We start from the raw sequence: 120,153 nt of genomic DNA on the forward strand, positions 1-120,153 counted from the left end.
CTATGCCCCTGGCCTACGGACTACCTTGAACTTAAATGGGTGGCTCTAGATGACACCGGGTGATCCCAGTGCATCCTTCATGCAGTTGACTCATCACAGCTGGACATAATTCAATTAAATTCATTTTTATTTATACAAAGCCAAATCACAACAACAGTCTTCTTATCTCCTTATTGAAAGGTAGACCATACAATAATACATAAAGAAAAGAACCCAACAATTAAAATTGGTTTCTAGAGACAGATACCCTCTCTACTTTTAAGATTAGGCTGAAGACATTCCTTTGTCACAAAGCTTATAATTAGGGCTATATACACATGAGGATCAGGTGACCTTCAATCCTTCCTTAGTTATGCTTCAGTATACTTGGGTTTCTGGGGGCTTCCCATGATGCACTGAGTGTTTCTCCTTCTCTCACCCCTTCACTCACTGTGTGTTTATATACAGTGAGTGAAGGGGAATTTAATTATGAGTTATTATTCATCTCTGGCTTTCTTCCACAACATGCCTTTTGTCTTGTCTCCCTCCCCTCACCCCCCAACTGGCCGCAGCAGATGGCCGCCCCTCCCTGAGCCTGGTTCTGCTGGAGGTTTCTTCCTGTTAAAAGGCAGTTTTCCCTTCCCACTGTTGCCAAAGTGCTTGCTCATAGGTGGTCGTCTGATAGTTGGGTTGCAATATAACTTACATATATAACATTATATAACTAACTTACAATATAAAGCACCTCAAGGTGACTGTTGTTGTGATTTGGCGCTGTTTAAATAAATTGAAATTGATTTAAAATTGAAATGAGCAAAACAACTCATAAATCTGTGTGTGTGTGTGTGTGTGTGTGTGTGTGTGTGTGTGTGTGTGTGTGTGTGTGTGTGTGTGTGTGTGTGTGTGTGTGTGTGTGTACACTTGTATACGATGTGTGTGTCATGGCCTGGGGGATCAGCAAGACGCTGATCGGCCATTTCCGCCTTTTTCTCTCTCTCTTGCTCTCTCTCTCCTCCTCTCTGTTGCTGGGGCAGAACTCATTGTGGGCTCACACCCTCGGCCCACGCCCACTGAAGGGGAACACACCTGATGCCCATCAAGGCAAACGGCGTTTAAGCCAGGAGGAGTCTGCTGGTTTTCGCTGGATAGTTGTCTACTACGCGTCAGTGAGAGTCAAGCTACAGCTCAAGCTAAGTCAAGTGTCTATTGTGAACGTTGTAACTCATTCTTGTTTCCTCGCCTACATACAGACCTCCTGGATAACCTTCCCTGTGTGAATCTTTGTGTCAAGTGTGGAGAAAGGAACTGCGGTCGTGAATGTGGAGAGTTGGAGAACGAGTGATTCCCCCCTTTGGATTTCCCTGGAGCCCCGTTCCCCACATTGTTGTATATAGCACTGCCCTGCACTTCCTGTATATACATCGGGTAAACTCTGTAAATAAATTCTTGTGTTCAACTGATTCTGGAGTCCTGCGCTTGAGTCCCCCACGTTGAACCGTAACTGTGTGTGTGTGTGTGTGTGTGTGTGTGTGTGTGTGTGTGTGTGTGTGTGTGTGTGTGTGTGTGTGTGTGTGTGTACACTTGGATACATTGTCAATGGACAACGGCTCAGAGTTAAGATTATAATTAAGTTTGTATGCATGTGTCATGATCTGTCTCATGTGTCATGCACAGATTGTGTTGGAGAGAAGAGTCAAATGCAGACGTGTAGAGACAAGATTGGACTTAACAAAAAGCCAGATTTAGGCTGGGTGAAAGACCAAACTAGGCAAAGGGAGACTTAGACTTTACTGAACTAGGCAAAACAAAATCTTCAGAATATAGAACATTAAACCTGGAACAAGGACAAGACACATGGAGGGAGGTGAACTGACATTCCTGTGAAGGAAAAAGGGAACTGATACAGTATATATACACATGAGGATTATTTGGGAAAGTGGAGACACATGGCAACACAGGAGGGACAAATCAGGCATAACAATACAGGGGAAGCGAAACCGCACACAATGCACAAGAGACAAGGGATTGTCAAAATGAAACAGGAAGTAGCACGCACACCAAGCCTCAGACAAGGGCTGTATCCCAATTCAGGGTCTGCAGCCTTAAAGTACGCAGCCTCAATGGTCCTCAAGGGCCGCGTACTCAAAGACCGCTAAGGCCGGAAGCGTGAGGCTTGTGAAATGGGACGGTCTGGCCTCCGTCGCGCTGCCCAGGTTGCCTAGCAACCATGATAGCTGGAAACGTGTGGTTGACAGAAATGAAGGAGAACATATTTTGTTCGTTTGTTTGTTTCTACATGAGCTTTGTGTGATTTAATAAGTATCTGAGGCTGAGACCACAGGACTGTAAAACATGATTGTTGGGCTTCATATCTGTACTGAACAGTCATTTAAGAATAGCTAGTAAATAACAAATAGTTAATGTTGTTCATGAGACTAAAGTCAGTGTAAATATGATATGGCCAATATTATAGTTATTATATTAATCATTATTAGCTATTACAGCAGTGAGTTTGAACTCTCAAATCAAATCACTTCTATTGTACCTGCACATCACATGTGCAGGTACACTGGTACAGCACATGTGAGTGAACTCTGTTTCAAATACTGAGCTTCAGTAAAGATTCAAGTTGCAGTTATTTATATTTCCTATCACCTTAAATCTTCACTCAAAGACAAGTATTTTTGACAGTGCATATATAGATGTATCATATATAAGAGACAAATGTTGTTCCTTCAGTATGTTGGCATTATTACATTTGGCTCAATACTTACATATATGTGTAAAAGTCAAATGTACGAGCTGTGAAAACTGTTTCTGATAGAATGAAGAGTAGACTGATATATGAAATATTCCTTTATTGGGTGAGAAAATCAGACCATGTCATAACTGCTTTAAGTCATACAGAATAGATATCAGAGCCTTAAACAGGCTGACGTCTGCTAAATGGGTCAAACTGGGCAGAAAGTATACAAACACATAACATCCTTATAGAATATGATGTAACACTATAGATCACCTTACCTCAGAATATATAAAGCATATAAACAATTACAGCAATATGATGCAACAAACACAGCAGTGCTACTGATCCAAAATACTCAAAGCTTCATAGAACTGAAATAAACATTTATTTTTAGCTCCATTGTGCTGCTGATACGTACTTTAGGTTTCTGAATATTAAACTTGTTGCTGCCTTTCATAGTGTGTAACTTGAAGGCCCTGGGTACTTTCTCCCACACTGAAAACACTGGAATGATAAAATTATTTGAACATTACCTAATAAGACTGATTCAGGACAGACAATTAGTTATTCTAAACTTTTCTAGCAGTCCTTCACAAACAGGGAACAGTCTATCTATTCTCTCCATCTGTCAGCTGCTGCTGGCTCTTCCTCCTCCTCTTCCTCACACACTGCTGAGTTTGTCCTGGTGGATCATCAGGGATGCAAAGCCTCACAGATGATGTGCAGCAGTGGGTCCCTCAGTCTGTCCTCACTCTGGACACTTGCAGTTGTCACACATGGAAATCAAATGTGTGATAAGCTACAGGATTCAAACACAAGTGTAACTTATAAACACATGTTCATACTTTTATTACACAATCAGAGAGAAAGAAACAGAGAGCGAGTGCAGGACAGACAGACAGGTGACAGTCTCAGGTGTACACACTGCTACAAACAGGAGGATTTAGTGTTTGTGTTATTACGAGTGCTAAACAAGAAGAGTTCCCAGATGGTACAGTGGACACATGTGTGACTCCTGTGATTAAAGCATCTTTCTTTCAGCTTGTCGAGTGAACCGTCAGCTCGTTCAAACACACGTTAAAGTCCGTTTGGCTCGACACCACCAAACAGAGGCAGCAATATAACATAGCTAACATTAACAGTGCAGTGAATCCTGCTTGTGCCGTGATATTCAGGACTGCAAACCGAGCAGCATCACTGACTTTCAGCTTGTTGTGTTTGTGGATATATGACTGACTTTGATTATCCACGAAATCATCACATTCTCTGTAAGATTAAGGTCGACTATTGTATTATTATATTTTAAAGGCTTTAAAAGCAAGTAAAAGCTGAACGTACAAACATCGCTAATGGCAAATAACTTCACCGACATGTGGCCAACAGTAATGTTTTAATGTTCCTCATTATTAAACATTTGCACATAAATAAGTGACATAATATTCAGTACTTACTTTACTCTTCGGCTGCTCCGCTTCTCCCATCTGCAGCAGAATTATCCACACCGACTGTCGCGCTATGAATTGTGGGATATATGGGACCACGAAGTCTACACTGCCACAGCCTTAAAATTCAGGGAAATGAAGGACGCATTTGAGGGCCGCATTTTGAGCAGCCTTTGAATTGGGACAGCCTTCGGTGCGCCACTGTGACGTAATCGGCCTTAAAATGCGGCCTTTAAGGCTGCACACACACAGCCACATGAAGGCTTGACACTAAGATAAACAAACATGGAAACACATGACAGCCTGGGGTATACAAAGGATGAAAATGGAAAGAAGACATGGAGACAGAGCACAGAGACATGAAAGGGATGAGAGAGAGAGAGAGAGAGAGAGAGAGAGAGAGACATGACAGACCTGAGGGGATACCAAGGAACAAAACATAGAGACCAGACCAAGGGAACAGGAGCATAAACTGATAACCCTAAAGTAACTTAAAACTAAACTTGAGACCTCTAATAATATTGCAGGGAAATTACCAGGGATTACCAAACTCTACAATTTCTATTTGTAGAGTTTTAGTCACAAGAACTAAAACAAGAAAGCCCAGTATAATAAAATCCAGAAAATAGGTTCACTTCTCCAAATCAAAAAGGAATTTAACAAGATTCAAAAGGTTTGAAACACAGAACACTGGGTCAACAACCTGTGGATACAAATGTAGTTACATTTCAAAGAGAAGGTAATCACAATAGCAAATGGTTTAATGATAGCATTTTAGTAAATGTGATTCCTTTTTAGCCCTCTTCATTTTAGCTGCAAGCTGTCAAATTTAGCTCACTGATCAGTAGAAGTATTAACAAAAGTCAGCTTTCTTCTTTCTTTCTCCCATCTCTCCTGTTCCTTTTCTGCAACACGGTCTTGCAATCCTAGGTAGAATACAAGTGAAACCATGCAGCCCATCCAGCTCCAGCATTTGAGTTTTTTCATATTCACTGCCATTCTTTTTCTCAGCCCATTACCACACGGTTCAAGCCAAGCTATGTTGTCTCTTTGTTTCCCCTACGCTTGGATTGATCTGACATGGCCCCGTCTACAGCAGCATAATGGCCATCAAGATACATAGGAACTCAGTACAATCCTACTGGCTTAAACAATAGCAGCAACAATACCAACACATAATGACAATTCAAGCCAGACAGCTTTCACTGAACAATGGTGTAAGTTGCAGTGTGCTGTATGCCTCAGTGTGTGTGTGTTTTAGTAGATTTAAGCCCAGCAGGTTGTCCAGAGACCCTCGCTTCTTAGTGGTTCACTAAATTCTCTATATTGTTTAATTACATCCCATCTCCTAATCACCTCGACAGCCAAATGCATACACACACACACACACACACACACACACACACACACACACACACACACACACACACACACACACACACACACATGGTTACCCAGAACTCTGGTTACCCAGAACTCATTGTACAGCTGGCTATAGTTTGGCAGTGTACACAAAATGTGGACTAAATACAAAAGGAAAAGAATTCCCTACTCGCTCTGTATTCTTCAGTCTCAGGTTCTCTATAAAAGGCCTGGGAGCTTGAGGGTAATGCACAGTATTTTGCTGTTCCTAGGATTGCACACTTCTCAACAGTGATCTTGGATGTTGCACCTGGGAATTGATGGAGCCACATCCCAGTTTGGAGGTGACTGCCCCATGCAGTCAGATTACCATGGGGACCACTGTTGCCTACACCCTTCACATCTTCTTGAGCTCCTTTCTCAGTCATTGGGTTTTCTCCATCTTCTCATGTTCCTTTTATCTGGTGTTACTATAAATTGGTATGCCTACATCTATTACTACGACCATCTTCTTCTATTTGTCCACCACTACTATGTCCAGTTAGTTAGCCATCACCAGTTTGTCCTACATTATCTGGAAGTTCCACGGGATCTTTGCTCGGTCCAGAGTCTCAGTTTGGCAGCTGCCAGGGCATGGTACATGTCTGACTGTGTTGTGCCAAGTGTAAAGTTTGGTGATTATGGTGTGGGGCTGTTTTTCAGGAGTTGAAAGGAATTCTTAATATTTCATTACTCCAACACATTACTCCAACAGAAAAGGCTAGAATTCCTCAAAATCATAAAAATAAACAAGCAAAATATTAAATTAAGGGTTGGGGACACCAGACACTGGTCTTCATTTTATTATAAATGGTGTCAAAGGCTTTTTCTGTTAGAAGGATCCTGTGAACATCAATTAAAAATTCCAGGGTTTTTTTCCTTCCCATTTAGTCTCGATTTGAATCTGTGTGTGTGTAGCAGTAACGATGGACCCAACCGCATACTTCACTCTTTCAACACTTCTTTATTCGGCTGTCACTTCTTACACACGGCCGCAGCTTTTCAGCTGTATCCTACACTTAACAACCCCCAGGTCCCGGCACAGTCCTTTGAACTGGGGAGATGTGATGAGCTGATGGAGCTCCGATGCGTCTCATCCACCTCTGCAACCACGCCAAAGCCACATCTCGCCACAGTGTGTATATGTGTGTGTCGTAGGGTGTGCCTAACAGGCCACATGCTTTTAGTGTTTCCTTTAATCTTTTGTCTTTCACTTACCTTGTCTCTTTGTGTTCACAGTTCTGTCTAACCACTCATGCTGTCAAGAAACTGCAGCCTGGTGCTGAAAATCTCACCTCATCCATCTTGCTCCACCGTCAATATTTGGGTATCTTTGCCTCACCTGCTCGCCTTCTGTCTTCTCTAGAAAACTCACAGCATCAGGTTGGACAATCTCTCTTTCTGCACACTACTCTGCCACTCACTTGGTGCACATTGTCCCTCCGCTAGTCGGAGAAAAGCCTCCCCCTGCAAGTAAGCCATTGCTCTCTCCCATTAGTATCTCAGGCTCAAAGGTTCCATCACTGTCATTAACCCCATTTCTCCCGTGCTGCAAACCCAGTGCCCCAGTGATTTCCCACACTAGTTGCGTGGTGTTCCTTGTATTAAATCTGTGTTTAGAATAAAGACTTGCGAATCTGATCTCTGTCAGTATATTGGTATCTGCATTTGGGTCCATCTCTCATGGTGGCCTCCAGGCCTTGTGACACTGGGCGCAGGTTCTACAGAAAAGCGGCCTGGAAGCTAAAGGCTCGAATGAAGAGAAGCCAGGACAAATTTACGGAGCATAATATATTAAATTACAACATAAACTGAAATGATCAAGATCAAAATTACAAGTAACACATACAGTGGGGCAAAAAAGTATTTAGTCAGCCACCGATTGTGCAAGTTCCCCCACCTAAAATGATGACAGAGGTCAGTAATTTGCACCAGAGGTACACTTCAACTGTGAGAGACAGAATGTGAAAAAAAAAATCCATGAATCCACATGGTAGGATTTGTAAAGAATTTATTCGTAAATCAGGGTGGAAAATAAGTATTTGGTCAATAACAAAAATACAACTCAATACTTTGTAACATAACCTTTGTTGGCAATAACAGAGGTCAAACGTTTACTATAGGTCTTTACCAGGTTTGCACACACAGTAGCTGGTATTTTGGCCCATTCCTCCATGCAGATCTTCTCGAGAGCAGTGATGTTTTGGGGCTGTCGCCGAGCAACACGGACTTTCAACTCCCGCCACAGATTTTCTGTGGGGTTGAGGTCTGGAGACTGGCTAGGCCACTCCAGGACTTTCAAATGCTTCTTACGGAGCCACTCCTTTGTTGCCCGGGCGGTGTGTTTTGGATCATTGTCATGTTGGAAGACCCAGCCTCGTTTCATCTTCAAAGTTCTCACTGATGGAAGGAGGTTTTGGCTCAAAATCTCACGATACATGGCCCCATTCATTCTGTCCTTAACACGGATCAGTCGTCCTGTCCCCTTGGCAGAAAAACAGCCCCATAGCATGATGTTTCCACCCCCATGCTTCACAGTAGGTATGGTGTTCTTGGGATGCAACTCAGTATTCTTCTTCCTCCAAACACGACGAGTTGAGTTTATACCAAAAAGTTCTACTTTGGTTTCATCTGACCACATGACATTCTCCCAATCCTCTGCTGTATCATCCATGTGCTCTCTGGCAAACTTCAGACGGGCCTGGACATGCACTGGCTTCAGCAGCGGAACACGTCTGGCACTGCGGGATTTGATTCCCTGCCGTTGTAGTGTGTTACTGATGGTGACCTTTGTTACTTTGGTCCCAGCTCTCTGCAGGTCATTCACCAGGTCCCCCCGTGTGGTTCTGGGATCTTTGCTCACCGTTCTCATGATCATTTTGACCCCACGGGATGAGATCTTGCGTGGAGCCCCAGATCGAGGGAGATTATCAGTGGTCTTGTATGTCTTCCATTTTCTGATGATTGCTCCCACAGTTGATTTTTTCACACCAAGCTGCTTGCCTATTGTAGATTCACTCTTCCCAGTCTGGTGCAGGTCTACAATACTTTTCCTGGTGTCCTTCGAAAGCTCTTTGGTCTTGGCCATGGCGGAGTTTGGAGTCTGACTGTTTGAGGCTGTGGACAGGTGTCTTTTATACAGATGATGAGTTCAAACAGGTGCCATTCATACAGGTAACGAGTGGGGGACAGAAAAGCTTCTTACAGAAGACGTTACAGGTCTGTGAGAGCCAGAGATTTTCCTTGTTTGAGGTGACCAAATACTTATTTTCCACCCTGATTTACGAATAAATTCTTTACAAATCCTACCATGTGAATTCATGGATTTTTTTTCACATTCTGTCTCTCACAGTTGAAGTGTACCTCTGGTGCAAATTACTGACCTCTGTCATCATTTTAAGTGGGGGAACTTGCACAATCGGTGGCTGACTAAATACTTTTTTGCCCCACTGTAAAGATCATCACAAAATATTTAAATATGGGTCAACATATTGTAAAATAAAATATTGGCTCTAATATGTCATCGCCTGCTTTTCATCTGGAGACAGCATTTACATTTCAATCTATCTTTGGTGGCTTTTTGACCATTTGTGGAATTTATACTAGAGTACACGCCACCTACACTATATACTCCATAAATGATCAAAATCCCCTTGGGTGATTTTGTGTTAAAGAAGACTCGTCTGACATGTTAAACATGTTTTTATGTGAGTATGCTCACACATATGCCTGAAGCAGAAAGCCCAAGTTAAAAGAGAAAGATGAGAACCACTGTGGTGATACCTGCTATTGTGGTTTTAGGTTTTCTCAAGCCAGTCAACGCAAAGAAAGCCATGCTGTGTTGATCTTACTTTGTAGTGTATACCTTAACAAATTTTCAGATTCTCACCTCTCAAGAACCCTACATGCCTGTCAGTCACCCTACCAGCCTCCCTCACTGTCTGGGAACTAACTGTAAGAAATGTTTGTCCAGTAAAATCATATAAAAGTACGCTTTAATGTCTTGCATTTCAACATTTTGCATTAGCCTGTTACACTTGTAAATTTTACAGCACTAAGATGCTGACTTGGCCAGTCATGTTTCTTCTACCTCTCAAGATTTTTTTTTTTTTAAATTTTAAGTCGAGAGACCATTTGTTTCATTTCAGTTGAGAGCTGTGTCTATCTCTCTACATCCATATATAAATATATATACACATATATATGTATATATGAGAGTAAGTCAATACATTTCACTTTAAAAGCTTTACTTTTATCAGTCATTTTGGGGGTAAAGAGAAAAAAATGAGAAGCACCCAAGAGTGTATTGTCTTGAACCTTTCTTCTTGTCTCCCTCCCTCTATCTCTCTCTCTCTCATACACCCACACACACACACACACACACACACACTCCACCCTCTCCATACATTGTCTTTTCGGATCAGTTAACAGGACAATTACTCTAGACATCTTTTCATTATGCTCTTTGTGTTTTTATCCTTGGTTTAGAAAGTGTTTATGGAAAGGAAATATTTTTTCTGTTTCTATGGTTATATTCACATTGTATAATTTAACACAGTGATCATACTGATTTAGGATCTTCAGGGAGGATCAGTAAAATGCTTTATTCATAGTGGAGTATTCAAGGCATGCCTTATAGTTTTTAAATTTTACATACTGTTTTCTTTGAGGAACCATTTACCTTTTATTTTACCTTTTACATTATTTTCTAATTTTAGTCTAAGCCTTCATCTGCAGCCTTCATAAGCTTAGTAAAAGCATAATAACAGTTTTTCTTGTCAACAAGGTATCTCTAGAAATATTTTTTCTCAAGAAAGACTGAGATACAGGGTAATCTTCTTGGTTTTGTTTATCAAAAGTCAAATAAATGCTAGTTTTATGCTCTACTACATTTGGTTTCGTAAAAGTAAATATATGCTTCAGACCAATGGCTTTATCAATATTTATCCATAACAGCTGATTTCAGTGTTAACATAAGATCGAGCATATTACTGTTACAGTTAGAGCACACTAAAAACTATTACTTATTAGAAGATAATGGACAATATCATTGATATATTGGTATTTTATATTTTGATTAAGAAAAGATTAAAAAAGTAAACTGGGGTAATGATTTAGTCATGGTACATCCTGTTGCATATCTAAAGCACTTTCCTTCGCTGTAGGTTTATGAGGGTGTTTTGCTTCGTTGCTAACAGACATACTTCTAGATTCAGTAGGTGGTACAATGTTTTACAACACAGTTTTTTGCAATTGTCAAAACTACAGAGATTATAATTTGTCTGATTGCAATGAGCCCAACTGTTATTCTCTAAATGTTAGAGGTATAAATTGTTCTCTAACATGCAGCAGTAAATTATTCACTTGTAAATGCCCAGTGGAAGCACAGCACAGTACCATCCCCCCTAGATGTGGAAGAGGTGTTGGGGGCTAGTAGTGGGGGATGAAGGCCAGATTCTTTGGGGGCACTCTGGGCCTTTCTCTGTTCTGTTGTCCATATATGATTGTCATAATAAACAGGCCTTTCAAGGACTTAAAAGACGCTGACGCACTTGAGAGGTTATGGAAGCGTCCTTCCTTCCCTGCAGTCACATGCAAATGCTCCAGAATGTGAAGGCTCATTGTCCAAAGTGCCTGGAGAAGTCTGAAGTCAGACAGACATAAAGTTGTTTTATATTACAAGTGTTTCTAGTTCCTTAACCTCTTCTAAAGCTTGCCGGGCACTTTTTATCCAATTCTTTTAACAGACAACATAGCAGAAGGCTAGCAAAGCTGGTCATCACAGACCAATCTCTGTTGTAGGAGGGCTCGGTCTTGGTGACTCAATAGAATCTACAGGCGCTATTGTATGCAGTTTCCATAGTATGACCCTAAACTGGGCCACCCTGAGATAATGAGGTTAAAGGTCATACACACAGACAGAATGAAACATCACTACATAGATTTCTGTCTCAGTCGCCTTTCCAAAAGCATCCACACCTAAAGAACAGTTCACTTGGGCTCAACACGTTCTCACTTTCAGCTCTTCACCCTCAACCCCTTGGGGTGACATTTTACCACAGTGCCTCTTTAGGGTCATTTTTCAGCATGCAGAGTACTACAGCTGAGATTTGCAACTGCGTTTGTTAGAGACAGGAAACTGAACAATGATATAGTTCTTTTATATAGAACAAAGGGTGGTGGTGACATAGGTCAGTCACAGGACACAGGACTGAGGTGGTGTTCCATGTGGGACTGTTCTTCTATGATGCTCTTGCCTTATTATTGCATTTTTGTTGTGTGCGTAACATATACGTTTGTTGTTATTTGTTTAGGCTTAGGAAATTATGATGGCTTGGCTTAAAACACACCCTTTGGTAACATTAACAACAAGAAATTCAAGTACATCAGTGAATGACCCTCCTGGCCTGCCTCACCCAAACGGCTTGTCAAGGCCAGGTGTGCCAACTTTCCTCCCACACAAGCCGATTATCTTGTTTACAGAGCGGTAACTTCACTGCCTAAGACACACAATAGTATTTCCACTCTAAAAAGAAAGTATAGAGTCAGGGAAGTCCAGATCCTTCACATTTTTAAAGCTGACACTTTGAACACTGGACAAGTAGTAGTGTTCCACTGATTTACAAAAAACAATGTCACAGTCAGTGGATGTTTGTTCATTAAGTATTATCTGAAGTGGTGGAACCATATTGAGGTCACAGAGGAGTGTCACATCATCTGTGAGGTTATAAAGCAAACCTAAGTGTGTAAACCACTTTCTGAAGTCCAACATCATCACATGACAAACATTTTCATTTGATGAGGCTTTGGGCTGAAAACTTTCCTTTTTGCTAAAGCATATAGTCAGGGCTGGATCAGGGGACCCTGACTCCTCCCTTAGGTATGCTGCAATACGCATAGGCTGCTGGGAGATTCCCATGATGCATTGAGTGTTTCTTCTTCAGTCACCTTTCTCACTCGTGATGTGTTTATGAACCTCTCTGCATTGAATAATACTTGTTACTAATCTCTGTTTTCTCTTCCACAGCATGTCTTTTGTCCTGTCTTCCTCCCCTCACCCCAACCGATCGCAGCAGATGGCGGCCCCTCCCGCAGCCTGGTTCTGCTGGAAGTTATTTTTCGGTTAAAAGGGAGTTTTTCCTTCCCTATGTCGCCAAAGCGCTTGCTCTCTGTATGTATTATTGTAGGCTATACCTTACAATATAAAGCGCCTTGAGGCGACTGTTGTTGTGAACTGGCGCTGTATAAATAAAATTGAATTAAATTTATTGGAACAAAAATATACCTAATTGGCTCCAACTGTCATGCAATTATTGATTTAAACAAATCCTAACACTAAATTCGAAGAACATTTGTGGAGCATTTGAACGATTGTCGGACAGCCATGCAGAGATTCCTTGATTTATTAGTGACATACAGCAGGTACAATAAGTATTGAATATGTTACCAATTTTGAATATATTTCTGAAGGTGCTATTGACATAAAATTCTCCCCAGTTAATAGTAACAATTAATCCAATCCACACATGCAAAGAAATCAAACCACAGATGTCCATAAATTGTAAGGGGTGGCTGTAGCTCAGGAGGTACAGCAGGTCATCTACTATACACTATATTTACCTTTTTACTATATACTATATTCACACACACACACACACACACACACACACACACACACACACACACACACACAGACACTTTGTATATATATAAATATATGTGTGTTCGTATCGTATGTAATGGTGGGCCAAGTTTTTGTCTCAGTCCAGTCCTGTAAGAAAGTCACATGAATGTTAACACTCTACATTTTACTCTAGTATATGATTTACATTTTGACCCAGAAATGGAAAAACGCTAAAAAGAATGGATGAATAGATGCATCGCTGGATAGATGGATGGACAATGCTGCTTAACATTTTGTAAATTTTCTTTAAAATGATTAAAAAATAATTTTCCATTTTTCCATTCCGCTTCTATCTTTAGACATATTGTTAGTACACACTCTCTCCCTCTCTCTCTCCGCGTGTTTATGTTGAGAGCAAAGTTACCTAAGTTAAGCGCAAAAGCAGTCATGTTTGTCAGAGTGCATTTCCGTGAGTAAACCAACAGCCTACTGACGTGATCTTCAATAGTAAGGAAAAGGACCGTTACTGCTGTCTTATTGTGAAGTGTATACTCGGAAGTGTACGTTATCTCGCGTTGTTTGACGCCGAACAATGTGCCAGTAAATGGGCGCAGCAGGACAGGGATGTAGTCTGCCGGTGGAGAAAGCCTTGCTGTTCTGGTTTGTCCTGTAGTTCTGTCTTGTCCAACAAAAGGAAGTAACTTTTAAACCGTCGAAAAGGTATAAGCTAACTTGGTAGAGGAAATCAAAAGGTTAAGTTATTTACAGATTTAATTCCAACAGGAAACTGAAATTAACATACAAACATGAATAAACTGGAGCATTTAGACGGTTTTGTGAACAAAGTATGTAGCGGCTAATAATTTTGTGCTGCTAGCTAAGTAGTTAGCTTTAGTCGATCACATCAGTGACTTAAAAAGTACAGACTCACAGTGCTACGGACGCAATAAGGCATGGAGCCTCAGCTGTGGTGCTGCGAGGGGGATGGGCCTCCGAGAGCCTACCGAGACTCCAACCTGTTGACTGACCGGGTCCTGCACGCTCTGCTGCGGGTAGAAGACATGTACCTCCCCGCTCCTAACTACTTTAAATGTGTCCAGAGAGAGATATCTCCGTACATGAGGAGGATAGTCGCTGCTTGGATGTTAGAGGTGAGTTGAGCCGATACACGTTAACCGCATTCACAGAACTCAAATTCCTCTGCTCTGCAACTTTCCATTAAAGTTTGTGTTTTTGTTGCGTGTCACGTGGCTTCAATTACCGATTATTGATACCTGATTTCCACGCGGTAACAAGCTCATTTCACTTGATAGTCATTTTTCTATCCCACAGAGTGTGTGCGATAGATTTTACATACAGTTCCGTGACGTGAAAGCTGAAAACTGTTAGTGGCGAGTTGCCAGTCCTGCGGCCACGCGCTGCCTTTGTGTTGGGGCTTCGCGGAGAACTTCAGTCTATTTGTCCGGTAATGTTCATTAACACCGACCCACCGTTTGTTGCATTTCCTTGGCTTATGCTCAGAGTTAAATGCGGGTTTTTTGTTTTGTTTTGTTTGTTTTTGTAATCTTGAGCTTGTCCTGTCAGTGCATGTTGTTCAGCCATTGTTTTTGTCATCACAGACGCATATCACTAAAAGATGTGGTGGGGTAACATTTTTCTCCTGTCATAACATTTTCCAATTTTAAAATCGTACGGGGTCTTTTTTTTGTCAACTTTTTTTTAATAAATTTTTCAAATGTTGCTATTATTACTGTTAAAACAGGATCATTCTGTGTTTTGGGGGGTACTTTGCCCGAATTTCAGCCAAGACGCAGAAATGGCGACCAGAGGACGCTGCAGGCATTGGCTGTGAGATGATTGTCTGTCAGTCTTCATACATTCAACATTATCAATTTGTTGGGGAGTTTTTTTTTGTTTTGTTTTTTCTTATGACCTTGGTCAAAAACAATTCCTACCTCTTAAACATGTAAAATACTCTGTAATTACAGTTAATATAGAGCAGTATAGAGACCTGTAATATAGAAATAAAGTCTTAGTACTTATGAAATGTTTTAAACACAATCTGTTAACTGCTTTTAAAATGAATCAGGCTCTCATCACTGCATCAAGGCTTCTCGATACCTTTATGTCCATTTTGAGTGCATGATAATGAGAATTATGAGTAACTGTAATGAAATGCTCTGGGCTAATGACCTAAAATGCTAGTATGGTACACAACCTTTAATTCTGCTTCATGCTAAAGCTTTAAAATGTATTTATAATTATAAAAAATGTTGTTCTATTTTAAGAAGTATTGAGTGTAATGATAATAGGGAGTGTAAGAGGCAGAAGATTCAGTAAGATTAACAAGAATATCACAAATCGAGAGAAGAGCGAGCAGCTGACTTTGTGTCTGTTTTGAATCTTCTGTCTGAGGAGATGCATTGTGGTACTGCTCATCAGTTTGCTTTTTATGAGCAGGTGAAATGGTAATGAGAAACATTTAGTGTGGACAAGGTAGTTTTAAATAATTTTAAATATTTTCTTTTGTTAAATATCATATATATTAATATTAAGTATAATTATAGACATGTCTATATTATGACTTATGTCTATATATTAAGACTTAAAGACATATTATAGACATATCTTTGCAATTTTATTTTATATGGAATTTTTATGACATTAACAAAATTAGTAGAAAAATGGATCCAGATGCATGTTGATAATGAGAATTCACTTAGAATTCTGGTTAAATGATTGTGAAATTGTGTTAAAATGATGACAAAATTAATTAATCCTGTCAGCCTCTTTCAGGCTTTACATAAAATATCTTACTTTATATTACTAAATTATTGTTTTTGAAAAATATGACCTGGACATATTGTAGATGGCGCCGCGGAGCCAGTTTGCAGTGTTCCAGCACGAGGACCATAAGACATGAAAGCCTTCATCGTATTGACAGTTAGAATGTGTTCAAGCCGGAGCCTTATCACGCATGAGAAGTTTGGTATGGATTGGATAATGTATGTGTCAGCGACAACAAATGAAATTTTCATGGCACATGATCAAAATTAGCCATGGTGTCATGGACGCCCCCTGCAATGAAGACTCAAAAGCTCTACAGTTTAATAAGGCCAAAATATGAAGTAGATCTAATAAATCCCTAGGAGGAATTTGCAAAATTACAACACCTGGAAATGTCAAAATTGCTATTTTCAATTATTATAAACAATTATTTTGCCCGAATAACAAGAACAAATGTCGCAGATACATTAGGGCCTTCGCACTTTAGTGCTTGGGCCCTGATTACACACTTTGACAATGCTGGCTGTAAAACACATTGTGTTTGCACTGAAAAAGTTTTAAAGATGTTTCAAGAGGAAAATATACTCGTTGAATTTAAAGTAGCAGTGTCTAAAGGTATTTTGTGTTAAATCTATTAATCTAAGTAACTGCGAGTTTCTATAATCCAGTAATTTTTTTTACAACTCGAAAAAACTGCACTGTGCAGTCAAAGACTTTTTCTGTCTATTCTTAAAACAGTTACTTGACACGCTCTATTGGTTTGTATCAGAATCATTTGTAACTCTGAATTCCTTAAAGCTTTGTACACTGAGAATTAAAATAGTGACACTTGCTGATAGAGATACAGGTACTGTGTATAAAAGCCATTCAATGTAAAACCTCAATGGTAGCATTTAGCCTGTAGTCATCCCCCCCCCCCCCCCCCCTTTCACGCTCCTTTTGTTTTTGTTTTTTTAAGCCAAAAGGGGCCATATTTGAACAAGGCAGATGCACCTTCAAGTTGCCACGATGACCTACATACATATCTGCTAGTTAGTGCTAATAAGATATTAGAAATTCACTCCCACAGAGTGAAGCGTAAATGTGTATTTTATAAAATATTACTATATCATTAGTTTGATAGTTACATTAAAGTGTCCCAAAAGCCTAAAACAGCACAAACACTACTTAGAGGTCCAGTTCAGTGACTCCTAGCAAATGGCTTTCCGCTACCCTTGCCTGTGCCGGGACATCTGTTAGAGTATCAGGTTGTAAACATGTGTTTTTAATGCTGTAAAGTTGGGCACTTTTACACAGGCCCAAATGGGGACTGGGTTCATTTTGGGGCCAGACTCAAGTGACCATTATTATGCATCTAAGTTGACTATATTTCCCCAAAGGTTATCACTTGGATACATTTATATCTCACATTTCCAATACCTGAACTCTGTTTCTTCAAATTTTGAATCTGGTAACATTTCTAGGGAGTTTTCTCCGAGACTTAAACTAATACAACATTTTTAAAACGACTAGACAGTATTTAATGGTGGTATTCACTGACTGTTGCTACAGGTGTGCGAGGAGCAGAAATGTGAGGAGGAGGTTTTCCCCTTAGCTATGAACTACATGGATCGCATCTTGTCAGTGGAACCCACGAAGAAGAACCATCTGCAGCTGTTGGGAGCTGCCTGCATGTTCCTGGCATCTAAACTAAAGGAGACAATCCCACTGACTGCGGAGAAACTCTGCATCTACACTGATAATTCAGTCACACCTTCTCAGTTGCTGGTATGGCATTCTGAAGTAAACTATTTCATTAAAGTGCTCTCTCTGTTTTGAAGCTAAGATTCTGAGGACTTTTTTTTTTTTAATGTAACATCCATCCTGCAGGGATGTCTGTCTCAAAACAAGATGTCTCAGTAGCTAATGCCCAGATGCTGTAGAATGTATAGTCCCAGAGAATGACTTGTAATAGTTCTAGTAACCTCCTAACATTTTCCACCTTGCATTTAAATAAATAAATTAATTAATTTCACTATTTTTCCACCAACATATGAGGTCTTTTATCTCTAAATATCAGCACAGTTATTGTAGTGTCTCATTGTCCCACGAGAGTATTTCCTTAATCATTTCAGATACCCCTTTTCTTACAGTGTTACTTTTAAGCCCCAAATCTCCCAAAAGTGACCATAAGATATCTGTTAATCCCTCCGTCTGTCTGTGTCAAATCCCACTTTGAACCTGGCCTTCTGTCCATCTTTGTTTTCACCCACTCACAGCAGATGGAGCTGCTGGTTTTGAATAAGCTGAAGTGGGACCTGGCTTCACCCACCCCTCTTGATTTCATCGACCACTTCCTGTCTCAGCTGCCTGTCAACAAAGAGAACAAGTCGATACTGAGGAAGCACGCTCAGACCTTTGTTGCACTGTGTGCCACAGGTATGCATGAGGCTACATCACATGCATCGCTGTCTTTATATATTGTGGTTGAAATTTCTCTTGAGCAGAGTGTGGTAATAAGACTGACTCACTGGGTTAGTACATGCCAACAAATAACTGATGTACTTTTAAACACCCAACTTCATAGTTTTCTCTACTAAATTGCATAACAATTCACTTATTCCTAATTGCTCATATTTGATGCATAAATAGACAATGGATCCACTGCTGTCTGACTACTATAATGTGCAGTGCTTTGGAGCACAAATCAGGTTGCAGTCTCCATCCGTAGAGCTGGTAGATGCCAGACCAGCTCAACCCTGCTGTCTGACTCAACCTTCCCTGGTGAAACTGTTGTGTCGTGGTTCGCACTGTCACCTCACAGAAGGTTTCATGGTTTTTAACCCTGGCTTGGGCCTTAGTTATTTTGAGTGAGGCTGGATGGTTAAAAACAGTTATGGCATTGTTTGAGAGAGGGCATAAAAGGAGGAGCTGCTTCCATGTCTGTAATGTGGGCAGGCCAAAGCAGCTAGTTTGTGTGGACTTTGTGTCGAAAGAAAGAAGAAAACAATGTGTAGAAAGGCATCAGCTGAGTTGTTAAATGATGATTGATGGGATTGGGGTCAGCTGATCTGCTGTGATTATGGCTTGTCTGCTTTAACTAGTCCTGTACGCAATCTTTGGGTTTTCCTAAACCTTTAAAGCCCCTATAACTTCTTAATTTCTTGCTTTTATTAAAGCATCTTCATATATGAAACACATTGCCATCAATGCATGCTCCTGTTTAACACAGAACAGAAATTCACCTCAAGCATCTGTATTTTTTGTGGTTTTGAATGTTTTGTTTTGTTTGTTATTAATCCCCATTTAAAAACTAACAAATTTACATTAAGTTCCTTTGATTCTCTCCAGATGTCAAATTCATAGCCAGCCCCCCATCCATGGTGGCAGCAGGCAGCATGGTGGCAGCGGTAGAGGGCTTACAGATGAGAATGGTGGGTAACACCATGATGTCTCAAAAACTGACAGAACAGCTGGCTCAGACCATCAAAAGTGACCCGGTGGGTACATCTGTTCACAGCATGACTGGTACACATTACATTCACTTAGTCACATTAGAGGAAAGATGTTAGCAGAACGAGTGTGTAATTAGTCCTGCTCCGCACTAATACTGTTGATTTACTGGAAAAAAGAGCAGAATTGAATTTAACAGGGTGTCGAAGAGAGGGAGAAGGATCCTGAGGAACCCAACAGATGCTATTATGTTTGTCAAAACGCAGCTATTAATGGGACTGTGTTGGACTGTTTATAATACGTTCAGGTTTGTTAACTTATCCAGTATTTCCAGTCTAATGAATCCCTCTTCAAACACAACAATAGAAATGGTCATGAGATGAGTCCATACAGGGAGTCATCGCGTTCCATTTACTGATATCAACAGTCAAGTTTTGTGTTAGTTGATTTAGTTTTATTTATATAGCACCAATTCACAACAATAGCTGCCTCAAGGCAATTAATATTGGAAGGGTTTGTTTTTTCTTTTCTTTTCTTCTTCTGTTTTTTTTAAATGGCATCTTGGACCACAAGTGTTTGATGTGAGTGATGCAGTAAATAACGATCAGGTTGGGTTCTCTTTACTGGGAAATGTGGCTGCTTCTCCATCGGCCATCACAGCAGCTGCACCGTCACTTGCAGCGCAACCCTGCACATAACATTTGTTCAAAGACGCCCTCACAGCAAAGTTTTCTAACTGCAGGATATGAGACAGCAGCCCTGGTATATTTTTCTCAGTTTCAGACACTGCTCTCATTTACACACAGTAAACAGTATCGCACATGGATGACACACACTCTTCTACACGTCGTCAGCTGTTGCATATAGATTTGAATCTCCAAACTAAGGACCCTGGAAAGAAAGTGGGAGGACTCCAATCACTTTCTTTCCAGGCTCCTTAGCAATCATCCAGGTCATGGTAGTCTGTGTTTCTATGTAGGTTCTCAGTCTTTGACCACTGTTTATTGTGACTGTAAGCCTAAGCTGAGACCTTATCTTTTTAAATTATGTATTACTGTATAAATTGTATATAAATTACTCTGAACTCTCACTTTTCAGGATTGTTTGAGAGCATGTCAGGAACAGATCGAGTCTTTGCTGGAAACCAGCCTCAGACAGGCGCAGCAGCAGCACTCATTTGCCATGGAAACTAAGAAAATGGGAGAGGACCACTCAGCGACGCCCACAGATGTACGAGACATTAACATCTGAGCTCTAGCAGTAACGCTGCTGGATGAAGAAACAGAAACAGATGAATTTGATGATCGTATAATACGCATAAAAATATGCACGTCATGGAGCATTTATAAGTAACTGGACTCAACAGTCTGTCACAGCTGTTCATGTGAAGTCAGTATGAACTGTGGCAACAACCATAGCGAGATTCTCAGCAGATGGCGTTATTTGCAGAACTGGAATTATGCTAATGCAGGTGAAAAGGCTGAAAAAGTAATGTGTTACAAACAGTGTGTTGATGAATGCAGGCAGGTAGGTGTTCAACCGGGGTGAATATTTCCCTTTAAGACCTGGGCTTGTAAGCACTGAGTAAATTCAAGATGGATCCACAAAGGCCTACAGGGCCTTTTTGAACTCGCACCTCCTGGCAAAGTAAAGAATTTGAGCTTTAGGGGCTAACACTAATTATTTCTTTTAAATGGCTATGAAGCTCAAATGTATCCAAATTTTAAGAAAAACACATCGAGGCACCTCTGTAAATCAGTCTGTTTATATAAATGAAACATCCTTTTAAATATGTGTGGAAATTAGTTTTCATGGCTTTTTTTCAGACTGTTTCTATTTCAAATTACAATATTTCCTTCACATTACATGTTATTTATTAAGGTATTTTTACTGCATTATACAGTAATTTGATGTCATGGGTCTCTCTTGTTGAATTCAGTAGGTGAATTTAGAGAGGTTGTCTAAATGTGAGTGTATTTTAAGTAGAGTAATATGAGAAATGACTTCGACATTCAGGTTTTAAACGTAAGGTATCCACATGTATCTCTGACAGTCTGATAAACTCATACAAATAATAATTCTGAATAAGATGTAATACGAGTTTATTACAGGGCAATCCTTTGATGGCCACCTAAGTGGTAAATACCAGTAGTTTACAATATGATCTTTAGTTATTTGCTTTAAGACATGACTAATGAAGTTATTGTTCAGCTTTAATTCCATGTGAACACTGATTTTCTTGAGTCAAGGCCTAAAATCCCCCCCATTGTATTTGGCTAATAAAATATACTATATCTACTGTAAAATGATCTCATGACTTGGTGCAAAATTGGTGTTGATTTTGTATCTCTGGTATACCAACATAGATGGCTAACTCCACTAATGTTATAATGTGATGTTGAATGCACGACTAGCTCTGAAGCCAAAGGATGAGCAAAGTCCCAGGGATTTTTATTTTTTCATTCAAATAAACCTGTCTGTTCTTCTACAGAAATGTAGAAAGGTACCAGATTTTCTTTGGGGGGTGAAATTTTCTGGTAAAACGTGCTTTGGTTCCATTGAAACGCACATTATCCCGTTTGCTGTGGCTGCAGGTCAGCGCTACCTATTGCAAAAGTAGATTTGCGGTTCTAATGGAGAGCAGAGACTTAAACAACTTGAAGCATAGGCTTTAAATAGGAAGACTATAAAAGCAAAACCAGCCAACTTTTAATCAAAAATTGAACATGACTTCTACTGGAACAGGTTAAATGTCCATAAGGTCTCATGATGACGATTTGGCTAAAGAGCAATGACACTGAAAACTCTGGCAAACCCATGATGGGTTGCTAGGGCTAACACACAAACATTAGAGAGACGCAAACATCCACAAGCTTAAAAACAAAAAAAGTCACTTAATGGTTTTTGAATGAAATTTCATGCAAACGCAATTACAGTAGATGATACGGTTGGGGGAAAAAAAACTAAGTGCCAAATTATAGTTAAACTAATAATAAAAACTATCCAGGGCATTGGATGGTTTTTCCAGCAGTATGCCACAGAACATTTCTGGTTTTCATTCCATCAAAGGAAAATATTGCATTTCAATTTTTATTTTATCTACTAGTAGCAGTTTCTTAGCAGCTATTTGACCATAAAGGCCTGATTAACACAGTCTCCTCTGAACAATTGATGTAGAGATGTGTCTGCTACTGGAACTCTGTGTGGCATTTATCTGGGCTCTAATCTGAGGTGCTGTAATGATTTCTGAAGGTGACTGACCCCAGTCACCTCTGCTGCTTCATCCTCAGCAGCAGAGGTGACTGGGGCGGTACACATGTGAGCCAGTTTCTTCGTAGCATTTGATGGTTTTTGCGACTGCACTTGGGGACCCATTCAAAGTTTAACAATTTTTCTTACCGGAATTTTGTTCCTGAGAAAAATGAGATCCACAAATGAGGGCATTCATTTTAAATTTTGATAGAACAGTGGCAGTATAATGTCCTCGTAAGTGGATATCAGGCCCTTGTAGAGCAAAATTTAGTATTTTGGTTTAGACATCCCAAAATGTGATGTCCACATATGTGGACGCCAGGTCCTAGGAGGTTAAAGTAATGATGGACTGTCATTTCTCTTTACTTAGCTGTTTGGTTCTTGCCATAATATGAATTCTAACAGTTGTCAAATAGGGCTGTCAGCTGTGCACCATCCTGACTTTTACACAACACAATTGATGGTCCCAACCCCATTAAGAAGGGGTGGCTGTAGCTCAGGTGGCAGAGCAGGTCAGATACTAACCCCATGTTTGCCTACTGGTGGTGGTCAGAGGGCCCGGTGGCGCCAGTGTCCGGCAGCCTCGCCTCTGTCAGTGCGCCCCAGGGCAGCTGTGGCTACAATGTAAAGCGCTTTGCTTTTATATATTTGATGTCTTCAGTAGGTTGACACATTTGTGGTTGAACCATTTTACTATAATCAGACCTTTTGAATCTACGCTTTTCTGTAACAAATAGACTCAGATGTTATTAGCAAATTATTATCATTTCCTTTCCTTTTCAAAAGAATGGTCCAATGTGTCCTAAACCACAGGACCAATAATAATAATAATAATAATAATAATTAAAGCACCATTGCTTAATATTTGGAGTTTTTATCATGGGTGAGACTCAGAAACTTCTGGGAGATTTCATTTGGTTTAAAGCTCAGAAGAAAAAGGACAATTTAGCCATAACTCACATTTGCCTGAGCAAGAAACGTCTAGGATGTGAACTGCTAATGTGATGTCCGTCCTGGTCAAACTGCTGCAAAAGGCTGAGAGACTGAGTATAATGTAAGTAAAAACAGAATGCAACAATTTATAAATCTATTAAACCCAAAGATGTGAAATGTTAAAACTGAGAAATATATTTATAAAGATATTGTCCACACATCTTAAAAATAGGTTGGGGCAAGTCTTCATCACCAAGAGTATGAAGCAATGCTGTTATAATAGATGCAGTGTACAGTTTAGGATTATCTTGCTAAAATAACGTCTTCAGTGAAAAAGATCTGGGCCCGTATCCCTAAAGATTCTGAGAATCCTCTCAGAGAGCTCCTAACTTAACCTAAAAATTCCTCGCCAGGAGTTTTAGCTTAGAAGTGATTCCAGAACATTTTCAGTGAACTCTGAGCAAGGAATGGATGGAAAATCCTATCTTAGTGAGGAGGTGTGGTTGACCCCGTTGCTAGGTATGAGTCATCATTTCAAAAGCCGTGATTGGTTGATCCTACAAGTTTGATGGAAATGAGCTTTTGGTGATAATGAGCAAAGGATGTACCCTCAAATCAATAAACATATTATATACTCTAATCTTATGCTGACTGTAATTGTAAATAATATTTCACATTCAAGAAAATATCTGGAAAATGAATAGTAAGCTGTAGGGGTTATAGCCTAACATTAGAATCTAAAATATGTGAAAACTTAAAGTCATTACACCCTGTTCAAATAATGATTCGTGTCTTATTTGCTCATATAAATATCCTAGCTGGCATATTTTGTACTTTCACTCCCATATGGACCCCGTTGAAAACAAGATGGCCTATCTCAAGAGGCTGTCCTTAATGAAGTAGAAATCACAACGTTACAAGTCCAGTGTGGTCTTAACGAGGGTAACATGGCTCAGCTTTTAGCAATGTCTGTGATTGCAGACCCAAGTCATCACTGCTGCATTGTTGCATTTTCCCGGTTGCCAAATACCTCGGGGTTGTGATTACTTTCGTCTCCGGTGTAATAGCGTTGTGGCGTCGAGTTGGTGAAGTAATTGCATCTCTAAGGAGATCCACCACAAACATGATTCCTGCACGATCCAATCTGTAGCATCTCAATAATTCCCTGTCATCCAGTGTTTGCAGGACATCTCTCCTGCCTCTTCTGTTGGCCATTTTGTGCAGCTGCTTAGGGGAACTCCTAAGCCACTAAAAGTCCTCTTCCCTGCTCTTAGCAGATCTTGCCTTAGGAGCCCTTTTAAGCGCTAGGAATCTTGAGGAATAGCTTTTATATTAACTGGGATTGTCGTGTCACTTTTAGGGGAAATTCTAAGAAAACGTCATGACTCTGAGAATTTTCTTAGAATTTGGCCGCTAGGAGCCACTTTTTGCACAAAGATTCTTTAGGGATACGGGCCCTGATCTGTAAGAGAATGTATGTTGCTCTAAAGCTTGTATATACCTTTCAGAATTGATGGTACCTTTTCAAATGAGCAAGCTGCCATGTCTAAAGGTTTGACAAACAGTAAAGCTCAGAGATGCAGTAAGTGAGCACTACTAACAAGCTGGGTGGTCTTTTTCTTCTTTAGTCCAGAGAACAGGGAATGTTTTCTTCCAAATTGATTTTTTTTTTCTCACACAATTTGCGTGTGCAAAATAATCCCAAAATGCAACAGTACAACATTCTGCCAGTTGGCAGAAAAATAAAAGAAGAAAAAAAAACCACACACAAAAACCCTATAGTCACGTTGTGTGTGCACATAGTGGTGTATTTAGGGCTCTTTAAGTGTTTAATGGAAGTGTAAAAATGATATACAGTGCAGTTAATTTACAATTTAGTACACTTGAGGTGTAAAAAATATATTTTTAGGCATTTAATGAGTGAAGAATATTTTAAATAAGTCTTTGATTCTAGTTGGTCAAGGACAGATATTTATTTGTACTTCTTGTGGTTATCCAGCAGATGGGGATGTTTGTCTCTTTAAGATATTCATACCCCACATCCAGCGTTTCACCAACTTCTCTGACCTCCTCTTTGGCTAAAGTGATGTGCAGTGTGGCCTAAACATGACCCAGTACCTTCTGTGTGCTGCAGCCATGGACACAGTAAGTTACTGTACAAACAGCTGAAAAACAAGTAAGCCAGTTCTGATGTGAGAAATCTGGTCATCATAGTATTTTTGTCATGTGGCCTTCAGTCCCATGTTGGCTCCCAAGGATGGGAATGTGAGAACAGTAAGGTCTCAGTCCAAGCAGGATTTCTGACATCATCACTATAGTAGTAATTAAGTCTCAAGTCTGCCCATAGATACTCTACGGTTTCTCTGAATGGTTATTAATATTTATCCAATACTACTTTTGCTGATGCCGCTGTATAGCATCTTAGTCCTGCTAACTACATAGCAATCAGCAGAAAGGCAGTCAAGATCCTAAACAAACAGTCTTTAATGCTTATATTTAGTAATATGTCCAACAACAAAAAAAATCACACTGTACTGCTCAAAACAAAACAAAACAAAAACAGGCACAAAACACTGAAAATAATACCTTCCTGTTGCTATTATTAGAAAACATTATCCTGACCCATCATACAACCTTTTTTTGGCAATCCTTGCCACCGCAGGAATACTGAGTTCCTGAGCTGTGGAAGTAGCTGAAGCAAAAACTCAGGTGTGGGATTAAATCTGCGAGGCCACTGGACTTGACTTTCAGTTGGTCTTGATGTAATTCTGGCAAACCCTCAGGAAACTCAGTAGGAGAACTCTGCTCATACTGTGTACAGTGGAAGTGGGGTGCTGCAGACTTCTACTGAGGATATAATCGACCATGGAGGGATCCCCTCAATCCTGCTAATACGCCTTCTGTAGAAGATCTGGGACGGTGCCTCTGGTTTGGCAGACTGGGTTGCGAGTCCTATCTTTATGAAGAGCTACCATAGGTTGAGAGGCAGGTAACACCCTGGACGCCAGGTTGCCAGTGTGGTGCAGCCAAATACAGCATACCAGCACAAACCGTAGACAGGTCTCCAGCCTCTACCAGGGCCAGCACACACTGGGGCTATGCTTAAATGTGAATATACAAAGTCAAAAATTAACAATCATACTTAAAACATGCTGTAAAGAAATTTCAGACAATTTAAAACTGAAACTCGGAAACTCGTCTGCTCTTGATGTTCTAGTTTTTATTCTCTCAGTAGAAGACTTGGTGCTATTAAAGGGGTTCAGAGTAAAGATTAATTCTGAGAACAAAATTCAAACATCGTCTGTGTACAAGTTTGATATGAGGTCATCAAGGACGGTGTAGGTTTCAGTAGGCAGTGATTTCGTACCTGTTGATCCTTATCTGGATCGTATCTAAACTGCTTCAGACAAAGTTAAGGTCGCCACATAAGTTACCATACCTATACATCCTGGTAAGAAGTTACCACTGGCATACTACAGAAAGCCCAGGGTTTAACCCTGAACTTAGCTGGATGAGACAGAATGCTGCTTTGTACTATAGCCTTCTGACCTCAACATAATTAAAATACTGTAGGGCTGTGTATAAACAAAAGCCTGCAAATCTCAATTAACTGAAGCAACACTGTAAAGAAGAGTGTGCCAAAAGTCCTCCACAATAACATGAGAGACTGATAAAGTCATACAGAAAATTATTACTCCAAGTTATTGCTGTTAAACATGTTTTTTAAGCTACTGAATCATGAACTGTGGTTGCTTTTGAAATGGTTATGTGTTCTAAGAATTAAAAAAAAAAAGTAATAGTGACCACTTTTATTCTTATATTGCTTTCTAATTAGCCTAATAATTTCATGTAAATGACAGAATCAGGCGTAAAGGTCTTCTGAAAAAGGCAATTAATAATCCAACACTATATTATATATAGAATTATATAGAGGTTTAACTATATACCTTTGCATATCTCTGCTTTGTGCAACGTGTTTTCTGCGAATAAACTTCAGGTGCAAGTGTTGTGAGGTTGTACTGTGAATCCATTCCACCACAAAACTTGATTTCTAACAAATTCGACTTTTATTTTGAAGGTCACGCGTGGCAGCGTCGGTTGCAGCCGGTACTGCAGCCTGTTGAATGGAGGCAGCGGGAAGAGGCAGTTGTTCTCACTTCCAGTTATCAGAGAACCTGTGTGAGCTCCGTTTCTCAGTATGAGTTCTTAAGCGGAGGAAGTGTTTGTTTTTTTTAGAACGGAAACCCAAGCGATGCGCACACACAGCTGCTGATAACAAGAAGCGGCACATTTTATTGAGTCGCCTAAAGACCGCAGCTGTGTTTATTACTCAGAGCAGCAGCAAAAGGTGAAGCCAGTTTGCAGAGGTGAGTCCACGCACGAATACCACGAGGCTTATATCCTGTCAAGATGTTCACGCAGAACAGCGGCCAAACTCTGTGGCGTGTTTCTGTTTCTTTTACTGTGTTTTTGTGACCGGACGCATTTCATATCCTCTCGAGCTGGAATTCAGTAAAAAAGTAACTTACGAAGAAGAGATCCTTTAAAATAGAAGTGAAAACCCCTTTTTAGGTCAAATAGATACAGCCCACTGAAAAGGGGAGAGTGCAGATACCTGCTGGTAGTTACGTGTGTGGAATGACCCACAGAACTTCATGTAAATAGGTACGCAGTCACAGACAGTTCAGCTCTTTACGTATAGTTACATGTAATGACTTTGGGGAGGCGTCGTGGATCTTATACCAGTAATTCTGTATGCCAACTTAAAGCATAAGATCGATAACTGCACCGCATACTAACCCAGTGTTTGTTTTTGGGTCAGTAGATGTATTTATAACTGTCATTGTTGTGTTGGTATATACGTTTTTAACCGTTCGTGAGGCGATTTTTCTTGAGACCAGTTGTACTTGTCAATGACATGAAGCGGATGGAGGAAACAGTAATACGTTATTTCATTCTTAGAACACGGGCAGATCAGACTTCTCAGAGCATTATTTAATGATCTTATTGTTGCAGCTCTAGATAGACTGAGTAATTTTCAACTGCACTTATGTGAGTTCCTCAAATATCTGGGGATCGACCTGTCACAGAGACCTGCAGTTTTTTTTAGGATGCCAAGATAACTTTACCAAGTTAGGCCTATGAATAGCTCACAGTTTGCAGATGTCAAGCAAGTGACTACTGTCACCTGTTACTTTGTAACCAGAATTGTTTAACACCACGTAACTTCAAAGTAAAAGAAAATAATGTATTGTGTGTATAATATGGCCAGAGGTAAGAGGGCCATTTATGGGGCAAGGATCAGCAGAGGCAGGCTGATGCTTGGCCTTGCAGTGTGGTGATAGTCTGTAGGTAGCATACAGAGCTTTGTAGATCCTGTTACTTTTTACTGTCTGACTGACAGGACGTTGGTACAGGGAGAACTCACTTGGCTATTGGTTGCTTGGAGAAATTCCAGTTTGACAAATGCCCTCATGGGTTTTTGCAGACTCTGTACTGTGCACTCTTACACTTCAGTTTATTACATTAGGATTAGGGGCTCACTAATTGGCACTTGGCTGATTTCTTTCTATTTTGTTTTTGTTTTGTTTTTTATTCAAAGGGCACTGATGAACAGCCCTCAGCCAGTGTCTCCCAAAGTATACAATAGCATGGAAGTCTGTGAACAGTTCAATCTAATTACAAATTTGTCATCAAATATTACAGTTGTTTGTTTGTTAGAATTTCAAACACCATAAAACTACCAGAGGGGTCATTTTAACCCATCCTACAACAAGATGAAAATTAGGTTGTTAATTTTCATCTAATTTTAAAAATTATTAATAAGAGCTAACACAGTAAATATGTAAGATTTTTTTTCATTAGTTTGTTTTACGAATTGTTTTATTTTGATATACTGATTTTTTTTAAATGATTATTTTATTAGAATTATTATTATTAGACTCAATAGAGTTCAACAAACAATAGTTTACACACCTGAATAATGTAACTATTTTAGGAGAAGATGATCAATGAAAGGTTAATTTTGGATATTGGTTACCCTACTATATAAAAAGAGCACTCACTGTGAAACATTGAACAGGTCTTTGCCTATACAGGTGCTGGTCATAGAATTAGAATATCAAAAGTGAAACTTGTATAATGTATACATTCATTCCACACAGACTGATATATTTTAAGTGTTTATTGCTTTTAATTTTGGATGATTAAAACTGACAACTAATGAAAACCCCAAATTCAGTATCTCAGAAAACAACAACAAACTTTATTTATATAGCACATTTAAAAAACAGTGGTGTACCAAAGTGCTTAACATGCAAGCGAGTAGGATGAAGTAACAGGGAAGGATGAGGGCTATGGCAAGGTACCAAAACATGCTAGCAGGTTGAATGGCATTAAAACACAAAAGCAAAAGAATTGCATAAGGAAACTAAGTGTAAAGGATAAAACAGTCAAAATTAAAAATGATTAAACGTAATTAAGAATAAGCCAAAGATAAGAATAAGCATTAAGCTAACTGACAAGCAGGCGTTAACTGGTAGAAAAGGCGAGGCTAAATAAGTGGGTTTTTAACCGCGATTTGAAGGAATGGATGGAATCAGACTTGCGTATAGCGATGGGGAGGTTATTCCATAAATTAGGTGCAGCCAAGGCAAACGCGCGGTCACCTCTAGTCTTCAGCCGGGATCTCGGGAGTACCAAGAGTGACTGGGAAGATGATCTTAGTGCTCTAGTAGGGGTGTATAATCTAAGAAATGTAGAATATTACTTAAGACCAATACAAAGAAAGGATTTTTAGAAATCTTGGCCATCTGTAAAGTATGAACATGAAAAGTATGAACATGTACAGCACTCAATACTTAGTCGGGCTCCTTTTGCCTGAATTACTGCACCAGTGCAGCATGGCATGGATTTGATCAGTCTGTGGCACTGCTCAGGTGTCATGAGAGCCCAGGTTGTTCTCATGACACCATGAGAGCAACCATCTATCATGGTCCTTAAACCAGCTACTGGTAGCTTTGGCACTGTGTGCATCTCCATAAAGCTGGTCAGCAGCATGAAGTGCTCTAAAACTTCCTGGTATACGGCTGTGTTGATCTTGGACCTCAGAAAACACAGTGGAGCAACACCAGCAGATGACACCCCAAACCATCACTGACTGTGGAAACTTTACACTGGACCTCAAGCAACGTGGATTCTGTGCCTTTCCTCTCTTCGACCACATCTTTTCCTTCCCCTCGCCTCTCTACTAATTTACTTGGACACAGAGCTATGTGAACAGCCAGCTTCTTTTGCAATACCCTTTTGTGTCTTGCCCTCCTTGTGCCCAGTGGTCATCAACTGTCAAGTCAGCAGTGCTCCCCATGATTGTGTAGCCTACAGAACTGGACTGAGATTTTCTTTAAAGGCTTTTGCAGGTGTTTTGAGTTAATTAGCTGATTAGAGTGTGGCACCAGGTGTTTTCAATATTGAACCTTTTCACAATGTTCTACTTTTCTAAAATACTGAATTTCATTAGTTGTCAGTTATAATCATCAAAATTAAAAGAAATAAACACTTGTAATATATCAGTCTGTGTGGAATAATTGTATACATTATACAAGTTTCACTTTGTAAATAGAATTAGTGAAATACATCAACTTTTTGATGATATTCTAATTATATGACCAGCACCTGTATTTTAAAATTGACCTCACATTTAACTTTTAAAGAATAAGAAACTCAATTTAATGAAGTATTGTAAAGTACAGCAATCATAGTAACATAAATTAAGCTTCAATCTACATCCCTGCAATTCATCAAGCCTGAAACCAAATAGTTAAATCTGCTCTGCATTTAACTCAATTTAACTCATTTAACAAAACATTTTTGTGGCATGCAATTTATTGAAAACAACGCTTAAACTGAAACAGGCTGTTTTACAGCTGATCAAATGCTTAGGACCACACCTCCAAAAAAACAACAACCCCGTAAACCCCCACAAAACAGAAATCAAAGTTCCAAAAATGAACTCAGAAATGAGTAGCTCCACCGTTATTGTTGATCATTTTAAATATTTGTTGCGGTGTGCTTGATGCAAGTGTTTCTATGAGGTGAGTGGGAACATTTCTCCAAGTGGTGAAGACAGCTGCAAGAAGGGCATCTACTGTCCAGAACTGTTGTCCATTTTTATAAACTTCCCTCGCCATCCATCTCCAAAGGTTCTCAATTGGATTGTTTTACCTGCCTAAGAACATCTGTGATATCAGGCAGGTACGTAGTTCTTCTCTCAGTATCGGTGCAATATACTTCCACATTCACTGCATGTAGTTGGGGGAATTCCCTCAAACTGTATTTACAAAGGCTGCCTTGTTATGTCTGTAAAAAGTGGAACATGTAGCTTACTTAGATGAAGTTAATTTACCTGTTTTATTTACAACTGGAGCACTGGCTCAATAACTTTTACACATTATGAGCAAAGCCAATTGGCCACTCTAAAAGTGAACAAGTTCCATACGGTGTATTTATTTGTATATATAATAGAACACTTTTAGAATTAGAGCAAGAGAATTATCTCATAGTTACCGTAATTGTTGGGCTATAAGCCGCTACTTTTTGCACAAGCTTTGAACCCTGCGGCTTTTAGTCAGGTGCGGCTTTTTTATGGATTGTCCATGATTTTTGTCATATCGTAAGACGATTTGTTTTGTTTGTTCCGCTGTTGTACGGCACTACGTTGCCTGGCGGAAGGGCATGTGATATGTACCCATAACTTGTTTTTCAAAATATTAATAAAAGGGGTGTGTCTTCAAACAGCCATCTCTTTCCTGACAATTCCCTTTGTGCATATTCTCTTACATAAGATAAGTCAACATTGAAACACCTGCGGCTTTTAGTCAGGTGCGGCTAATGTATGTACAAAACAGGATTTTCCCCTGATTTTAGCTTGTGCGGCTAATATTCAGGTGCGCTTTGTAGTCCGGGAAATATGGTAATCAGATAGTTGTCCCAAATTTGGGGGGGAGGAAGGCACATCACAAAACAAACTTGGTTGCCCTTTAATATGCTACACAAAGCTTTATTTTCTGTGGTATATTTTCTGTGCTTCTGATAACTTGGTGTGATATTTTCATTGCTGATTAGAGGTGGTAGACTGCCACTGCTTATTTCTATTTACTGGCAGATGTTGTGCAGCTTCCTGTAACAGATTTTTGACACAAATAAGTGTTACTCTGCTAAGTTAAAACTGTATTTATGTTACAGATAGGAAGGAGTGGTAATATTTTTCTGTCTAGCTCCAACATTAACGTTATATATTGGCGTCTCTTCATTGGCTCCAGATTCAAATTGAAAATCCTACTCCTTACATACAAGGTCTGAATAACCAGGACCAATCTTATCTCAGAGACATAGTACCATATCTCCCCAGTAGAGCACTTTGCTCTCAGACTGCAGGCTTACTTGTTGTTCCTAAGATATTTTAAAGCCGTATAGAAGGTAATGCCTTCAGCTTTCAGGCCCCTCTTCGGTGGAACCAGCTCGTAGCTTTGATTCAGTGACAGGTTACCTCTATTTTAACATTAGGCTTAAACTTTCCTTGTTGATAAAGCATATAGCTGGGGATGGATCAGGTGACCCTGAACCCGGCCTTAGTTACACTGCAATAGGCCTAGGCTGCTGGGGGCTGTTCCTCCTTCAGTCACATTTTTTCATTCACCTTTGTGTTTATACATCACTCACTTAATCATTAGTTGCTATTAATATCTGGCTCTCTTCCACTGTGTGTCTTCTCTCTTCCTACACTCACCCCTTGTCGGTCACAGCAGGTGACACTGTCACTAAGTTCTTGCTCTCGGGGGGGGGCGTTTGATTGTTGGGGTTTCTCCATATTATTGTAGTGTGTGATGTGGCACTATGTAAATAAAATAAAGTTGGAATGAATTAAATTATTATTAGCCACAGCTGCTAAGTTAATGATAACTTAACTGATGGCTAATAATAGTAAAATGGGTAACATTAATGTGGGTGCCAGCCAGATTAACATTTATGATAACTGTTTAATTATTAATTGTTGTTGAAACAAGAACTTTACTGACCTCAAAATTCCTTTTACACTCTCCAAGGTGGTGGTTTAGTGTTAGTGTAGGTTTGGTGAGTTAGTGTTCACGTCTTCAGCTGCTGGTGATGGGAGGGGCTGCCTGAAAATCTGCAGCAGTCCCTTTGTTATGTGTCAGATGGAGGAGGCGAAGTTGGTACCGACGATGTCATTACTGTTGCAAAAGCATAATAATCTAATCTATTTAATTAATAATTAACAATTATCACTAATTGTTAGTATAAATTAGTATCTTAAGTACCTACTCAGTACTTATGCTGCCTTTAGTGCAAAAAAACCAAAAACGTACCATTGCATTTTCAGAATTTAGGTATCAAAGGTTCTGTAAGTATTGGTTCTGGTGGCATCCTTATACCACAAAGTAGTAAACCCTAAACTGTTAGATCATCCATATGTTAACCCTGGGACTTCCTCAATGCAGAGGGCTCTATCCCGTGGATGGACTGGTATCCGGGGAATTTAAAATCTAGGTTTACACTTTGAGGGTGACTCCAGGAATGTGACAAATAGCCAGAGTAATTTTTGTTGCATAACAGAGTGCATAGTTCTGCTGGGAGAAACTGCTGCTCCCTCTACAGTGTTGACATTGGTGGTACAGTTGTGGTCAGAAGTTTAAATGCATTCATCCTGGGTATGAGTGTCAGGTTAATGGTTTCCTTCAACCGTACTTTTTCTAGAGTGAAATGTTTGTACATTATACATCCTTAATTACTTTAAAAAAAAAAATTTGGGTGCACAATTTTAAATTTCTTTTAGATTTTAGAAGTTTTTAGAAGTCAACACTAGGGGTGGGCGATATAAACGATATACGATAGAAACGATATAAATTTGGCCAACGATAGAGATTTTGACTATCTCGCTCTATCGCGATAGCGCATGTCGATGATGTCATCAAGCTGCGCATGTTTTGGTCGAAAGCATCACAGCGGCTAAAACCATTATCATCTGCAAGTTATTCCAGGCGACAGTCATAGCAAAGAGATGAAGCACTTTTGAAATAAGGGGAAAGCCAAAAACTCTGCTTCCTCCACTTCCGTAACATTGATTCATTAATGTTGAATTCTCTCGCAGCTGTTCTAATCCCATGTTGTTGCAGTATATTAATAACTAACCTCGTATTGTGGATGAATAATCTCAGTTGTTCTCCTGACTGAAGTTTGGCCCATGTATAGCATCATGCTATGCGATTGCATTTGTCCCTGACCACCAGAATCCCTCACGTTAACTTTTAATGAGTGGAAAAAAGTTGGCGTTCATCCTCCAGCTTCACTGTGCTAATGTTATGCTAACATAGCTGTGTCGCTAGCAATCACGTAGCACAACATGTTTAGGTGGAAGCTAGCGAGCTAACTTCCTGTTAACTTCTAACTCCGTTAAATTTAATAAATTCTGTTTTCATGGATGCATGGATGTTAAACTTAATTGTTACAGCTGGTAAAGCAGCAATGCTGATGATTTTATTAAAGATGAAAGAATTTAGACCGTTTTTAACTCTCAGTATTCGTTTGACTTTGGGACCTGAAGCGGACGGAGTTTTCGACCCAGATTACTCCGCAAAGCTCCTCACTACGGCAGCCGCAATGCTCTGACAATCCATCAAGCAGTGCACTTACCAAAGTTGTACTAAAACATTTTTTAACAGATTTCTGCACGCCAAAATCGGTTCGAGGTCAGTAAGCACAACCAGAATTCATACATAAGGCACACTCTCGATTTTTGAGAAAATTAAAGGATTTTAAGTGTGCCTTATAGTGTGGAAAATACGTTATACAGAAGAAAAGAATATATCGTGATATATATCGTTACCGCACATGCTTCAAATTATATCGCGATATGAATTTTAGGCCATATCGCCCAGCCCTAGTCAACACAGTGTCAAAAGTATGGATACAGGCTCAATAATTTACATAATTTCCTTCGGGATTAATAAAGTTTTCTGAAAAATATAGATATATTTACATACACTTACTTAAATCTTTTAACAAGTGGTGCTGAAGATTCTAAGATGGCTTTTAAGTTGACGAGGCAGAGCCCTATTAAATTCTGGTTAGTGATCATGTCCAGAACAACTGGTGATTTCTCTTGGATAGCACTCATTGGACTGACCAATTCTTAGAACAATGGCAAAGTCCAAGGGAGCCAACTCAAAATTACCATGGCATTCATGCCCATGATGAGTGTATCAGAATCAGAATCAGAATACTTTATTGATCCCTGGGGGAAATTATTTTTTGTTACAGTGCTCCATTTTAAACCAACATTAAGACAAGACAGACAATACACTAACTAAGAATAGTACAATATATACACATACATACATACATACATACATACATACATAAGTCACTCATAGATAAATATTTGGAAAAGAAACATGTGTAGTTGTAGCAGCAAACAGTGTGTTAAGTGGATGCGTTGTACAGGGAGATGGCCACAGGCAGGAATGATTTCCTGTGTCGTTCAGTGGTGCTTTTCGGTAATCTCAGTCTCTCACTGAACGAGCTCCTGTGACTGACCAGCATGTCATGGAGTGGGTGGGAGGTGTTATCCAACATTGTCTTTATCTTGGACAGCATCCGCCTCTCCGACACCACCTTGAGGGAGTCCAGCTCCATCCCCACAACATTGCTGGCCTTACGGATTAGTTTATTAAGTCTGTTGGCATCTGCGACCCTCAGCCTGCTCCCCCAGCATGCAACAGCATAGAGGATCGCACTGGCCACAACAGACTCATAGAAAATCCTCAGCATTTTCTGGCAGATGTTGAAGGACCTCAGTCGCCTCAAAAAATAGAGACGACTCTGGCCCTTCCTGTAAAGTGCTGTGGTGTTTTTAGCCCAGTCCAGTTTATTGTCAATGTGTACTCCAAGGTATTTATAGTCCTCCACAATGTCAACATTGACCCCCTGAATTGAAACAGGGGTCAAGTGTTTCCTGGTCTTCCTGAAGTCCACGATCAGTTCCTTGGTCTTTGCCACGTTGAGCTGCAGATGATTCTGCTCACACCACGTGACAAAGGAGTCGACCACAGCCCGGTACTCTGTCTCATCATCCCTGCTGATGCATCCAACCACCGCAGAGTCATCAGAAAACTTCTGAAGATGTGTACATAAAGTGTACATAAAATTCTGACCAGAACTGTATGTGGATAATCGGTATGACTTTCAACCTTTTTTTAAATCTGCTTCCATGTTCAGCATGTAGACGATCTGGAAAGACTAATGGTTAAAGAAAATGTGGGAACACCTAATACCTGTTGAGATGATTCACATTAGGCCAAGACAGGTGATGATCGTGTGAGGGGCAGACTGTAAGAAATTGACTAGGAAATTATTGAATTTTATTTAGAAAAAAGTTATTTCAGTGGAACATACTCAATTCCCCAGTGTAACTCTGTAGGCTAATGACTAAAAAAACCTGCACAATGATAGATTTCTAGCTCTACACAGATGAACTTCGTGTCTCAAAAATATAGGTCATCTAGCTAAATTAGACTTGGACAGAGGTTGGTGTAGTGTGATTTATTAAAGGATCCCTGGGTTTTGGCTTCATAGCCCAAAGAGTAGGGTTGGGTGATATTAGTTTAAACTTTAACATGGTTTGTGGTAACAGAAAATAGGGAAGAAAGTTTATTAATGCAGGCAGCTTGCAGACAAGTGTAAGTAAATTAGGAGCATTTTCCATCCTTTTGTTTTCATAAGCTACTGTCAATAATAGCCCATTTCCTAATGTGAAGTGTGAATTTACTGAAAGAAGGTGTTGGCAGCAGCATTTGACTGGAAAGGTAGTGATACACCTTATATTTAGTGACACTGTGCAAGTTACACACAAAAAAGCCTAGGTACTGTTTTCCCTTGAAGTTTAATACTTTAGCTTGTCATCTTGCTTTAGTTATTGCTAACATTTTTTTATATCATGTAAAAATGTATAGCTGTATATTGCAGATATTATGACAATATGATACAGCACAGTCTTCCCTAAAGGTTGACATCTTTAATGACTTTAAAAATCAATAATTTTGTGCACAAATGTGAATGTATTTTGGAATTTCTTACTAATGTTTGGTTTATTTTTGTCCCTTAGAACATTGCACTTCAGTAAGATGCTTTCAGTAGCCATCAACAAGCTTCTGGCTGGATAATTAACTAATATATGTTGTCTTGTGGGCTCAAGCATGCCTATCTATTTCTTTCTCTCTGACTCTCAGGATTTGTAATTGCATTAGTCTGAGTACTTTCTCATGACAGGGCTTCTGTGATAGGATTAGTCGTCATGCTAGCACAAACCAACACTTGCACACAAATACACAAGCACAAGAAAACTGACTGCTATTCTTTCACTGTAGGTCAGCAGAAGAATAAGTACCATTATATTTTCAGGATTTTGGTATGTCTTTGTTTGTTTTTGTAATGAACACTTGGTTATCTTTGCATTGAGACTGGAAACAGCAAGTTAGTCTACCCAGATTTATCAAAAGCCACGTGCACCTGGCAAAACTGTGTCCTAAAATTGCTTCCAATTCAGCTAAACTGCATCTTCAGTAACTCTTCTGGTGAAATGTATTTGTTGTTAACTGTTGGTTGTACAAATATATCTCTGAACCATGACTCTGATATTTATTTACATAAATCACAAGCTTGTGATTTGGTGTCATTGTAAAAGCCTATTTTAAATTAACTATTAATGATCTTTACTTCAACCTAATTGAGTTTGCAGTGTCAGCTGGTTTACTTTAAAGAACACTAAACCCAAAATACATGGACGGAGGCATATTTCTTTTTTCAGTAGCATTGTCACTAATGTTTGGAGTTTCCACTTTTCTTCACTATGTTGCCTGTTCCATTAGGCAAAGCTGACTTCTGTTGACATGTGGTGGTTTGTGTAAAAATATCTTGATACCATCCAAGCCTATGGCATGTTTTGTTCATTGAAGTTGGATGATGCAAGTTACACTCAACATCACAGACTGATAAGATGTAACGGTGGGGAAGCATCTGATGGAAGGTTTGGTGAAGTAGAGGTGGGTTGACCTTTTGATTGATTTTTGGTGTGTACCAGATGGATTGTCATGGTGATAGTTATGCACACAGTGACACCCAGCAGATTTCTTCCTGAGTGAATCATGTTGTCAAATATAGACGCTTGTTGATTTTGACTGTGGGTAACACATGTTTAGAGACATTCAGCACAGCTCAAGTTGTACTGAACAGCTTTTTAATTCTTGTGCGTGCGTGCGTGCGTGCGTGCGTGCGTGCGTGCGTGCGTGTGTGTGTGTGTGTGTGTGTTAATGCCAACAAATCCTTTTAACACCACATGTGGTGAACGGTGCACAGATGGTCTCACTCTCACACACAACCTGCGGTCCCTGGCACACACCTTTTTGAAGCATTTGGAATGTCGTCTCACTCTCCCACATGTATCTGGATGATAAGCTGTTATCCATTTGGTTCTTCTTTTGGTCAAACATGTCAAACGTTGAGTATTTGGGATACAGCTCAGGAGGTAGAGCAGGTCATCTAATCAGAAGGTTGTTTTAATCCCCGGCTACACCAAATTATCCTTGGGCAAGATACTGAACCCTAAGTTGTGCTCTGATGCATCCATCAGAGTATGAATGTGTGTGAACGTTAGATAGAAAGCACTTAGAAAAAAGAAAGCATAGTTGTGTGAATGGGTTACTGAGGCAAGTTGTAAAAAAACTGTCCAATATTTCTGAATTAAAACTCAAAGGAAGAGTAGGCCAATAATGAATAATGTGAAAGACTCATTGCCAGTTATCACACATGATTCATTTCAGTTCTTGCTGCCAGTGGTGACACAACCAGTTCTAAATCATTTCTCACATGGTGATAGAGATTAATACACAGACACCAGACCGATACCAAAACCCAAACTTTTCTGGGTAATTTTAATTTTCATTGACCAAAGGTTAGAGATAAGTCCTTTGCTTTCTTTGCATCCAAAGTACGACAAACCTCTCAGTGCCTGTGTATTTATAACCATAACCCTGGCTGCACTCTTTTGATTACTCTTTCACTGAACACAACTATGAAACTAGCTCGCATTTGGGGAAAGCTATATTTTGCATTTCCTGGGTGTGTAAGTGTGATTACACGTGACAGCCATATTTACAAAATTAAAAGCAGAATAATTATTAACTGACCTCATTTCAAAGAAAACAGTTATGTTTCAGACACGTGGGAAATGTTTACACTTTTTCTTTCTGATAATATGTTTGTTTGTTTGTCTGTTTTTTCAAATTTGATGTTAAAAGAAAAGAAGTGATGGACTGTTAATTTTAGTATTATTAAGTATTGGGACAGTCATAGAGTTTTTGTGATGTTGCCTCTGTACCACCACCACAGCGGATTTTAGATCAAACAGTGAAGACTGAAGTGCAGAGTTTCAGCGTCATTTCAAAGAGTTAAACCAAAAGTATTGCATCAACTGCAGAGGAGATGTAGACTGTTTTTGTGATTTGGCACTATGTAAGTAAAGTTGAAGTGTAGTCCTCGATTTTCAGAGGACAAAACAAGATTTTAAAAGTAATTGCCCGATCACCAAATGTGGCATTTCTTTCCTTGAGACCTTTGAAATGAGGCCTTCACTGCTACCATGCTCAGTTGCTCCTTATTTGTGAGTCTCTCTGCCTTCAGTAACTGAAAAGGGAGTTTTAGACATTGACTTTATCTGTCCCTCACTGGGGAAAGTCACTTGTTAGTAGTACAGTAAGGTTCAGGAAGAAAAAAGTGAAATGGACATATATTAGAAAAATAAATAGGAAATTTAAATCAACTTTAAAAAACAAACAAAAACCAAAAAGGTTACCAAAAGATAAACGTGTGTGTGTGTGTGTGTGTGTGTGTGTGCGCGCGCGTGCGTGCGTGCGCGCGCGCGTGCGTGCGTGCGTGCGCGCGTACGGTGTTTTGATATTCCCTGTGTGGGGGTTGTGCAGTCTGACTGCTGTCAGGATGAAGGATTTGCAATAGTGCTCCATCCCACACAGTAGCTACAGCAATGATTTATCATGATTTATTATAATTTCACACTGGAAATTATAATACAGTTTTACTAGTTCTGTCAGCGTTAATCTCGTTAAAATGACGTTAATGCCATAACAGCATTAACGCGGCATACCTAAACGCGGTTAGCTTGTTAGCACGTTGACGCCGTGCAGCCCCACGCACGGGCGATCCGTGGTAACTCACTAACGGAGATTTGTCGTGTTAATGTTATGGCGTTAATGTCATTTTAACGAGATTAACGCTGACAGAACTAATTTTCACTGCAAAATCTTTTTTTTTTTTTTTTTTTTTTTTTTGTTTCGATGTTTCGTTTTAATGCACAACTCCGTAGTGCTCAGTTGTCACCATTTTAATGCAAGTGCATTTTCCACTTTGAACTAAAAGAATGATAACACAAGAGCAGCACTGATGAAACTGTCGATTACTAAAATATTAAATAGTCAAAGTCAAAGTCAGCTTTATTGTCAATTCTGCCACATGTACAGGACATACAGAGAATAGAAACTACGTTACTCTCAATCCCTAGATAAAATAGCAAATGAACATTTAAATATAAGAGTGATTAAAAATGCAAGTAAAATAATTAAAAAGTAAAATTTAAATAAATAAATACAATACAATTTTTACATATAACAAGAAAGCTATACAATATAATGAGTAAATGACATTGAGTGCAAACCAGGCAGAGTAGTGCAAATGGGCAAATAGTGCAAATGGAGATTTGGTAATGTACGGTAAGAGATAGTGTAACAACAAAGTCTTATGAGGTAGTGGCAGTCCAATGCTCCACAAAGTGACTGGTAACTGGTGCAGGCCAGTGAGTGAGTTAGAGAGTGTGTGTGTGTGTGTGTGTGTGTGTGTGTGTGACAGAGTTCAGTAGGACCGTGGAGGAGAGAGGGGAGAGGGGGCAGAATCGGGAGGGAGTTAAGCTTCCTGACAGCCTGATGGATGAAGCTGCAGCTATTTAAGGATTTCCATTAGGTGGTAGTACCAGGTACTTTTTTTTTTTTTTAAGAGTAACTGAAGTCACTGTTCTGAGAAACTCTTGTGTTGCTTTTGCACTACGCTTTAGGTCAGTAATTCTCTTGGCAGCCATACATGCCAGTGTCAACATTGTCTCCACCATTTTTGACAGATGATGCTTCTTTTCTCTCCATCTCATGCTTTTGTCTCCACATAAACCTGGTATAAATTAATTTTGATTTCCAAGATTTCAGATTTTAGTTTTTCTTCAGAACTGTGAAGGATCTTTTAGATGTTTAGTTGTCAGTGTTTTTGTTGAAAAACTGTTGTCAGACTTTTTATTTACATGTTGCTCCTCAATACAGTTTTACAGTTCTGTTGCAGGTCTGTTCTTACTTGCAAATCTGGGTGAATTGCTTGTGTTGCCATCGTTTAGCACATCAGCGTGTTAGAGCTGCGCGTTAAATGAATCATCAAACCAAAATATTTGTGTAGGATTTTATTTAATAATTGAATTATTCATATAACTAGATGAATTGTTGTCATGCCTTTTACTGTTCTGATAAATTATTGTGTTTATTGCGCCCAGTTTCAAAGAACTGACAGGTTAAATGCCCAGGTGTTTCCTGTTGCATTGGTTCCTTACTCATGTACCTGCAGTGTAGGTCAATAGTTGCAGACTGGTTCTTGGTCATCATGTTAATTAATTGTTAATTAATTTTTAATTGTGAATCACAAGAGGCTCATTTTGGGGTCATATTTAAGGCCAAAAAAGAAGCACTATGAGTCATAGCACAAGAAACTGATTTGTACAATGTGTGGAAAATTGCACAGAAAGAGAGACATGTCACCAACAAAAAAGGGCTACATCCAATGAAAGAAAGTCTGTGTAGTTTCTGGAAAGCAGAGTACCTGGAGATCTGCATTTTATAGAGACAGGCTGATCTTGTATCTTTGCACAGGAAGCTGTGGGTTGATAGAAGTCTGTCTCTCTGGTTCTAAATAAAGCCGATGTAGCTAAAGCCGCTTTGCTGCATCAGCTATCAACAGAAGTTAAAGCAGCCTAGAACAGGGGAGTATTCCCAGTATGTAACTTGAAAGAATCAAGATCAACATAATAATACATTATCAAAATATCCTGGTTAGCCTAATCTTATTTGAGCATCCATCATGCAAGTTCCCCACTTTCAGAACCTCAAAGAGATGTGGTGTTTAGCTGCAGCACCTTTCACCTTCTTCCTCCTTTGCATGCTAGCAAAGTCACAATGCAATCTTCCAGTTCTATATACAAGTATTACTGTGCAACTCAACCACAGCTAAATGCGCTCATCACCTTTGAATGTTTTAATCTCAGATTCACGCCTGTCTCCAAGGAGATCAGTTTTGTATATTTGTAAAATGATGAAACTGTGTTTTAGTATGCTGATTATTCAGCTGCGCTTCCCTCTCTCTACAGCAGCCAGCTTCCATAATGGGATCTTTTCGGCGTCCCAGACCTCGATTTATGAGCTCTCCAGTTCTGTCAGACCTTACCCGTTTTCATGCAAGCACACCTGCTCTACAGATCTCCAACATCACTGTGTGGAACAGGTGAGCTGACTTCAAACAAGAAATCCCACAGTACTTTAGCTTGATCTTTGTGATCCATATTTAATTTACATTTAAAACCAAAGTAAGCTGAAAGTGACTGTAAGCTAAAATTTGAAGTGTTTTTGTTCTGTTGTAATTTAGTATTTTTATGAAGTCACTTTTCCATCAGCAAGTTTCATCTTCCCCTTTTATTCAAAGTCGGTAATTTATGTCAAAGGGCCTGCACTGACCTGTTACACTTCAAAATTTTAAATAGGCAGCAGTTAGAAGTTTCCACATATACTAACAAGTCAGGCTGGAATACAGAATATAACAAGAATTTGCCTGAATGGAGCACTACATTGGCTCAGTTCATTGGTATAAATATCAGACGTTATCAGTTCTAGACTGCACGACTCCATAATCCCAAAACAAAATGTACAGATATTATCTTACTTTTGTTCTACCTTTAGCACTGGGTTATGTTTTGTCATGTGTATAAACATTGGTTTTAAAAAAACAGAAAAATATAATAAGAGAAGAAGAGGTTATATTGAAAGTTTCAGAGGTTAGAAATTTTCTATTTGGTTTCATATCTGATTAGCTTCTAATTTTAGTGATTTAATTTATATTGGTAATGGCCTAATGAGGGCTGCGTGGTTATGTCTAGAGTTATTATCATGATAACAAGTCTTTTTTATTTCCAGACTGACCATTTTCCGGAAACCTTTGTTACTCATGTTTGTGGTTGAATGAAAACAATTCTGCAAAGAAAAGTGGGCACAGTTCTTCCACAGCGACATGAAAGAGTCATTGCCGGTTGTTGCAAATGCTTGATTCCTGTTTTTGCAGCCAGAGCAGGAAGAACTGACTTACTTACTTACTTTTGATTAACAGATAGCTGATTAAATAATCTGTTGAGCCCCTTTGTCCCTGGGGGTTCATGGGCTGTGCCGCCAGGTCTGTGATTTAACTATAGACTTAACATAGCAGCACCTGGTATCCAGAGAAATGGCAGACTCTCACAAAACCATTTTTATGACCACCAAACACAGCTAAAACAACAAACAATCAACAACAGGTAGACAGATTCTGCGAAAAGATGTCAACACAAAGTGCGGATTCCCACATTCACCCAGTGATATTTACACGGATCTACACAGACAAACAATGTCTCTGCTGTCTTCACGGATATTTCAAAACCACAAGTTTTATCACACTCCAACCAAAATTCACTGAAAAAGCAGCAAAAGAAGACCAAAATTATGCTTCACGTTAGAATTTATGCTAATATTTTTTTAATCTTACCTTTTCTGTCTGGCTTCCAAAAAAAAAAAAAAAACTCAGATAAAAACACATTTCCTGCATAGCTCCCTCTCCCAGCTTCAAGAGTAGTTTCATAAATCACTCTTTTCTACCTTATTCGTTTGTTTATCCACAGATGCATTATGCACCAGTCTACCATTGTGTACAGTGGGGTGTCCGCTTTTTGTTTTACAAAAATGACCTAAGTTATACTGTTCAACAAAATTTTCAACTTTCACAGATGGTGCCAAATTGTTCCTATGCTTAGCTTAGCCTCTAATTAAAGCTGTGTAACTTTGCTCTGTGTCACTTCAGCAGCATTGTTCTTTCCACAGGTAATGTTTATATGTTGATTCATTCAGTTTTTGGTCTACTCCAGCATATTTTCAAAGGGTTTATATGCTATAAAAGCTAAAAAAAAAAAAACAACAACATTAGTCCAGAAAAAGAATTTTTCATATTTTTTTCAGTGTTCCATCCTCAGTTATTTTGACACAATTGCATCTGATGTGATGCTTACATGATTATTTCTCACATGTGTTAGCTTTAATACCAAGATAGTTTTTTTTTTTGTTTTGTTTTTTTTGAAAATGGAGTTTATAATTTTAGAGAAATATTCAATTCATTTTGGGCATGATGTTTTCAAGCAGGAACCCCAGAAAGCCCATAGGGTATTAAAGGTTAAAAGAAAAAAGAAAAACCCCTAAAGTATCTTGATGCGTGCTCTATTATCCAGGTAAGGAAATCCAAAAAGGTTTATTCTGCTCATCTGCAAATGTACTCTATATAAGGTTGGGGAAACCTGCATAGGCTGAGACTGAAGAAGTCACTTGGATGAATGATGAAATGTTTCTCCCACTGAAAACGCTACGTCCAGATGAACAGAATCAACTTTTTGAAAAGTATATGAGGAATGTGGAGGGCCTAGACATGGTCCCAACATAGCTTAAATTGCTCCTTTGCATTGACTCTTCATCCCTGTGGAACTGTACTAGAGGGTTGGAAATGTTGAGGGTGGTGGAGAATGCTTGGCTGGTTTGTCCCAACTAGGAGCATGAAGGAGCTGCACGCTGTACTAGTTGAAATCAAGTCAGAGGTAGGACTGCCAGTCTAGGACGGACTTGTAAATTTCTTCTAGGCATTCAGTTGTATTTAGGTTTGGTGACTGCTAAATGCCATAGCATGTGACTCACATCATTACCATCTGTTTCTTGCTATGATGGCAACTGCACTCACTGGCAGCAGTTGTTTTCTAGCAGGATCATGTGTGACATCACAAGACGGAAACTGCTCATAATTGCCTCAAAGAACTAGTAAAGAGCTCAAGACGGTCACCTTGGATTTACCTCTGAACTCTCATTGACATCTGAATTCAGATCAGTTAAATTTTACTAGCGCCAAATCACGACAAGAGTTGTCTCAAGGCATTTTATATTGTAAGGTCGAATAATACAATAATACAGAGAAATACTGAGAAAATGACCCCTTATGAGCAAGAACTTTTGCAACAGTGGAAAGAAAAAACTCCCTTTTAACAGGAAGAAACCTACAGCAAAACCAGGGAGGGGCGGCCAGTTGACTGGAGAGAAGGAAGACAGGACAAAGGCACACTGTGGAAGCGAGAGAGAGATTAGTAATAACTAATAATTAAATGCAGAGAGGTGTATAAACACACAATAAAGGGGGAGGGGGTTGTTGAGTGAAGAAGAAACACTCACTGCATCATGGGAAGTCCCCAACAGCCTAGACCTATTTCAGCAACTAAGGCGGGGCTCTATCTAATATGCTTAACTATATGCTTTGTCAAAAGCTTTAAGCCTAATCTTAAAAATAGAGAGCACGTCTGTCTCCTGTGTCCCAAGTGGTGGCTGGTTCCACAGAAGAAGAGACTTGAAGCTGAAGGTTCTGCCCTATTCTGCTTTTATATATCCTAACCTTATCACACGATTTGCTGAAGAAGATTTGAAGGAGTCAGGAATTACCAAGAAGTGCATGAGGGTGCTGCAGGATATGCACTTAGAACAGCAAGACAGTGGTGTGACGTGTCGCTGGTGTAACAAATGGGACTGCATCAGGAATGGGGTTAACAAACAGATGTGGACCAGCAGGAGTTTTCATTGACTAGGAAGGGAGCCTGGAGAGGTGGAGGCATACTCTGATCAAGAGTAAAGAAGAGTGAGAGGGAAGAAAGGTTAATTTGCAAGAAACAGATGTAGAGAAGGAGGAAGCGGTAAACAATCCAAAGCAATGACTGGTGTACAAGAGAAATGAAGAGAGTACAGGCAGGGTGGAATGGGTGGAGAAAAGTATCAGGGGCGATTTGTGACAACAGGATGCCAACAAGGGTGAGTCAAATTCCTCGTTTGTGTGTACAAACTTATCCAAATAAAGGCTGTTCTGATTCTGCTGATTTGGTGGCAGTGCCAAAAGCGACCGGGATGGATAGGAATTAGGGCTGCACGCTTACGCATTTTGCATAAAATGAGAATCACGATTTTTTGGCTTAGAATTGAGATCACGATTCTCTCACGATTTTCTTTTCCAGTATAAATATTTATTGCACTTATTAGCTGCACATCAACTTCGTAACAGTTGAGACTGAACATAAAAACAATAAATAAACATAAAAACAACAAATGTCTCACGTTTTGTTGTTGCCGCAAAATGTTGTACTGCTTGAAATTCCGTCTCCACCGTTGCTCGACACTGCGTGTATAGAGCAGGTAGTGCAACAATAGAAAAATAGTTGCTGGACGGCACTGTGTAGCGTTTGTCTAGGGTGTTGATCATTTTCCTAAATCCCTCGTTTTGCACAGTGTTGATGGGAGCCATATCTTTGGTCAGGTGATAAGTGATAGCCTCCGTAATTTCTTTGTGCCTGCGGGAGATCGACGGGTATGGGGAAGCGCTGTATAAGGTTCCCGTTATTGATGTTTGGGTGGTTGACCGGGACGGATTTTCTCCTGTCACTTTCTCGTCATCCCTGACGTGCTCTCCGTTGTTTTTTCCCTGCTAATTTTAGCATCACACGGCACAGCTTCTGTATCACGTGGTATAAGGCTCCGCCCTTGTCATTTGTTGAGCAGGAAGAGTGAGCGCTTGTTTTCATGCAGATTACGTCCCGGATCAAAATGCGATACAATCGTCGTCTTTTTTTTTTCTTTTTTTTAAAAATCGTTGTGATTTGGAAATGAGATCGCACATAAGTATGAATCGAGATCGCGATTTTCTAACGATTAATCGTGCAGCTCTAATAGGAATCAAAATGACTCTTTCAGTGGGATGGCTCAGGTTGTGCAGTTTGGAGAAAGAACTGGAGATAAGATTGTTTCGAAATTATGCAGAAGAGCGACAGTGGAAAAGTACACAATCTTTCAGTTCTGAGGTTTTATGTATCAGAACAAAAAAATCATTGTGTCCTTCACAATTCGCACAGATTATTGAAATAACCTGAGATTAACACTTGACATATCTCATCATGCATTTTATTTTATTTTTTATTTTTTAAAAGAAACTAAGCCAAGGTGTAGATGCAGTGTGTGAAAGATGAAGTACACCACATGATGCAGTGGCCTGTATAACCACTTTTAACAGCAATAACTTGAAGTAATTTTTTTTTGAATGATTTTATCAGTCTCTCACTTGGCATTCGCATACCTAAATGCTTCAGACTAACAATGCATTTTTTATGTCATTTCATAGAACTGGACAAAGGGTGTTGAATATGGAACTGCCAGGCAGGAGAAAAAGAGGTAGAGCAGATTTATGAATGTAATGAAGGAGGACATGGCAGTGTTGGCATTACAGGAGCGGATACAGGGGATGGGGTGAGAAGGATGAAGATGAGCTACTGTGGCTTCCTCTAAAGGAAGCGGCTAAAATAAGATGGAGAAGTTACAGTTGAAAATTCTTTATCCTACTGCAGCTCAGTTTGTCAGGGTGTTTAGATTATTTTATCACTGACAGGAGGAGCTCACACCTCTGAATCTGTGGCCTGTTTCCTGCACTCCACAGCTCAGAGCAGGATGTTTAATAGGAAATAGAGGCAACAGCAAGGTCATATCCTGAGAACCAGCTTAGCTGCATGCAAGGACATTGGACATAGAGAGGACACACTTAAATGCAACTGACCCAAGGAAAAGAGAAACAGCCTTACCTAGAGGCATTATATTTTAGGTTGTCTTCATCCGTATGTATATATGTCTCATTCTTAGTAATGCAATTATTTTCAGCAACACAGATTTACCCTTAAACTCATGTGTCTGTGAAGGTTCTCGGTCATCCAGGTCATCGTAGTCTAAGGAGCTTGGAGAGAAAAGCGTCTGGACTTCTTTAAGTTGCTTGAAGACGTTTCACCTCTCATTCGAGAAGCTTCTTCAGTTTTAAGGGTCAAATGGTGGAGAGTCCCAGATTTAAACACAGTGGGAGTTTCCCACCCAAAGAGGGACAAAGGACCCCCTAATGATCCTCTACCTAATCACATGAGCCAAGGTGTGAAAACTGGTGTGGATCACAATCAGCCAGGGTTTCGGGTGAGCTCATTGTGAATTGTAGCCAACCTTTACATGGACGAAGTGGAAAGAAAGGCTCTTGGCTCTTTTAAAGGGAGAGTACCCAGCCACTGGTACAGATATGTAGACGACACCTGGGTCAAAATCAAAACACAAGAAGTGGAATCCTTCACTGCGCATATTAACGCAGTGGATAAAAACATCAAGTTCACCAGGTAAGACACAAAGGACGACTGTTTGCCTTTCCTGGACTGCGCTGTGCACATTGAAGAGAATGGCAACCTCAACATTGACGTTTATTGGAAGCCCACACACACGGACCAGTACCTCCTCTTTTAGTCCCATCACCCTCTGGAACACAAACTTGGAGTAATTAGGGCCCTACACCACTGGGCAGAAAATGTTCCCTCTAAGCCTGAAGGGAAAAAGGAACACACACATGTAAAGGAAGCACTCAAAACATGCGGTTATCCTAATTGGGCGTTTGTAAAGTCAGCAAAGATGCACAGAAAAGAAGACCAGACACCAGCAAGGGAGGATAAGAAAGACAGACGCAACAACATTGTCATCCCCTATGTAGCCGGTGTATCAGAGAAACTCAGAAGAGTTTTCTCCAAGCACGACATCCCGGTGCATTTCAGACCCAGCAACACGGTCAGACAAAAACTGGTTCACCCGAAAGACAAAACTCCTAAACACATACTTAACAACGTGGTGTATGCTGTACAGTGCAGTGAGGATTGCCCAGACCTCTACATTGGAGAGACCAAACAGCCACTTCACAAGCGCATGGCACAACATAGAAGAGCCACCTCCACAGGACAAGACTCAGCAGTCCATCTGCATCTAAAGGATAAAGGTCACTCTTTCGAGGATGCCAATGTTCACATTTTGGACAGAGAGGACAGATGGTTTGAAAGAGGAGTGAAAGAAGCCATTTATGTCCACTGTGAGCGACCATCTTTGAACAGAGGTGGTGGTTTACGACACCAACTGTCTGCCATCTATAATCCAGTTTTGAGATCCCTTCCCAGACGCCTTAACGCCCACTCACCTCCTGGGCCATCTGACCTCAGGAAATCGCATGATAGGGTGGGGCCAGGTTTCACAATGAGCTCACCCGAAACCCTGGCTGACTGTGACCCACACCCGTTTTCACACCTTGGCTCATGTGATTAGGTAGAGGATCATTAGGGGTCCTTTGTCCCTCTTTGGGGGGAAACTCCAACTGGGATATTCCTCTCCTTCCATCTCAAATGCAACATCTGACATTAGAGGGAAGACATTTTTACAATTTAAGTAACACTCTTGGTATAGAGTGTTTGTCTTTTTCATTGGTTAGTACTAAACCTAATAACTGGTTGGGTCACTTCAAAGTTTTCATTTTGTTCTTCTTAAGCCAGTGTGTGAGGACTGGCTGGTGTGATTTGGATCATTGTCCAGAACGCAAGTGCGCTTCAGCTTGAGGTCAAGAACAGATGGCTGGACATTCTTCTTCAGGATGTTTTGTTAGATGGCAGAATTCATGGTTCCATTTACCACAGCAAGTCTTCAGGTCCCGAGGCAGCAAAACAGCCCCAGACCATCACACTACCACCACATTTTACTGTTGGTGTTAGAGTCAAATTGTTAAATGTTGCCATTATTGTACTTAAATTTGTAAGTCTTGGTTCAAACTATATGATTAAGGACTTTCCTTTGTTTCTATCCGGTCGTTAAGTCTGACGTCACTAGCCGTGTCTGGGCCTAAACTCCACTGCAGGTCCATATATCAAACGATCACTATGGCATTACTGAAAGTTGAAAAACTGTCTAAAGTCTTTCATCTTTAATAAAATGATCAGCGTTCTGCTCTACCAGGTGTAACAATTGAGTTTAACATCCAGGCATCCATGAAAATGGAATTTATGACATTTAACGGAGTTAGAAGTTAGCAGGGCGTTAGCTCGCTAGCTTCTATCTAAATACAATATAGCATGTCCTGACTGCGGGGTTTTGGAAACAAATTAAAACGTATAGCTCTGTTATCACTTCCAACATAAATGAAGACAGAAAACTAAACAGCAGTGACGTTTGTAGGGTTACTGAAGTTTGGCTAGCTGGTACATAATGATGTGCTACGTGGCCGCTAGCAACACAGCTATGTTAGCATAATATAAACAACTTTTTTTCCACTCGATAAAAGTTACCGTGAGTGTTCTTGGTGGTCAGGAACAAATGTAATCGCATGGCAGGATGCTGTAAAAGGACCAAACTTCAGCCAGGAGAACAACTGAGATAATCCATCCACAATACGAGGTTAGTCATTCATATACTGCTGCATGGGCTGGGCTTTAGTTACATCCTAAGGTTTTAAAAACTCAGCTTAAATAAATGATTAGCGGTAATAAAAGCCGAGGGAGGTCAACAGTGATCACTGACTGTTTTAGGAGCTTTTTGAGATTAAATAGAAGAAAATACAAAACATTAAACATGTTAACAACACAAAAGCCATATTAAACACAGACTACTTTAGGCCCGGAAGTAGGGTTAGTCACGTCATCACTTAACGACCGTCCTCCCCAGCCTGTTGAAAGGTGGGGGAGGCTATAGTGTTTAACTACAGGGACATCGTATGTGAAGCTTCTGTTTCTGCTTTCTTATTTAGTGAGGATGTTTTACTTGCCATTTATGACCTCACCTGTGCTTGTGTATGGTGAGATGGTGAGAACGTTAGAGGGGTTAAGCCATATACAGGGTGGGGGAGATTACCCTTTGGTGAGCAGGAGGTCACACAAACGCACCCCCAGACACACACACACACACACACACACACACACACACACACACACACACACACACACACACACACACACACACACACACACACGCCTAGTGCCTGACACCATGGGGGGGTTTACAATGAGTGTTTGTGAAACTGTGTGTCACAGAAATAAGAGGCTGCAGGGGAAGCTGGTTCTTTGAAGTGGTCTGTCACCAAGGGCAGAAGGGCTGCTCTGAGATCCTTCCCTTGCTAGTATGTGAAAAACCGGTTGAGCTGTTCGTCTTGCTTTGTTAACGGGAATACGTTTCTGAACCAGCGGGGCCTGTGGAAGCGCAGACCCAACAGTTGGTATGATGTTACTTTTACACCAGATGTAATGGGACACACACCTTCCAAAAAGTTTAACTTTTGTCTCGTCAGTCTACAGAGTATTGTATTAGTATTGTAGTGGCCACAGAAATTGAACTCTGCTTTCCAAAGATGACATATATTACAGTTCATTTATGCTATTATAGTCACTGATTGGAGAGGTTGTAATCACAGAGTTGTGACTGTAAGTAGTAAAAAAGATAAATATAAGAAATTTGAGTTACAACTTTGCAGCTCTCAATATGGACACATTTGTGTATAAATTTATTTTCTGTAATTGTAGTGTGTGTGTGTGTGTGTGTGTGTGTGTGTGTATAAAAATAAATAAAATTTTAAAAAATGTTACAAGTGAAAATTTCAAAAGTTCAAATTTGTTCTACACATTGTCACTTTTTTTGAAAACTCTCACATTTTGCATTATATTTATTTATTTATATTTATATTTTTTGTCAAATAATGCCACCCGGCCAATAAAATGAGTTGAAGGTGGTGTGACTTTCATTTGGGGAGGGGGGGGGCTCTCTGCAAGCTGCACTACATGAGAGACATCTCCATTAGGAGGTACGATACAGATCACTATTTTACATGTTTAAAGTGAAATAAGTGTATATAAAAATACTTGTATGTGCATGAATATGTTAAGAAGTATATTTGATTGTTCGTTTTACTTTTTAAAATTTATTTCTAGAGTAAAACTGTTAATTTTCATTCGTTACCTCAAGGCAACACTGCAGTTAGCCCAGTTTTTTTCAGGCAATATAATACATTAGCATATGTGTGTAGAGATGTGTTTGACTATGATCATACAAATGCACACAATGTTTTTTACTTTACAATCTACTGATAATTACAGGACATGGACGTTAAAGCCTTTTATGGAAGGAAACCAAGGGAATGTGCAGAAAGTGTAGAAAGTGAGCTTTCAGGGAGTGACAGTGAAGTAGAGGAGTGGATCCCTCAAGAGGTCAGAGGTCAGCTGATAAAGTAATTGTGTGTGTGTGTGTGTGTGTGCGTGTGTGCGTGTGCACCCGTGCATGCACATCTTCCTGTTGCATTTCTTTCTTTCTAATACTTTTTTCTTTTCGATGCATGGTGCCAGGGTGCAGTGGTACACCAAAAGCAATGTACCGCAAAAGACACCCTGAGAGATCCCTGATCAAGTGTTGGATGTATTTTGGTGTTTTATTGTTCTGTGAAATTGTTTATTTGTTGTTTGTTTATTTGTTCATTCTTGTCGTACTAATAAAACTTATTATAGAATAACTTGGTGTTTGACTACACTTGTTGCACAGTGTTGCGTTGAAGCAACAAACCAATATCTGTTTGGGGGGGGGTCAGATTTTATGATTGATATATTATTACGGATCCTAAAGCTTCCCCAAAATAGGGTGGAATTTCCCCCCCCCCCCCCCCCCCCCCCCCCCCAAAAAAGTCATGCAGTAGAGGGTTAAAACGTTATATTTTTTGATATTTTTGTGAAAGTCTTTGCTCTTTACTGCTCTGTGGTGAAAGGCTGATCAGGTATTACCATGTGTGCCTGACCAGTGGGGTGACGTAGGATTTTCAAATTGATACTATAGGTGCATCTACTAAAAATCTTGGACAAGTTTTAATATCTGTGAAACTTACCTCAAAGCCAGGGTCAGAGGTCAAGTTTTCTGAAAATCTTTTCAGATTATTGAATTCAGTAATCTGAATCTCAGATCGTGATAATCTCTATTCAGGGCTGAAGTGCAGCCCTTCACAGCAGTCTAAGGTTTTCATGTGGCCTTTGTGAAAACTTAATTGTTCAACCCTTAGAAAGTGATTGCAAATGGGTCAGTGACCCCAGCTATACTTCAGAAGTTGTGGCAGAAAGGTTTAATAACTACAAAGTGTCCTGGTGTTGCTGTGACAAATCAATGAACCCAAGTCCAGTTCAAAATTTGTGGTTAGACCTGACCAATGCAAATGAGGGAAGAACTCACAGTAATTTATTGTTTGGAGCTTGTGGCATTCTACCTGAAATATTTGACCCTGGTGGTATAAATGTTATGATGCCTTCAGCTTCAACTGAAAAGCTAAGGAAATAAGTAATCGAAGTATTACATTCTGAGTTTTTAAAATGCCTAAGATCTAGCTTACTGGAGACATAATGCAGTTTGCTGTTTTTTAGTTCTTCAGAAACTCGGTATGATAAAACAAAGATTTCTGTTACAAGCTAGAATTTATTTGTTTGACCTGTTTTATTTCTCTCTCAGGGTCCAATCAGCTGTGATCAAGGTGTTCAAGGGGGGAGCTCTGCAGACTAATGAGCTCTACACACTTAACGAGAGCATCAGGTGACACTTTACTTTTTCTTTTCAAAGTAGCCTTGTTGAATCAGAACAGAACAAAATGCAGAGACAGAAGAAGTGGAAAGAGTCGGCAGAAACAATAAGTGAAGAACTAATTTAACTTTAAATGAACTTAAAGAAGAAACTGGTTTGGACTGTGTGAGTGAGATAAAAAGGAACATGGTAGCTGCCAGTCTTCCTCACTGCTCAAGTCTTCTGTGTCTTTGTAGGTGGCTCCTTAAAACTGAGATGGGTTCCTTCATCACAGAGTACTTCCAGGTATTTTCTCTTCCTCTTTTACCTTTTATTACTCCTGAGTAAAGTAACAGAGTTCATGTCAGCAGGAGTCTCTAAGTCAGAAGCATCTGAAGGTCTGTTTGTTTTCCGTGGGCAGGGGAAACATTTACTGTTGCCGATGTTGGGCGCTGTCCTTACTTTGTCTTATCATTAGTCTTGTAGTACTGGTACTGGATTTTTGAGCATTTTACCAATACTCAATTCAATTCACTGCCACCACAACAACACCCATTTCAAAGAACTTAATATATTAAGGTAAAGAGGACTACAAATTTGGAGAGATAACACTAATGATCAAAAGTGAATCCTACATGGTGACTGCCAGTAGGAAGACCTCCAGCAGAACCAGGCTCAGTAAGAGATAGTGACGGGATGAGGGGGAAGAGAATAGAAAAAAACGTATTGCATAGAGATATCAGGAACAATAAACTGGACAAGATACAAAGTACAGTAAGCAGTATAGTATTGTTGGGGCGATCGTGGCTCAAGAGTTGAGTGTTCGTCTTGTAATTGGAAGGTTGCCGGTTCGAGCCCCAGCTCGGACAGTCTTGGTCGTTGTGTCCTTGGGCAAGACACTTCACCTACCGCCTACTGGTGATGGCCAGAGGGGCCGATGGCGTGATATGGCAGCCTCGCCTCTGTCAGTCTGCCCCAGCTGCCCCCAGCTACAACTGTAGCTTGCCTTCACCAGTGTATGAATGTGAGAGTGAATGAATAGTGGAATTGTAAAGCGCTTCGAGGGGTCCCGAAAAGCGCTGTATAAATGCAATCCATTATTATTATTATTATTATTATTATTATTATTATTATTATAAGGAATTTAATAACGTACAATAGTGGCATGTAGGTGGAGTGGTGAAAAGAGAGGAGCAGCGTAGAAGTTCTCAATGCATCATGTAAAGTTGCTACAATTTTATAGATTTTTGCTGATATGTTCAGTGTTGGTCAAGTTACTTGAAAAAAGTAATCAGTAACTAATTACTGATTACTCCCCCAAAAAAGTAATCCCGTTACTTTACTGATTACTTATTTTCAAAAGTAATTAATTACTTAGTTACTTAGTTACTTTTTAAAAACACGATTTACAACCTGAAGAGGTGATAAAGTGATAGATCTTTCAGCCCAATTCTACTTTTTCTACATAATCCATCATACAAAATGTAATCAAATGGAAAAGTCTCTTTTTAAAACTTGTTTTATCAGTTTTAATCTTTTAACTTTATGCATCAAGCAAAACATTTAATTATATGCAACATTCTCTGACTTGAATAAATTAGTTTAACATTTAAACCTATTTTCTACACATTCCAGCACATAAAATAAAATATTTTTTGTGTTTTCACTCACTCTTTCAAACAGATGCAAGTAAAACACAGCAGAAAATAAATAAAGTCAAAGACTCAGCGGTCCTTTTGCTCTATTTTCACCTGTAAAGCAGGAGCAGGGTAGGCGGAGGGTTACCCTGGTGCAGGTGTGCTGCGGTCAGTTGAAGAATCCGCGCGAGTGTCTCTGTGAGTTTCCCATCACGTCGTAGCTACTCGGTGCTTGCTCGGAAGTTTAGGGGTTTTTTTCGCTGTAAAAAGAAGTTTTCTTCCCACGCACGATGGACGCTAATGTTTTTGTCACTTTTTATGGAATCAAACTCAAAGTAAGGTCAGTACTTCCACACTTTAAACGCTGCACGCTCATACTCTCTCCCGCACTCGATATATTATCCATTGTTGATCTGCACACAGCTGCTGTCACCAACATAGCACTTGCTTACGTCACTGTCATGAGACATTCTCGCAAAAAAAATCACGGTTTTAGTAACGCAGTAACGCAGCGTTCCTACGGGAAAGTAACGGTAATCTAATTACCGATTTTGCAATAGTAATCCCTTACTTTACTCGTTACTTGAAAAAAGTAATCAGATTACAGTAACGCGTTACAAGTAACGCGTTACTGCCCATCTCTGGATATGTTGATCACCGAAATTATTTTTAAAGTTAGTCAAATTTGTTATTTTATGGGAAATAACCTTTAAATTGTTATGGATTGTGTGCCACAGGAACTACTGTATCACTGCCATTGTAGTTTTTGTGAGACTTGTAGTATTTTAGTTCTGTCTCGCTTGTATCACTGATCTTAAAATTGGAAAGGCATTTATTATGAAATTGCAGGCTGTTTTTGACAACACATCCCCTTTGTGTTCGGATGTGTTTGTGTCCTTTTTAATTTTTCTTTCTTTTCTTTCTGTTTTTTTTTTTGTTTTTGTTTTTTTTTTTTAAATGATCTGCATGTTATGTCAGCACTGAGTTTCTGGTCTTCTTTGTGCTGAAATGTCTTTCCTCTTCACATCCTGAAGCAGCTTAGCTTTCATTCTGTCATGACATTCAGATTAAATTTTTTGCGGTTATTCTGAAGGACTTCAGTAAAAAAAAATGTAATATTTAAATATCCAGTGTTATTATCAACAGTACAGTTCTGCTTTATATATGCACCAAACAGCCACAGCATTATAATCATATTATAATACATATTATACAAATAAAGTGAAAAATACTGAACATTACAAATCACTATAATGTTCTGTTAGGAAAACCTTGCAATCAAGCATTCATGTGGATAATATTGGACATGTACTAAGTCCTTCTAAAAGCCAATATGTTTACAGAGCTGCTTGAAAAGCCTCTGGGCACTGATTTAGGTATTTATTCACCTCATCGTGCTTTATTTAAAAAGCACTTTGCTCTCAGACTGCAGGCTTATTCGTGGTTCCTAGTTCATTGTTCAAGTTGTTCAAGTAGAATGGGAGACAGGCCCTTCGTTACGGAACCAGCTTCCAGTTTGGATTTGGAGAGACAGACACACTCTCTGCTTTTAAGATTGGACTTAAAACTTTCATTTTTATAAGGAGGCTTTTAGTTAGGGCTGGAGATATCGAGATTAGACTCGGCAACCAGTGGCAATACAATATTTCCACAGTCTGGAACTGAACTCTATTCTCCCAAACAAGAATGCTCGCCTCAAAAGAGTGGGATTTATCAGAGATTACCTTCAGAACTTGGGAGTAAAGCATGTAATAATTAGCCTGCTTGTAGTCTTGACTTCAACCCCGTCAAGCACCTGTGGGACTTCGGTGTGCTCTTGTACAGATTCACTAACTTGTGACAAATGCTGGTTGAAGAATGAAATGCCATCCCCCAGTAGTATGTGATCCACATGAGGAGCAGAGAGCAGAGGTGAAGGACTGCAGTGGCTGTGGATGCTTCTTCCACATGCTTTTGAAGCCTGTTTGTTTGAATCAAATGTGGCTCCATTGTTAGAAGTCGGAGGTGACTCTACCGACAAGGCGCAGGAACTTTCACTTGAGCCAGATGAAACTATGGTGTCATTTGATATAGTCTCTCTCTTCACTTGCATACCTACAACAGAGGCAGTGGAGACTGTTAGAAAACCCCGATCAGATTTGCACACTGTTAGATCCTAAAAACAAATGAATCCAAATTTGGTTAATGAATCCAGCCGGAATTTCCTTTTCTTTTTTTCTTGTTTTTGCTCAGAATAAGAACATTTCCATACAAATATTTGTAAATGAATCTCATTATTTGTTTGTTTTTTAATGTCTTTGTAGTACATTGAGTTACCTAATGTTAGTCACTGCACAAGAGAACCAATGATTGAATCTCTTGATATTAATTGATATGACTGCTTCAGTCATTTAGCTTTAATCAATTTGCTCTGAACTCAAGATCAAGAAACAATTTTCACCTTTAGATCTCTCTCAATGGCTCAGATACTTTATGAATTACTTTCACTAACACCAGAATTCAATTCATAACACTGAAATTCTTAGAAAACCTCAATTTAAAAATTGTGTCACTAGGAACAATCCATGGTACTAGAACTGCAGTCCCTGATCAGTGTCAGCCGTTGCCAAAAGAGCCAAGCAAACCAAACAAAAAAGCGCTGTGAGTGCTCCAAGTCTGGTTGCCCCGCGCAACTGAGAAACCACAGGGCTCCTGGTTCCTGTGACGAGCGAAAAGAGCTGCGAAACTAAAGAGCAATCTCTGCTGTATCTCATTATCTGAAAGGAAATGTGTGCTGTGTAAATGTGTTCACTGTTACAGTGAACACAGTACTGTGCTACTTACTAACACAATAAATAAGGAAGAACAGCAATGCTTTTTATACTCTGCCTTTAAAATATTTGACCCATGTGTTAAAACACCTGTATGCATGCTATAATAACAATAATACCTTGTTGGTCACTGCTTCAGTAGTGATATTTTTACATAAATACAAGCTAGAGTGGCTGTGGCCCAAGAGGTAGAGCAGGTCATCGACTAGCTGGAAGGTCAGTGATAAGATATTGAACCCTGAGTTGCCTGTGATGCATCCATGTGAGTGTTATTATAGTGATATCAGGTTGAAAGTGCTTAGGTTAGAAAAAAGTACTCTTATAAATGAACCTCATAGTATTAAAATGCTTTGCGTGCTCAAATTGAGTAGAAAAGTACCAACCACAATATTTATAATATGATTAGTTCTTTTGTAATGTATGAATGGATTTTTGTTTGGGTATTAGTGCGTTAATTTAGCAGGTTAGGACACTGACAGTGATTTTCAGACAGCGCTGAACACAGGATCACACAGTATTTGGACTGGTTAACTTTCAGTCTGAATCTTTGGGAATCTCTTTATAATCCTGTCTTCTGTTCTAATCTGACATGTGGTAAGATTAAATGTGTGATTATTTTCTTTTTTATGTTGTCCCAATTTGAAATGGCAGTTGCATGAAATGTGGCGTGAAATTTAAAGACATCAGCTTGTAGATGATGACCTACTTATTGGCTTGATTGTCCTGGATACACAGTTCAAATCTTTGTCTGTCTGTGTTGATGTTTTAGAATCAGCTGCTGAGTCGAGGTCTATCTGGAGTCCTGGAACAGATCCTTCTTCAAAACAGTGACACTGGTTAGTAGGGTGTTAATATAAAGAAGCTGGAATCTCTTATGTTTAATTCGCCCTATGTTTACTATCAGCTCAGAACAATGTAGAAGAGAACAGGCCTGGATCAGCACTGTCTCATATTGCCCATAAAATAGAAAATGAATACATTCTTGTAACTGTAGGATTTAAAATGACAGAAGGGAAATTTGATTAGGTGGTGTGGTATTTAAGCCACTGAGAATTCTGCATGAAGTCATTTGCAAATAAGTAAGGTTTATTTACATAGTGCTTTTCAAGAACAAAATTCAAAAACTGTTTTACAGAAATAGGGATACAATATGTCTGTGAAGGTTCTCAGTCCTCCAGGCCACCTCGCCAAGGGATTAATAAAGTTCTGTTCTAACTCTTTAAAAAGCAAGGATGGGGGTACGGAGCTCAAGTACACAAAGCTCTGGTACACTTGGGTTGTGCAGCAGAACAATGATCTAAAGCACACCAGCAACCTCTGAATGACTCAAAAAAATAAATAAAGGTTTTGACTTGGCCTAATTACATTTTAGACTAAAGCTAAGATGCCTTTACATGAGCTTACACAGGCCGTTCTCTCAAAAATGAGCAGCCTGTTTAAAGTCTGGCTGAATTTAAACAATTCAGGAAAGAAGAGTGGGCCAATTCCTCCGAAAGACTAGAATTTCTTATGTTGCTATGTATGCGTCTCTATCCAGTTAATCCCACCAAGAAATGTTGAAGTTTATAGCACTCTAACATTATATTATGTTTTCAATCAGCTGGGGAAAATATCTGAATCTGCTCTTAATTGTCATTCCATTAAGACTGAACAGAGTAAGTTAGTGGAATTTGGATTAAAGGGAACTGTATTGATATTTTTGCACTCCCACTGTAGAAGTTATTGAATTCTATTATGTTGGTTTTTTTAGCTGGTTTAGTAAATTGTGACTATTGTGTGTAAAAACTGGTTGAAAGGATTGAACTAATAATTGTTTCTCTAATAATTTTGACTGATTTAAAATGTGAAAAAATAAAAATGTGTTAGACTGTGACACTGATGGCACCCCACATTTTCCAAAGGTTGCTGTAGTGGCCGTGTCTGATATTTTCTGATGGACCATGGAATCACTGCATATATGATTGTTGCCACTATGTTGCAGCCAAATAAAGGATATTGATCTGTTATAAAGTAACAGGTTTCAGCAGAACATCATGCTTGTGTCTATCTTCTGTTAACCTGTTTGTTTATACAGACAGAAAAACAGTACGAGTAAGTCCTCAGATGGTGGGAAAAGCTCAGCATATCACTGTAATATTGGTTGTATTTCTAACTCGTGTCCCCACAGATGACAACCAGCTTAATGTCCTTGCCTGTATGTGGGACCAGTTCTTCACAGAGACCCTCCCTACACTGCAGGCCATCTTCTACCCTGTCCAGGTAAAGTGTTCATCGTCCACATTACAAAAATGTATAGTTCAGTTCTTCCCGAACTTTAATAATACGGCATTCAATTAAACCAAGACTTCTGGAGCCTTTTTATATTATGTTACTTATGTTATGTTACTTTAAATCTGCCAATCCAGAAAAATGATTGTCTGCAAAACTCACTGTATAATGTTGTGATCTGTGGTGACAGTAGAAAGCAGGTGAAAGAGAGAGATGAGGTATGCACTTTAAAGAAGAGGAATAAAATCTAGTAGAAGAAAGACGGGTACAATCTGTGTGAATTGGAGTTAGGGAGGTGTAATGTTTAAGATGCATGAAGTACAGGTAGTGAAGGCAGATGGGGATAACCATTTGAAGGAACAGTGTAAAAGTGAGAAGTCAAGAAGAGGTTGCAGGCAGGTGAAGTGGGCAATTTGTGACAAAAGGGAAGCGGCGAGGAAGGATGGTAGTGAGACCAACTATTATAGAGTTTAAAGATGGTTAGTCTTACAAAAAACATGGGGAGGAGCTAGATGAGTCAGGAGTGGCAGATCATGCTCAGTGTTTGTAGACAAAATAAGAGAGGGAAGGATGAGATTGTGTGAACATGTAGAGATAAGGGCTTGTGGATAAATTAAGCAAAGGATATTGAAGAAGGAGCAGCTAAGGGTATTGAGACAGGAAGAAAAAACGAAGACCAAAGGGGAAATTCATTAATGTAGGGACTGAGGACATGCAGAGGGTTGGTGTGACTGGAGATGTAGGCCCCTAAAAGGAGAGGCTGAAAGAAGACATTCGTATAGTACCAGTTAACAACAAGATGCCATATAATGTACGATATAGACTCAAAAAATGTTAGAGAGAGAGAGAGAGAGAGAAGCCTGATGATCAGATGAGTAATCACTGAGATATGGAAGAAGAAAAGGAACTCCCATTTAACAGCAGAACCAGGCTCAGGGCGCAGGGGTGAACAAATGAAAACTGTGATGTTCATAAAAGTAAATCTTTTTCTTTTCTTGCTACATTTTTGAATTTGTGAGATTACCACAATGGTATCAGAACAGTCAGAAGTTTTTTCTGTTATTTTCACAGCTCAATTGTCCAAAAAATGTTTTGGAAAAAAAAATATTGTTTGTCCAAAGAATGTTTTGGACACACACTATTGTGTCCAAAACAGCTGTGTCATGGGCTTAGTCTGTGTCTGTGCGTGGTTTTAGAAGATCTAAAGTTACAGATTTAAAGCCTTACATCACCTGGGGTCATTTGAGTGCAGAGGTTATTAGATTAACCCTCTGATCTGAGGACTGAAGTAAAGTGCTTCTGAGCGATATTTTTCATTCTTTTTGGTTGTATTTTTTCACATTATCTAGATTTGAAATCATATTGGGATGAAAAGCCCACATGAGGTCACCGTAATGTAAATTATGAAATTTTAATGGGAAGACTCGGCTGAAAGTGAAAGTAGGGCGCAGGTAGCAGTGATTATGGTTAAGGCAAGTGTCCAGCAAATTAACCAATACTGAAATGTTGTCTTTAATAATAGTCTGTGTTTATGTATTTTTAAATATGACTTTGTGCATTCCAGGGTCAGGAGCTGACTGTGAGACAGATGGCTCTCTTGGCCTTCAGAGACCTGGTGCTGTTAAAACTTCACCTGGAGGACACTCTGGGAAATGCAACCTCTATTCCTCCATCAGTCACACAGATGCTACTGGTGTTACAGGTAAACACACAGTCACACACAATCACTCGCTCTATTTAAGTTAATTACAAGTCAGTTACAGCCTTTATTTCTTAATTAGCACGATATTTCTTCATGGCCAACATCACTGTAACCCAGAAACCCAGAAAATACAATCAGATACATATGAAACAGTTTGTCCATGTTAGCTTAATCATATTATTTGGAAATGCAGCTAAAACTGAGCTTGCATCAAATGTTAATGTCCCAAAAGATAAAGAAAAGCTATGAGCATAACATAAGAATGCAGTTAGGTCAGAGGTGTGGCCATTATTAAACAGAAAGTACCTGTGAGTCCATAAAAGTTTTCATTTTGGGTTTATTGCTAACATATTTGACTCTTATGTGAGCTACGTACTGGTGTTGTTGTTGGTGAAATTAAAGATAAAAATGCAAAAATAAAAGAACAGGCTATTTAAAAGTACTAATCATCACTAATACCCCTAGATCTAAACAGTTTTAACACGAAGACCTTCAATAGGTTTTTGATTTTTGGATACAGATATTACTTATCAATACACTAGTTGATACCATTCTCTATATTTTATATAAAATAAAGATATAACAGACGTTATAATTCTGACACATTACGGGGCCAAAATAATCGTACTTCTGCCATCGATATTACTACAATACTAAATTGTTTTTCATTGTCATGACAGTTTACACTAAATTCAGACTTAGTGTAAACTTAGGCTAGCTACATGGTAGTTGTTGCTGTTGTGATGATTTGTTACCAAGCATTCAGGACCTAAATCAACCCAAATCAACTTGACTCCACTGTAATAAATGGTGGGGAATTTTTTCAAAATAATTAAGCAATTTAAGAATGTGGTTTTACGTTTGATCTGACAGAACTATGCCTGCTGCTTGTCTACATTTAAAGAAATACTTACTAAAGGTTCATTTAGTGTGGGACCAGGAGGTTGCCCTGAAGATGCTGATATAAAGCATTGACTGCTTGCTAAAGTAAACATATTGTGCTGTGAAGAATATTATAGTTGAATTTAGTTGAATTTTTCATTAGTTGTAAAATGAGCCCAGTCTTTTGAACATTCTGACCTGTCGGCTTTGACCGCAAAAAAACAAAATATTAACGCACAGCGATGTCAAATGTAATCCCTTTAAATTGGCACATTTTATTGGGGGTTAGTTAGAAATTAGAAAGTATCAGATATATTAGATTGCATTAATACTGCATGAATTCCAGTAGCAGTACAGTTTGCCTAGATGCTTCTCATTACTACTGACCACTCTGGTCCTGGTATCCATCCTTACTTAGTATTTTGAAGTGATGTCTTCAGTTTTTAAAATATCATACAGAGGCCCAAAGGTACTCACTTAACATCAAAAATTGTATGAACGTCTTTGTCTTTTTCTGCCAGGGTATCCATGAGTCGGGTGTTCCAAGTTCGGAGTATCACCGTTTGGAGAGTCTCGTGGAAATTGTTGTGTCTCCATATATCTGCAATGTCCTGCACAATAGAAACAGCCACCAATTAGGTCAGTCCACTGATCACTGATACTGCTTTTACATTACATTGATTTGTTACAGTTAAAGTTACAAGTTACAGATTTTAAGGCTTACATCACCTTGGGTCACCTAAGCGCAGAGGTTATTGGTTTAACCTTCTGAATTGAGGACTAACGTAAAGTGCTTTTGAGCTATATTTTTCACTCATTGTGGTTCTACTTTTTTCCACATTATCTGGATATGACATTGTATTAAAGATAAAATACCAGAAGGTTAGTTGTACTCCCAGCACAGTCTCGAGAGCATGGAGGAAATTTCAGGAGACGGGTAGTAACTCTGGATAGGGCCGTAGAAGGTCCTTAACCCATCAACAGGACTGGTATCTGCTCCTTTGTGCAAGGAGGAACAGGCTGAGCACTGCCAGAACCGAACAAAATAACCTGGCTTCAGGTTTCATGACAGCGTGGCCTCTAATGGGCCCTGTGCTCACTGCCTGGAACAATGGATCCTGGTTTTCATTTATCATAAAATACCAGAATTGGCAGGTTGATGGCAGAAATCTTGTGCTTTTCACAGATGTCAAGGGTTCCAGAGAACCATGGAAAGTGTTATGCTGCATGTAACATTGTTCAGCACAACCAATTTGGTGGTGGGTTAGTGATGGTCTGGCGAAGGATGCATATACTTCTACAGGCTCTACAGGTTATAACACCCTGACTGCCATTAGGTATCAGAATGAAATCCATAGATCCATTGTCAGATGCTACACTGGTGTGATGGTCCCGGGGTTCCTCTTGGTGCACAACATTGCCAGGCCTCATGTGGTTAGAGTATGTAGGCAGTTCCTGGAAGATGAAGAAAATTGATAACATGACTAGTCCACTTGCTCGCCTGGCTTAAAGCCAACAGAACACCTCTGGGACATAATGTTTCAGTTCATCTAGTGCTGCTAGGTTGCACCTCAGACTGTCCAGGTGCTCAGTGATGCCCTGGTCCAGATCTGAGATGAAACTCCCCAGGATGGCATCTGTCTATTGTTAGACAAGCACACGGGGGCCATGCAAACTTCTGAGTACCATTCTGAGTTGTTGTAAAGACATTTCAGCATAATGGACTAGTCTGCTGCATCAATCTTTCACTTTGAGTTTTTGGGTTGTCTTTGAATTTACCCTTCTGTCACTTGATCATTTTCATTTCCATCAAAAAATGTAGCTTATCTGTGTTCCTAACACATTAACCAGTCCATACCAGTACTGATAGTGATTGCATGACTTTTTTAAATCTTTTATCGTCCTTTTAACTTTTCAATAGCTAACCAATGATTTCTGATTTCAGGTTGCTCAAACATAAAAAAGGTGCATTGTTTTACATTGACCTCTGCATCCATCTGCAGTTGATTTTCAATACAAATCTAATGGTATAGATGTCTTTACTATGACAGATGGATTACATTAAGAAAGTAATGTTTATGTTTTTAAGAAATAATTGGTAAGTTTGCAACAAAAGTGCCTGCTGAACTTAGTCAGCTTGTTTCAGAGGTCAAAGGCAATGTGCTGTTTAAATCCTCTCAGAGGTTGGCCGCTTAATCTGCTCCTGCTGCATTGTAGTTTCATTCCAGCAATAACCAGTTACTTCACGTTTCAAAACATAATGTGCTCCTGTTGGAGGAGACTCTGAAAAAGTTTTACACACATACACAATCTCTGCACGACTGAATAAAGATTATTGGATCAAATAGCTGGGTTTAATTTCAGGATGGATCAGATCACAAATCTTGCTGTCTGCTACTGAACAGTTAGATCAGTGCTCGTCTTTCCTACAGCATTCTGACAGGAACACGTTAGTTACAATAAAGTGACGAACTGTAAATAAATAACCAAAGATATTTTCTATGAATCATAATTCTTCACAGAATTATTAAAAACAGTCATTAAAGTGAACATATTCTGCTTTTCCTTCATTTCTGTCAGATATGTATGGAAAAATGGACAAATATTAAAACCTATCAAAACAACCTTACACCTCTGAACAGCTTTCTATTCAGGAAAGGATCTCATGGTGCCTTTCTACTTGCACCCTGTACATGTCTGCCATCTTGTGGTCACAGTTGGCTATTGTTTCTTGAGGGCAGTTTAAGTTGACTATAACCACTAGGGTTCTGGGCTGCACCACTAGAGTCTGACCCAGAGGTTATAGCCATGTTTTGCACTGGCTGTGATCGGTGTTGATCATTTCTGTCATTTCATTGACGATTTGTGTCCTGTTAACAACAGCTCTGTCCCACTTCCCATTTAGGGGCTGCATCCATTGCAGGATAAATTGGGACGCAGCTAAAGGCTGGAATTTGTCAAGCTAAAAGGCCAGCATCCTCTTCTGGTTGTTTGCAGTATGTTTTCACTATGTGGAACACTAACAAGAAGCAAGTATGCTAGACCAGCTGCCCCCGGCTGTTCACTGATCTGAAATCAGTAAAGTCTGAATGTCATTGTACACATGTGCAGACATGTTTGGAAACATAGCAGTAGCAAGTGAACAGGAAGTTTACGTCATGATTGTCACCACTGGGGGTTTCTCTGTATTGTTGTAGGCATTGGAGCTTCAGCAAACCATGGTGAGAACAATTATCTATAAATGAAGAAAACTTGGATCAGTGGTGAACCTTCCCAAGAGCAGCAAGCTTGCCAAAAAGAGAACCTAGAATGACATCTAAAGAATTTCAGGGCTCATTGCAGGACCAAGACTTTGGGGAAAATATTCTTTGGACTGAGGAGACAAATATAGGGTTAGATATAAAGGGCTGACAAAACTAACGTAGCAATTCAAAAAAATAACATCATAGCAACAGTTAAACATGGTGGTAGTGTGTCGGTCTGGGGCAGCTTTCCTGTTTCAGGACATTGAGGACTTGCTGTAATCGAAGGAGCCATGAATTTGAGTCTGAAACAAAAGCACACTTGGATTATACAGCACGGCAGTGAGCTGAAAAACACCATTAAGTCCACAAACAAAATGAAGGTTTTTAGTGGTGTAATCACAGTTTAGACTTAGACTGAGACCTTTTTGCGTACGGCACAACTAATTTTGAGTCGTTACCTGGTGATTTTTCAGAAAAACAGTATTTACTTAAGTACACTGTACTTTTCTGGGCATGGCCTGGTATTATGGGGTGACTTAACCCTGCATCCATGTGTTAGTGTTATTTATATTTTGCTAAACAGTTTGAAGCTGCAGTTATTAAAGTTAAATGAAAGAATCTGAATTAACTGCTGTTTGGTGACACCTGAATGATATGCTGTTGGAGTAAAACATTTTTCCAACACGCTTTTAATCCGAGTCACAGTAAAAGCTGTATTTTGACAATGTTGTAACGGTTTTTAATATGTAACATAGCTGATAGTTGAAAAAAAGGTTTTGATGGAAATCAGCATTATGTTTTGTAACTTAAGGTTCATGTAAGAAGAAGAAGTCTGATCTAATCTGAATGTGCAATCCACTTACAGAAAAAAGACTCTGGAAGTAACGACATGAAACAAAAATGACTTGTCGATTGAAATCAGTTTTCTGTTTTTATTTCTCCTCAACCAGAGCCCTGTCATCTACGTTCATCTGAAGCACTGCTAGGTGACCAGTCCCAGCCTGAGATTATGATCACACAGCATCATAGCTCCTTAGACTCCTCATCTCTTTCTCCACTGGTAGAACAAGAAGGAGAGGCATATCTGGAGAAAGTTGGCGGTGTGCGGCGCCACACAGTGGCTAATGCACACTCTGATGTCCATCTGCTGTCAGTTTCAAACAAGATGCATGCTGGGATGGAGAACAGCAGAGGGGAAGAGGAACAGGGAGTTGTTGGGTTTTTGGTGGGGGCCAAGCCTATGAGTCCCATGAATTTCTGCCGCCAATTGGTCATGGGAGATTCTCCAAATTGCTCAGAAGACATTGGATATGTGAGACAGAACAAGATGAAAAACTTCAGGGTGACGAATGAAACTAACTGCAGAAAGAAACTCGCAGGACATTATTAAGATTGAAGAAAAAGCAAGAAACTGTGTAGGAATCACGAGGAAACGTCCGTACCAAGCTTGTTCATCTAGGATGGAAAGGTCTGCTCAGGGTCTTAACTGCAATGAATGTTTTAGCATCAGCTAAGAGCTGCTGTCAAGTTCCTCACTACTTATGAGGTTCTTTGTATGTCTCCTAATATCAGGAGGTTCTCTTTTAAGACTGTTATTAAATAGCAAAATTGATTAATAAAACAAATTCATGTGCTTTACAGTACAATACCAGTCCAGACATTGGACACTTCTCAAACATTTTGAAAGAGTAGATTTGTTTTTATCTGTATTATTCTTTACTTTTCAAAAATAAAAATAATAAATGACACATTGATATGTTTATAGTTAATACAAAAATTTAGTTTGACGTCACCATTTTTATCTTCATCAGTTTGTCACTTGGTTGGAGAGGTGTTTAGTTAGCCAGCCAGCCTTGTCATTGTTAACTATTAAAATTACATACAAATTTGGTACCATTCAGCAACTCTGCTAAGAAACACAAAACTAAATAAAGAGCCCGTCAACTAGAATACAATGAATCTGGAAAGTATTCAAAGTGCTTAATTTGTTCCACATTTTAACATGTTTCAGCCTCATTCAAAAAGAAACTAAATTAAAGTGTAGTTTCTCCCATTATTACTCTCAGAACCTCTCAAGTTCAGGGTTGATGGGACGCGTCAGTGCCAGCCATTTTCAGTTATTTCCAGTGATGTTCAATTCAGTTTTAATTTTATTTCTATTGAGCCATTAAACAATAGTCACCTCAAAATGCTTTATGTTGTTAAGTAAAGACCCTATAATAATGGAGAGAAGCGCCAACAATCCAACGACCCCCTTTCAGTGACCACTTGGCAACAGTGGGAAGGGTAAGCTTCCTTTTAACAGGATGAATCCTCTGTCAGAACCGGACTCGCTGAGAGGCAGCCATCTACTGGGACTAATGGGAGGAAGACAGGATAAAAGACACATTTGTTTAATCATTTATTATTAGCTAACGATTAAATGCCGAGTGAGTAAAAAAGTTAAGTGAAGAAATAATCAGTGCATCATGGGAAGCCCCCAGCAGCAAAGACATTTGCAGCATAACTAAGGGTGGATTCATTGTCACCAGATCCAGCCCTAACTATATGCTTTATCAGCAAGGACAGCTTTACGCCTAATCTTAAACTTGTCCCCCAAATCCAAACTGGGAGCTGGTTCCACAGAAGAGGGGCCTGAAAGCTGAAGGCTCGGACTCCCCTTCTACTTTCAAATACCCTAGGAACCGCAGACCAGCAGTCTGAAAAGCAAAGTGCTCTTTTGGGGAATACGGTACTACAAGGCTTTTAAACATAATATGGGGGCTGATTATTGAAAATGGTATGTAATGAGAAGGGTTTTAATTTCAAATCTGGATTTAACAGAGAGCCAGTGGGGATTAGCCTGTATGGGAGAAAAATGCCCTTTCTAATCCCTCTCAGTATCCTTGCTGTTTGGATCAACTGAGGGTTTTTTAATTAGTTTTTAGGACAGCTTGATAATAATCTGAAAAAATGTATGTTATGCCTTCGAAAGGTACTGCCTAGGGGAAGCGTGTATAATGTAAACAGAATTGTTCCTAATACGGAACCCTGCAGAACTCCGTAATTAACTCCATTTACAAGAACAAATTTGAGTCTGTTAGATGGATATGATTAAAACACTGCAGTGTAATGCCTTTTATTTCTATGCCATGCTGTAATCTCTGTAACAAAATATTGTGGTCAACATTACCAAACACTGAACTGAGGTCTCACAGGACAAGTACCGAGATGAGATCACTGTCAGAGGCCATAAGGACATTATTTTAACCTTCACTAACACTGTTTCTGTACTGTGATGTGATCTGAAATTTAACTGAAACTCTTGAAAATAAACCATTACTCTGCAGATAATGAGCTGTTTCATAACTACTCTGTCAACATTGTTTTTAAAGATAAAAGAAAGGTTGAAGATTTGCCAATGATTAGCTAACAAATCTGGGTCAAGTGATGGCTTTTTAAGAAATGCTTTTTACTTCAACCTTAAAGGCCTGTAGTTCACAGCCAATTAATAACGATAGGTGAAAATATCAATTGATGGTAGAACTTCTTTGAGCAGTCTTGAAGGATGCTCAATTGGGTTCAAGTCTGGGCTCCGGCTGGGCCACTCAAGAACATTTAAGGACAAAGGAATTGTCCTAAAACCACTCTTTTTTTTTTTTCTTCTTTTTTTTATACTGGCCATGTGCTTAGGGTCATTGTCCTGTTGGAAGAAAAAGCTTTTTGCCTTCAGGTGCCTTTTGGTAAACTCCAGGTGGGCTGTCATGTGCCTTTTACTGAGAAGTGGCTTCCATTTGGCCACTCTACAATACAGACCTTTGGGTGGAGTGCTGTAGAAATTATCATCCTTCTGCAAGTTTCTCTCTCCATAGAGGAAAAGTGGAACTCTGTTAGTGACCATTGGGTCCTTGGTCATCTCGAGAACCAGTTCTTGTAGAGAACTTGTGGGCCACATCAGCACAAAGACTGAGCTATTTGCCTACACTAACAAGATATATGTTCGGAGGTTTAAAGAGGAGACTTTAAAACCTAAGAACACTGACCATTTTAAGGATGGTGGTGGTAGTAACATAATCCTCTGGAGCTAGCTAGCAACAGTGGTACTGATACAATGTATGCAGTGAATGGGTTGAAACTTAAGAATTTGGAATACCCCCAAATTCTTAAGTTTCAACCCAAATCAAATCACAAGCTGCAGTCTTATGAGCCTTCTGATCCACCATTATATCTGAATGTTTAGCCAGCTGCTTATCTGTCTGGAATTTGAAGACCCACAGGACCTTAACCGTGTAGTTTTCAACTACCTTTGGTGGCGTCTGCCATTGGAAACTGGAGACTTCTAGTCCATATGCAGCACAGATGTTTTTGTACACTATTCCAGCAACTTCGTTGTGTCTCTCAGTGTACACTGTCCCATCTTACATCCTCCTAGTATGTGTTTGATAGTCTGTGGGGCACCTTTGCAACGTGGTTCCTGTTAGCTGTATTAGACTAATTGGTAAATTGAATGGTTCTTAGATAGCTTTTCGACTCGAAGTGAGCACTCAAACACTTTACACAACTTGCCTCATTCACACAAACGCTTTTTTCTATGCTCTTTCTATATAATTGCTTCCATCTAACATTAACTCACATTCATGCTGCGATGGATGCACCAGAGAGCAACTTGTGATTAGTATCTTGCCCAAAGACATTTGGCATTCAGACTGGAGCGAACAGAATTGGCATTTTCCCTATTACTTAAAAACATTTTATCTGCTGTACATCGTTTTGTTTTTTTAGACCTTGCTATTTCTTTTGTCCTGAACTTATCTGGTTTGCCCAACAGTGCCAAGATATGCCAAGATTTCAGCTAAAAGTGCTATGGGAATCACCTTGTTGGTGCAAAAATACAATTTTGGTATGTTTTATGTTTTATAGAGCTAGTGAAAGAAATGGGAATAAATTGAGTGCTTCTGCAAAAGCTACTGTCTTCAATTTAAAACTGCTTGATAAAAAAGACGTGGAAATTGCTTCAACTTGTGGCAGATCCAATTAAAATTTATTTTTATTGATTGAACAGTTAGAATGAAAGACATATTTCATTCTAATCCATTAGGTAAACAACATTCAGATATGTTCTAAATCACCAAATTAATACACAGATATATAGGACATGAAACCTGTGACAATTTCAGCTGGTTAAATCATTTGCAACTAGACACATATTATCATGGTTCCACCCACTACTGGGACCTCTATACAAAGTAAAGAGCAGACGTATGGCAATAAATTTTATCTTGAAAACTGTGAGGACTAAATCTGATGGGTTATATCAAGTTCCAGGTATACAAGTTTACCAACAGGACGAGACAGGACGTGAGACCGTATGTCTCAATTTACCTTCATTACTGGAGAAATTCTTAAAGCACTAACTCAACATGGATGGAAATAGTTCCAGCATATTTCATCTTGACTTTTGTACTGGGGCAAAGTGGGGACACAGGCAGTTGTTAGACACAGATGATAGTCCAAACACATCAGCATCACACTGTAAAAATCAAAGCACTGTCTCTGAGCTTTCAGTGATCACTTCCCAGCAACTACTGACAGTTGGTCTCTGATGCGTCCAAGTCCATCCAGTATAGTGTCCAGAGACTCCCTACTCAGCTCCACAGTCACAGAGGAAACAGACTCACTGTCTGCTGATGAACATGGATCCACCATCTGAAAAATAAGAAGTGCATGACATTTTTCACAAGATTAGATAAAGATTTCACTTTCAACGCAGCAATCTGCAGCATGGGTAACAAATGCTTTGTTACTGTACTGAATTTTCAGGTGTCTGTCCTTGAGTATTTAATTTTCTGACAACTTTTTACATTTATTCCCTACATTTTTAAAACAAATATCTGTACTTTCTTCTCCTTACATTTTCAAAACAGACTTGTTACTTTAGGTTCATTTATAGTGTTTATACTTGGGGGGATTAAAGTGGGCTGGAAGGAGTGCAGGTATGTTGTGGTTGTAGTACTTCTGCATGTAGCTAGCGCTACAGAAGAGGAGAACGCATGAAGGGAGTGATGTTTTTTTAAGTGAGGGGTTATTTCAAAAATTCAACGTTGCTATCAGCTCTGCAAACATTAGCAAACACAAACTGTTTGTGTGCAATTTGTCGCACAGTGTGTTGCTCCAGGTGCTGTATTTCACAGGGAGAGAAAAGAAGGAGAGCTAATGTCACTCAAGTGTTTGTGTACATGGTCACATTATGTACACTTAGAAAGTCTACTGAAGCTCATGCTATAAATAATTGTGAGTTGTGATTATTTCCTTTTGCTGAGCCACTACACAGATCTTAGGGTTCCCCCACCTGCTAAATCCGACTGTAACCCCTGACTGTACTCATTTTACTGTTTAGGTGTGGAGACAAAGTCACCCTGCAGGCAACAGAAAATAGTTTTGGTTTTTTTTACATTCTCTTCTACATAACAGATTGAATCTTTTATGAGAATTTAGATTGGAAAAATATTTGCACTCTCGTGTACTGATATTGTTTATATTCATTTAGCACAAGGTTCAGTTACCTTTGTACAAAAATGGTTAGTAGAATTGTTCTTCAAGGAGCTACTCTTTTTAACTTCAAGTACATTTCAGAGCCTGTGTTTTTTCACTTTGACTTGAGTAAAAAAGCTGAATCAGTACTTCAACTTTTACTGGAGTATTTTTAACACTAGTATCTGTACTTCTACTTTAGTACAGAAAGTCTGTACTTTTGCCGCCTCTGTTTACTCTGCCTCCAAACACAAATGAGTCAATGCACCATGTTGTTTGGATGTTTGTGAATGTCGAGAATTATATGAATATACCCACTCTGACCATACCTTCAGTATGAAACGTGAATAGTATCACTGTTTACTCAACAATTATTTAGGAATGAGTGTGTTTGTTAAACTGTGTTAAAATCTCAGTTATACTAAAGCTAAAACACTGGAATATCCCGTTGATTGATTGATGTAAGATACTTTATTTCAATCCTTATATAATGCCTCATATAATATAGTAGTATTGCATTGTATGTTATAACACATCGGATATATGATTATATGATACATGAATATGTGCGCATGATGTGCACTTTATTGTTATGTCCAAAATTTTTTCTTTGCACATCGTGGGAGACTGATGGCTCCTGGATCTGATGCAAGAGAGATAAATAACTGGCTGGTATCTGGGCTGATGGTGGTTGATGTGTCAATGGTATATGTCACTCAGACCAGCTGCAGGGTGATGCAGGGTCAGATCTGCAGGTCAGAGTGATCTCTTGAGAGTAGTAAATGACATCACCACTGGAACATAATGGATTTTTCAAACACTGCCTGAGTAGACCAAGAAGCAGAAATTTACAGAAGAAGTGGCCTTGGTGGACCTTTTTTGCTAAATAACAGAGCGACCTGTCTTGGATTGTTGATCCCAGATAGTCGCAGATAATTAATATTTGGTCACTTTTTCCAGGAAAAAATAAATAAACATTATTGGGTCCACTAGAATAAAACAGAATAGCTTTTTAATGTCATTGTACATGTACAACGAAATTATAGGTGCTCTGCACCAACTGTGCATGAAAAGTGCTCAGAAGTAGTGCAAAGGACTTGGTCTGACTAGAGTTCGTGTGTGAGTGATGAGGGTTACTCGGACCATGGCTCAGGTAGCTAAGTGGCTGGGCAGGGATGGGATATGGGGGGAAAATGTAAATGAACGTTCGTGACACTACTTTCATAACTTTTGTAGCTGATAATGCTTTAGCTCATATTTATGCAAAACAAATATTCTGAAGCAGGTGGTCTCACACTGACCTTGAGTTGAACCAGGCAGGTTGGCACCGACATCCGACTGACTGAGTCTGAGCTGGTCACCATGTCAACTCTCCAATCCAAGTCCATCAGCTGAGGGAGAGAGACTGGGTGCATCCATGCATACGCGCACACACACACGCGCGTGCACACACACACACACACACACACACCTCAATGATTTCAGGGGACATTACATTGAGATATAATAATCTCCTACAGACACAGTCTTTTAACACAGGCGGTTGAAATGGCAAGATAAACTCCCAGTCAAATCTTCTTGCAGTATAATGGTAAAAACTGCAAAATATATGGACAGATGTTGACATCATCCCCATTGTTTTCCACATATAATGGTGGTCCAGCTAAATTGCTTTTACAAAGCAACATAAGTTACATTATTGCAATGAACAAGGCAAAAACATGTCTGATTTTGTTGGGTTGGCTGTTACAGGCGGAGGTACAATATATGTCTCATATAATTCAGCTTTTGCCATCATGGTATGGTTTATAGAAGGAGAGACATACATTACATGCATACAAACACACGTAAACACACACATATGTGCATAGCTATAAACGCCGAGTCTACTCACTCTGATTACTGAGGGCTTCTGTCCTCCATGTTGCACTGCAAAACAGCAGAGACATCAGACATAATTACAGCTTATGGTTACATCATCAGCAAAGAGTAAGATGGGGAAAACAGAAAGAAAGAACATTTCTCATCCTGTTAAACACATTTAATACCTTTATCTCCCTCTCGAGCCCACATTACTTTCTTCATCTATAACATTTTTTTCTCTAATCAACATTTTTATTTAGGTTTTTGAAGGGAATAACAAAAACAGTTTACTGCTAATTTAAAAGAAATGAATAGCGTGCAGCATTCAAGGTTTTTCTGGGACTGACCTGTTCTCTAACAGAATCTTGGTGATCAGGTTTTTCAGACTGGAATGGAAGGACTCGGGGAAGATAGCGAGGATCTGCTCTGGAGAGCTGAGGTTGTAGAAAAGGACGTAATGGGAGAGTGCATGGAGGGACTGGACCAGCTAAAGGACAGAAAATAACTCAGATTCACATTGGAAATACATGTTTTACAGCTATTTAAAGTCCTCGATCAAAGCCAGCAATAGTTAACTATTTTGATGCTCACTGAACTTTAAGTAATTTTCAAAGTAAGAATGTCAAGATTTTAATGATTCCGTGTTCTCAAATTTGAGGATCAAGAAAATTAACCCAGTTAGGAAATATCAAAAACTGTAGTTCCTCTACTGGCCACCCAAAGCCAGCTCTACAAGTGAACCACCTGTCAAATCCAGCAAAACAGCTCCAGACCGTCACACTTCCTCCTTCATGTTGGACAGTTGATGCCACACACTGTGGAACCATCCTTTCGTCTACTCTACGGCGTACAAAGATCCTGCGTGATGAACCAAAGATTTCAGATTTTGATTCATCAGTCCGTAATACCTTCTTCAAGACTTCAGTAGTCCAATGATGGTGTTTCATGGCCCAGGAAAGCCTCTTTTTCTTATTCCGATGTCTTAGCAATGTCTTTATTGCTGCAACTCGCCTGGTTCAGTTGTGGCTTTGGGTCTGCCAGCCCTCTTCCTATCAGAGTTTGCCCCAGTTTCTGAGTTACTTTTGATGGTGAAGGAAACTGGACTCCCGACACTTTGACTTTCTTTGCAATTTCTCTGTAGGAAAGACCTGCATTTATAAGTGTTATGATGGTCTGTCTCCCTTTCATTGTTAATTGCCTTCTTCTTGCCATTTTTGTAGCAACACACTACTTTCTGCAGTACTTTACTGTTCAACTGATGCTCACGAGGGTATGGTACCACAGTTTGTTCCAATACTGGTTTTATGCAGACAGAGGGGGCTTTGTAAGTAATCCAGAAAAGTTGGAACACCTGTAGGAATTAGTAGCACCAGCTTTCAAGACTTGATAAACCTTCATAGCTGCAGAACAGCTTTACATTGTTGACCCATTTTGTGTTCGTTGAAAAAAGCTTTTTTGTATAATTCTGAAATGTAGATTATTTTTCAGTTTTGATATGGAGGTTTTTTTGTTTTGTTTGTTTTTTAGTGTTGACACATATCATAATAATAAAACTAGTGAGTGCATGTAGAACAGTCAACAGTTGCGAATTGGTAGGAAAAAAATTATATTAATCGATTTCAACCAAGTCCTCAAGTTAAACTACAACGACTGAACTTAGTAGAACTTTCTTTATATCCCCCAAAACACAGTCAAGTGCTTGCAGCATGGGTCAGTAAACTACTGTATGTCCACACACACTGCAAGGACCAACACACACTGATGTTTTTGTGTTACCTGTGCAGCCTGGCCTTCCGAAATGCCGAGTGTTGCTGCAGTGCTCTCAGTTAGCCGCTGACTCAGACCTCTTTGACTCTGCACACAAACCTCTCTCACTGCATCTTTAGAAGGAGCCTCCAGAGAAAAAACAATCCACTCTCAGTGACTTAAAACTAACGTGTGTAACAATTTCTCAGATCTGAACATGGAGTCGGTACGTGAAGCCCTAAGATGTCCTCAAATCTGCTAATGCGGTTCAATTTACTGTCACTGGAGGTTTTTAAGGTCAGTTCCACTTCACTGACGTTTGTATATAAAATTGCAGTATTTAGATAAAAATCGTGTCTTTATGTCTACAGAATGAGAAATACAAAGAGCTAGCAGACTAACAGACTCTCTGAAAGCTGACTGTTTTACAAAATGTTAATGTTTGACATACCTTCAGAAGAAGCTGTAAGTTGGTGAAATCTTCGTTGCATACAGTGGCAGCCATGTTGACATGTGACTGTGACAAGTCACGTGAGAGAAGAATGCCGCATGGGAAATGAAGTGCAAACAAAATGACATCGGCAGCATCTACCAACATAAATCTTTATTAAATGAAACAAACTATAATTTGATTTTTTAAATAATCAAAATATGAATTGTGTAATTCTTAACAAACAGTATTGCCAAATATGTATGCCACATATACGAATCCCTGAAATGTTCACTTGAAATTGTCAGAAAAATGAAGACACGAACTATTCATTTATCTTGCCAGATTTTCTCTGTTATTACAAATAACAAACACAAAATAAATGTGCAAATCTTCCCTTGTTCAACTGTGTCTCTTTGTATAAATGTCTATCCTTTTGTTGTATGTCGGAGTTAAACATACATTGTCAGATCGGCTTAGCACAAACTGACAGCTATATCTGTTAGACAGCCATTAGCCGTGAGACCAGCAGTCACCCTAACCGTATATCACTAAATAGAAAACTTTGCTTAAGTAAAAAAGAAAGATAATTTACTTACCGTTTGTCGTCTGTGAACTGACGGCTCCTATTGACATAGTGGAATTATTCTAAAACGCGCATGCGCGCACATGCGACTCAACGCAATGTATGCAACTGATTTGTGGGCTGCGACGACGGAACACTGGCATTAGATATTAAACATACTCAGTTTCAAATGGTATAAACCAAATAAACATTGAAGCAATATTGAACCTCTTACTCTTATGGTCTCAATCACACAGTATAATTCAATCAATTAGAAATCCCAGTTAGCTCACTTAACAGCAAAAATCAGTCTTTCACTAGAGGTTTTCAGACCGGTGAATATCCAATATGTCAATCAAGCAAAGGTTTATAAGTTTAGGACACTAAATAAACTATAAAACTAATCAAATGAACCGCATTTTAAACCCTTAATCATTCCTTTTCTATGATTAACCTTTTTAACATTGGTTTTAGCACAGTATCAACAAAAATATCAACTTACAACACGTGGTCCAAGGATTCAGGGGTCCAGCATTCAAAATAAATATCCACAATCATATTATTGGTACAATACAAAGCTTTAAAAATTAATAAAAATTAATTCATAACACAGTTCATTACATGTTCATTACTCCTGCCTTTTTACTGGTGGCAAACTACACAAAAACAAGTAACCATGTCCATAAAAGGCCTTGTGCATTTAGCTTACAGAGGTAGTTTTTTGTGTGATTTCACAGTGTGCTAACCTGATTCAGTAAAAGGACTAGATGTTATAGTCCCTGAAATTGCATTGCTTTAAATGGAGAGAATCTTGAGGGATGGCTGTTATGAGGAAAGGCAGCCCAGAAACTTTTACCCAACCTAATCTGCCATTTTTGGGGGATTAGAGATCTGATTAGATATTAAGATTTGGAACACATTGTCACTGGTGGACCTTAAATTCATCGGGTGGGATGGGTCCTTTCCAAACCACAGCTGTGGATTTATTTGGGAAGGTAGCACATCGTATGTCGCTCGGATTACGAAACAGTCTATTAGACTCCATCCTCCAGATTTCATTCCATGAGAGCTTCTCCCAATTCATCCAGTGACCCTGCCTTGCCAGCACTACGGCTTTGGACATGTCTGGCTGTTTACTACTGTCGACGCACCTCCTCCACCACCATTTTTCGACGTTCGGTTACAGATGCCTGTTGCCACCGAGGTGTAACTGCTCCAAGACCAAATCCTCCTCTACCCTGTTGGACGGGACCCACCACATCACGATGCCGAAGAGCAGATTTGGCCTGTAGCACAGATGTGGCTGGGGTCCACTTCCTCCCCGTTGCTTGGGTGGGAGCAGTCCCTCTCACTATGGGGTCTTGGGAGTCCGTGAGTGACATCTTAAGCCTCACTTTTGCACATTTAAACTCCTCCACCAGACATGGGATAGGCAATGACAGTATCCCGTCGCTATAGAGTCCAACGCTGCTGAATCATTTGGGAAGTCCGAGCCACTTCTTAACGTAGGAGCTCACTAGCCTCTCTAGTCGATTGGGATGATTGAGTGAGACCTCATACATGGTCAACGGCCACTGTAGTCTGGGTAATAACCCAAACTGGAAGCACCAGCGCTTCAGTTTCCCTGGGAGTGCAGTGTTGTTAATCCGCTTGAGGTCATTAGCCAAGTTCTGCCTTGGTTGTTCTAGTTGTCACGTATCATTGAGTTCTGCATTGTAGCACCGTCCCAGGCTCTTTATGGGCTTCTCTAAAAGTGTGCTAACCTGAAATACACATCATAATACACTATCAGAGGCACAAAGACACACATCACTCATTTCTCTTTCCAGATTTTCTGAGGTGAGGGCAAAGCCCAGGTGCAACGCTTTCATGCAGCGCTAACAAAACCTTATTGTTATATTAATGGAGAGGGTGATGTGAGGAAAATGAGTGGGGAAGACTTTAAAAGTGGGACTCAGCGTTTGGGGGAACCCAAAAATCACATGGAGCGACTCAGTGTGGGGAAAATAATCACAACTCACAATAATTTCTACTGAGCACTCCAGTAGATTTTCTTAGTGTACAAGCTGTGATCAGCTGACCTGTGCTGCTGGTTTGAGGTTTACTGCACTTTTTGGATTTACACAACTGAATTCAACCAGATGTGAGCAGATGTTTCATGAGTTGTCCAACAATCTTATCTTATCTTATCTTCCCATATGGAAAAGATATATACACTGTAAAACCCAACAGTGCATCTTACTAAAAGAAGTAAGTTGTTCTTACTCAGTTCTGAAAAATAGTTAAAGTAACTTTCATGAAGTGTGTTAGGTAGACCCAAAAGTATACATATGATATAATAACTTTATTGTAATAAGTACACATTATGTTTTTGTAACGTTTTAAGTACTGTTGCTTTAAACTGTTTAAGTTGTGCTAATTCATTTGTATTAGTCATCATCCACAGCCCCGCCCCCAGTGTTTTGCCTGGACTTGTCGGCCATGAGACAGGAGCCTCGTCAAGAGAGTGGAAAGTACAAGATAAAGTTATTTTTATGTTTTTTTGTTAATGCTTACTTCTAGCATACAAAACGTACATTTATCAGACTGCTTTGTTTTAGTTGTACTTCGTTGTAATTTATCAGACTACTTTGTTGTAGTAGCTCGTAACTTAGCTTGCCAGCACACAATTCCCGCCTAGCGCTGTATGGAGTCTGCCTTCACAATTTAAAAAATTAACGGTTGGTGGCTTGTTTCAATCAATAGTTGGTAAGTAGTCTGATTTTTGCAAACTGCATGCCACAAAACCTTTGGTAAAATCAGTGTTTACACTTTTCTGACTCTGACCTTTATCAAGTTCAAATGTAGCCTACTTTTGACACAGTGAAAATAGTAGAAAATTTATTTAGTGTTAATTTTAAGAGTTTAACGGACAAGTTCGCCTTCACAAATTTTGAATATGATGGTTAGTGGCATTTTAGTCGCGAAATAATTTACCTTTTCAAAGCTGCACTGCACCAAACCTAAACGTTTCTGACTCTGTACTTTCCAAGGGTTAGCCTATTGTGTACTTGTGTAAAATTGCTTTATTATTTTATAACGTATAGAGTAGTTGACCAACCTGAATTGAAAATGAACTGTAGTGCAAGAATAAATCTTACTGTTTTCCAAGCTTGTGTTATTCAGATTGACTGTTTTTAAGTGAAGTAAAAGTAAAAACTGTTCTGCTAGCTTTCTGTCCTCATGGCTTTTGTGTTATTACAGTCTGACGATTGAAGGAGCAGTAGCATGCCGAGAGATCATCCAGCACTGCACTAAAGACAACCAGTAAAGGTGATTTTAAAACGATTTGGTATCAAAATGTGGAATTGCAAGTTGTGTAGTTTGTCTAGTTTTTCTACTGCCATAAAAGTCATGTTGTTGAAGCATTATCGGCTCAACCATGGTCAGTACTCCACAATTTCACCCTTACCCTGTCTCTACAACACATGCATGTGTACATTTAATACATTTAATTCATTAAAGATACACATGTCAACAATGCACACTCCCACGCAAAGAAAAGACGGTTCTTATCCAGATTTGAATAATTATGGATTTTGTTGCTCTATGTGTAATTTTAAGCAGCCATTTATTGAAAGCCAAATGTTTATCCATCTGAGGGGGCATTTAAAACGAAAAGAAACTGTTCCATGTCCTTTCAAGAACTGCAATTTTAAAACCAATGTCTACTCAACCTTCAATGCCCACAAATGCAGAGACCACCAAAATTCAACAAGTTACAATGAAGGCATTGTGCAAAGTGTTATAAATGTAGAACAAAAAGATGACATGCAGCTTGATTCAATAGAGTCATCAGATGACAATCAAGTGGCATCCACCAGTGAAATCAGTGGAATTGAGGGTTTAGAAGAGCAGTTGCAATACAATCTGGCTGGATTTTTCTTGAAAATGCAGACCCTTCTCCATGTGTCCCAGAGAGCAACACAGGAGATTATTGAGCATATTGATCAGTTGTTTTTGTTATCACAACCTTTGGTTAGAAAATCAGTTGTAGATATACTGAAAAAGCACAACTGTACATATACGGACAAACTGGTGGATGAGATTTGTCAGGCAGTTTCTGATAGTAATGTTTTACATAAATGTGTCACATCTGAAGGACCACTATCTACAGCAAAGAGGAGGAAATCATATTATGAAGAAAATTTTCCATATGTCAAACCTGTGGAGTATTTAATTGAATCGTCAAAGCACACTTATATGTATGTGCCTATTCTCACATCTTTGCAATTGTTGTTGAAAAAAAATGATGTGCTTGAAGAAATTAAACAAGCACCCACACAGATTCCTGGACATTTCATGTCATTTTGTGATGGATCCTACTACCAGGAAAATGTTCTACTGTCACAAGAGGGACAGAAATTGTCAATGATACTTTATGTGGATGATTTTGATCACAAACCCACTTGGTACCTCAAAGAAAATACATAAAGTCTTTGCAGTTTATTGGACACTGGAAAACTTTCCAGTTAAATCTTGTTCTGCTCTACACTGCACCCAGCTTGCTCTGCTGTGCAATTCCAATGATGTACGCCAGTTTGGGTGTAAGGAAATGCTGTCACCACTCTTAAATGATCTGAAAACTCTTGAAGAAGTAGGTGCCTACATTGAGACTCTTGGTGAATGTCTTAAAGGCACTGTCTACTCTGTTGTGGCAGACAACCTTCTGCCCATGGACTTGCTGGTTTCAATGAGAGTTTCAGGTCTACATATTTCTGTAGGTTTTGTCATGCCACCCAAACAGAAATGCAAACAGAAAATGCTGTTACAGGGAATTATGTAATGAGAACAAAAGATGCTCATGATAATTATTGTGCAAGAGCTTCAGAATGATGACATTAAGGAAAACTATGGTGTTAAAAACACCTGTGTTCCTTCTGACCATCTCTCTTTCTTTCATCCTGTCACAGGCTTCCCACCTGACTTCCTACACGACCTGTTTGAAGGTGTCATTTCAGTGGAGTTGGCACATTGTTTAAAGGTTTGATTTCTAAGAGATATTTTAACTTAGAAGACTTAAACAGAGCAATTCTGCACTTTCCATACCAACATTCTGACAAAGTTAATCGCCCTCATCCAATAACCTCAAATTTTGCCAGGTGAGGGACCATGGCCAGCACTCTTTCATGAGACACAGGTAAGTACAACTACGTATATAACATTTGCTGCTCATATAGTATGCTGTGTTTTGCTTATAATATTTTTGGAATTCTCTTCAGCTCTACTTTGAATTTCATCGGATCACCAATCAGAATCTGCCACATGTGTTTTATGCTGCGCTGGATGATTATGCTCCTCAGCTGACTGGACTTTACAAAAAGAGGAAAACTGGACGGGTCGGTGAAAGGATGGAGCAGCTTTTGTCGGCATATGGAAAACAGGTATTTAAAAGATACTAATTATTATTCTGCTTGCTTGGCAGTTGCCATTGTTATGTGTTTGTTTATTTATATATATATATATATATATATATATATATATATATATATATTTATTAGGGGTGCAACGATATTCGTATCGATATTGAACCGTTCGATACAGTGCTTTCGGTTCGGTACGCATATGTATCGAACAATACAGCATTTGTAATTTATTTTATCAATTTTCCTTCTGACGATGCTGTCTGTGTGGAGCGCTCAGTGAATCTGTGTTCGACTACTCCGCCTAGGCTGCACTGTCGAGCGCAGATCCACTGAGCGCTCAACACAGACAGCATAGTCAGAAGGAAGAGCGCAGGGCAAGCTAGCGAGACAGAAGTTAAGCTCTACTTGCAACAGGCAAATTGAACGTCATTCAGATCTGGCGTTTGGAATTATTTTGGTTTTCATGTGACGTATGACCCTGAAGGTAAGCGAGTCATGGACTAAAGTAAAACAGTATGTTGGATGTGCCATGCAATGCTCAATTACATTGGTGTGAACTAGTGTGTTAGCGCAGTTAGCTCGTTAACGTGTTGGCCGTCTAGCCCCATGCACGGAGCGATCGGCGGTAGCTCGTTAACGGAGATTTGCCGTGTTGTGGCGTTAAGGTCATTTCAACGAGATTAACCTGAAAGCACTAGCGGGAACACAACGAATATGACTGCACATTTACGCCGACATCATCCTAGTGCAAAGACAAGTGGAAGCAGACAAAAAAAAGCAAGCATGCTACTAACTTTAGCCGAGTCATTTAGACCGCTGTTAGCACATGATTCTCCTTATGCTGCTGAGAATATAGCCCAGAAGAAGCGGATAGTATAGCTTTTATTTTGGAAAGAGACATTTCTCTGTAATAAACTCTCTTTTCCAAAGATGAGTGATTCCTCAATCAGATACAGGGCTTGCAATATCGCTAGCCCGACGTCCTGGGGCTAGCGATTTTTTTCAGTCGGGCTACCAAAATCTATCTCTTCCCTGCCCGTCGGGCTATTGTAGGAAAAATATATGTCAATGCTTCTGCATTCTTTCAGAAATGTAGCTGGGTAATTATGTCATTGGCATCGGTGAGCCACTGTCAATATGTGACATATTGAAGTCGCGTTTGAATTTGCGCTTGTTTTTTTGCTTTCACTTTGCAATCGCGCGAACTGTGTATAGAGAGCGACAGCACTGATCTGTGAGTGATGATAATTTGTGCACCAATTCCTCTGACATCGTCTTATTAATCGTTAGCTTACTATGCAAACATGACAAGTGAAATCTCCCGCAGCAAGCTTAAACATGTGAGAGGTTGATCGCGCAGAGAATCGCTGAGCTTATGTGAGTGAGTGTGTAAAAGCATTTCAGTTCTGCTGAGCCAAATAAGACAGGTCAGGGTGAAGAAGTGACAGCCAAAGAAAAGCTTACCACAAAACGGAGAAGTTATGACAAATCAGACTATAAGGCAAAAAGAAAGTGCAGCTTTATGGTTTCATGGACAAAAGAATTTCTGTGGCTGCAATATGATGAGCTAAATAACCAGGGCTGCACATAAGTGGTCCGCAGGTGCGCATTCGCTGTCAAAATAAAAAACACGCACAAGGGTTAGGGTTAAATTTAAAAACTGTACCTTTGAGTTAAAATATATATTTATAATTTTAATAAATGACAAATTAAAAAGGCATGAACATTTTTTTGTAACGAAAAAATATCGAACCGTGACACCAAAGTATCGAACCGAACCGAACCTATATATATATATATATATATATATATATATATATATATATATATGTATAAGGACACAAACGACATCTATGCAACTAGAACAGCAGTTCTGGCCGGCCTACCAATGTACCTCAGAGATTTTCAAAACATGCAAGGTACTTTGGTATTACAATAATTTGCACATTTGAATTTAAAAAAGGTTGAAAGGAGTTTATAAGTCATCTGGACTTGGGTTGAAAGTTGAAGACGTGAAGTTGAATGACTTATAAACTTCTTTCATCCTTGATTTGACTACCTGGATGAATGAAAAATGAACCTTCACTGTCAACTTAAAACATGTTGTGATATATAGAATTTGAAAAACTGAAGAAAGGTGCCTGAACATTTGTATTTATGCTTTTAACAGAGATATTACAGATGAATAATTGTGCACTCTGTATTATATCTTAGGGTGAAATTGAGTTCTATGAAGCCATAGAATTGCTCTGGTTGCTGATGTCGATGAAGAGGAGGTGCCTGGAGGAGTTCCTTTCTCACCACGCCAAGTGTTCATAGAACTTGAAGATCAGTTTGTTATGACTCATCACTCATGGACTGATGCCCTGGTGTCTTTGTTTGGGCTAATCTATGCTCTGCATCTGAGCTATCCTATGAAGTATACTGGCTTTTTTGAGTTCATTCAAGTAGTGTTGCTGAAGCTAGACGATGAGAGAAAGCAACTAAAACCAAAATTGCAGACACTAAAAAATGAGCTTGTGCAGATGATGTTTGTTTTTCACTGGTCACTATATTCGTGCTTTTTCAGTTATCTGTGAATGGCTTCAATAGTATAATAATTAGCTTTCTAAAAGGCAATGTGGAGAAAGCTAAGAATAAGGAGAAAATCCATATTTGACGTTTTGTTTGTGATTGAAAAAAATCTTCACATAGTGTGTAATCTTAAGCTTATTTCTAAAAACATATTTTAGTTACATGGAAATCTTTTGCGAGATAACTGATAATTAGTCAATATGTACAGTATACTTTCATGCTTTATTTTTTAATTGTGTGATGAGTGCCAGTTCACTCGAGGTCTGGGCAAAACTGTTGCGAAGCCACAAATACCTTTGAGAATACTTTTTGTTAGTGACATCCTTAGTTCAGCTGTTTTCTATAGTTGCATTGCTGTAGTGCATGTGATTTCATTATTATACTAAATGTTACTTAAAATTGTGATTGTTATGGCTCTAATTGCCTCTAGACTATTGTTTTTTTATGATGTACACCTATGTATCAGGTCTACATGACTAAATTTGTGTTTTGTACATTTAATCGATTTTCAAAATGCTACAAAAAACATTCAAAATTCCCTAAAAGTGCAAGTTTTAAAATGCCTAATTATTTGTTATTTGATAATGGCTTTAGCAGTCATAGGTTATGACTGAAAGTATGGTTGTATTCATTCTGTATTTTCTCTGCAGTTAAAGTTAATAAAAACTGAATGGAAAGAATAATAGCTTGGTTTTGTGTTAATAGTACTTGAACCATTTGGTGCAATCGGTTTCCCCAATTGGATTAAGTTGTTTAAATACAACCATTTAAGTTAATTTAACTTAATTTGAATATGAGCATGTAACACTTTAAATAAGTTTGAATAAATACAGCATCTTAGTACAAGAAATTTAATGGTTTAAGTTGAAACATACTAAATACAATGAGTAAATAAACATAATGCATTTGAGTTACATTATCATATTTGCTTTGGGTTCTTGGGACTCTAATAAAGTACTTAAATAACCCCAAACTGTTTAAGTTATAAAACTTGAATCAATTGGTGCAATCGGTTTCCCCAAATCATTTGAGTTAACTTAACTTGTCAGGTTTTACAGTGTATAAATCTTATAAAGTTTTTATCTGTCTTGTATGAAAAGCATACAAGAGTGAAAACACATATAAGATCCCTTGAAAAATTATATAATGAAACCTGTATGTTTTGTATACTTACTAAAAACATATATGATTTACTCATGAAAGTGGCCACTTTCATGAGTAAATCATATATGTTTTTACTATTTCTTTTCCATATGGGTTATCTTATCTTATCTTATCTTATCTTATCTTATCTCTTGAGATTGTTTTATACCATCATACATGAAACTTTGTGACCTTTTATTTAAAAATAACACCCACCTAGCAGACTAAACCTTTACTGTGCCATTTAGGTGTCATCTACAAATGAAATTGAGACATTGGTCAAGGAGACTAGTCCCCAAATAAAGATGAACTATAAAAAAGGGGCAAAATTGCCTATTTTTGTTAAGGTAACTAAGATCTCTTGACATCTGCAGTAAGCTGCTGCAGGTGTTCTATCAGTCTATGGTGGCAAGTGTTCCGTTCTATGCTGCAGTGCAGCATCAGATACAAGGATGCAAAGAGATTAGACAAACTAGTGAAGAAAGCTGGCGCTGGAGCCAGACTGTACATGCTGGGGGAGGTGAATAACTCTGATCACCCACTGTACAACATTTTCATGGAAGATGAGTAATAGAAGACTCCTCTCTGTCTGTTGTACAACAGAGCAATACAGAAAAACATTTGCTCCCACAGCGATTAGGCTTTTTAATTTTCATACAAATAGCAGATGGGCCATGTCAGACACAAATTTACCCTTGGGATCAATAACGGTATTATTTTATTATCACAATAATGTCACATGTTACATACCTCAACTGGTGTAAGCTACATTTTCTCTTAGGGAACACCTGCATCCTGGTGCCAGGTGTTCCCTAGGCAGGCAAGTTGGCAGAGGCATGTTTTGGGCAATGTTCTGTTGGGCAACTTTGGGTCGTGCCATCCACAAAGATGTTACTTTGACCTAAGCACTTTTGCAGACCATATATATATACACCACTTCATGAAAACAGTATTCCCCGATGTTTTTGATTTTTGCCATTTTTTCAATTGTATCCATCATTATCTGTCAAAGTGGTGGCACATCATAGAACAAGTTAACCTGTATTCACCTCTGTGGAACATAGGCTATATACCATCTGATATGTCATGTTATCAGTATTTCTTTGTTTGTATTGTTAGGTCAGGTTCATTATTTGGCATATATCGCAAGACACACTTTATTCGCTTTCCTCCATACATACAGTGGGGCAAAAAAGTATTTAGTCAGCCACCGATTGTGCAAGTTCCCCCACCTAAAATGATGACAGAGGTCAGTAATTTGCACCAGAGGTACACTTCAACTGTGAGAGACAGAATGTGAAAAAAAAATCCATGAATCCACATGGTAGGATTTGTAAAGAATTTATTCGTAAATCAGGGTGGAAAATAAGTATTTGGTCAATAACAAAAATACAACTCAATACTTTGTAACATAACCTTTGTTGGCAATAACAGAGGTCAAACGTTTACTATAGGTCTTTACCAGGTTTGCACACACAGTAGCTGGTATTTTGGCCCATTCCTCCATGCAGATCTTCTCGAGAGCAGTGATGTTTTGGGGCTGTCGCCGAGCAACACGGACTTTCAACTCCCGCCACAGATTTTCTATGGGGTTGAGGTCTGGAGACTGGCTAGGCCACTCCAGGACTTTCAAATGCTTCTTACGGAGCCACTCCTTTGTTGCCCGGGCGGTGTGTTTTGGATCATTGTCATGTTGGAAGACCCAGCCTCGTTTCATCTTCAAAGTTCTCACTGATGGAAGGAGGTTTTGGCTCAAAATCTCACGATACATGGCCCCATTCATTCTGTCCTTAACACGGATCAGTCGTCCTGTCCCCTTGGCAGAAAAACAGCCCCATAGCATGATGTTTCCACCCCCATGCTTCACAGTAGGTATGGTGTTCTTGGGATGCAACTCAGTATTCTTCTTCCTCCAAACACGACGAGTTGAGTTTATACCAAAAAGTTCTACTTTGGTATCATCTGACCACATGACATTCTCCCAATCCTCTGCTGTATCATCCATGTGCTCTCTGGCAAACTTCAGACGGGCCTGGACATGCACTGGCTTCAGCAGCGGAACACGTCTGGCACTGCGGGATTTGATTCCCTGCCGTTGTAGTGTGTTACTGATGGTGACCTTTGTTACTTTGGTCCCAGCTCTCTGCAGGTCATTCACCAGGTCCCCCCGTGTGGTTCTGGGATCTTTGCTCACCGTTCTCATGATCATTTTGACCCCACGGGATGGAGCCCCAGATCGAGGGAGATTATCAGTGGTCTTGTATGTCTTCCATTTTCTGATGATTGCTCCCACAGTTGATTTTTTCACACCAAGCTGCTTGCCTATTGTAGATTCACTCTTCCCAGTCTGGTGCAGGTCTACAATACTTTTCCTGGTGTCCTTCGAAAGCTCTTTGGTCTTGGCCATGGCGGCGTTTGGAGTCTGACTGTTTGAGGCTGTGGACAGGTGTCTTTTATACAGATGATGAGTTCAAACAGGTGCCATTCATACAGGTAACGAGTGGGGGACAGAAAAGCTTCTTACAGCAGACGTTACAGGTCTGTGGGAGCCAGAGATTTTTCTTGTTTGAGGTGACCAAATACTTATTTTCCACCCTAATTTACGAATAAATTCTTTACAAATCCTACCATGTGGATTCATGGATTTTTTTTTTCACATTCTGTCTCTCACAGTTGAAGTGTACCTCTGGTGCAAATTACTGACCTCTGTCATCATTTTAAGTGGGGGAACTTGCACAATCGGTGGCTGACTAAATACTTTTTTGCCCCACTGTAACCTTAACCAACAATACACAATCAAACGTTGTTTTCCTCTTCAGCTTTGGCCTTGTGGTCTTGTGATTTTTCCCACCATTTTACCGCTTTCATTAACGTAGTAAGTTTATCAAACCAAGTGTCAAAGAAACAGTTGAGGTCTCCTCATTTTCTCTTCTATTACTTTCTGTTTCGCCTGTAGATGCATATTTCTCTTTCATATATGGAAACATCTTCAAGATCACACGCTGAAAATTTCTGACTTACAAACAGCATGGCAGGGCAGTGAGGAGAAAAGCTGGTAAACAACACAAAATTTTAAGAAAGCGTTTTTTGTCTGTTGTAGAGACGTGCATGTTGGAGGTTGTTGTTTAGCTTACGGTCGGAGGGGTCGCTGCAGGGACAGAACGTTTCTGTTTTCAACTTCCGCCCGAGGATTCAAGCTTCCACCGGAAGTGTGCTTGTTCTCTTTTACCAGGGCCGATCCAACATGGTGGGTGTTTTTTATATGACTACCTACACTATCTGTTCTAATCCTGTCGTTTAAAATGTTTTGTATTCCGTTTAACCTTACCAATAAGCAGCAGATCAATAATCTTTCCTTGTGGCCGCTGTATTGACGTTAGATGATACGAACGCGACTTTTTATCGGCGCTTCTGTAACGCTGCTGCTGACGGAGCGACCGGCTGAATGAGCCGCGATGCTTGTTCGGGTTTTTATCGGTTAATATCGAGAGGACTGACAGAACAACCTAGGCGGTATTTGTTTGTTCACGAACCGTTAAAATGGTTAAATTGCCGAAAAGTATAGCTCACCTTAGCTTGGTGGCCAACTCAGGTGTTAGCTTGTGTGTCGTTGAGGAAGCTAATGCTGCTCTGGAGGCTGCAGTCCCTGATCTAGTTGGGAGCTTGTCTTCAGCCGCACAGTGCTTCGGTCAAGTGATTTCAGAATACTGAAGATGTTATGTGGCGCGACAAAACTTCACCACATTAATCCAAAAACAACGTCTGACACACAAGTTTAAGGGTAAACTTTATTCCAAGGAAGTTAGAGCAACCCAGAGGCAAAAATGTATAATATTAAACATTAACAAGATAAAACTAACAAAATTAGCACAGGCTCACATAAGGCTCTAAGAAACAAATATAGATGGTGCTATCAATAATAATAATTCACAAACCTTATTCAATTCAATACTACTTTGGGATGTTGGTACGTTTACCTCGGCCTCTTCATCCTATTTGTAAAATTGGTTCTTTATGTCTTCGGTGTATTCGTCCAGGAATTCATTTAGCCGCTTGTTCATTTAGTGTAATCTTCCAGTCAGATGGACTCCAACTCTACCATTTTGGGCAGCAGCTGATGCCTTTAGTCCTTGTTCTGCTGTGCAGGAGACCCACTGTGATCAGGAGGACCGCTCCAGCCAGAACCTGCAGCAGGAGGAAAACTGCTTAATGTGCTTCTACACGGAGCTCACTGACGTTGCAGAGCAGAACAAGGACTAGCATTGCCTGGTACAGTCCAAGATGATGGAAATGGAGGTTGTGTGCAAAATCAGCCATATAACATCAAGGACAGCCACAGCTTTGACCTGGTCAGCCTGCAGGTAGGGAGTTGCCTGCAGATTGGCCAGGCCTAAAATAGGATTTAGATTCCACTCATGGTGGCAAACGGATGTTTTTTTAAAGAAATGGTGCCAGAATGACTGTTCCGATAGTTTACCCAAATGCTAGGAGTAACGAGTAAACATGTTCTCTTCATGCAGGGACGAGTCAGGACCAAGACGGTGAAAAAGGCTGCCAGGGTCATCATCGAAAAATACTACACCCGGCTGGGAAATGACTTCCACACCAACAAGAGGGTGTGCGAAGAAATAGCCATCATCCCCAGCAAGAAGCTCCGCAACAAGATCGCTGGGTGAGTTGTCTATTGCAAAGTGGAGCCCACAACCACAAATTTGTCTTGCTTATCTGCCATCCTGTATCGAAAGGTGATCATGGCGTCTATGTTGCCTGGTCATTAAAAATTACAGGAAGATAAACCTTTGAGCCTTTCCCGTGTTTGAAGGACTGCCAATTCCTATCAGACCCTGGTGCTCTAAGACATGCAAACAATTCCTGGGATGGTAGACATTAATTAAATAAATACATTTTTCTGTTAAGTAGGCAGATATTGATGGAAGGCCTGTGGTGTGGAATCTGAGTTCGCAGCAGAGTTAGCATTTATTTCATCATTTTTTTAAGTCACTTTTGTACCAAAACACACTCCAAAACCATCAGTGTTTTTAGATTAGAGGTGGGTTTAAAAAGCCTCAAAATTATAGTGGTATTTCATGAAAATACATCATCAGAGACTGGTGATGTTTGTATGCTCACCACGTGCAAAAAAAAAAAAAAAAGGTCATAACTGTTGGTGTGGGCTGCCGTTTTTGTGTCGTACACCACCTACAGTTATCTATTTTTGTAGCCTGGCGTGTTGCACCGTGGCTGCTGCAGCCGGATTGAAGACACCAGGATATGATCGTGTCCGTTTTTACCGCCATTTTAATGGTATTCACTACAGAAGCGTAGAGATTCACAGATGTATGAGGGAGATGTTGCACAGTTTGAAAACCTGAGTTTGTGAGAGGGGAAAAAAACACTGGGCAGTGTCTTTGCTTCTGGTTTTGATTTCTTCTCTTTCTATATCAGTGCTTATATGGCACAAATAGAAGTGACTGTAATGATGTTGCGGCAGCAAAGCAACCAGTATGGAGGGTATACTGGTGCCTTGACACCTGGCTCTTGGTCTCAGACAAGCCCAGGCTTGTCTCGATGCATTTGGGAATCTTAACATATGGTGTTGCTATAGTAACCATGTCCCTACATGACATTTCTATAATATGTACAAATTTCTATGGTATTATCATGGCAGTTCCATGTGATGACAACTTTGTGTGCGTTGCTCCACTTGTAGGTATGTAACACATCTGATGAAGAGGATTCAGAGGGGTCCAGTCAGAGGAATCTCCATCAAACTGCAGGAGGAAGAGAGAGAGAGGAGAGACAACTATGTACCAGAGGTCAGTGAACGCATCACTGTGTTGGTTATACCAGACCGGGTAAAAGCAGTGAATCTGCTCTTGTAAAACTTGTTGATTCTGGTAGCATGCTACCGGAACCACTGGGACCATTAGTATAGTTCCTGTTGTATCTTTTTCTAATTTTGCCATAGATGTGTTTGTAAATGTTGTGGTGAGAGGTGCTGAATAGAGCAGGGCGATATGGCCAAAAATATTTATCACGATATATATTCGAAAATTTGCGATAACGATATAACTGACGATATAATTGATGCGAGACAAAATACAACTCCACAACATTACTAGCGCAAAAAGACAACCTTCCATTTATTTTCACTTAAACAAGAAGCTGTTTTTTATGTACATTAAAGCTTTATAAAAACGTAACAGTGCAAATGCAAATTCCTTGCTGAAAGTTTAACCAAAAGGCATTTCCAGTAGAAATGGGCTGACATATCCTGAGCATAACCATGTATAATATCCACTGAAGTTAAAAAGAGGTGCTTTGCAACATTAAACTGCAGTGTGCAGTACGTATTTTTTGGACCATAAGGTGCACGGGATTATAAGGCACATTAATCGAAACAAAGCAGTCAGATAAATCAAACTTTATTAAACTCATTCTTCTTGCTTCCTCCACTTCTGTACCATTGATTCATTAATGTTGAATTCTCTGGCAGCTGCTCTATTCCCATGTTGTTGCAGTATATTAATGACTAACCTCGTATTGTGGATGAATTATCTCAGTTGTTCTCCTGACTGAAGCGTCACTGCTGTTTAGTTTCCTGTCTTCATTTATGTTGGAAGTGAAAGCAGAGCTGTACGTTTGAATTTTTTCAGAAATCTCTCAGTCAGAACATGCTATATCATGCTTAGGTAACTAGCGAAACTAGCGAGCTAACTTCCGCTAGCTTCCTGCTAACTTCTAACTCCGTTAAATGTAATAAATTTTGTTTTCATGGATGCCTGGAAGTTAAACTTCATAGTTACACCTGGTAAAGCAGCAATTCTGATCGTTTTATTAAAGATGAAAGAATTTAGACAGTTTTTAACTCTCAGTGATGCTGCAGTGTTGTTTGACCTGAAGCATACGGAGTTTAGGACCCAGATTACTCCCAGATTTAAGAGCATCTTAGTCCGACAAATACGGCAATAACGACGGCCGCTTGCATCTTCTGCAAAAAAATGTGCTTTGTTGTGTATCTGACGGACAAACACCAAACCAGTTCCACATCACTGAAGTTGCACCATTTTTACAAACCAATTCTGGTTCATCTGTTTCACTCAACAATCGGCCATGTGCGTATGAAAACAAAGGCTCTGCGCATGCTCGTTTTACTCATATTCTATCGCGATATTTCATTTTCCTATAGTTGCCTAACATTATACCGGTATTACCGTGAACGGTATAATATGGCCCAGCCCTAGTGCTGAACGATCTGCTGATTGTTGACTGAAGTTTGAGCCTGATCCACAAGTGGTCACGTAACTAAACGTACATGGTACTACAGGGTTCATGTGCTGGGCAAGTCTATTGTAATCATACAATATTACAGCAATATACAACTAGATAAAAAGTGAAGAATGAATGGCTAAATTGCTGCATCAGTAATTTTCATTGTGCATACAGATGAAGAAGGGTGTCAGCAGAGTGCACAGATCACTGTTTGTCCCCATTATTTTTATTTGTGAATGTGTGGATTTATTTGCTGCAATATAGAGCTGAAAAGCATCAAGAGTGCATCAGCAGGCCATTGATACTGAGGTCTGGTAGCTTATGTGATTGATTAAATGGGTCAGGCACAGAATAATAGCCAAATCTGTGCATTATTAGCCTAAAACATAAGTCTGTTTTTAAGAGTGTTTTTGAAACAATTTTAGTTATTGTGAAATGTGGGGTTAAATTGTGCTAAGTCTTCACAATTAAAACTACAAATACACAGCTTTGAGGGGAACCACTGACTTTTTTTTTTTAAAGAAAATATGGCTGTAGTGTTACAGTATTGTCGTTATAATTGCCAACTGCTCCAGTTTACCTTAGTAAACTTCTTTTCTTTTGGCAAATTTGGCACATTTATTTTTTTTAAACAAATGTTAAGAAATAAAGCAAAAGGTTGGATATTATTTTGGGTAAAGGAGTGGAATGAGTACATTTTAATAAGTCTAATTTTTCTGAAGATCAATTTAATTGCACTTTTAAACTCATGGATTTCTAAATTTGACATTTAATTGTGTAAAACATCAAACTGTTTCACATTTATAAATATTAATGTGTTGCATGTAAACTGTATGATGGATCTCAATTATTGTTCCAGGCACCTCAACATGCTGCACAAAACTCATCCCACAAGCCTGTAAGGCTACAGTTGCACTAGGGATACCAGTGGTTGGAAACTACGGCACAACCATAATTATTGTGACCATGACCAATCAACTCATGATTTTCCTGCCTTTGAATTGGTCCCTTTAAAAATATTATCAGGTCTGAGATCACTCCCAGTCAGGTTCTGTTTTCGAAGGAATATTAGTGCATCAAGATGGGGATAAAATGGCAATAAGATGGAATCAGTTTTGGATTGTGCGAATCAAATTGGCACTTAAATTCAATCTGTTTGCAACAATCACTCTAGAGTAATACAATTATTCTAATTTCTAAACAAACATTTTTCCAGACATATGTAACGATGCCTGTTGAAGGCAGTAAAAGAAAGACACTTGAAAGTTGCTCTGCGTGAGCACTGCAGACCGTTTCTTTTATTTATTGTAATACAGAGTAAGAGACTAAGACCATAAACTCCACAGGACAGAGGCCAAGATAAAAGGATTCTTTAGAATCTGGAGCCTCTTTGCAACCACAGCTTATGCCATCTGGTGGCTCTCAGATAGAATGCAGGTTGGCGATATTTCCACATTGGCTTAATCTTCCCTATCCTGGAATCTACATCCATGTTTTATAGCATCCCTATCTGTTTGTGTTTGAAGCTGTTGATTTCCTTTTTACCCATTAACATTTGATTAGGATTAGAAAGTTTCTTCACTCCATCTGGCGTTTGGGTTTTGATTTGTTTCATCTATTGGAGAAATAGTTGAGCTTAACAGTAATAGAGCAGAGTAGTAGCAGAGAATGTACAAAGTAGAAAAAAAAAAAAAAAGGCAAATAAAAAAAGTCTGCATTGTAGTGTGCCAATATTTCAGTATGCGTGCATCTACGTTGCAAATTTGAATAAAACTGTAGTTTTGTACCACTGGCTTCATACATTTTGTTACTGGCTGCAAGACAGAGCTATATATTTGTGAGTGTTTGCTTCAACCAGTTTATCCACAGGTGATCTCAGAAGTGCAAACATGGTCAGGAGCTGGAACAGTCGAGTGTCCAGCCCTGATGGGGCTTTTGGACACATTAAACCAAATTGTGCCTGTTATGTGTTTTTTGTGTCCTGGTAGTCTGCCTGAACCGAACACCTTTCTTTCTACCAGTTGTTTTGTGATTATGGTCTGTAGGCAGGTGATTCACAATGCAGAAAAAAACAACACATACAAATTTTCTTGAGTTTTGAAGGACTTTCTGTTCTTTTTGTGCACTCGTACAATTTTTTTAAACACAACAGATGGATATAAGTAAACAAAATAATATGGTGTTACTTTGCAACTGTGGAAATAACTGAGGTGTGAGATAAATTCAAATTTTATTTGTCACGTACACAGTCATACACAGTACGATATGTAGTACAAGTATTAACCGGAAATGAAGAATGTAGTGATGGCTAATGTGATTCCTGTGTGTTTATCTGTCCAGGTGTCTGCTTTGGACCAGGAGCTGATTGAAGTTGATCCCGACACCAAGGAGATGCTGAAGCTGCTGGTAAGTCTTTCTGTAACAGGACAGAACAAGTACAGTTTTTGCGGTACTTAATTTCATCTTACTCTGCTGGGGCTTAGCGGTTAATGTATTAACTGATTAAAATAAAGGGTCTGTTATACTGTAAACAAATCCTCTCACAAATTGAATCCTCTGTGTGCCGTGTTTTAAACACAAAAACAAACTACTGAAAAATTATGTGATCAGACATAAATCTTAGAATTAAAGGCATGTTCCAACTACAAATGAAAATAAAAAGATGTAAAAGCAACAGGCTCACAAAGGTAATGACAGAAATAAGAAGCTGATTTGTTAGATGTTTAATGGTGGAATGACTTAGATCAGACACAGGCATCTAATCTTGTTAATGATAACAGCAATTGGTCTTGAGTTGGGAAATAAAAAAAAATGGTTGGAGTTAATGGAGTTTGAGTGTTGAATTGTATCCAGCCAGTGGAGCTCTTTAGTTTGTGTAGTTCTAGAGAGGAGTTGTAGGAAGGCACATCTCATCAAGCAACATCAAGGGAGGTCACGAATCGCCTTCAGAGGAACCAGAGGGTTTGAAAACTTCAGAACACTTTGATCCATTTTAGTGTTTCATTAAAACTGGCAGTTGTTGTGTAACCAGTGTTACTGTCAGAGTGGAGGTTGCTGTTCAGGCCTTTTAAACCAGAAGATTTTATTTAAAGCACAGAAGCATTTAAATGGCTGAAATCAGTTTGTTGGGACATATTTGCCTCTGTCCCTGTGTTCAGCTTTTAAATGGCAGAATTTCCAGGTAAAGGATTTTACTAGAATCAACCTGAGCTTGTAACGGTCCGATTCCAGCAGCAAGAAGGGAGCTTTTAAAAACAGCCACTCAAACCAGAGAGTCAAAGTGCAGCATGCCCTTAAAACTTGTTTTGAAATGTCGTAGACAGAAAAAAAATTAGATAATGGGACATGTGTTTTTTCCTCTTTTTTTTTAAACACATATAAGTATGCTATATGTGCTGTTGTCTACTCTGTTATGTACACTACAGGCAAAGAAATAGCCCAAATCCAGTTCCATGCACGTGCACATGTATTTGGTAACTAAAGCGGTTTCTAATTCAAGACAGTTGCCGACCTTCTTGGGAGTGGACACCCCAGCAAATTCAGCCCAATGTCAGACAATGCAGTGTTCAGATAAACTGAAAAACCAAACAAACCCTGCACCTTAGATTCCACGGGCCTCAGATAGCATGTAAATGTTAAAATTGATAGCAGTATAATTAAAAAATACTGAAGGACTTCCAGGACAAACGCTCTGTTCTGTCTGTAAACACCATCAGCCTTCCAGGGATTGCAGATGAAAATGAGTCTCTCTGGCTAAATCTGGCATGTTTACATGATAAATTTAAGTGTTCATGTTAAATAATTTTAACAATAAGTTTTTCACTGTTATGAAGTAAAAATAGTATTACTACTTAAAATGTACAAGGGAACTGTGTTAGGCCTGTTGTTTGAAGACAAATAATTACACGATGCTGAAATAAATCGGTAAATGTGTAACAGATGAAGGTAGTGATTTCTCTTTTCGGTCATTTATCAACAAATGCTTTTACTTGGCTTTGATAAACCACACACTTCTAAAACTACGCCCCATGGACAGAGGAGACCAGTGATATGAGCTGCTTTTGCAGCCACAGGACGTCTTGTTGTACTCTGTATATCAAAATGATCAGCTTTGGTCAGGAAACGGGACAGGGGCAAATCTCCAACAGAGATGCAGCGAAAGAAGGGAACTATGGCCTAGTCAAAGTTCAAACCTCAACCTGATTGGGAATCATGGGGGTGTACTTAGTTTTTCACACTGATTTTGGCAGTTTTTGTCAAGTGTGTTGTTGTTCATGTGATGCTTTTAGATCCCCCACCCATTTTGTTTAACATCACTATATTAAAACCTTCACATCACGTATTTATTTCAGGACACAGCATTTAAAAAAAAACCCATGAGTGTTTATGCTGGTGCAGCCACACATGCCTGGTAATAAGTGAATATAAATGTACTCACCACAGCTGAAGTACAAACCAGCCGGGTAGTCGTGCTACACAGCAGGCCAAAATATTTGAAGGACCATTCCATCAAGAAGACGCAGACAGCTAGCTGTGTAACTTTGCTGTTGCTTTTGCATTTCCCTTGAGCCTGTATCGAAAGGTGATCATGGCGCCTTTGTTGCCAGGTCATTTATTAACTACAGGCATATAAACATGTGAGCCTTCCCTGTGTTTGCTGGACTGTCTGTTCCTGTCAGACCCTGGTGCTCTCAGACATTGAGTATTGAGTTGATATTGAGTTGCAGTCACCTCCTTTCAGATCAGTTCTTTAACCAGTGTCTTGTTTATGTCCCTCAGGATTTTGGCAGCCTGTCCAACCTGCAGGTCACCCAACCTACTGTCGGCATGAACTTCAAGCAGCCCCGAGGAGTCTAAGCTCTGTACAGTATCTTCCCAATAAAATCCATTTGGGACAAAGAGCTCTGCTGTAGGACTGATGATTTGTGGACATCCGTTTTATGTGTTTTCCCTCTCCAAACTTGAGGTGTTAAGTTATCCTTTTCTCATAAGTGTAGGACCAGTTGGGTGAAACTAAATAAACCCCATCAATTATTGGCTGAAAATACAATTATGTCTGTAAATTTGATGCTTTTAAACTGAGTCATGCCAGTAATTATGTGGAGGAACAGAAGAGGCCACACAAGGCTGCTTAATATTAGGAACACGTTTGTCCTTTGGTTTCATTGTTTTGACACACAATTGAAAGTCATTTTTAATAAACAGCCCATTCTACATTTACTAACAAATAATGGTTCTCATTGATCAGGTGCTGCTTCCTGTCAAATTGTGGTGGATTGCCTTTTTTTTTAAACTTCATCGAATCTGTTATATTTATGTGTTACATAATTTGATGTAGCCTTTTCAGTCATGATAACTTTACGTTTGTCCTGATAGTATTAAAGGTTAAAGGGTAAAGTACTGGCAGCAGAGCAGCTGATTTGACAAAAATTAGTAGAAAAAGCGTAAAAACAATACAGGCTGAAAACAGCTGCTTTAGACAAAAGAGGGGAAAAAATAGGTAATGAAAAATTTGCATAGCTGTGTGTCTTCTAAGCCTGGTCACCATCATGGGGACAGCCATGATGGCATCACTGTTAGGAGACTGGAAAATAACTGTCAAAGGACCTGTAGAAAAGCAAGTCAAACGTTTATGTCACAAACACACGGTGAAAAGCTATCCAAAGATTTTTCTGCTTCGTTTGTGCTACGATCTACTTTTTCTCATTAAGTTTAACATTAATAGTTTGAAATTACATGACCTCAACACTTTTTGTCAAGACTCTGGTTTTTATCATCAGAAGAAATATGACTTCTCACAGATCCCAAAAGGCTACATTTATGCTACATATGTGTGTTGATACAAGGACTGCAAGCTTGAACAGGGTTCCTGTCTTTTGCCTGATTAGTCAGGATTTTACATACACATCTTGCAATGTATGAAAACTTATGAGAAGGTCTGTGTACTTTATTTAAAAAAAAAAACAAAACTCTACAACATTTTTAAAAGCAAGATAAAACACCTTTAATGCAGCACAAAAATGTTTTCACATAAAAATTGACAAAGGATTCATTCCATTCTAAAGGTTAAATCTACAATTTAAAATAAACTTTTGTGACATGATTTAATTTGCTCATAAGCACTTAAGGAGGAAGAAGTTGCAGAAAGCTCCTCGGGGGCAGTCGCACATCTTCCCAATCCGAGATCCTTTCCTGATGGCACAGTATTCCCCAAGATCACACTGTGAACACAAATAACTTTTTAATATCAAACTCTGGACTTCATGGAATGAAAATTCACAAAGTATCACTAAGACGTTAACACAACCATTCTGCTAATTTATGCTTTCTTGCAGTCCAAAAGAAGTCATTCATAACTGCTGTCAGAAAAAAAAAAGAAAGGCACAGCAAGGACGATCTCTGATGCCGAGAAAAGCACTTTTCTAGAGGGAATCATACCTTTAATCATTAAAACAGTAAAATGCTGCTTCAGCTTTGGTGCACTGTTGCTGTTTTTGATTTTTTTCATTGCATTTTTGTTATACCTTTATTCTTGAGCACCTTTGCACTGAGGTTTAGAATGTTATACACTTTTAGAGAAATTATAAATGTTTTAAACATTTTTTGTCACAAGTGTTAAATCAGAGTATAGTGTTAGTGACTCACAGAGGGGACCTGTCCATACTTCTTCTCCCAGGGATTAATTCTCTTGGTTTGCAGTCTCTCCAGCACTTCATGCAGCGCACCAAGCTGAGAAAAACAAAAATACAACAGACGTGAAGCTAATGTGTGGTCAAAATTAAGCCTGGAAACACAGGAGAACACTTTAGTGCATCAGTCACTGTCATCCAGCCATTCTGTCATTTTCTGTCCAACAGCATTGCTCCATCTATGACAAAGGCTTTAAACATCAATTGGTCAATAATAAAACTAACAATAAGCAATTGTATTAACTGAATTTAGGCAAAAGAAGACAAGAATTAAAAAAGTCTCCAGCTTGACACTTGTCAGCATTTCTTGCAAAAGATATTCCACATATTTCTCATTATTGACTTGTCTTATGGCTCATGTTTTTAGAATTGTACTGCCTTAGTTAGAAGCAGTACAGTTATAGGAACTAAAGGATATTGAGTGGACTAATTAGGCAGCCAGATCTAAAGGATTACATTTTTCTGTTCGATATGACATCTGGTTTGAAATACAGTAACAGCTTTTTAATAATCTGCTAAATTCATACAAATCCCCCCTCCCCCCCCCCTCCATACATTCATATAGAGATTTACACTTTTCTATACACTTCAAGCACTTTGTCTATCTCACATCAATTGCCAATTTCAAATAGCCAATTAATTTAACATGCATATCTTTGTGCTTTGGGGAAAGCTGAAGCGCAAACTCACAGAAGAGATGAATCAGATTTGAACCAATTTAAATCACCATGCTGCGCTGTGTCACTGAAGAACATGGAACCTGACAGCTTTTATGAGTTTGGTGCCAATATAAATAGATTAACTGAAGATGTTTTGGGTTAATTTTCATTATTTAATAATCTAATGTTCATTTATTGTTTGATTAATTGAATGAAAAAACACAACCCTCATACATTTATACTTTTCATGCTGAAAATGTCCTCTTAACTCTGAGCAATCAAATCAGTCAAACACAAAAATAAGCAAATCTTCATAATGCAACCAGAAATGTTATACATCAATTAACAAATAGTTACTAATTTATTTACATTTTACAAATTCATTGTTGCAATGAAAAACATTAGCCACCTATTATTATTACAGTTTCCAAAATTTGATCAAAAAAGCTGACACTAATGGAGATTTCACTACAGAATGAGTGCTTTTATTTTGATACTACAGGTTCAGTTCTGCATAAGAAGTTTGTCCAGCATACATTTGGAAGAGGTATATATGTTAAATACTTAAACAGAAGAAATTTCAGATCGTATCCAAAGACATATAACTTTTATTAAAGCAAAGCGTATGAACCCCCTTTTCATCACAAAATACCTTTATGTGTGTGTGTATTAAAATATTAGATATTGTAAATATTCCACACTCGGATTTACCAGTCTGTTGGAGTTGTGGTAGTCCTGCACTTCTCTCTCGTCCCTCTCGGCTTCCGTCTTCCCCGCTGGACACAGCGCAGATAGTAGCACCGCGCACAACACAGCTCGTGCCCACATTTTAAAAACACAGCAAAGAAAGCGCAGTGTTGAATTTTCCAACAGTCGCAGTTGCCTCTTACTTCCTCCAGGCGTTTCTCACGCACTCTCTGCATGTTCGGCACAGCGCGGGATCTTTAGAAAAACAGCTCCGCCCCTTCCAGGTATGACGCGGAGCATCTCCCAATGGGCTAAAATGTAGCAAAGACCCTGACTGGTTCACTCCTGTTGCTTTCAGCAAAGCTTTTATCAGAAGAAGATTAAAATACAGCACTGAAATATGTAGTATTTATAAGAACTTCTAAACATCACTGATGAAGACATCTTACTTTTTTTTTGCATTTCCTTATTTTTTTATTTGTTGTTGTCATTTCCCACAGGAAAATGGACTAATAAAGGTTATCTTATCTTATCTTATCTTTTCAAAAAAACAAAAAACAAAAGAACAGCTATCTCATTATGGCATATTAGGTATTACGTGAGTATTTGCAAACAAATTTGAATATTAGACAAAGATAACCCAAGCACATACAAAATTATTTTAAATAGTAATGCCATTTATTAAAGGAAACAAGCTGTCTAAACCCACCTGGCCCTGTGTGAAAATTTTGCTCCTTTTGTTATCATGAATTGCTTTCAGGATGCTGGACTGAGGGTGGAGGTCTCAGTTCAATGTGAGTAGTGTTTGTGTCTTGACATCAGTGGTATCTGTCTACTCCTGTAACCAGTTTATCACTCCTGCTGGGTATCAGATGACAGGTAGGGCGTATGCGTTGATGGCTTGGATCATATTCCTGCACTTCAGCTGACCACTCAGCACTTCTTTTAGATATTTGGACGTGGCTAACCTTCATGAATTTTTATCATGTTTCCGAGTGGCTTGTGAGATACTAAGGCACTTGTAGTTAATTCAATTCAGTTCATTTTTATTTATATAGTGCCGAATCAGAATGATTTTGAATTGGATTGGAGTCTGTTAGACAGATATGATTCAAACCACTCCAGTGTAGTAATTTCAGTATCTATGGCATGCTCTAATCTCTGTAATAACATATTGTGGTCAATAGTATTGAATACTGCACTAAAGTCTAGCAGAAGGAGCAGAAAAATCAGTCCACTGTCAGAGGCCATAAAAAGGTAATTTGTAATGATGAGCTCTGAAACATGACTCCATCTCTTCAGATAAACTATTTTCATCTGCGGATGATCAGATAGCTGTTTTACAACTACTCTTTCACGAATTTTTAAAAGTAAAATGAAGATTGGAGGCTGACCTACAGTTAAGACAGATGGGTCAAGTGATGGCTTTTTACATACTGGTTTAATTACTACCACCTTAAACACATGTGGGACGTAATTGATTGATAAAGACTAATCTTATTTCAGATCAAAGTATTAACTAAAATAAGCAGTCTTTTAAACCCGGCAGGTTTATGCCACTGCAGGGGTTCCCCTTCTCTCAGGAGTGCGGGCCCACTCATCCCATGGGGTGGCCACCTCTTGTTGAGGGGCTCCTCTCTCTCTACCATTGGTGTGGCGGAATCATGGTCCTCGGCTACCACCTTTAATAGGTTTTACCGCTTGAATGTGGCAGCCAGCCCCTCTTTTGGGGAGGAGGTGGTGGGTGCCCCTCTGAGGTAGCCTTTGTCTGTTCGCTTGGCCTAGTGTCTTGCAGGCTGACCATGAGCGGCTGTTTAGGTGTGGACCTTGTGTCTTGTGGGAGTCACTCAGGCCAGTCTTGCGTCTGGCAGACTGATGCCTCCTCCCTCCAGCTCGGCCTTTGCATCTGGCGGGGCCTTGACCAGGCTGGTGTGTACATATGTACCAAGGGCGTAGATTTGGCATGGACGGAAGGGGCATGTCCCCACCAATAATTTGATCTCTTCGAGTAAAGAAAAGCAAAACCAATAAAAACAAAACAAAAAAACAATCTGTCAACGTCTCATTCACCCAGCGGTGCAGAAAGAGTTACGTTCTCTACCGGAGTCCTACCTCATGTGACAAAAATGGCCAATGTGATTGGCTGGGCCTTTCAGTGAGCTCTGTTTAGTGTTAGCAGCGGCAAGCCTGCGCTGCGAGGACCTGCAAGGAGGAGAGGAGGATGGCAGCACAAAGGAAGAACCTGGACATAAGAAAGTATTTTTCAAAGAAACCTGTAAAGTCAAGTTCACTCATAAAATGTGTCCGTCATAATAACGTCACAGGCTATGCTAGGCTTTGGCCCACATCAGTCTAAAATTGTATGTAACCATGAATAACGTGTTTGGGAAACTAACAGCACAACAGGCAGCACTCGTTATCTCAGTCTCCCAGAGTAGCATTTCTAATTTTGATTGAAACTGTCAGAGAAAACGGCAGCCTCGAGCAAGCCAGGATATTAGTTTACAGAGGCTGTTAGAATTATATGTCTAACGTTAAAATGTTGGTGAAACAATAATTTCATCCTAATGGTACTGACATATTCATAGGGTTAATTTTTGAGACAAAATATCACGAGTTAGTCATTATTTTGCAAATATTCCACGTTGTAGTGCAGTTTGCACAAATTGTTCTAACAATGCACTCACCCTACAAACATTACTGACGAGTCAAGATCTGCACAATTTGACAGAAACACTGAAGCAGCTCCACATTTTATTCTTATTGTCATGTATGTCCTATTTGTCAGGTGACAGAAGAACCAACACAAAGCTCAGAGAGTAATGGTGATACAAGATCACAGGTGAAATTGGATGATGACTTGGTGGTGCACATGTGTGACTGCATGTATTTTGTAATTTAACATTATATAATTCAGATATAAAACTATGAATTGTTATTTTAAATGGTTTAAAAGCATGTAGAATATCATATGTAGGCAAGTATATTTCTCCTTTTTTTTTATTATCAAGAAGCAAAGACAAAAAGGAAAAAAAAAAAGAAACAGGGCAGGGTTCGGTGGTTGAATCAGCCGTCCCCACCAATGCCAAAACCAAATCTATGCCCTTGATATGTACATTTGTACATTGTTCGTTTTGTACACTTTCACGCTGGGGTTTCGGTTGCACTGTCTCTTCACAGGGTGTCTTAAAGAGTTACCCCATACATATGGAATATGTAACGGAGTGGAGAGATAGTCTCTCAGTCAGAGAACCAAGGTTACAGTGCAACCGTACGTTATCCCTGGCAGTGTTTCAGAGTTCCTTCAGTGTCTCCTCTGGAAGACAATCAACAATGATTTGGGGTTGCTTGTGTCTCTAGCTTCAGGTTTTTCAGAATAGAGTTGCCAAAACCTAGAATGTTTTCCAATTAGTCAAACTGCAGGAATGTCTAATAGACATAAATACCTGGATGACCTTTAAATTCCAGCTTCTAAATGCAGATAAAACAGAGACTACTGTACTCAGCCCTAAAGATCTTAGAAAAATGTGGTGATATAAAATACTGCAGTGAAAGTAGGGATAGGGACTAGAAAGATATATCTCCCATAACAACAGCTTTCAACAGCAGGTTTGCATGGAATAGATAAAGTAGGAGCCCCAAAATAAGCTAACAAACCCACTTACAAACCCACAGTACAACTGCATTTTATTTACATAGCACCAAGTCACAACAACAGTCACCTCAAGATGCTTCCCTGTTCATAAACAAAGCCATGGTAGCATTTGATAGCAAGTACTGTTTAGTTGCAGATTCATAGAGTTTTGATTACCAACCAGAAACTGATTGGATTGTTGTCTGCTGAGTGCAAGCCGCAGCATCAAATCCTCCCGCTGTCAGCAAGGCTTTAGTGTCGGACTAAGAGCATTTTGCTGCTAGTAAGTCAGCGCTGGGCACACAAAAAATAGAGACTTTAAAAAATAAACAGTATTGGTATTAAAGTGTGTGTTATGTCAGCTGCTTCAGGACATTTTAGATGCTTAAGGAAGCAGATGACTATAAATAAACCTGCAGAGAGGAATGAAGTAAGAGGTTTAAAACCTGCCATGTTGTTCCACTTGCTCCAGGCCATGATTCAGTGTGACTGTCTGCTTATGGGCTCATGATAAAGACATAAACAACTATATCCCGTCTATGTCAGCTGCCCAGAAATCCTGCTGAGTGGTAGTGAAAATGAGGATGAAAGCTGTTGGCTTTTACTGTAGACAGAAGAGAAAATATAACAGGATGCAGTTTGCATCTTTTCATTCATATATTTTTCTTCTGCGAGTGGTTGAGCCCCTCTAATGCTCATTGCCTTGATTCATGCTCAATCATCCAGGGAAGTAAATCTCAAAAGGTCGATTCTGTTCATCTGGACGTAGCCCACTCATGAATGACAAAATGTTAAATGTTTTGTCATTCATTAGGATGAATGACAAAACATTTCTCTCATTGGAAAAGCTACGTCCAGATGAACAGAATCAACCTTTTGGGTCTAATACTCATTGCCATTTGACTCTTCTTCTCCCACTTTGTTGTATATACCATCCATCCATCCATCCATCGCGGGGCAAGTGCCTATGTATGTATCAGGCAAGAATTAAAAAAAATAAAAAAAGTCAATTACAGCAGTTGGTCTCCTCTGTTGCTAAATGCTTGCACAGTGTTTAAAGAAAAAGTGATGCATCACAGTGCTCCTAACTTTTTTGCAGTAGGTTAACACTGATAGTATCAAATTGAACTACTTCAGTTGCATATAGGGTTTATAGCTGCAGGTCACTGATTTTTTTAATTAATTAATTAATTAATTAATTAATGACAATCTTGTTTTAGCACCACATCAAGCCTCCAACTTCCCTTGCATTTTATTTTTCATGTACATAGTACTGCTTAGACAGTCTGACTGTAGTAAAGGAAACTTGAACCCAAGCTGCCAAAGTTGATTTAGTTGGGAGGTAGAGGTTTGGTAACAGGTACCCACCACTAAATTTTGTTGAGAGCCAAATGGCCAAATTATAGTTGGCCTCTCATTTACACCCACCTACCCCTTAGAACCTCGCTGCTTTCAAGTTTTCATTAAGTAGTAAATGCGGTGTTGAGTCTGTTGTGTCACTTGTAATGAAAATAAGGCTGCAAGAACTATCTGGAAGAAAATGAAGAGTAAAAAAATGAGGCTGAGCTGAAAGGAAACATCTTAAACCGCTTCATTTCCATAATCCCACAGAATAGATCAGAGTTGGGCATCATTATCATCCCTTAATCTCCTCAATTTTCCTCTAATCCTCTCAAGAAACAGCAGCTCCATCGCCCGTAGTTAAGCCAAATAACTTTTATCATTCTCTGTGCAGAAAGTGATCTTTTAATTGCTGTCTATGACTGACCTGTTGCAATCTGAAGGCAACACTTGAGGCTTTGATGGTGAAATTGTCATTTTCTAAAACTTGGAAGGAAGCATTAAATCTAGAAACTAAAAAGAAAGTATATGGTTTTATATATCAAAATATATATTTTTTAAAAATCAAAGCGCCCTATTCCAGGAGGCATGTTCAACAAACAGAGTTAAAAAATTAATTCTGAGTTGGTTAACTCTGAGATTGGCATTTTCAGTTTCAGAAGAGCTGATCAGAGTAAATTCAATCAACTTGTCACAAACAATTCACCATGGCAATGAGTAATCTAGTGGACCAAGTAATATTTTTTAATATAATATATGTCAATGCCTACCATGATATTTAAACAGGAGGGCAGGAAAGAGTCATTTTGATTAGCTTTCATTATATACGTTTTCAAGCCTTCATGTTTCAAATCTTTTCAGTCTCATCTTCACTTAAATGTCAAGTCAATGGCTTTATTGCCATCCCAACCATGTGCAGTGGTACAGTACACAGTGAAACGACACAGCATTCCTCCAAGACCATGGTGCAACAAATGACATATAACAGACAATCAACACAGGACTACATAGAATACAATGTGCAAAAAATGCAAAAAAACAAAGACAGTCCAACACCAGACAGAACAGATTGTTTCCAAAATCCAACTTCAACTGTCATTTTTCCATCTGTGTGACCAAAAACAACAAAACAAATGATTGATCCTTGATGAGTTTGTTCTGTGTGTAAAGCTTTATAGAGATCATTTTTATTTGAACAATGATTGCTAAAGTAATCTACAGTAAATGTTTGCTATGCAAGGAAACTGTCCACAAAGTCACAGCATTATAAAGATGGAGACTATAGATTTTTGGAGTGCCGTTAGTATTAATTTATGCATAATTTATAGCATCATAGTGTGGTACTTCAGTATAGCCCTACTCAGCAACCATAAAGGGAGTAACATTTTTTTTAAGTGGCAAATGCAACCCAAATGCAACAAACAGCACAAACTGTTTGTGTGTTTGCTAGCTGAAGGCTTAGCTGCTGTATTTCACAGGGAGAGAAAAGAAAGAGAGCTCAGTTCACTCAGAGATGAGAAGATAAGAAAGACAGACAGTAGAGGATGAAGGGAGGTTAGAGTAAAAGGTAAGGGCTGCTCAGTGGTATTTAATAAACTGGGAATGTAAACCTTACATGCAATATGATCTTTTTTAAAATCAGATATTGGATCTATATATATGTTATGAAGTTATATTTATGCATATTGTGAAACCTGCTGCAAAACAAACTGAGGCAGACTAACTGTGTTATTTAAAGGTTGCATGACAATATTCTGCAGGCTAGTGCAGGATAAAATGGTTTGTTTGCTGTACTGTGAGATGGATTTACAGTAAAGAACAGTGAGTTGGACTGGTGCACAGTGGCTGTGGTGTTTATGGTTATAGCTAGGTTACATAAAATGTAGCAGAGATTAGTAAGATTTTTAATTGATGCTTATTCATTCACTGAATTCCACCATTACACTAAATTCATACTGTCTAGTATAAACCATCTAAGTTGTCATACAACCAAGTTTAGTATAAAAACAGTTTACTGTCATTATAGAGGATGAAAAACATCCAAGACATCTCATGAAACATGAGCAGTAAACCTCTTTCAAAAAAAAAAAAGTCCCCTACTTTTTCGAGGATTTGTATCTCCTGACTTCCCACTTCTGCACAGTCTGTTATGTCACAGTAACTCATTTAGAGTTGACGTTAACTCTCTTTCTTGAATGGAAAACCTAACGTTTTCCTTATTCAGCATGAAAACATTTTGTTAGCTAAACCGCTTTCCAAGTTTAGGGCCAAAGTCTTAAAATTAAATAAATAAAGCTTCAGATGAACAATAAGTTGACACCATGATACCATGTTATTATTTATTTTGCAAAAACGAAACAAAAAAGCAGAAGCAGTGTGTGCAAAGCTAAGTAGCTAAGATTCAATAACTTGCATGACCACCTTTAGCAACAATAACCTGAAGTATTGCTGGTAAATGTGATTTTCTGTATGACTTCATCAGTCTCGCACATCATTGTGGAGTAATTTATGGCCCACTCTTCTTTAAAATGTTGCTTCAGTTCATTTAGGCTTGGTCTGGACTATGACTGAGCCATTGCAACACATTGTTACTCGACTATGAACTCTTCTGTATACCAAAGCATTTTACAGTGAAATGCTAGGCCTCTTGTCCGACAGAAAAAGCTTGGCCGACATTGGGTCATGCAATAGGACAATGATCCCAATCACACACTTACAGATCTACAACAGACGTGCTGCAAAGCAAGTTCAATTCAACATCCTTCCACCACTATGAGAATGAGGTAAGAGCTGTTTTAACTGATTTGCAATCCTAACCCATGTTGCTATGGTTTTTTGAGAGAGAAGAAGCTTTCTCCTGGCAACACCAACTAGCAATAGTCTCTTGCAACTTGGGGATGAGGGGAAAGAGAAGTGTTAAGAGAGAACCACAAAGAGACAACAAATAAACTTCAGAGATTAGACAAAGCTTGATAACATCCAATAATTGAAACATCAATTGCAGTTTATACTTGCCATTGTCATGTTTGCACACCAAAAGTGATATTATATCTACTAGCCAGCAGTGTTTTCTGGTGTTGTTTTGGCTTTTGGCACACGTTCCAGATGCCATTTTTCTAAGATTTTTATGTCTGAGTACAACAACCTCAGTTTTATCTTAGTTTAATTGGAAAATTAGAGCTTATGCAGGTCTTATGTTGTTATGACATCTCTGCAGTTTATGGATGGATGCTATACCTTCGGATGATACTGCCTAAGGGAAGCATGTATGTTGTAAACAAATTTGGTCTTAGCACAAAACCCTGTGGAACTCCATAATTACCCTTAGTGTGGGAAGAGTACACAAAGGGATCGGACAACCAATGTCGTGATATAATAGATGTAATACTATTGACAGAATAATTGATCTCTGTGGGAGTAGAGTTCAAGTATCTGCTCTGCACTCCATTGGCACATGGCATTGAAGAAAATAGCAGTGAAGGAAAAGAAAAAAGAGGGAAGCGGAGAAGAAATGTTTAGTGCATCACGTTAACTCCCGCCAGCAGCCTCAGCCTATAGCAGCTAAACTAAATAATGGTACAGGTTCACCTTTGAGAAACTCTAGGAACCACAAATAAGCCTGCAGTCTGGGAGAGAAGTGCTCTTTTAGATTAATGATAATAGGATGGTAATTTGCATATGATCTTTTTTTTCCTACCAGTTAGTAAAAACTGCTGTGTTTTGGATCCAGTGAAGACTTCTTAGGGAATCTTTGGAATCAGTTAATAAGGAATTATGGTAGTTCAGCCTAGAAGTAACAAAAGCATGAACTACTTTTTGGTATCACTCTGAAACAGGATATTTCTAATCTTGATTTGTTGCAGAAAAAATATGATGAAAGAAGGCATTCCTAGACATTTGTTTAACTGAGTCCAGGTCGAAAATGACTCCAAGATTCCTCACAGTATTACTCGAGCCTAAGGTAATACCTTCCACACGAAGCATCTAGTCAAACACAATTTTGTCTTGTACTTTTAGGGCCAAATACAATAACCTCAGTTTTGCCCCAATTTAAAAGGAAAAATTACACTGTATTCAAGACTTTACATCTTTAAGACATACCTGCAGTGTATTAGGGCATTATCTACACAGCAGTGAGATGACCTTTTTTTCAAGAATCTGTCAGATAAATTAAATTCTGAAGTCTAGCAGGATACGCACAGAGAAGACTTTATTGTCATACACTGTAGATCATTAGTAACAATCAGTGGTGCTATTCCTGTCCTATGATGTAATCTAAATACTGAAATTCTTCAAATAAATCTTTCCTCTGCAAATGATCACACAGCTGATTTACAACTCCTTCGAGAACTTTTGAAATCAAAGTTAGTTTAGAGATCTATAGTTAGCTAAGGAAGCTAAATTAAGTAAAAACTTTTTAAGTAATTCTGTAATTTCAGAATTCCAGCCACTTTGTGGTATGTAACCTGTTACTAAACATAGTAAGTCTTGCAGGGATAGTATCCAATAGACATGTTGATGATTTGAAAACTATCTCTACCTCAGAGAGATCAATAGGTGTAAAGCGGTCTAAATAAATATCAGCAGGATTACTGAAGTTGTACTTCACAGTTTATCCAGAACTTTGAGTGATTACTGTGTGTTTGCTTATAACCACTTGATTTGATTTTGCAGAAAGCACTTTTGATAGACTATAATCTTCAAAAATTGACCACAGAGATCTTCCAGCATACAGTGTGAAGGGAAGGGGGATTTAAGTTTATGAATCTCTTGAATTTAGGAGGGAAAATGCTCGTCCAGTCAGCAGAGGCTTAATGCAGCGTTTGAAACCTCCGTTAGGCTGACATGAGCTTCAGTGGGACTCAAATGCAGATATAAAGCTGCTGATCCAGGCTCAGCAGAGGAGACAACCCACGAAAAGTGACTTCAGTTAGCAGAAAACAGCATGAAAGTGAAGTGTGATTTAGTCCAACTTGAAAACAAACTCCCTTTAGCCCTGCACAAGGTATTTCTTATATAATGATCTCAGTGTCTGAGAAGATAAACTTCATTTAACAGTCATCAAGAAGCAGAAATGTTGCTTGCGGAGCTGGAATATAAAATAAGTCAGCGTTTTGATGATAGAGCTTCATAAGAGCTGTGATGTTTGATACGAAATCATTATCTTGCCATGCTTTGATGTCAGCTCACATTCAGCAGTGGTGCCATCTCTTTGAAGCATTTCAGTTTTAACTAGAACAAAGCAAGGATCATTACTGCAGTGCTAATTCACTGTACTCCTGATTCTGTGGCTGATGCTAATGAGATTTTTGTTCTTGTTTCTCCAGGGACTAGCCACGTGGATGTGCATGACAGTGTGTTCTCAAACCTGAAAATATGGTAGCTCACATTGCGTCACAGGACAGTCTTGGAGTGTTTCATTGTTTGGGCTTTTTAAATTTGATTTTATGTTGTTATATTGAAACCTTTAAAGAGTCCTTTACAGACCCATGGTTAATGACTTCAAAATGTATAGAACATAAATTCCTGCATTTATGTGGTACCTGTGGCTCAGGAGCTAGATGGCTTGTCCCCTACACACACCCCTGTGGGTGGTCTTCTATCCCTCAAGCTCGGGTCCTCCACCAGAGGCCTGAGAGCTTGAGGTTTCTGTGCAGTCTCTTTGCTGTTCCTAGGACCGCGCTCTTTTGGACAGAGATTTCAGATGTTGGTCCTGAGGTCTGCCACTCGCCTAGCTGGGGGGTCACTGCACCGAGTGCTGATTACCACTGGGACCACTGTTACCTTCACCCTCCACATCTTCTTGAGCTCTTCTGTAAACCCTTGGTACTTCTCCAGCTTCTCGTGTTCCTTCTTCCTGATGTTGCTGTTATTCGGTTTTGCTACACATTAACATGCCCATATTCTTCTGCTTGTCCACTACTATGCCCAGTTAGCCATCACCAGTTTGTCCGTCAGTTTGTATGCCCTGCCTGCTAGCATCTTGCACCCTTTACGCATCTTTACGCAGCCTGCACCTGGGGTCTTGCCTGGTGTGGTAGACCCCAGCCTCTATGGATCTTGTGCTCAGAGCTCGTGTGCTGCCATGATTAGTGCCTCTGTGCTGTCTTTCAGTCCTGTGTGTGTGTGTGTGTGTGTGTGTGTGAACTTTGTATGAATTGAATTAAATGTTAACCACTGTTAACATTCAAAACTGGGCTGAACATCCTATATTGTAGCTGGTGGACGTAACACATAATACATTTGAGTTAAATGATTTAAGTTGGGGGAAAAAAGATTTTGTTGATGATCATCTTGACATTTATTTTACTAAAATTCAATTTGCATTCTTTCTATTGCTTGCTAATAACTGCTATATTGATTGGGAGAATTAATTTCTGTTTATAAAAGATACAGTGGTTTCAAAATTTTCATTTTTATTCCGCTTTTGCCTACTTCATACAGAACACCCACCCCCTCCCCTTCATGAAACACCTATAGGAGACTACACAAAAATAGCATCCATGGTAGAGCTCCAAGGGAAAACTCACTTTGGCATAACCTTAAACAGGCTGTTCATGTCATTCCAAAATTTCGCACAGCAAATTGTAAATGACTCATTCCCATGTATCCCAAACTTGGTTAGCAGTTCCTGCTGTCAAAGGTGGCACAACCAGCTATTAGTTTATTAGTTGTAGGGACAATTACTTTAAACACAGATCCAGGTAAGTTTGGATGACTGCTGGAAACTGACATCCCTCTTGTCAGCCTACAGCCTGTCTGAGCTTCCTCAACACCTCCTCTGGACTGAGAGAAGAGTCCACTTTGATGACTTTGTCTCTGGACCTGGACCCCTAAAAAATACAGACGAAAGGACTTAAACGATATATGATACAATGGGATAAAACTTTGCTCACCCTAAAAAAAGAACCTTCTTACTGTGACAGTGCACCATCATGAAGCCACAGAATGAATGACAATGACAATTTGGCCCAATTTGGCAGCTTAAAGGTTTAGGAGCACAAAAAACAAAGTCAGTGTCACTCCTCTATATGGTCCCTGCTGCATATTTAGATCTAATAATAAGGTATCTATATAAAACATATATTGTGTAATACATTTACATTTTCAAAGTACACATGTGTACTTTTGGGTACAAAGTTAATTTACACCCCTGGAGCTGACACCATTTAAAATTCTCAGTGCATAGGACAAGTCACACTACAGTAATGGCTGTTTAGTGTTACGACCACTATCGAGCTCGTTCTTCAAACCCTACCATACCCACAACATGCAATCTCTGCAGTGAAGCCCCCAACAGACAGTAACAGTGACACAGTGCCATCTACTGCTGCCTGCTTACAGCTGCTTACACATACTCAATGCAGTATAGAATGTGAATACTGTGGTGTAAAAAGTGTTTTTGCCCTTCCTGATTTGCTATTTTTTGTATGCTTGTCACACTTAAATGTTTCAGATCATCAAACAAATCTAAATATTAGAAAAACATAACAAGTAAACACAAAGTGCAGTGATTTCTCCCTAAACCTAATAACTGGTGCAGCAACAACTTTATCAACAACTCCCTTAACAGCAACAACTGCAATCGAGCGTTTGTGGTAACTGGCAATGAGTGTCTTACGGCGCTGTGGAGGGGTTTTGGCCCACTCATCTTTGCAGAATTTTTGTAATTCAGTCACATTGGAGGAGTCCTGAGGCAGCAAAACAGCCCCAGACTATCCCACTACCACCACCATATTTTACTGCTGGTATGATGTTCCTTTTCTGAAATGATGTGTCAGTCTGATGTCAGATGTCATGGGATGCACACCTTCCAAAATGTTTACCCTTTGTGTCATCAGTCCACAGAATATTTTCCCAAAAGTCCTCAGGATCATCAAGATGTTTTCTGGCTAAGGTGAGATAAGCCTTTGTGTTCTCTTTGGTCAGTGGTATTTTTTTCTTTGAACACTCCCATGGATGCCATTTTTGCACAGTCTCTTTCTTACTGTTGAACAATGAACACTGACCTGAGCCTGCAGTTCTTTAATGTTATTCTGAGTTCTTTTGTGTTGTCGATGTGCTCTTGGAGTAATTTTGGTAGGCTGGCCACTCCTAGGAAGCTTCACCACTGTTTCATGTTTTCGCCATTTGTGTATAATGGCTGTCACTGTTGTTCACTGGAGTCCCAAAGCCTTAGAAGTGGCTTTGTAACCCTTTCCTGATATATGTCAGTGACTTTGTGTCTCAGGTGTTTCTTTAGATCATAGCATGATGTGTTGCTTTTTGAGATCCTTTAGCCTGCTTCATTTTGTCAAACAGGTTCCATTTAGTTGATTTCTTAATTCAACAGGTCTGCCATTAATCAGGCCTGAGTCTGTTTAGTGAAACTGAACTCAGCTTTCAAAATCACAGCTAAGTCATCATTTAAATAGTTTAAATTACTTTTTCCACACATGACCAGATAGGTTTGGATAACCTTTCTCCATTAATCAATTAAATCACCATTTAAAAACTACATTTTGTATGTACTTAGGTTGTCTTTGTCTAATATTAAAATGTGTTTGATCATCTGAAACATGTAAGTGTGACAAATATGCAAAACACTAAGAAATCAGGAAGGGGGCAAACACTTTTTCACACCACTGTATGTAGTGAGATATGTACATGAGTGACGGTTTAAGTAAATATTAAGTGAGAAATGCTTAGTGACAAATGTCAATGTATACAGAAATACTCAAATGTGTACTGAGATTGCACCAAGATTCCACTTATAAGTTTCAGCAACCTTGTCCAGACACACGTGACTTTTCTTCAGGCCCAGAACCTCAGCCAGGTAGCGAATAAGCTCAGCATTGGCCTCTCCATCTGTAGGTGGTGCTGAGATGGCAACACTTACTGCCTCTGTAGAAACTTCTGAAAGCATGGCAGAAGAGATAGCAGTGTGATTTGTGTTTCACTTTGTTCATATCAACAATTCTGTTATACAAACACCTGTGATGCTGCTGTGTTTGGAGCCGGGCTTTGCATGAACTCTTATGGTTACAGCACCACTTTTGTCTTTGGTTACTGGACCACAGGCTTCTGCTACGGCCGCTCCTCCACAACCTGCCAGCTGTTCTTTCACCTGGTTTAACAGCACAAAAGAGCTTAAGTCAAACATTACTGGCTCTTTACATTCATTTTCTACCTTTAAGTCATCTTACAGTAAAACAATTGGGAATCTAGAAATAGCTTACACCATAAGTAACACACTTGACAAAATCTTCAACCTTCCTTTTTGATTTTTCCTGCAGATCATATGAGCTTTCTAAGCTTATAGGGGAGTTTGTTCACAAGTGTTTTTATAGTAGTGACATTATCCAAGTCTCTCATGCAGCTGATACCAGACATTGCATTTAAATATCCTGTTAGGAACATTACAAAAGACTATAACACACCACCATCTTCTAGCTTCATTATTTGCCAGTCTTGATGCATGCTGAATCATCCAGGTACAGAAATCCAAAAAAGTGGATTCTGTTCATCTGGACGTAGCGTTTTCAGTGGGAGAAACATTTCATAACTCATCCAAGTGACTTCTTCAGTCTGAGCTGACTGCAGGTTTCCCCATCAATGTAATCTTGTATCAGATTTCAAGTTTTACACTTTTACTACTGTTTACGTTCACTGCTGCCACATTGGATCAGTAACACGGGGTTGGTGGAGCTGCTCCTTCTTTCAGAGTTGGTAATTCGAGCTGTTGGAACTGGAAACTCAGAAATTCCATTCTAATCTGGAGTAAGTGGAGTAAGTGTGCTATCACCACACAGCTGTGGAGAAGTGTTTCTATGGCGACTAAAGACAGTAAAATGAAGAGGAGTGAAAACCCCTGCTGTCTGCATCAGGTAGAGAAACAGAAAGGATAGAAGACTAGAAATTCAATCTCAGAGAAAAGCTTACCACGTGAAAACTAGAAGTTGTATAAGAAGTATTCTGTGGGAGCAGCAGCAGCAACTTCCCAAGTACAAAATACACATTTTTCACTTCTCCAGTGTGTATTATAAGGACACAGTTCCAATATACATGTTCAACAGACAGACAATAGACAGCATGTTCTTCTTCTTTTCATCCTAAATATGGGAGCTGTTCTACCTTTTTGGGTATTTGTCTGTTCATGAATTAGTAAAAACAAAAAACAAAACCTACTTTTGTAAGGGTTGAATACTACGACTAATACTACTAATACTACTAATAATACTAATAATAATACTAATAATAATAAGAAGAAGATATTGTGACTTAATGCTGTTGCACTGGCACACTTAATAACAAAGGTCGCAACAAACGAAGAAGCCCTGCACTCAATCTTTAAACTCCTTAAAATTCAAATCAAACTGTTTGGACCTTTAGCATAAACAATGTCCATCAAAAAGATGGCTGAAAGAAGTACTTACTTTACTTTAATTGACTCATATCAATGAGAAAATGAAGTTAAAAAAAAAATCTATATACACAAAAGTGGAATAACCGCTCTTACCTTTTTGGGCATTTGTCTGTTTCTGGAGTAGTGCCTTCTGTGCAGGGCGACACCGGGCAGAGGGGCTCTGTACCGGCAGCTGAGCACCAGCACAAGGTTGGGTAACGTTACAGCCTTTAAAGTGACAGATCTAGCCTGCTGCAGAGACGGTATAAATTTAACACGGTAAAGACAAGCTACGGCAAGACCTGAACAGGAAAACATCTACCGGCTACCTGTTAGCTTGCTAGCTTTTTGATGAATTTCCGGTTTTCAAAATAAATTCTTCCGCTTATCACAATCTTAAATGAGTTGTTATAAATGATAATAAATATATAGATTTTTTTATACTTACATTTTCTGCTACTTATCAAAGAAATGCATAATGGGGCTAGTTGGCTTACAAATGTAAGCATTTAATTCATACCAGAGCCAGAGAACACATTTATTTAATAGACTTGCATATTTTAGCAAAAATAAATAATATTTTAAAAAAGTACGGGGTGGTGCGACACATACGTCCTGTCTTGCTCTTCCTTCCTGCAGCACAATCTGTGCTCGTGTGTAATGGAGGAACAGGAGTGACAAAATGATTTAATTAAATACGCCATTAAATAATTAAATGTTTCATTAATTAATTAACATTTGAATTTGTTAATTAAATAAATAGTTCAATAATGAATTAAATGCCCATTCATTTCATCTAAATGCAAATTCACTTCATTAAATAAAATATATTTATTTATTTCTAATGTTATCTAATTAATGACACATTTAATTAATTATTTATTTATTTGCTAGTTGCCAGGGAATCAAAACCTTTATCCTTAGAGATTTTGGGGGGGCTCCCATTAAATGTAGTTTCTTTCTTTCTTTCCTTTTTTTTTTAACCACACATGGCTGAGTGCTGAACAGGGGTGAGTGCTTGATGAGATTGGGAAGAAACAGGAAGAACCCCCCAGTAGAACCAGAGTCAGGGAGGGGCAGTGGGGGTTGAGGGTGAGGGGAGGAACACTATCTGAACACTGTTACAGAGGCTATAAGAGATAGCTTATCAAGCATTATTGTATCCTAATTGCCCCTTGGGGATAAATAAAGTCTCTCTGATTCTGATTCTGACTCTGATCCAAGTTATCAACTCCATTCTTAGTGCCTCACAGTCTGTCTTTTTTAAAGCTTGATGTTTGATATTTGCACTTTATTGATCAGGCTGCCGCCACAATGGCTCTCATATAGGCTCCTGATTCTGACCCAACTGTCTCTGTCTCTTGGTCTGTTATTTTTAACCAGTTTGAACCTGTGAATCCGGCGTTCATATAGAATGTAATTCAACATATTGAGCCTTCGGGTTCTCCCCATGATGTTGTTCCTCTTCATCTCTCAGAGGCTCTGTATAGTTTAGTGCAGTTGGTTATTGCCATTATTAATATCAGTTTGTGTTCTGGTTTGGTCCCTTCAAACTTTAAACATGCAACAAAGCAAAACCTGGCTCGACCAAACAGTGCAGTAGTTAAATCTAGCTTCTTTCATTTAAGGCGGCTGGCAAAGTTGAATCCTCTTTTTTGATGTCTGGGCTGGATTACTGTAATCCACTTTATATTGAAGTTAGCCAGTCTTCCGTCTTACTTTTGTTCAAAGTCTCACTGAGTGTCTTTTGACAAGAACATGTAAAATTGAGCAGCTCTTGCCCCACCTTACCTTCGAGCTGCTTTAGCCTGACACTTGTCCAAGCTCTTAGGTCATCTGACCAGTACATATACAGAAATCTAAGCAGAACCTCAGAGTGTACAAAGCGTTCTCTATTGCTGCCCCTAAGTTACAAGGGGCAATAAATAAATTGCTTTTGCACAACAATAACTTGTGTTGCCCATCTTTAAAAGTCATCTTAAAACACAGTTATAATTTTTGTCTTGAGATATTGACTTTATTACTATGTGTATGATGTTATGACCTTATTTTTATTGTATTATAGTTGATTGTTTTTGTTTTTAGTGTTTTGAAGATGTTTTTAATTGATGTTTTTGCGTTTTTATCATTTTCCTTAATTCTCTATGTAGCACTACAATACATTTTGATATGTCAGGAAATAAAATTGGCATTGCAGGCACTAACACTATTCCCTCACAGC

The 120,153-nt window shown here is 39.2% G+C and overlaps 6 protein-coding genes, 1 long non-coding RNA gene and 2 other non-coding genes across 15 annotated transcripts; 6 read left to right on the plus strand and 3 right to left on the minus strand.

Annotated features, from left to right (window-relative positions):
* Positions 1–13,687: 13,687 nt before the first annotated feature.
* On the plus strand, positions 13,688–21,873 carry LOC147325289 (G1/S-specific cyclin-D1-like). Its single transcript, XM_086299735.1, has 5 exons — positions 13,688–14,343; positions 17,531–17,746; positions 18,238–18,397; positions 19,310–19,458; positions 20,510–21,873. Exons 1-5 carry the CDS (start codon positions 14,146–14,148, stop codon positions 20,660–20,662), a joined length of 876 nt encoding a protein of 291 aa, XP_086155861.1. The 5' UTR covers positions 13,688–14,145; the 3' UTR covers positions 20,663–21,873.
* Positions 21,874–27,754: 5,881 nt separating this feature from the next.
* LOC147325290 (proline-rich protein 5-like) lies at positions 27,755–70,353 on the plus strand. Of its 5 annotated transcripts, none has more exons than XM_086299736.1 (9): positions 27,755–27,963; positions 43,137–43,270; positions 54,439–54,519; positions 54,744–54,792; positions 59,703–59,769; positions 61,101–61,192; positions 62,766–62,903; positions 64,307–64,424; positions 67,981–70,353. In XM_086299736.1, exons 2-9 carry the CDS (start codon positions 43,152–43,154, stop codon positions 68,418–68,420), a joined length of 1,104 nt encoding a protein of 367 aa, XP_086155862.1. In that variant the 5' UTR covers positions 27,755–27,963; positions 43,137–43,151; the 3' UTR covers positions 68,421–70,353. The 5 variants fall into 5 exon arrangements, with proteins under 5 accessions (XP_086155862.1, XP_086155863.1, XP_086155866.1 ...); XM_086299737.1 differs by having other exon boundaries at positions 43,140–43,270; XM_086299740.1 differs by lacking the exon at positions 43,137–43,270 and having other exon boundaries at positions 27,756–27,963.
* Positions 70,354–72,028: 1,675 nt separating this feature from the next.
* commd9 (COMM domain containing 9) lies at positions 72,029–78,245 on the minus strand. Of its 2 annotated transcripts, XM_086299741.1 has the most exons (7): positions 78,179–78,230; positions 77,601–77,737; positions 77,180–77,296; positions 75,751–75,890; positions 75,435–75,469; positions 74,842–74,945; positions 72,029–72,715 (listed from the first exon to the last, which is right to left on the minus strand). In XM_086299741.1, the coding sequence occupies exons 1-7, from the start codon at positions 78,213–78,215 to the stop codon at positions 72,578–72,580; spliced, it is 708 nt and encodes a 235-aa protein (XP_086155867.1). In that variant the 5' UTR covers positions 78,216–78,230; the 3' UTR covers positions 72,029–72,577. The 2 variants fall into 2 exon arrangements, with proteins under 2 accessions (XP_086155867.1, XP_086155868.1); XM_086299742.1 differs by lacking the exon at positions 77,180–77,296 and having other exon boundaries at positions 78,179–78,245.
* A 2,192-nt stretch (positions 78,246–80,437) lies between these two features.
* On the plus strand, positions 80,438–83,575 carry LOC147325292 (uncharacterized). Its single transcript, XR_015130309.1, has 5 exons — positions 80,438–80,892; positions 81,388–81,456; positions 83,097–83,167; positions 83,286–83,323; positions 83,406–83,575. It is a non-coding gene; the product is annotated as an uncharacterized LOC147325292 (long non-coding RNA).
* A 6,789-nt stretch (positions 83,576–90,364) lies between these two features.
* LOC147325293 (small ribosomal subunit protein eS17) lies at positions 90,365–99,758 on the plus strand. 2 transcript variants are annotated; one of them, XM_086299744.1, is made up of 5 exons: positions 90,365–90,513; positions 91,787–91,938; positions 92,977–93,082; positions 96,879–96,944; positions 99,318–99,758. In XM_086299744.1, exons 1-5 carry the CDS (start codon positions 90,511–90,513, stop codon positions 99,393–99,395), a joined length of 405 nt encoding a protein of 134 aa, XP_086155870.1. In that variant the 5' UTR covers positions 90,365–90,510; the 3' UTR covers positions 99,396–99,758. The 2 variants fall into 2 exon arrangements, with proteins under 2 accessions (XP_086155870.1, XP_086155869.1); XM_086299743.1 differs by lacking the exon at positions 90,365–90,513 and having other exon boundaries at positions 91,781–91,938.
* LOC147325294 (small nucleolar RNA SNORA71) lies at positions 91,998–92,126 on the plus strand. Its single transcript, XR_015130648.1, has one exon. It is a non-coding gene; the product is annotated as a small nucleolar RNA SNORA71 (small nucleolar RNA).
* Positions 99,107–99,236, plus strand: LOC147325295 (small nucleolar RNA SNORA71). The gene has a single exon (XR_015130649.1). It is a non-coding gene; the product is annotated as a small nucleolar RNA SNORA71 (small nucleolar RNA).
* Positions 99,759–100,329: 571 nt separating the features above from the next.
* On the minus strand, positions 100,330–102,815 carry LOC147325296 (niq CART3-like). Its single transcript, XM_086299746.1, has 3 exons — positions 102,598–102,815; positions 101,184–101,267; positions 100,330–100,759 (listed from the first exon to the last, which is right to left on the minus strand). Exons 1-3 carry the CDS (start codon positions 102,712–102,714, stop codon positions 100,652–100,654), a joined length of 309 nt encoding a protein of 102 aa, XP_086155872.1. The 5' UTR covers positions 102,715–102,815; the 3' UTR covers positions 100,330–100,651.
* An 11,185-nt stretch (positions 102,816–114,000) lies between these two features.
* On the minus strand, positions 114,001–118,288 carry lg7h15orf40 (linkage group 7 C15orf40 homolog). The gene is made up of 4 exons (XM_086299747.1): positions 118,047–118,288; positions 116,522–116,654; positions 116,316–116,443; positions 114,001–114,381 (listed from the first exon to the last, which is right to left on the minus strand). The coding sequence occupies exons 1-4, from the start codon at positions 118,248–118,250 to the stop codon at positions 114,292–114,294; spliced, it is 555 nt and encodes a 184-aa protein (XP_086155873.1). The 5' UTR covers positions 118,251–118,288; the 3' UTR covers positions 114,001–114,291.
* Between the last annotated feature and the right edge of the window lie 1,865 nt (positions 118,289–120,153).

The sequence above is a fragment of the Aulonocara sp. 'chitande type north' Nkhata Bay genome, linkage group LG7, assembly GCF_057382095.1.
Source record: "Aulonocara sp. 'chitande type north' Nkhata Bay isolate Kocher_YH1m ecotype deep benthic linkage group LG7, A_spYH_male_GT1.1, whole genome shotgun sequence".
NCBI classification, from domain to species: domain Eukaryota; kingdom Metazoa; phylum Chordata; class Actinopteri; order Cichliformes; family Cichlidae; genus Aulonocara; species Aulonocara sp. 'chitande type north' Nkhata Bay.

Bases quoted from the DNA above. Each gene is read 5' to 3' on its own strand.
- LOC147325289 (XM_086299735.1), top strand. From the start codon at position 14,146: ATGGAGCCTCAGCTGTGGTGCTGCGAGGGGGATGGGCCTCCGAGAGCC. The intron at 14,344-17,530 runs GTGAGTTGAGCC...CTGTTGCTACAG, and splicing joins TCGCTGCTTGGATGTTAGAG to GTGTGCGAGGAGCAGAAATG. The intron at 19,459-20,509 runs GTGGGTACATCT...CTCACTTTTCAG, and splicing joins AGACCATCAAAAGTGACCCG to GATTGTTTGAGAGCATGTCA.
- LOC147325290 (XM_086299736.1), top strand. From the start codon at position 43,152: ATGGGATCTTTTCGGCGTCCCAGACCTCGATTTATGAGCTCTCCAGTT. The intron at 59,770-61,100 runs GTTAGTAGGGTG...GTGTCCCCACAG, and splicing joins TCTTCAAAACAGTGACACTG to ATGACAACCAGCTTAATGTC. The intron at 61,193-62,765 runs GTAAAGTGTTCA...TGTGCATTCCAG, and splicing joins CCATCTTCTACCCTGTCCAG to GGTCAGGAGCTGACTGTGAG.
- commd9 (XM_086299741.1), bottom strand. From the start codon at position 78,215: ATGTCAATAGGAGCCGTCAGTTCACAGACGACAAACG. The intron at 77,297-77,600 runs GTATGTCAAACA...TTTTCTCTGGAG, and splicing joins ACTTACAGCTTCTTCTGAAG to GCTCCTTCTAAAGATGCAGT. The intron at 72,716-74,841 runs GTCAGTGTGAGA...CTTATTTTTCAG, and splicing joins CCTGCCTGGTTCAACTCAAG to ATGGTGGATCCATGTTCATC.
- LOC147325293 (XM_086299743.1), top strand. From the start codon at position 91,781: ATGCAGGGACGAGTCAGGACCAAGACGGTGAAAAAGGCTGCCAGGGTC. The intron at 91,939-92,976 runs GTGAGTTGTCTA...CTCCACTTGTAG, and splicing joins CTCCGCAACAAGATCGCTGG to GTATGTAACACATCTGATGA. The intron at 93,083-96,878 runs GTCAGTGAACGC...TTATCTGTCCAG, and splicing joins GAGACAACTATGTACCAGAG to GTGTCTGCTTTGGACCAGGA.
- LOC147325296 (XM_086299746.1), bottom strand. From the start codon at position 102,714: ATGTGGGCACGAGCTGTGTTGTGCGCGGTGCTACTATCTGCGCTGTGT. The intron at 101,268-102,597 runs GTAAATCCGAGT...TGTTTTTCTCAG, and splicing joins ACCACAACTCCAACAGACTG to CTTGGTGCGCTGCATGAAGT. The intron at 100,760-101,183 runs GTGAGTCACTAA...TTGTGTTCACAG, and splicing joins AGTATGGACAGGTCCCCTCT to TGTGATCTTGGGGAATACTG.
- lg7h15orf40 (XM_086299747.1), bottom strand. From the start codon at position 118,250: ATGTTTTCCTGTTCAGGTCTTGCCGTAGCTTGTCTTTACCGTGTTAAA. The intron at 116,655-118,046 runs GTAAGAGCGGTT...CTGTTAAACCAG, and splicing joins ACAGACAAATGCCCAAAAAG to GTGAAAGAACAGCTGGCAGG. The intron at 114,382-116,315 runs GTTGCTGAAACT...TGTATTTTTTAG, and splicing joins GTCACGTGTGTCTGGACAAG to GGGTCCAGGTCCAGAGACAA.